Source organism: Podarcis raffonei, chromosome 4 (assembly GCF_027172205.1).
Source record: "Podarcis raffonei isolate rPodRaf1 chromosome 4, rPodRaf1.pri, whole genome shotgun sequence".
Classification (NCBI taxonomy): domain Eukaryota; kingdom Metazoa; phylum Chordata; class Lepidosauria; order Squamata; family Lacertidae; genus Podarcis; species Podarcis raffonei.
In genome coordinates this window covers 39654960-39799138 of record NC_070605.1, presented here as the reverse complement: position 1 = coordinate 39799138, position 144179 = coordinate 39654960, and the positions used below count along the sequence as shown (strand labels likewise).

The 144179-nt window shown below is 41.5% G+C and overlaps 5 protein-coding genes across 9 annotated transcripts; all 5 read right to left on the bottom strand.

The window, feature by feature from the left end:
* Positions 1 to 29315: 29315 nt before the first annotated feature.
* Positions 29316 to 45231, bottom strand: LOC128412857 (OX-2 membrane glycoprotein-like). The gene is made up of 6 exons (XM_053386329.1): positions 45118 to 45231; positions 38149 to 38230; positions 36842 to 37168; positions 34720 to 34983; positions 33774 to 33875; positions 29316 to 29439 (listed from the first exon to the last, which is right to left on the bottom strand). Exons 1-5 carry the CDS (start codon positions 45127 to 45129, stop codon positions 33781 to 33783), a joined length of 780 nt encoding a protein of 259 aa, XP_053242304.1. The 5' UTR covers positions 45130 to 45231; the 3' UTR covers positions 29316 to 29439; positions 33774 to 33780.
* Positions 45232 to 51532: 6301 nt separating this feature from the next.
* LOC128412856 (OX-2 membrane glycoprotein-like) lies at positions 51533 to 60703 on the bottom strand. The gene is made up of 5 exons (XM_053386328.1): positions 59868 to 60703; positions 57042 to 57377; positions 55598 to 55915; positions 53972 to 54123; positions 51533 to 53100 (listed from the first exon to the last, which is right to left on the bottom strand). Exons 1-5 carry the CDS (start codon positions 59917 to 59919, stop codon positions 52996 to 52998), a joined length of 963 nt encoding a protein of 320 aa, XP_053242303.1. The 5' UTR covers positions 59920 to 60703; the 3' UTR covers positions 51533 to 52995.
* Positions 60704 to 70425: 9722 nt separating this feature from the next.
* Positions 70426 to 84043, bottom strand: C4H3orf52 (chromosome 4 C3orf52 homolog). Of its 3 annotated transcripts, XM_053386326.1 has the most exons (7): positions 83872 to 84043; positions 79765 to 80030; positions 78063 to 78186; positions 75860 to 76017; positions 73900 to 73970; positions 72281 to 72480; positions 70426 to 71297 (listed from the first exon to the last, which is right to left on the bottom strand). In XM_053386326.1, exons 2-7 carry the CDS (start codon positions 79849 to 79851, stop codon positions 71278 to 71280), a joined length of 660 nt encoding a protein of 219 aa, XP_053242301.1. In that variant the 5' UTR covers positions 79852 to 80030; positions 83872 to 84043; the 3' UTR covers positions 70426 to 71277. The 3 variants fall into 3 exon arrangements, with proteins under 3 accessions (XP_053242301.1, XP_053242302.1, XP_053242300.1); XM_053386327.1 differs by lacking the exon at positions 83872 to 84043 and having other exon boundaries at positions 75860 to 76014; positions 79765 to 80444; XM_053386325.1 differs by lacking the exon at positions 83872 to 84043 and having other exon boundaries at positions 79765 to 80441.
* A 1061-nt stretch (positions 84044 to 85104) lies between these two features.
* On the bottom strand, positions 85105 to 108394 carry LOC128412854 (suppressor of tumorigenicity 14 protein homolog). Of its 3 annotated transcripts, XM_053386322.1 has the most exons (19): positions 107940 to 108394; positions 107626 to 107794; positions 106616 to 106740; positions 105603 to 105670; positions 104337 to 104533; positions 104209 to 104247; positions 101641 to 101857; positions 100378 to 100520; positions 99367 to 99464; positions 98612 to 98724; positions 96832 to 96965; positions 95304 to 95408; positions 94609 to 94722; positions 93105 to 93224; positions 91135 to 91318; positions 89782 to 90056; positions 89147 to 89283; positions 88049 to 88233; positions 85105 to 86552 (listed from the first exon to the last, which is right to left on the bottom strand). In XM_053386322.1, exons 1-18 carry the CDS (start codon positions 108018 to 108020, stop codon positions 88075 to 88077), a joined length of 2478 nt encoding a protein of 825 aa, XP_053242297.1. In that variant the 5' UTR covers positions 108021 to 108394; the 3' UTR covers positions 85105 to 86552; positions 88049 to 88074. The 3 variants fall into 3 exon arrangements, with proteins under 3 accessions (XP_053242297.1, XP_053242296.1, XP_053242298.1); XM_053386321.1 differs by lacking the exon at positions 85105 to 86552 and having other exon boundaries at positions 86603 to 88233; XM_053386323.1 differs by lacking the exons at positions 85105 to 86552; positions 88049 to 88233 and having other exon boundaries at positions 89160 to 89283; positions 89873 to 90056.
* Positions 108395 to 112323: 3929 nt separating this feature from the next.
* Positions 112324 to 141538, bottom strand: TMPRSS7 (transmembrane serine protease 7). The gene is made up of 17 exons (XM_053385261.1): positions 141343 to 141538; positions 140197 to 140327; positions 131246 to 131313; positions 130769 to 130962; positions 129020 to 129058; positions 126530 to 126758; positions 125856 to 125986; positions 123866 to 123978; positions 122479 to 122585; positions 120756 to 120892; positions 119278 to 119385; positions 119074 to 119184; positions 118044 to 118160; positions 116090 to 116267; positions 115012 to 115280; positions 113396 to 113532; positions 112324 to 112533 (listed from the first exon to the last, which is right to left on the bottom strand). The coding sequence occupies exons 1-17, from the start codon at positions 141521 to 141523 to the stop codon at positions 112363 to 112365; spliced, it is 2421 nt and encodes an 806-aa protein (XP_053241236.1). The 5' UTR covers positions 141524 to 141538; the 3' UTR covers positions 112324 to 112362.
* Positions 141539 to 144179: the final 2641 nt, after the last annotated feature.

The following is a 144179-nucleotide window of genomic DNA, read 5'->3' as shown; positions in this document are numbered from 1 at the left end:
ATTAACTACCCCTGTCCTAACTTGGTTCCCTCAAGATGTTGTTGGGTTCCAACTCCCACCAACCCTTAATGGTTTAAGGTTCAGAGATTATGGGAGTTGTAGTCCACCAACATTTGGTTGGCTACCGTTCAGTTAAACAGTTCTTGTTTGGCCCATTATGTTTTAAGTGAAAAGGCCGTGCGTAAGTGTGCTATGTAGAAGAATGGAAGCTGCACCATGATGCCATTAACCCAAACGATTGGTACAAATCATGGAAAAAAAAGTAACCATTAGATTCCTTTTCTTTAGGATATTAAATCACTATTTTGACCGTACCAATGAAAAGAATTGTTGATAGCCAGACTTCTGTAAGCATAAAATGGATAGTTTACCTTTGCACACGTTATTTACGTGTCATTTGTGCATGTAAAAATTAGAACTGAAATAAGTAACTAGTAGCCACCTAGCCAAAGGAATATAACTTAATGTTTTACAGATTGGTCTGAGTAGTTGCCTAAACATGATTTGGCTTTTGAATAGCTATTGAAAGCCACAGTCCTGTACATGCGTACTTCAACATAAGTCATGTTGAATTCATGGGACTTGCTTCCAAGTATAGGATTTGGCTGCTCATATGTTCTCAATTGACATAGAGCAGAAACTTCAAATACATCAATATTTGTTGTTGTAGACTCCATTGAACACAAGACATCTCCTTTTGGGAGACAGAAATGTTTCTAAGCTTTCTTAATGCTAAGATGAGTATCTGGTTGAGAAAGAGCATACATTTACTGAAGCATCCTTCACAATCAGATGTTAACGTTGTACAAACCATCAGATTGGGTTGGGGATGAAGGACGCCGCTAATAATGGGTTGGATCCAAGCCGAAAGCTCAATCCTATGCATGTCTACTCAGAAGTGAGTTCCATTGGGCTTACTCTCAAGTAAGTGTGCATTAGAGAACAACCTAAATTAGTTGCATTTAGTTCCTGTTGAGGTTAATGGAACTTAAGTCATGATTAACTTTTCACACTTAACTCAGTGGAGCAATATATTGAGTAGAAATGCATTGGACTGCCCTGTAAGTTTGCATACAAACCAAGGTGTTACTGTTCTTCATATAGTTGTCAAGACATACCTAATTGTCTTTTGAAAACTGGCTCCCACCAAATTTCCAAACCTGCATTTTTATGAAGTTAAAAGTTCAGGTTTTTATATTGATTGTTATAATGGATTGAGAAAACTTTTGAACTAACCTGTCCAGTTTACAAGAGATGGTAAAAATAGTTTCTGCCAACTAGGATATGTTCTTATGCTACTCAAAAATCCCTAACTCCCTAAGGGTTTTTTTAAATAAATAAAAAAATAGTCTATTACAACAATGCAAGGATAGATAGTGACGTAGTTAAACTGATTTTGTGTCTCCATTATAACTTTTTTTTCTTGAGTGAAATAAGGAACAAAATAACAGTGTGCTAACCATTACCATTTATTTATAGATATATATTGTATGGATAATCTTGCTATCCCTTTTTACTGTTCCATCTTTGAATTTGCTGCTAGGATATTTTTTGTTTGCTTATGCATGTTGAATATTCATTGTCTTTATGTTTTTAAAGTTCTGTGTTAACTTTACAAAATAAAGAGTTTTAAAACAATGGCAGCAAGGTCATATTTGAACAGCAAAAGATACATAGCAGAACTGCCAGATAGAGAGGTGGCACTGACTACTTTTAGTTTCCCCCTTTCTGTTATTTCTTTTGGCAAAATAGAGCAATCCAGGCCGCCATGCTACATGGGGTTTGGGTGCAGCTGAGATGTCCCTCTTCCCAGCCCTGCCTAGCTCTGCTAGCCTCTGCTGACAGGGGGCCCCCAACCTGCCCACCCAAGCAACAGGCAGATGTTACCACTAACAGCCCACTCGCAGAAAGCCTTGACGTGTTTTGGGGAAGCAGGCCTGGCCTGGCCCAGCATCCACTAGATTCTCCTGAGATCTTGCCCCCCTTGTGTCATGACATTGGAGAGAATCTAATCCTCTTTGCTGCACCAGTCTGGCTGCTAGCAGAGCAAAGCGGTGTTTTTGCTTGCCACTCCACATTCCACCCAGGTTGGTGTGAGCACTGGGAGTGTCAAGTTGGCACTCTGTGATGCCCTGCTTAGAGTTTAGGATTGCACCTAAAAATGTGTCAGTGTGTTATATTGTAGCATAATCATTATCTAAAATAAAGGCTTTGCTTCCTTATTGAAAAGAGTCATTTCAGTCAGTGATAAGGAGCCTGTGGGACTTCAAATGTGGGACTCCAGTTTGCACCCTCCTTGATCGTTGGCTGTATTGGCTAGGACTGATGCGAGTTAAGAAACCAACAATGTCTGAAGGGCTCCACGTTGGGGAAAGCCTGTTTTATCCAAATATCCAGAAGAAGAAAACACCTGGATAAAAAGCGGGGCACAGGTTTCTCATTCCTGGCGGTTCCAGAATAATTTCTTTCTTGTACAGCACAATGGAATAATGTAAAGATGTAGCTGTTTTGTCAACGTTATGACAGCACCGCTAGCCTGTGAAATAATTTTATCCTTTTGACAACACAAAAATTCTGGAATGTCACCTTTATCTGAAAGCAAGTGGATCTGTCTGGAGACAAACACAATTAGAAATAAGAGCAGCAGATAAAATCACAACAGTCTCAATAGCAGCAAGAAGGACCAAAACCAGTCCAAGTAAATTAAGCTCTCATAAAAGCCTGCTGAAATAGGAGAGTTTTCAAATGGCACCAAAGATTCATCAGAGCTGGTGCCAATTGTATGCCAAGGGGGAGGGCATTTCATAGTTGGGATACCTTTGCAGAATAAGCCCACGGGTTATCAGATGTCTCTTGCATGTGAGACAATGATAAGCTAACTGAGCAAACTTCTAAAATAACAAATAGAAAAGATTTTTCAACCTGATTAAAGGGCCCCTCTTGCCCACAAAACTTCCTATATATTTAAGAAATCGGGAGCAGGCTGTGGACATAGAAATTTCCTCCCACAGCTGTCCCAGATTTCTGCAGCCTTTTCCTTATAGTCTCAAGCATTGCTGAAGGACATCATCTGCATTAGCCCTAAATATTAATTTGGCTTGGCAAAATTAGAGGAAACCTCACTGGCATTAGCAGTAGTGAGAGAAATGATCTCTTAACTCCCTCTGTGTTAACAAAAATGCAAAAGTATATATCTATCATTAATATCCATAAGCGATCTGTGTTAAGAAATTTTGTTCAGTCATCTTGTTATGTGTACAAGTGGCATGGGCAACAAAATGTTGCAACATATTCTTATTTCCTAACACAGGTATTCCTGCTCAGGGTGCCAGCCAGGCCCTCCTTCATCAAGCCATTCTGCAACTGCTTGCCACCATTCCATGGCTACTGAGCATGTGCAGTCCTCATAGGATTGACGTGAAGGTTCTTGGAGGGAGCGTTGCCCCAGTGGTGTGAGTTTTTTTATTTGTTGCCCCTCTGCAAAATTCAGGGTTCTTACTGATCATGCTGATACTTCTCTTCAGGGCTTTTTCTTCAGCCGGAACTCAGTTCTGGCACCTCTCAGGTGGGCGCCATGGCCATTATAAGAGAACAAGGGAGGCATTTGTGGGGAATTCCAGCACCTCTTTTTCTAGAAAAATAGCACTGGTCTCCCATTTTGGTTACAACTTTGTTGGCACTCAGCACATGAGTTCGCTCTTAGAAGGAGTGACATGAATTTCCAAAAGAAAGAAGACATCCAAATGAGGTGCTGCAACAATTCTTTATTTTTTTTCAAAAAACCTTTACTTTTTTTAAAAAAGTGAAGCTACTCTTTCAAAAAATGTTCTGTGTATTTCATTTTGTTTCCATCCACCAGTTCCTCTTTCAAGGTGAAACAAAAAAACAAAAAAACTTCATTCTGTCTGGTTTTGGAGGCAAGAGGCTTTGGAAACCAGCAGCGGCTGCAGGAAGTTCTACGGTGAGCAAATTTGATTTGTTGTGAGCGTGGCAGAGCTCTTTCACATCCCCTCACACCTCCACTCTGGCTCACTTTCTTGAGGTAACTGAAGTGTTTCTACATGAGCCTCCGCAAACCGAATTAAGAAGCTGCTGAAACTGCACCAGAAAAACAGTTTCATCCCGACGGATCAGCTTTCTTTTCCATGATGACTATGAAGTGAAGCTGCATTCCAGGCCATGTACGCAGGTAGCTTTGCAATGCGCTCCCTCTTTCTGATGCTGACACTGGAGAATACATGGGCATATGGTAAGATATGACCGTATCTATCTGAATGCCAGTGAAACGTGTGTGAAACCTTTATTTCTAAATGTTTTCAGGTGGCTAGACACAACTGTTAAGTTCAGGATACAGCTCAAATTGGGTTAAATAGTACAATAACGGGCCTTATTCTCAGCCTTAGAATATTTCACACCAGGCTTCAGCCCCAACAGAGAAGCCACTATTAATCTATATTTGAATACTATATATCTATATTGGGGCTGAAGTTTCTCTTCTTCACTGAATAATATAGTGCAAAGGGCAAATTAATATGGCTGATTGTTGATGAGATTGGAGGCCTAACAATGCTGGAAGGTTGCAGGTACCCACACTATAAAACTACTCAAGAATAAGTTTAGGTTAGAGAGAAAGCTTCTAACTATTAATCAGAGCGTAATATTCTGAAATTTTCTCTCTGCAGTTGTCTGATAAAGTGGCTGATAAATGCATCAATATTTTATTGCTTTTAATCGGTCTGGAACTCAAGGTAAAGAAGCAAAACGACTAATGTTTTACAGGAAATGCTTTGACTGTGGCAGCCATTGTACCATGCAGAGGAGAGACAAATGTTTGGAAACATCTCGTAGATACCTTCACCTTACCGCCATATGTTTTTATGGCCACTGTGAGCAGACAAATGGGAGCTTGTCTTTCCTGGAACATTACTTATTTATTTTAAACATTTTATAGAGCACTTTATCTTCAATGAATAATAAAACGTTAGAACATGTGAAATGGCTCTCTATCACCAAAGGCTGTTCTGTGGTGTAGGTGGGTATAGTGTTGGACTAGGATCAGGGAGACCCAGGTTCAAATCCCCCCACTGGTGTTGCCCGCTGGGTGTCAGTGATCATGGGTGAGCCAGTCACTATCTCACAGCCTAACCCTACATGAAAGCGTTGTTGCGAAGGGAAAATGGAGACAGGGAAAATTATGCATGCTGCCTTGAGCAACTTGGAGGAAATGTAGGACACAAATACAGCAAATAAATAAAGTAATGCCAGGTTGATTAACACTTTCATTTGTATTCAGCAGTGCATATTCAAGTATGAAACTACACGTTAAACCAGCAAGTGTGTGTTTCTCAAAGTACCAAAGAGAAGTGTGCCCTAGTTCTTCAGTTCCCAAGATTTAAAAGAAATGTTTTTGCATCATTCTCTCTCTCTCTCTCTCTCTCTCTCTCTCTCTCTCTCTCTCTGTGTGTGTGTGTGTGCACATGCTTGCGTGCCTTTCAAATTTGCAAGTGGTCTCATACCATTTCATCCACAACTGAAGGATTTGGACTGCTGGATGTTGAAGAGTCTTTGTGAATTTTAGGAAACCAGTGGCACTCACCTTCGGGCAGCAATCGACCTCGTCACAAATTTTGTGTTTTGGAGGTTAAGTCTGTTGATGGCTACCAGCCATGATGGCTGTGCTCTGCCTTCAAGGTCAGAGACAGAAATTCCACCATTTGCTGGAAACCATAGGAGGGGAGAGTGCTTGGGTCTTGATTGTAGATTCTTCTATTCAGATATGGGGAGGGGAACAAGACTTACTTGAGGATATTGTTGTGGCTTTTAAAACGCCTCAACTTCGTAAATCAGATCAAGTTATTGTACCGCACTGTGTCATTCCATTTATGCGTACTTGACCCAGGCAACCAAATAGCACTCTCTTCTACCACTTTTGTGGCAAACTGGCTGCAGCCTGCTACTTCGTCTTTCCTCCTAAAACCACAGATTTACATAAGCCCCACACAAGTCCTTGTTCTCAAATTTCAGTCACACACCTAGTTCCATTTCCACCTTCTGTAGCTGAAGTTGCCTTGTGGTCACTGGTCAGAAGGGGGTAGGTGAATCAGTTTCCTCATTTTTCCAATCTGAAATTTAGCTCACTGCATTAGTTCATGATATGGTGTGTTTTTTTTAAGTCCCCATATAAATCCATCAGCATTTTAGTGCAAATTTCTCATAATATGCCCACTTTTGCCTAATGTACACATTTTTGCAAAGTAAATTTCTCCAAATAGAACACGTTTCCTTGTGTTATTTTCACTGATGTATACATTCTTATGCACACTTTGCCCTGGTACAGTGGTACCTCGGGTTAAGTACTTAATTCGTTCCGGAGGTCCATACTTAACCTGAAACTGTTCTTAACCTGAAGCACCACTTCAGCTAATGGGGCCTCCTGCTGCCGCTGTGCCACTGGAGCACGATTTCTGTTCTCATCCTGAAGCAAAGTTCTTAACCTGAAGCACTATTTCTGGGTTAGCGGAGTCTGTAACCTGAAGCGTATGTAACCCGAGGTACCACTGTATATGCAATTTTGCTCACATTATTTGACTGGAGAACTGTGCTGCAAAATTTGGAGAAATTTGAATTTAGGATGTTGGCTGTGTTTCAGTTTGCACGCTGTGCAAATTAGGTAGGTTCACCTTTAAATGCAAATGAAATCAAATCCCCTCCCCCATGCCTACTGCCCCATTGACCACAGTAGGCATTGAAGAAGGGCTACCATTGTTAAGGGAGCTGAAGCTGCTGGGTTTGAAGGGTGCAGCAAGTGTCCTGGTAAGCTGTGAATTCCTGGGGTTGATGGAAGTTAGCTGCACCAGCCCAAAAGCTTTCAACATGATTTTGAAATGTATACAATAGATGATAGATAGATGATAGATAGATAGATAGATAGATAGATGATAGATAGATAGATAGATAGATAGATAGATAGATAGATGATAGATAGATATAGATAGATAGAACCCCACCCATCTGGCAGGGTTTCCCCAGCCACTCTGGGTGGCTCCCAACAGAATATTAAAAACACTATAAAACATCAAACATGAAAAACTTCCCTAAAGAGGGCTGCCTTCAGATGTCTTCTAATAGTCAGATAGTTGTTTATTTCCTTGACATCTGATGGGAGGGCTTTCCACAGGGCGCGCGTCACTACCGAGAAGGCCCTCTACTGGTTCCCTGTAACGTCACTTCTCGCAATCAGGGAACTGCCAGAAGGCCCTCAGAGCTGGACCTCAGTGTCCAGGCAGAATGATGGGGCTTAGCAAGAAGTAACTGTTTGGTCATCCAGACTTCTGATAACAGACTTCTGATGCCAAGGTCCAGGTTATCTGAAATACCACATTCCCTCATACAAACCTGTCCAGGCTCTGAACTCTTTGTGGGAGGTCTTTCTCTTGGTCCCACCACCCACTTGGACAGGGCCTTCATTGTGTCTGCTCCCAGACTTTGGAACTCCCTCCTTAAAGAAGTTAGATTGGCTGTGTCATTGCTGTCCTTCTGCTGGCAGGTGAAGACTTGTTCCAACAGGCCTTTGGGAACTGACTGTTTTTTTAGGAAAGGGGTGTTGTTGGGGTGTGTAGTTACTGTTTATGTTTTTAACGGATCTTTTTATAGCATTTTGATTCTGTTAGTGTTTAATTACATTTTAAATAATTATCTTTTCTTTGTTTTTAAGCTTGTTCTGTTTTATCTTTGTAAGCCGCCATGAGTTCCAGTCTGGGGAAAAGGGATAGAAATAAATATACTAATAACAATAATAATAATTTATAAATATCTTGGCTGTGATTAAACCAATAACAGATGACTGATGTCAATATTTTATATCAAATTAGCTTGCCAATCAGCTCTTCTCATCTAAAGGTATTGCATGGATGGGAAAACCAACAAGACGCCAATGAAATGATGTCGCTAAAAATGCAAAAATATCTGAGGTGTGTCAGGCATAATTTCCACCCCACTTTTTTCTTCCAGGGAATGAAAACTGCACTATTTCTGTCCGAAGGGGAACCAACTACACGATAAATGCTGGCGTTTCATTCAGTATAAAGTGCCCAGTAATGGATTGCCAAGAGAATCTTACAATAAATTGGTACAAGAACAGTGAAATTCTGCCTCAAGGACAAAGACACAATATTCTTTGGAAAGGCCATGATTTTGTTTTGCAATTTTTGCCTGTTTCTAAGAATGACAGTGGACGCTATCAGTGTAGAGCTACTATGGGGGAAAGCATACTCTCAGGTCATGAAATACAAGTCATTGTACAAGGTAAGCATCATAAGCAATTCCGAGAATGAGAGCCTTTTTCCAATTCATTGTTTGTAGCAACAGGCCTATGGGCAATTCAGTCAGCCTCCTGGTCAGTTGCCTGGTGCTTATAGCCCTGCGGTCATTTGTTTATGTTCTTGCTCTGCTCAAGAAACGCACATCAACACAGTCAAGGTTTCAACTGTACATTGGTTTTATTTCCTCTTCTCTAAGCACCTCTGGCATGCTGCAGGCTAACCCTTTCCTCTTATCTGTGTGCAGCGCTCTTTAGTACAGTATAGAAAGCCAACTGTCAAAAGGCCCATCAAAGTCCCAGCCATATTGCACGCGCTGCCTCTCTTACAATGCTGGATCTACAAAATTTGCAATAGGCGCCAGTGGTCTGCACTGCTGCCCCGCTTCTCCATCTCAGCATGTTTAGCCCAGTGGCAACAGCTGAGAAGGCTGAAGAGAGTGATTTGAAATTGGAGATTGAAAGGATCAGCAGCGGGTGAGCTCTCCAAGGCATAAGGGAGGCTTGGAAATCCAGCTGAGCTTCAAAAGGAGATGGGGGCGGGTACTTGAAAATTGAGCCTTTCAACATGGAGCAGGTTTCCTGAGCCTCCGTGAATCCATCTGGTTCAGGTGGAGCCTGAATGGAGGGTATGGGAGGCTTAGAAAGGACACCCCACACTGATACTTTGAATTTCTCTTCCCCTTTGGAGCAAGGCAAAGTTGGATAGGGGCACACACACAGAGACATGCTCATGAGAAAGCCTGCAATTTGCCACCACTCCAAAACTGCCACAAGAGCATGTGCCCCCTTCTGCACAAACACCCCCAATCCAGCACTGCTCTCTTGGTCATAGAATCATAGAACAGTAGAGCTGGAACGGACAACAAGCTGAACTCTTTTGATGACACTGTGAGCCTGGGGAGGCAGCATAATCTGTACTGAAGTGTGTGACTGCTATTAGAAAAGGGGCTTGTTTCCTACTGAGTTATGCTCGGAGTAAACCCACTGAAATGAATAGACCTAAGTTTGTCATGTGCATTAAACTGTTTCTAATGATGTGTATTAAATTGTTGCAACCTGCCCTGGGACTTAGTTTTGAAGGGTGCATCATCATCACCTGAAGGACTGCCTCTCCCCATATGAAGCGATTCAGACCCTGTGATCATCATCTGAGGCCCTTCTTCATGTACCTCCTACATGAGAGGTCCAGAGGGTGGCAACACAAGAACGTGCCTTTTCTGTGGTGGCTCCTCGTTTGTGGAATGCTCTCCCCAAGAAGGCTCACCTGGCGCCTTCATTACATATCTTTAGGCGCCAGGCAAAAACGTTTCTCTATAAAACAGGCCTTTGGCTGGTTAACATTCTATATCCTTTTAAACCTGTTTAGGAAAGGGGGGTTATTGCTTTGCTTTTGTTTTATTATGTATTTTGTGTTTTTCTTTTTATGTTGTGAACCACCCTGTGGTCTTCAGATGAAGGGAAGTATACAAATTTAATAAATAATAGTAGCATACATAAATGCTTTGCTTGTAAGCTGTCTTGAAGGCTGTGCATGGAGAAAGGTATATCCAGTGCTTTTTTTCTTAAAAAACGTTTAGGGGTATGCACCCCCCTGCGTCCCCCCAGAAAAAAGCACTAGGTATATCTCCCAGAATTCTTTTTTGGGGGAAGTCCTGTTTGTTTAAAGTGGTATCATAGTGATTTAAATATATGGTGTGAACGTTGGCTAAGATTTGCTCATTTGTTCCTTGCTTTGCGGTATTTCAGTTTTCCAAATCTTGATGGGGTTCATTGCAGAAAACAGTTAAACCCAAGTGCTGCAGTTACAAAATGTTCATCACACATCAAAGACATCACGGCTCCCTTATTTGCAAACAATGTGTAGAGCGGTAGCCTTATCAGTCATCTGCCAAAAAAATAGGCTGTCTAGTAGTGCAAAAAAAATGAAACCTGTACAGAGTGCCAAACAGCCCATGTTGTAACATCTAAATGACTCAAATTGGTATTTGGACTTTCTGTGTATGTAAATTCATCAAGAGGGTCACATTGCCCAGAACTTACATTTGAGCTTAATAAATGGCCTGTATAAAATTGAAATGCTGAAACCTTTACAAAATAAAAATCCCACAAGAGGCTGAAATACGAAATAAGCACACCTAAGGCTGTGCAACTCTTACTATAGTGCATGGGTAGGCAAACTAAGGCCCGGGGGCCAGATCCGGACCAATCACCTTCTAAATCGGCCTGTGGACAGTCCAGGAATCAGCATGTTTTCACATGAGTAGAATGTGTCCTTTTATTTAAAATGCATCTCTGGGTTATTTGTGGGGCATAGGAATTCATTTTTTTTCTTCCTTCAAAATATAGTCCGGCCCCTGCACAAGGTCTGAGGGACAGTGGACAGGCCTCCTGCTGAAAAAGTTTGCTGACCCCTGCTATAGCTGATCTCAAATTGACTTACCTTAGTTTCAGTTCTCTAAGCGTTGAGCTAAATGTGACTTTTGACACACATAGTTGGGATACAGTACTTCTCTCTTTAAAAAACACACAAAAACCTAAAACTAGTCATAAGCCCCATCCCAACAACATCTGCATCAAAACTGAAGAAAGAGTTAGGGTTAGGGTTTATCCAACTTCTCCCCCATGATGTTTTCCTACTGAAAATTATCTCTCTCCCAAACTGTTAATTCACCCCAATGTTGCTATCTGATGCAAAGAGCAATTTCAGGGAGGCAATGGAAGGATGGCACAGGTAATGCCATTGTGTGGCACATGAGGAGAGGTCAATACTCTCCTACCCTGCCACTTTTCCAGCCAGAATTAACACCTGCTCCCTCACCCCACCCTTATGACTGCTATTAGTTTGTTTTATGCAAGAAAGAAAAAAGAGAATCTCAAGCAAAGAATTCACAGATAAGTTTAATATCAGGTTTACTTTGAGGCTGAGTTTCAAGTCTCTACTTGTACTCTATAAAACTGCTTCCCTCCATGCACCCAAACACTTGGACGGGTGTGTGTGTGTGTGTGTGGAGGTGTTTCACATGATCCTCCTCCCAAGTATTGAAAGTGAATGGGGGCTGAGTGAGCTAGCCCACCCCCTGCTGCTGTTGTGCCCAGTGGAAATGAGCCAGTGTGGTATAGTGGTTAAGAGCAGTGGACTTGTAATCTGGTGAACCGGGTTCGCGTCTCCGCTCCTCCACATGCAGCTGCTGGGTGACCTTGGGCTAGTCACACTTCTCTGAAGTCTTTCAGCCCCACTCACCTCACAGAGTGTATGTTGTGGGGGAGGAAGGGAACGGAGATTGTTAGCCGATAGAGCAGAATATCTAATCTAAACTCTTCTTCTTCTTCCTGTCATCCATCCTTTTGAAGTGTGTCTCTGAGTAAGAGAGAACCCTGACTAGGTCATGGCTTCCCTCCTCATGGAGTTCTACGCATTTACTGTATATTGGTCTGCTTGTAGAGGCTCTTCTGACATGCTCCAAACGCAGAGATGGTGTGTCGGCGGCTACCCAGCATGCAGTTCCATGACACACCCATCCTTTCAACTGGGGCTCAGGGCAACTAGGGCTCTAATAACAGGTTGAAGGAGCTATTTTGGTAATGAAAACAGTATGGGGGAAAAGCGTGAAATGTTTCCCCCTCCAGGGATCCTCCTCCTTGCTGCGTTCAACAATAGCTACATTGAGACTGAGGAGGAAGATGATGGGCTGTGCCACCCCGGAGTGAATGTTAGTAAGAAGGCAGGCAGGCATGAACTGGAGGAGAGCAAACTAATATTATTGGGGCAGTGCCTCATTTGCCCTTATTTGCCTCATTTCAGCATCTTCTGCCCTCCTCTACAAAAACACTGATGAATTCTGGATCCTCCTGCCTACGCTGTAGTTTGACCCTCATTATAGCTTCTCTGGCTTTCTAGATTGCATTAAGAACATTTAGAGATCATAATGTATTGTCAATGACCCTTGTGAAACCATTTTGGATCAAGCAGATTACTTCTGTTAGGAAGCATGCTATTTTTATTTTTATTGACTTTTGAATGCTCTTTCTCTTTCTGAGAATGCTTACTTTTAAACAGTGTTTAACTTTTACCATATTGGTTATTTCACCCCTGTTAAGTTAACTGATGGTGAATTCTGCTTTGGTAGGGGGCTGAGGGGAGATTTTAACTGCTCAGCTCATTGTATTTGCTTAATGATTAATAATTGCATTGCTATATTGAAATATAACATTATGTTGCTTTGGCATTAGGACAATAGCAAATGTAAATAGTGATTATAGCAACAACAACAATAATAATAACAGATCACAATAAAATAACAGAATCTGAAAATGCTACTGCAGAAGATAATGAAGCAGCTGGAAAGGACATGAAGCTGATTATTTATTTCCTGTCATTCCTGGGACCGCTGTGCCTCTTCATTTTGAGCTGCTTGGGCCTGCTGTGCTGCATAAGGAAGCATCAAGGTGAATTCTCTCAAGATCTCTCTAGTTTCCCCCTCTTTTCCCTGGGCTGTCTCACTTCTGCTACTCAAATATCTTTTCATTTCTCATATTACCAGGGCTGAAGCTACCCACAGGCAGAGTGAGGCAGTTGAGTTTGAGTGTTACAGAACTGCAGCAAATGGCTACTTCTAAATTTATTATGATTATATTTTATTCTTGGGGCGAGGTGTTTGTGGGGGTTTTTTGCCTTATGGGTCAAAATAAGTTGACCAATCTCGGGAACCACTATGTGCCTTGACCAGGGTGGGGGGAAGTGGTGCCACCCCCATTTCTGTTCTACCTCAGGGTAAAAAAAAAGTGTCTTGGGACAGCTTCCATGACTATCTTCCAAAACTCATAGTCTTGGATAAAAGCTACTTATTTTAAATATTTATTGCCTGACTTTGATTATAACAGCATAGCAGTTTTGGCCTATCCATAAAATTTGGTAAGGATTTCCTTGATCCTCTTTTTATGAGACAGGCCATTTTCACAAGCTGCGTTCTTGTTTTTGTACAATGAATGTGAAGAACTATCCAAATGTTGTTCCATCAATAGCTGGTGTTTTTCTTTTCCTTTCCAGTGAACAGCAATAAGGGCCCATCAATCTCGCAAAGTGAAATGAATGTGGTAGGTTTCTTCACTGATGAGCCTGGTATTGAATTTCCAAGTACGGTACTTAAATTCCCATAAGCCCCTTTCAGGCATTCCGTCCCTGTGTACAGTAATCACATGAGCTGAGGCCATGGAGAAGTGTGTGCTAGCTTCCCCCTACCTCCCTAATCATCACCCAGCTCTCTCCATGAGTTGCAGGGTGACTGTGTCAAGCCTCCTAGACCCATGGAAAATCTTGGTTCTAAAATGCACGGAGAGCCCCACAAGTACAGGAGGCTCCCTGATTCACATGGACAACACCACGAGGTGAGAATAATGACAAGGGGTAAAGTTAGGGTGCTCATCCCTACAATCCCCGTGAGTCAAACCATTGGTCCATTGAGCTCAGTATTGTCTGCACTGAGTGGCAACAGTTCTCCAGGATTTGGGGCAGGATTCTTCCCAAGTCCTACCTGGAGATGTCAAGAATTGAAGCTGGAATCTTCTATGGGCAAAGCAGATGTTCTACCATGGAGCTACAGCTCGAATGCCTGGAGAGGGCTAACGTGTTACGTTCCAACCCCTTCAAGATACATATAAAAACCTTCACCTCATGGACTTTGCCACTTAAAGGAAGCAATTTTCATTCATGAACACAGGAAGAAAGCTCAGCCTTCAACTGAAGTGGTGTTTAGTTGTGTTTTAAATGCTAGCCATCAGTGACATTGCACCTTATTGAACTACATGGACAAATTCTGCCTCCCAAGTTGCTAACAACCTTAACCAGATAGCGTGAAACAACAGAGGGAAGACGGGAGGGAGAAATATGGGCAAATGTTCTTAGTTTTGTGCAAAGCTGGTTTTTTGCTCCAAAGTTCAGCTTTTTCTAGACTCAGAAGAGGTCCAAATGAGGCATCATGTCATTATTCATGACTTTAGCCTTTGCATGGCTGATCTTTCTTTTGGCAGCACAGACTCCCAATTGGAGTTTTCTTGCTATTACATTGGGAACGGGACTATGTTTGGGACAAAGGACTAACACTCCTCTTCCACATGCAATCCCAATCTAGTTCACCCTGATCACTACCACACTATTTTATAAAAAATCAACCATTTGATTTTTTAGCAAGTACTGAAGACATGAATAGTGCCATGTCTCATTTGTGTCTAACTTCACATCAAAACAATACATAATCTGATGAGTATCAACTGCACTTCTTTTAATCCAGGTGCCTTGGATGTTATCCTGGGTATTAAAATTTAAAATGGCTTCTCCAACCTGCTACCCTGCTAATGTTGTTGGACTCCAACTCCCATCAGCCCCAGCAGACATGGCCAATGCTCAGGGATTATGGGAGTTGCAGTCCAACAAGGTCTGGAAGGTCAGGGATGGGGAAAACCTGTGATTTTTATGAAGGCTTGAAAAGTGACATCTTCCCTGATGTTTGAGCTGTCCACGTCTGACATGGTTGTCGTCTTTGCTAGCTAGATATGTGATTAAGATACTGCACTCTTTCGTGAATCTATTGTACTCTTGTTTTCCCCACAGCTTAATAGCAATGCAGATGCCCAGTGCAGCAATGTCTCCCATGCGATACCTGCACTTCATCAAGCTGCTGAGCCTTATGTGCTGCAATTTCCAGATGATGATCCCATCTACGGCAATCAATGCAATTGCTGGAATGCCACCAGGGCAACACCCAAGCCTACATGTGATGAATGTGTCTCCAATACCCAGCAACTCTTACCTCAAAAGAAGGAAGCCCTTATTTATGCAACACTGAGCTATGGGGAACCTGTTCAGAGACATGAGCATTCTGCTGAGACGGAATTTACAGAATATGCTGCCATTGGACTGAATCACTAAATGTGGACAACCGCTCATTGTTTAGCATCATATAGCTTCTTCCACTGTGACTCTGCAAGCTTTCTCACCAGCTTCACTCTGATAATTGCTTAGTGCATGGGTATCGCACCATCTATTTCCACTAGGAGCATGTGCTCATTCATTGATGCTATTTATTATTTTGGGGTTGTTAAAATGACTCTCATGCTGATGTTATCTATTCTGTTTTCATAAGCTGCTCTGCAAGTCCTAGTTTCCAGAAACCTTGATCTAATCAAACCACATTACAGTTGGTTGCATAAGCAGCCTAGCTGTTTATTACTAAATCCCTTCAGCAAAGAGACACAAATCCTGTAAGCAAATCCCCATCACTACCTAGCTTTCCATAGAATTGGATGGTGAAATCTTAGGAATACTACAACAAAAAGAAAAGAAAAAATATTCTGAGAAACTGTCAACTTTTGTTTGCACTTCCAGTTTACTAAAAGATTGCAGGAGATAAGGGGCCCATCCAGACTTGCATTTCCCCCGCTGCTTTCCGCCACTAAAACCCAATCTTTACCACTGAATCGAAGCAATAAGGTTTTCTCTGGATTGATGTTTGTTCTGAACTAGGGCTAAAGAGCAGTTTTTCCAGGGGAAAGTGGCAGAACAAAGACAAAACTGCTTGGACTCATGCCAGGAGAAGCTTTCTAGGCATGGGGCAGGCAGAAGTGTGGACATGCCCTCTCAAAGCACTTCAAAATAGTTGCTATTTTCAGGTGGGATTCAACCACATGCCAACAAATTCAGGTCACGCAGTTAAAATGATTTGGAGCTTCTGCATAACAAACTCCCTTCCCCCAAAGACTGGACTTTTTGCAATAAGGGAAGTGACAGGGAAATTCATTGAAAAGTGTCCTTTGACACGTCATCAAACTTCCTTGCAAATGAGAATAAATGCTCATTCAATAGCCAGTGTCGTCTAATCTCCCTCCCAACAAGTTGGGATGAATGCCCAATAATCTGGTCATCTGGAAGTGTGCTCAGTGAGTAGAATGAATGTATACGTTTTCTATTGACTGAAAGCCAAATTAGCAGAACTTTAATCATGTATTTCATTGATCTCATCCTCAACTAGGGATATCCCAAGTCAGAATATTAAGCAAAAGAATTTTGAGGCTAAATGAACCCATTACTGTATAGATTATAGTAATTATCTCCACTAGGAATGAACTGGAAAAGAACTAGATGTGTACAATAAATTATGGTTGATAGATAAATGATTGCTGCTCACTGTCGCTGCAGATGCTGAAATGGCTGCCAGCATAGTCCACAATGCAGAATGCAGGTGGCGCTGTGGGTTAAACCACAGAGCCTAGGACTTGCCGATCAGAAGGTTGGCGGTTCGAATCCCTGCGATGGGGTGAGCTCCCGTTGTTCAGTCCCAGCTCCTGCCCACCTAGCAGTTTGAAAGCACGTCAAAGTGCAAGTAGATAAATAGGTACCGCTCCAGCGGGAAGGTAAACGGCGTTTCCGTGCGCTGCTCTGGTTCGCCAGAAGCGGCTTAGTCATGCTGGCCACGTGACCTGGAAGCTGTCTGCGGACAAACGCCGGCTCCCTCGGCCAATAAAGTGAGATGAGCGCCGCAACCCCAGAGTCGGTCACGACTGGACCTAATGGTCAGGGGTCCCTTTACCTTTACCTTTATAGTCCACAAACTGGCTTAAAAGGTGGTGGGGTGAGGAAATTCATGGAGGTTAGGGCTATCACATGTTCACAGTGGCTATATGTGTTCCTTTCATGCTCAGTTCATAAGTATTTGAATACAAGCTGCTGAGGAACAAAAGCAGGATAGCACTCATATATCAAGCTTGTAGACACCTCCAGAGACATCTTATTGGCTACTGTGGCAAACTAGGATTCTAGACTTGGCCTTTGATCTGAACCAGCAGGAACCTTCTTATCTTCTCTTTGTTTATTTAATAATGGCATTTCATGCCTGTTTGATCCAATGTCCATGTAAGGTGGCCATATGGAGATGGCAGGGCTCCTGCACCTTTAACAGTTTGTGTAGAAAAGGGAATTGCAGTAGGCTTCACTTTCCAAGAGGAGCCCTCTGTGCTTCTTCATTCAGCCAGCCAATGTCCAACGCAACCTATCTCTATAAAGCCCAAGGAAGGAAGCAACCATCAATAATAAGAAAGCTGAATGAGATAAAATCAAGAAGTGGGATCATAAAACCAGCAGCAAAAGTCAAGCAGGAGAAAATAAAAGGGTGCTTAGCTGGAGCACAAAGGGGGACTCTGGGAAGGACATTCCCCTTGAAAAGATCCAGTATCCAGTTCCCACCTGCCTAATCTCTGGCAGATTACTGAAGCAGAAGGATGCCAGTACCTGAATCTCTGCTTTGACATACTGTCAATAGAGGGATGAAAAAGGAAAACTCAAGAAATCATTTCAGAACTGTATCAGCTAAAAGTGCCCACAGTGTCTCTCAGAAAGTAGAAGAACCCAAGGATTGAAAGTATTGGCTTAATGAACACGTTGCTCCCCTTTTGATATGAAAGACACAATATGTGAGAAAAACAGGAAGCGCTTTAGCATCTCGCAACCAAGCACACTGACTGCAGAGGAAAGAGTGCTGTGTATAGATAAGAGTGGGTTCATGACGTTGATGAAAGGATGTGAAAGTGCATGCAGCTCAGATCAGATATAATTTTGGGTGGAAAAAAATGAAAAATGATAAGGCAATGTATGATTGTGATGGTGGCTTCCTCCTGGGGGAAGAATATATATATATATATATGCCATTCATATTCAGTGACGTCTAAAAGGTCAGCCATGCCCCACCAGTTAGTCACTGGCTGCTGGCATTGGAACTTTGAGTCACCTCAAAGGCATAGGGCAATGGATGAGTTGACAGGTAAACATCAGATAGAATGACAAAATATCAGTGAGTCCCCTTTTTAAAAAAACACAGTGATGGTTCTCATGCTTTACCAATCCAAAATTGAAGGTCTGGGGTAGATTAAGAATAATGACTGACTGAAGTTTTGCATTTGATTCAAAAGAAACAATTATCCGAAGCACTTAACAAACTATCATATCTATGCTGAAGAGGACAACAGTTGGTTAGATTTGGTGATTCCGGTCCAACTTTTAAAATGACACTTCCTGGCTGCCAGTAGGTCATAAACTGTTGCTGTCCACCAGAGGGTCGTTGATGACGTTCCTTTCTTTGCAAGGCACCAATTCCTCCCGCACAGGCCAGTCCTTCTTCGTGTAATGCTGAGCACGGTCCCTACTATCCCACATGCACAGAGAACATGGGTACTTGGTGAAGCCAGACTGTTGTCCCAAAAAAAAGTTCACCATCTTCAGGTCAACACAAATAAACCACTTATGCTGATCATAACCAATTTTCTCCAGCACATACTTCACCGCTTCATAGTTCTCCTTCAGTGTAGTCGAGTGAGCCAGGGGTATAGAGGCAAACTGGTTGCCGTTCTGTAGCAGAACACATTTCAGTGATCGCTTTCTGCTGTCAATGAACAGTCTCCAATCTTTGGGTTCATACTGTTGCACTCCAAGCTTGAGCAGAAGCTGCGCAATATCTGCACAGTACACCAAGTCCTTCTCTTCCGAGAAAAAACGGAGGTACTCTTGATGCCTGTTGCAGAAGAAGCTGATGCGAGCACTGTCAGAGAGGAGGTTTTTTTCCTTCAATCTGGATGCCAACAGTTCAGCAGAGTCCTTTGACAAGCTGAGGTCGCGAACTAGATCATTCAACTCTTTTTGGGAAAATGGATGTGGAGCATCATCTTCAAGAACCACTTCTTCTTCATGTCCTTCAACACTGGAGGCATCTTCGTCACTAATGTCAGGAAGTTCTCCGAAGATAGACACTGGAATTTCATCACAATGAGCTACAGGACAACGTGCTGATTGAAGATCAGGATACTTGAGGCTGCTCCAGTTCTTTCTGTTGATCCCAGTCACATCAACAGCGCAGAAGTAGCAGTTAGTGACATGGTTTGTCGGCTCCCTCCAAACCATGGGAATTCCAAAGTTCAGACTCCTCTTGCCATTGGTCCACCCACGTAGAGTCTCGGTGCATGCCTTGCACACCATGTGTGGCACCCAAGCTTTATCCTGGTCACCACGTTTAATACCAAAATAAGCATGGTAAGCAAGTTTATGCTTTGCCGCACCAATTTATGGAAGATTTCGAGGTTTTATGACTTCAAACTGATCCCTTTTCGACATAATCACCCAGAACTATCGGACCTGAATACTTCTTTTCATTAAAATAATCATTTCCAATCAAAACAATTATTTGACATGGCATTTTACCCCCACCAACTTCTTCTAAAATGCTCCACACAAGCGTACATGTGAACAAAAACGTCAAAAAATAACATGTGGCCATAGCTCAAAAACTTGACCTGATTGAGCAAAACCAATGTGATTTTTGGATTCAGCACATCAGATTCGTCCTAAATCAACTGAAAAAATGCAGACAACAAATTTGTTGTTGACCAGTGTAATCTGCCACAGGGGCCGGATTAAACCAACCGGCATGCCGGATTAGGCCCCCGAAACAGACTTTGGACATGCCTGCTATAACATTTATAGATAGATGATAGATAGATGCACACACTTTGCTAAGTTGACCTAATCAATCTTTTCTACAGAGATTAACTTTCAGAATCTTCCTGAGTTTAAAAAAAAAAAAAAAGGACACACAAACTGTGGTATCATCTGAAACCAAAAGGTGGCTTAAATGAATCTTTGCAAACCACCTGTGAGTAAGCAGGCTTATTTTTATAGACGATTTCACCCCCAAGGAACATATTATTGGTGTTTTGGTGGTGCTTTTGAGGCAGAGAATCCCCAGATAAATACAGTTTTCCACTGCAACATAAGGTGATTAAATTAGGTTCTTTAATGAAAAATCTGGGGTTTTTTTGGGCGGGGGAGACTGCCCCAAAAGTTATTTTTTGGGTTGGGACAGTGGCAGGCTACCAGAAGCAGCTCCCCCCATTTCATTTAAAACATTGGTTTTGCTGCGGCAAAAATATAGTGTTCGTGACAGCAGAGTCCACACCACCAGCTTCTCCCCACCCCACAATGCACCCTGGAATTACATCATGTTGTGAAATAGTACTTTCTAATAGAGCATGTTGGGGGTGGGGGTGGGTAGCCAACACCAGGAGTGGCTGCCAATTAGGGATGCAAGGAGGCATCGTTTTCCATTCTGTGCATTTGCTGCAGGCAGTGCTCCTTTCGTACTACTGCAGTTTGTATGCTGCAAAAAACAAACAAACGCAACCCTACTTTATTGGTCTTGCTATCTGTGGTGGTGAAACTGCATAATTTATGTAACATACATACAGGTGGCAAACATTTTGTGCAGGGGTTCCATTCCTGGGCAGTGTGTGCATAAGACTTACTTTTCTCCCCACTGAAATTCAATTTATTTTATATAAATAATTTTTATTAGTTTTTACACATATTTTCCAGCATAACATCCTTTTAAACATCATTTCAAAACTTTTGGCTACCACAGCCTGAGTCTTCCTTCAACCTCGACTGATGGTTTTCTAAAGTCTTTCTAATTATGCATTTTGTTACTATAGTTATTGCTATAAACTCAGATTTCCAGTACATCTATTCTTAATTCTCTTCACAATAATTTATAAATTACTCCTTACAAAACTTCTTTTAACCCTGCAAGCAATGTCAATTGAATTGTCCCTACTGAAGTTCATTTTGTTAGCTTTGGCCCAGTTCTCCAATCCATTTAGGTCCTCTTGAATCCCAATTCTGTCTTCTGCAGCATGAGCTACCCCTCCCAGTTTGGGGTCATCTACAAATTTCAAGTTTTTCACCGTGCCGAATCGTTTGCTTCTTGGAGGTGTTGTTAATACTGGGGACCACTAGATGGCTGTAGATTAGGCAGGAGCACTGATCTGGTTAGAAGAAATCTATGACAAACTTCTTTAAAAAACACACACACACCAAAAAAAGACACTGTTCCATTCACCAACCACCCTGTTCCTCTATGTGTGTTGCTGTGTTTAGCATGTCAGTCGTTGCTCCATTTCAGCTGATTGCCTACCCTGCTCTCAGCTTTTGAGATGCCACCAATTGCCCATAATTACTAGATCTGCTTTCTGAAGCACATATTAAGAGTACCAGAAGGCAGAATCCTGCACACATTGCCACTTTATTTTTATTGAATTAATTTTTTTTGTATTATGCTTAATAACTTCCAAGGACTTTAGTGTGACCTACATGATCCTTCCCTCCTCTTAACCACATACCATATTAGCCTGAATATAAGCCTCACCCCCCCCCCCAATTCCTACTATGAAAGTTAAAGTGCAGCCTATATTTTCAACCTTACGGTATGCAGCCAGCCAGAAGCGCTGGGCAAACAGCGCCAGGAGCATGGTAAAGCGGCACCTGCCCCTTGCGTAGTCCCCCATCCTCTCCCCCAAGGCCATGAAGGGAGAGAGCAAGGAAGGGGAAAGGCCACCGGCAATGCAGTGTGGCTCCCCCCCCCGCCGTCACAGCCCAGTATGCAGCCAAGAGCAGCGAGGAATGGAGTGGCTTATATTCGGGTACTTTTTCTTTTTTTCTCCCCCCCTTCAATTTTAAAGGTGTGGCTTATATTTGGGGCAATACAGTAATAACCTTGCAAGGTATGTTAGATGGAGGTTCAGATGCCCCCCTCCATACTCTGAAGCAATGCCTGAGGTGGGACCACATGGGTCTTTCACTGCCTTCAGTACCATTCCTCGCAGGGGCCATGCCACCACACTCGTGTGCAGCCTTACAGAATCATAAAATTGGAAGGGACCCTGGGAGTCATTTAGTTCAACCCTCTGCAATGCAGGAATCTTGCCCACAGCCATCCCTGGATGGTCTCGAACCACTAACCTTCTGGTTAACAGCCAGATGCACTGACCCATTACACTACAGCATTTGAAGGGAGACTCTATGGTTCCAGGTGAGAGGGCATTCCCTGCCGGAGAACTGAAGCACTAGTCACTGTCTTCACTGCTATTCCTCCATTTTAATCCCACTCCAGACCAATGCAGTGGTCCTTGGTTGGACAGGAGAAGTGAGAGGTGGCAGTAGATGTGGTTGTTGGCTTGATAATGTGGCATTTTGTGGAAGTTTGCGTGAAGTGCATCAGGGTGGGAACCTTTTCAGCCAATGTTCCTCATCTCCTCTAGCCAATGTTCCAGGGGCCACATCCAATGGCAGGTGAGGCCAGAGGCAAAAGTGCGCTGATCAACAAATATGAATTTTACCCTCATGCAGTGGACAAGTTTCTACTCTCTCACAAATACCTTTTTGTCCTCCATCCAGACAAGGAGGGAACATTACACGAATTCACAAACATATTCCAGCCAGCCGAAAACACTGAAGGAGGGTGCAAAGGAGGGTGAGGGATGTGACTTGAGAAGAATCTAGGTCATTTAGAGAGGCCTGAGGTTCTCCATCTGTGGTCTACATCCAGGCCTGCCTGGTAATCAAATGTGGTTGCTAACAGAGGAACCAAAGAAGGTGGTTGGGTTTTGTTACTACCCTTCCAGTCAGGGAATCCATAATAGCAGAGGTAAGAGCACCCAGTGTCATGGAAGTGGAAAAGTTTTGCCTCAGCTTCAAGTGTCCTCAAATAAAGGTACATACTAAGGAGCACTATTGGGTAAAGGGCCAAACCCACCCAAGAAGGATGGGCATGATGCTGCTAGAGCATAGCTGGAGAACCTGTGGTCCTCCAGATGTTGGTAGTCTCCAAGTCCCATCGACCCCAACCAGGATGGGCCACTGGTCAGGAAAGGTGGGAGCTGTAGTCTAGCAACATCTGGAGGGCCAAAGCTTCCCCAGTCCCATGCTGGAGCTGGACAAAAAAATGTTTCCCTCTTCTAAACTAGCTATTATGTGTTCACAATTAGATTTGAGGCAATAAGGGTCTGTTTGTTTGTTCAATGGACTTGCTGAATCTACATTTCCCACATTCAGTGCCAACATAATCCAAAAAGCTCTCAATATTTCCATGACAGATGACCAAAAAAAGTTCAACCAAGCAGATAAAAAATAAAAATACAAAGCTAAAATCCCCAGAGATTTTAACTTTATAAGGACCTGCACTTTCAATGCCCAGCCCCACACAATTACTCATCAGCGTTTCCTTTGACACTTATCAAATATTTTCCACATTTCAAAGCAATAATGAACCTAGAAATCCAAGAATGTCCCCCCCCCCAGAAAAGCCAATGAGACCTTGCTTTATATTGAACTTGAATGTGTTGTTAATAAATTTAACAATACCTAATAGATTCTCAGTTTTATTCTTCATACTTCCACACAGGCAAAGCACACACAAATGCATACTTCTTCTTTGGTGATCACTTGTAGCCGAGTAAGATTGTTTTCCAAAACATGGTTTTAGCAGTGACAGTGTAAGTGACTGTGGAGGCCAATTCTGGATCCACACATCCTTCCACAGTGGGGACATAGGTTTCTGGGCAGAAGTTGATCACGGTGAGGGTTTGCCAAGCATGCCTTCCTATTAGCACATTTCTCCCTTTTGTCCTGAGTTCAAGACTCTTCAAAGCCCATGACACCTTTGGTATTTCTGTGAGTTAGGCTACAATCCTCATCTGAGAGTAATCCCCATTGAACTTAATGGGCATGCCTTCTGAATAGACATGTACAGGATTGTATTGTGGAGTGTGCAAAACAACTGTTTAAAAAGTCAGCCATGAAAAGACAGCTGTAACTTTAAACTGCTGTGCACAAACTGGAGGGCATCCTTCTGAAATCTGATATATTGATTCATTCCATTGCTGGAAGGGGGAGGATTTTTCCCATGACTTCCTAGCCTTCTAAAAATGGAAATGGCAATGCTTGCGAAGATAAATCCAAAAGATTGGAAACACCCGTTTTAGGGTTTTGAAAATAACTCTTCTATTACCGATTTATAGTTTGATCTCCTAATTCCAAATAATAAGCCCATTGTTATTTTTCTCAAATCCATGCCCTATGCAGACTTATTTAGTTGGAGCAAGTCTTATCAACTTTAGTGGTAATTGCTTTTGAATAAACATGTGAAGGAGTGAGCTACATAGCAACTTCTGAAAAGGAGCCAAAACGAGAGCAAATCTCCCATGAACTTTCACAGCTGGAGTCACTGTGAAAAACTTTGGGGAAAACTCTGCATTCTTAGTTGGAAGAAAGCAATCTGGAGGGTGTAAACTTGAAGTACATGTGGGAACAAAAGGTTTATTAAGAATGTTGGTGTTTCATTGTTAAAGTTTGTGCAACCAGTGGATGACCTCACAAAAGAGGCACAACAATTATGTCAAAAGGGTAGCATTTAAGAACAATTTTTAATAGGTGTAAACAGTGATTTTTTCTGGGGAGATGCAGGGGGATGCATACCCCTAAACATTTTGTGAATCTGATGGGAGAAGAAACTGAAAAATTATTTTTAAAAATTGTTTCTTCTCTAGCACGGTGAATCGTCAGTTCCACTGCTACCCCCGATGTCCATTTACTGTATTTATTTTTCCTGATTTGAGCTATAAAATGGTGATTTTCTTGAGTCAAAATGAGAGTACACTTATGCATTTTTAAAGAAAAAAAGCACTGGGTGTAAATAAATAGGGAAGAAGCAATTCTGTGATGCAGTTGTTCTATGTGCTATGACAGAACTGTCTGTGTGCCAGGAGAATGAATGAATGAATGAATGAATGAATGATATAAATCCAAGGCTTACATGAGCCCAAAGGACCATCTACATGGCTTTCTAGTTATCTAGAATCTTTGGATAGCATTCAGGGTAGAGCCAAGTTCGTCTCTTAGCGGTACACTTGTTCTCCTGGCAAAAGGTTTTGTTATTGGAAACTTCTGTTTGGGAATGTGGCTCAGGAAGGACAAGTGGGAAACTGCAATAGTGGGAAACTGCAAGAGTGTAGAATTTTACTGCTCAGGATTCCAAACAACCAACCATGCTCACTTCCTGAACAGTCCATTTTCCTCCACCTCCAACAAGTGTCAGTCAGCTACCATTGTGTGTTTGCTGAGCACACTCAGTGTTCACTGAGCTTCATTTGCATTCTCTCCTGCCACTCCACCCCTTAGTGATTTACCCCTGAATATTTATTTTTAGTGCCCCTAAGCCTGATGATGGGGTGCTGTGGGAGTGCAGGGGGCACTGTGGGTTACACCACAGAGCCTAGGACTTGCCGTTCAGAAGGTTGGCGGTTTGAATCCCCACAACAGGGTGAGCTCCCGTTGCTCGGTCCCTGCTCCTGCCAACCTAGCAATTCGAAAGCACGTCAAAGTGCAAGTAGATAAATAGGTACTGCTCTGGCGGGAAGGTAAACAGAGTTTCCGTGCACTGCTCTGGTTCACCAGAAGCGGCTTAGTCATGCTGGCCACATGACCTGGAAGCTGTACGCCGGCTCCCTCAGCCAATAAAGCAAGATGAGCACCGCAACCCCAGAGTCAGTCACAACTGGACCTAGTGGTCAGGGGTCCCTTTACCTTTAAGCCTGCTGATACCCACTTGTTGTGAGTAGTTCGTAGTGTTTCAGGTAATGAATTCACCATGGTTGTGATCATCCACCTGTGGAAGGCCAAAACTACTACCCTATAACTAAACCAGCCATAGTTAGCAAAACGGAAAGTTGCTGAAAGATTTAGAAGGGGCCGGGGGCTTCTTTCTGCAAGAAATTACACAAAGCAAGTGGCAGGGAAACGAGAAAAAATAAAGAAGGGGTGGGAGTACAGAAATTGCCTGGATGTTGTAGCCATAAGGACAAGGTTCTCTTACAAACTGGGTATTGCAAACTGAGTAAGTCTCTACTAGGTGTTCCCAGTATATGGTTACACAGCTAGTATTCTGGGATAGTGGTCACTCCCTATTTTTGAAAACACAAAGGCTGGATGTTAACCAGACCTAGCTTGCTACTATTTTGTGACATTTTGGTTGGTCCTCCTAGTAAAGGTATTGTGCAACTGCGGGTGTCGATATTATCCAGTGAGTTACAGCCACATCAGAACATTGGTAATGTTTTAGTGCATGTGGACAGTTCTTGCAGAACCTCAATGGTGCCAACAGCCTGATGAGCCAACACCTCCCAGAATCCTCTGCGACATGCTGGGCTCCTAGGCCTAGAGCAGGTGGGTGAGTGGCAGGTTGCCCTGTGTTTGAAAAGTTCATCACCAGACCTCTGAAACTGCAAGCGTGCAAATCTAGGTGCAAAATATTTATCCGTCTGCGATGAATCATTTGCGCTCCTTGTCAAAGTCACCCATCTAATTTGCAAACAATTATCTTCAGATCTAGGCAAGGAAATGGAAAGTTGATTTCAGCAAAGTTCTCATCTTTCTGCCTTCATCATATTGATTCATTTAGCAGCATAGCTGAAGTACCGTAAGTGGTTGGAAAAAGACTACCAGCTGACTGCTTTAGTAGTTGTGCTGAGTTTTGTCATTCTTAATCTGACTAGCTGAACATCCTAACACTGCAATGGGGCACATACAGTCTCAAAAAAGTTTTGAAAACAAATGGTGGTAGGGAGGTTGCAGTGCTTTAGCACAGATTTCTCTATTTATCCATATAATATCCCACCTCTCTGCAAAACTTGGAGGTGGCTTACATAATTAGAAATTATGTAAGCAGGAAAAATGTACTTATTTGCTTGTTTACCATTCTCCATCAATGCACTAGAAAAGAAATTGCATTAAAAAGACTCAAATTATTAAAAATTACCAAAGCGGAGATAATTTTTCAGTGAAATTCTTATGGGTGAAGGGCACTTCCCTTACTTTAGAGGTGTCCAAGTTTTTTCGTGAATGTCTTTGGTTTGATTCTACAAATCCTCTCTCTGGTGGTCCACATTCTTCAACCTTCCCAAGTGCCCCTATAATAACCTCAGGGGGGCTTTCTGGTAACCACAAGAAACTGCAGGAAGCCAGAGAAACTGTCTCCTAGTTCTGATAGAGCTTCATTGCTATTTTTTAAATGTCATTTTTTGCTTTTAAAGAAATCAGTGCAGAAAGATTTTTAAAGGTAAAAAGAAGGACTATTAGACTATCATCACATCAAATCTACATCCAATTGTAGCACTATTTTAATCTGAGGTCCCATTTTGACAAAAAAAAAGCCAAAGACGTCGACAATAAGGAGCATATTATCACTTTTCTTTGAAATTACTTTATTTGGTTTCTACATAAAATGCAGTAGGTCTTTTCATACATTCAGTGCAATGATTTATTTTAAGAGAGGTAGCCACAGAAGAGGCAGTGGCGTAGCGTGGGGGGTGCCAGGGGTGCCGGCCGCACCGGGCGCAACATCTGGGGGGGCGCGAGTCCAGAGGGAAGGGACAAGTTCCTTCCCCCGCCGGGCTCCCCGCCGCCACCACCAGCCTTGCGCCCTAGCGCGCGCGCACCCCCCGCCGCCGCTGCGCTCCACTCACTGCTCGCAGGAGGAGCAGCCGCTGCAGCAGCGCCGACGCCGCCAGGCCGGGCACGGGCAGCCTCCGCACCCCGACGCCGCCATCCCCTCGGCCCAGCCACAGGCGGCGGCTGCTTCTGCCGACTGGGAGGGAGGAGAGCTCCGAGGGGCCTCGACGCGCCCTGCCCTCCCCAAAACCCTCCGAGAGGAAGCCGGCGGGCGGGCGAGGGTCTCCCGGCGGAAGGGGGCGCCGCTAGCTCCGGCTCTCAGCGCAAGTCTCAGCCGGGGGGGGGCGAGGACGGAGCGCGGCTGGAAGCCCCCGGACCCGGCCCGGATCTGGAGCGCCTCGGAGCGCGGGCTCCACCTACAGCCCAAGGAGAGGAGGGGGCGGGGAGGCGCCCGAGGGGAGGGGGCTTCGGCTGCCTCGGCCCGCGGGGGCTCCCCAGATAATAAATTTAATAAATTCCTGCTGAGCCTTTGGGGGGGGTCCTTGGCTCCTTCGCTCGCCCCCAGCCCCAGTGGCGTAGCATGGGGGGTGCAGGGGGGGGGCAGCCGCACCGGTCCCAACATCTGGGGGGGGGCGCTTGCACTCGAGTGCTAAGATCCACGGGTTAGGGGGCGCAAATTACTTGCCTTGCCCCGGGTGCTGACAACCCACGCTACGCCACTGAGAAGAGGTAACATTGAATGTACAAGAAATTGCCATAAAGCACAGTTAGGATAACTAACACCAGGAACTAATTAATGCCCATAAATATTTACTTGGGCTGCTTTTATATGAGCCATTTAATTTGAAATTGACATCCCTTTATTCTCTCAGGTTTTACAAAATCCAGTGACATGATTACCTGCTGCATTCCGTTTTTTCCTTGTTTCTAATTTTTTTTTTACCTGATTGGTAGGTTCTAATTATTACTTTCTTAAAATGAAATTGATTTCAGCACTAGCCTGTTCAGTGTGGCTTGGTAAGCACTGTTAAGGTCTTTTGGGCTACTGTCCCTTTAAACAATAACTTCCTCTTCTCCTTAATTCTTTTTTAAGCCTAATTAATTGTTTCCTGTTCAATCCCCATAGTTGCAGAATTATTGAATAGCTCTTATTCATCAAACCTGTGCCCTTCCTCTTCAGTAGATTGCTGGAAAACACTGTCCCTTTGCATTTTCCTTTTAAGCTTCCCTTTAAAATCAGCTAACAATAGTGTGTTTAAAGAAGGAAAGCCAAAGTTATATTAACAGAAGCAGATCTGTATTTATTTTGCATTGTGCTTTTTTCTTTTTGAAGCAAATGAATACTTCATGGTGGAAACTGGCCGAAAACCCTGCACATGTGTTTCTTGGTTTTAACAATTCTAAGCCTTTTACTAGACTAGAATCCTGGTGTTTACCACCTTCTTTTCACATTCTATTTTCATTTAAGAATTAATAATTCATTTTCTTTGGGTTGGATCCAGTGACAAAGAAGCAGGACACTGCTCAGACAATGGTGCTTTCCCACCATTGGGAAAAACATAGGATGTAGCAAGAGAGGCTGCAAATAGAGGGGAGAATTTACAGAATCTAGGGGGGTTGTACCCACAGAGATGCCTTCTGCTTGTACAAGAGAACCTCTGGATCCCAGGTGATAATTTGGTCCAGGTTCTCCTTTAAATTGATGCTGCATTCATGACTTCCTAGTTATATAGACACAGTTGCTAGAATGTTTTTTCAGTTCCCTGGAACAAAATTCAGAATGTTGGTTTATTCCCTTAGATTCCTAAAAGAGAACAGATAGATAGATAGAGTAGTTTTAATTATTTTATTTTATTTTATCAATATTATATATATTTGTTGCCATAATACAAGGTAACTTAACAACTTAATATACAGTGAAGTAAAATCTAAAATTATGAGCCAAATTAGAAAAAGATGTACAATACAAAATTCTTAAAATGCTCATCCAACAAGTCCCGCTCCACTAAAAGATGAGTATCACTGTACCCACCTAAAACCTGGGTAAATAAAAGGTTATTTGCATTTTAAAAAATGACAATGTCAGGCGTGTTTCAACTGTCAGGGAGCCATTTCACAGTTTTTTCCCATTGTGTATGATGATTATAGTCCATTCTCACTTTTCTTCCCAAATCTTCATATATATAGTGTATGAGGAAAGAATGAGCTGACTGCTCCAAGTGTTTCAAAAATTTCACACCAACTGGGTATGGCAATGGGCTTTACATTGTCATGGCAGAAACAGTACTAAACTTGCATTTTCTATAACAAGCCCTATTTAAATAGGACCCAGGTTGCTGAAGAAAGGGGGAGGGGGAATACAGGAATAGATTGCACATGAGTGTTTGAGGAATACTTATTTCTTGAGAGAAACGTTGCTTTTTTTCTCAGAACTACTCCTGCTCCACAACCACAAACCCACATTGCAGGAGGAAGTGTATGGTGTGCAGCCCTCACTTGTGTGACAATCAAAAATGTTTCAGAATAAAAAGCCACTCCATAGCTGCAAGAGAAAATATGGAACTATGAAGGTGAAGGGAAAGGTCAGGGTTCTTGTGCAATATATCCTGTTCAGGGCTTGGCTGCTACTGTTTGGAAGGGATCCAGTCTATATAGGAAACAGGACTTTTAAGAGCTGAAAGGGCAGGTTTGGGTGTTGCTGTTGCTTCGCACTTGTCTGAATGTTAAGATGTTTCAAGAAATCCTTTGACAAGTCAATTTCCTTACAAGAAGAAAGTACTAGATACACAAGAGCAGTTTTCTTTATGAAGATATAGCTAGCTACCCCTGCTCTGAGTTTCAGACGTTGAACTTATTATTATCATTACTATTGTTTATTAATGTATGAATCACCTCTGACACACATCATCTTATATGCCTTCAGCAGGAAGCGCTGCTGAATTCAATAGAGCTTATGTCCAGATAATTAGGCAGATGTTTCAGCCAGGCTGATCCCTAATAAATTGGATATTATGCTTTTGTGTGTGTGCATGTGTGTGTGATTGCATGTTTACACACATACACAATGGAGCAACACAACTGCCTTCACTTTTGGACACTCCAGGGGCTGTGGCTGCCATGATGATCTCCTGAAAAAATTGCCACAGCCTAAAGCCCAACAAGAGAAGAATATGTTCTCACATCAAGAACAACATGCCCTTAATTTGTAGTTTCGTTCCTATTTCCTCAGTGCTGTAAAAACCTTGATAGGCTACCCTATGAAAACATCTCTGAATATTAGATAAGAATTTATAAGTGTCCATTTCTTTTGTTTAACACAGGAAACAAAATCCCTCCTTATGCTACTTGGCTTCAAGTTATGGTAGACACTCCCTATGACTGTCCTTATCTGACGTTTCCAGGAATTTCTGACGTTTCCAGGAATAATCTGACGTTTCCAGGAATTTCAAGCAGGATATGGTTCCAGACAAGAGACTGGGCAGTGGAGGTATGGCACAACATTGTTGGCTCATAAGAAAGCTGAGGGGAAATTTTGAAAGTAGAGAGCTTGTCGAGATATAGGATTTGGGATAGGTCAGCTGAAAATTTTTACTCCTGCCCTACATTTTTAAAGTTGATGTTTGTATGTTGATGAACATTTAATTTTCCAGTTAGAAATTCATTTTTTAAAAATAAATTCATTTCCAATACATATACATTTTTCATAGAATTTTCATTTAAACCCGGGGGGGGGGGGGATTTAAAATCCTAATAGAATAATATGCCTTTTTACAAAAGTCTAATTTTAAATCACCACAGTTAATTTGCCTTAATTTGTAAGGGAAGCGATTCCACCCCTGAAAAGTCTCTTTCAGCTGGTGGCCCAGTTTCTGCTTGTATGCGCATGCTTGTTTGCACGCAGGAAAGAAAGTTCCAAAGAGAGGAAGTGAAAGTTCTAGAAGCCTCTATCTGCAGCTTCATATGGGGTTGTGGCTGACATCAATCCAAAACTCTCACTAAGCTTAACTGCCTCAACGCTAAAATGTTATGGTAGCTCACTTTGTTTAAAAGTTGTGAATGACTTAAACAGGAATAAAGCTGTTTCAAATGAAGCTGCATGGAGAAAGTTAAACACTGAATGTAATTTCTTTGTTCACAAGCCTTGCCAATTCATGGAGCATATTTTAAACATGAAGGAATTTAGGCTGTAGACCAATGAAAACTCCATCTCCCATGACTGGGAAGTCATATTATCATCAATGTTGCCTATGATGCATAGTTCAAGTCTATAAACATCTCTGGGCCAAGCTAGATGGGGCATGGGAAGCCCCTGAACCAGATTGGGAATACAGAACTGTGAATGGTATTTAAGCCTTTCCTTCCATGACATTTTCCCAGTCAAAATATTTCTCCCATCCACACAAAATGCTTTTTGCCCTGTGGGGGAAAGCACACGCATACTGATATGGTAGTTTTGGTAATGCTTCAGAACTTTTGCAAAGCCTCTTTATGAGATAACACTTGAGATGTTCACATAATACGTTCATCGTGTGTTCCATCTTGGTCCCCGTGTACACAACAGATGAGCTGCACAACCCTGCTGCTATTCCTGTGTAATGTTCAACGAGTGTACAGTCTGTGTACACAGTGACTGGACGTAGAACAAGTGTATACTTCCATGCAAACACTTGCACATGTGTAGAGATCGTGCGTACAGTGGTACCTCGGGTTACATACGCTTCAGGTTACATACACTTCAGGTTACAGACTCCGCCAACCCAGAAATAGTACTTCGGGTTAAGAACTTTCTTCAGGATGAGAACAGAAATCGTGCTCCGGCGGTGCAGTGGCAGCAGGAGACCCCATTAGCTAAAGTGGTGCTTCAGGTTAAGAACAGTTTCAGGTTAAGAACGGACCTCTGGAACGAATTAAGTACTTAACCTGAGGAACCACTGTACAGGTGTTCGGAGTAGTGTGCAAGCAACTCTAGTACAGGGCAAAAGACATAGGATGTAGCAGGAGGGATGGCTGTGACCCTCCCACTGTGGTCCCAGTTCAGTTCCCTCCTTGCCTGCTGTTTGCACCCATGTGGAACGGGCTCCCATGCACTTCGGTGGGAGCTTCCCCACCCCTGCCAGTACAAGGGGCAAGGGATTCACTCTAAATCCTGTGTGTGGCATTTATTGGGCTCTGTTTCAGACACATATAACATGTTTTAAGTTGGGAAGCAGATTTTGACTTGCTGTCATGGACTTAGATGCTAAGAAAAGTTAACTTAAAAGAAGTTCACAGAGAGAACGTTTCTTATTCCTTCCTTATCCCATCACCTATTTACAACTAGGGATATCACTTTTGGGTTTTGCCACTTTCTCATTTTTCCAATCTTAAATTCAGTTCCCCATGTTCCTGCAGCAATTTGCATGTCATTTTTGAAAAAACAAACACCACAACCTTATTTTCAAGTCAAAATAACAGAAAAACTATTTTGAACAAGAATCAGCCATATCTCATAGCCCACATAAACATACATGTTTGTTTGCACAGTACTCAGAAATCACCTGTTTCAACTGAGTGTAAGTAGTGATTAATAAGAAATTCAATTTTGCTCACATTTAAAGGTAAACATCACTAATTCACACTTTATGAAACAATATGAAAACTGGAACACAGCCAACCTTTGAAATTAGTAATTTCTAAATTGTGATGGTGTTCTCCAGTCAATAAATTTGTGCAAAAATAACCGCTCTCCCCCTGAAATGAAGGGCACCCTTTGCGTGCCCGTGCGCAGCACCCCTGATCCTCCGTGACTCCCGGCAGAGCGCTCCTGGTCCACCTCCTCAGGTCACAGACCTTGAGGTTCCCGCCAAACCTCAGTTCAAATGAACCAATTGTGACTGGGGAGGTGGAGCCAGGGGAGCGTACCAAGTAGGAGTAGTCTTCACTCCAGTCTGCTCTTCAAGCACAAAAAGGGGCGGAGCCTGCCTGGGAGCTCTCAGAAAACAGAATTCAGGACAAACCAAAATTGACATATCTCTCCATTCTTAAGCACAAGCCCTATCATTCAGCTGATATCCAGCATTTTTATGTGCATCAGCTACCATTCATGTAGTCTGCATAGCAACAACGTATATTTATCTTCTTTTGGTTTAAATAACTTACTTCTGCATTATTTTTGGTGTCGTTTCCAGCAGCACACCGCAATAATAACCACAGTCAGAGAAATTAGGACAAGTACAGTTACGACCACAGCATATGGATAGCCTATATGGAGGAAAGAAAATAATTGCTGACAGTATGGAGAGGAGTCTATAATATAATATAATATAATATAATATAATATAATATAATATAATATAATATAATATAATATAATTAATATAATATAATATAATATAATATAAAAATTTATATTATAATATAATATGATATAATAATGTAATATAACATAGAATAAAATCACAATTCTACATTGAAATTGAGGTCCTTAATTTGCTGTAGTGGGTGAGATGACTAGAGGTTGAAATAACTCTTAAGAATATGTTCAAAATGCATTCGCTGAAAACCAGTGAGTGTTTTTCTGTTTATGAAAGAGGTAAGAGTAAAGAATTTCAGAGGGAGACTAAAAGCACATGCCCAAATCCATCTTGAAGGAGGGAAAAAATAAGGAAGAATGCATGCATGTAACAATAGAATAAAATGATAATTATTACTTGATAAGGGGGAAGTGTGAAATATACAGTATTAAAGGATCCAGGGGTGTACAGGTGGGTAGCCCCACTCAACTGCCAAAATTGGCCACCTGGAACCTGTTCCACATCCCTGCCTCTCTAAAGCCTCTCTTTAGTCTGAATTTTGGTTTTTTTCTTTTACATCAGGCATGGCAAACTTGTGACCCTCCAGAGTTTGTTATACTCCAGTTCTCATCACCCCCAGGTATCATGGACAATGGTCAGGGATGGTGGAAGACTGTAGGTCAGTAACATATGGAGGGCTGCAGGTTCGCCATCCCTTGTAGAATGGAAGAAAAGAAAATACAAGATTTTTAAGATGAAAGTTTTGCTACCTTTTAGGAAGATGACAGGCACCGAGTGCTTTGCTCACTTACCTTTTCTTGGTACCTTGAGATCCATCTCTTTCCCCCTGTGTGTAACCTTGCAGATCATCTCTTGTCCAGAATGGCTATCTGAGGCATTTACAAGGATATTGCTTATGACCGATACTGTTCGATTGGGATTTGTGATCTCGTGTTCCTCCTTCAGGCCTCTTGGCGCAACCCATGTGATGTTGGGACGTGGGAAGCCCGTTGCTGAGCAGGTGGCATTCAAGCGCCCATCAGAGATGCTGTAGTGTAAAAATGTGTTGAGGCGGCCTGTGATATAAATGACAGCACAAAATGCAGGTGGGCAATAAAAGGAAGATGAAAAGATGCTACTGTATCAGTGAGGGACTCAGCAGGGCAAACTGCAAACTGTTGAATTAGAGGCAGACTATATGGTAGGAACGTGGGTGGCACTGTGGGTTAAACCACAGAGCCTAGGACTTGCCGATTAGAAGGTCAGTGGTTCGAATCCCTGCGACGGAGTGAGCTCCCGTTGCTCAGTCCCTGCTCCTGCCAACCTAGCAGTTCGAAAGCACGAAGTGCAAGTAGATAAATAGGTACTGCTCCAGCGGGAAGGTAAACGGTGTTTCCGTGCACTGCTCTGGTTCGCCAGAAGCGGCTTAGTCATGCTGGCCACATGACCTGGAAGCTGTACGCCGGCTCCCTCGGCCAATAAAGCGAGATGAGCGCCGCAACCCCAGAGTCGGTTACGACTGGACCTAATGGTCAGGGGTCCCTTTACCTTTACCTTATATAGTAGGAAAAGGGACACGGGTGGTGCTGTGGGTTAAACCACAGAGCCTAGGACTTGCCGATCAGAAGGTTGGTGGTTCGAATCCCCGCAATGGGGTGAACGCCCGTTGCTCGGTCCCTGCTCCTGCCAACCTAGCAGTTTGAAAGCACGTCAAAGTACAAGTAGATAAATAGGTACCACTCCGGCGGGAAGGTAAACGGCGTTTCCGTGCACTGCTCTGGTTTCCCAGAAGTGGCTTAGTCATGCTGGCCACATGACCCGGAAGTTGTACGCCGGCTCCCTTAGCCAATAAAGAGAGATGAGCGCCGCAACCCCAGAGTCGGCCATAACTGGACCTAATGGTCAGGGGTCCCTTTACTACTACTTTCCTACTATATGGTAGGAAACTTATGTTAACTTTGAGCAATCATCCTTCAACTGTAGTGTGCTATAGTGTGTTATTCAACACACCATACATGTGGAAAAGCCCAATGTCCCACACTGCAATATTCTGGCTGAAAACCAAAACATATGTTGTAACATTATTACACAGTGGGCTGATTTCTAATCAGTTTTACAAAGGGGTTTTCGTTAGTGTGAGTTTCTCTGTGGCATAACAGGCCAGAACCTTGGACTTGTTAATTGTTCAGGAATATGTTGCCATAGCAACAAATTGCTTAGCCCATTGCTAACAAAAGATTTGGGAATGTCCTGAATCGGAAGTATTATGAGAGAAGGGGACAAATCCTCCTGCACAGTTAACAAATGTTGTGATCCAGGTCTCTGTATATACAGGGAAACGAAAGGAGAAGCCTGCAGTTTTGAGGCAGATGGAGATCAGACACCAAGCTGAGCTTTTGGTCCCCGGAGCTTCTTAGTATTCTGTTCCACTCCCCATATCAGCATAGAAGAATATAAGAACCTAATGGATCAATGACCTATCAAGTTCAGCATTCTGCTCTCACAGTAGCCAATCAGATGCCCACAGGAAGTCCACAGGCAGGACCTGGGCAACTGGAAATATACTGCCTCCGATCTGCTGTGGATATTGTAATCTTAGACTATCAGGTTTTGCTCTCATAATCTGCAGCTAGCGTGCTCATGGATCGTAGGTGTTGTAGTCCAACATCAACTGAAGGACCACAGGTTCACCACCTGTGGTTTAAGCTGTAGTTCCAATTATACTCAATTGGTAGTTATATTGTTGGATGAAACCAAGTATTAGGAAATGCTGTAGGGCTCTTGTAACACCCTTCCTAAGGAGACCAAACTTGGGCAAGTCCTGCGCCCCTGGAACGGGGGTGAGATAATGGTGTGTGTTGTATTGCTTCATTATCAAAGGAGCATATTTGAAGAAATGCCCTGCTCTAGCTATTTTAATATGAAATGACTCACCGTAAACAGAAAGACAAGTTTTTTTGCTATTGGATCCTGGAGGAAAGGTGTTAAATATGCATCGGTAACAACCATTTTCTTGGGTGCTAACATTCCAGAAGCTGATGGCAGTGTCATTGAGTTCTAAAATTGTTAAATTGACTCGACCTTTGTATTGGTCATTAATATTTGGAATTTGTTTGTTGTCATATGCTGCCACATTTACAACGTTTTTATTAACCTCTTGCTGCCATGTAACTTGAACAGTGAAAAGAGATTTTGTTAGGGTACATCTCAAAGTAGCGTTGCCGCCCAGCTCCACGTCTCTGTCACTTGTCAATATGGCACCTGCGGCAAGACAAAATAATTAATAATCACCTCTCGTATCTTATGCTTACAAATCCCTTGGTCTAGATCCAAGGAAAATATTTATTTATGCAAAAATTCCTGTTCTGCACTTCTAGCAACCATGAACAGATTAGAACTGGGCTGCTAATTCCAAAATATTTTTCTTTCATTTTTTAAAAACCTTTCACTGGATAGGTGGAGGGAAAAGGAAGCCTTTCTGAAATTCATGGTAGGAACAATTTGGGGAAGAGGGTTGCTGCATACCTTACTTAACCTCACAAGGCAGCTCTGTGTGTGTCTGTGCAGTGACCAGAAGATGAAAGGCCACTGGGAGGAGCACAGAGAAAAGAAACACTATGGTTCATTTGTAGCAGCACAACCAGATGCCTTCATCTGCCTGACCTGCAACAAAACATATCTCTCCTGCATTGGTCTCTACAGCCACAGCAGGTGCTGCAACCTTCCAACAGTTTGACTTCATCCCTCAAAGCGTGCTCCTCCATTGTCTCCTGAGACAGACAGATGCCAAAAAAATACATTTCTTTGACTCAAAATAGAAGCCCATCCTGCTCACAGCAGCACAAGACTCTCCATAGCCCTCTGCCAGCCACACTTGCTGGTCTACTGGCTCATAGTCACAGGTCTGGCTCTACCATTAGGTAGAATGAGGTGACTGGTGCAGGTGCCATAAGATGGGAGGTGGTGGCAGCCCTTAGCTCTTCCTCCTGATATCCCTGTCCATACTGTTGGAGATGAGAGCTGTGGGGCTCCAGCCTTACAACTATGGTGCTGACCTCTCTCCAGGACAGTGCAGTGCCCCATTGCTAGTACTGAATTAGGATTCAGCAGTCAGTCCAGCTGGCTACTCGATATCAAGAGTGTGTGTGTGTACCATGTTGTCCATTGCCTCAGGTGGCAAAATGTCTTGAGCCACCCTTGCCTAGTCAATTTCCCCAATGCACTAATCATGTTAGACTTACCCTTTATCCTACAGAGAACAATACATATGATGCACAGAGTCAGGCCCTGGAAAGTCCATGGGGAACAGAGACCTTCATTTAACTAGGAATAGAAAAAAGAGATGTGTTACAGATACACAATAGCCTTTTTTGCCACTACAATGCTCTACTATTTGGATTTTGGGTATAGCCCAGGTGCATAATGAAGATAGAGGCTGTTGTTCCACTGCAACCATATCAGGGGATTTTCAAAATGTTGCCATAGCAGACAAAACTCCCCAAAACAAGCAGTGAAGCTTTTCCATGTCTAGCTAAGAACTAACAAATGGCAGGTCATTGGCCTGAAGGCTACTTCACATTGTACATACCGTACTTTAACCATTTCTTTAAATAGTGGGGAAGTTGAAATCCACCTATGGACTGTCACTAATGAGACTTGACCTCATTGGTGTTTTGCAGCATGTACAACCTGGGAAGCTATGACAGGCTTTAGTTTCCCAGTGCATGTATATTTCTGTGCCGTGATGTACAAACATTCAAAATTATTACATGTGATCCTCATTGGTTTCATGGGATTTCCTAGCAGAAGTGTTTTCTGTTTATGAAATGAAGACTGTAAAATCCAAGAATGCCCCATCAACAGATAAAGAGGAAACAGGGCCATGTTGTTGTTGTTTTTTATTAAACTTCTTCTTCTTCATAGAGTAGAAATTTGGTAGAGGAGCTTATCATGCAATGCAGGAGCTGGCAATGTGGTGCTACCCAAATGTTGTTGGACTTCCAACTCCCATCAGCCTCAGTAAGCACGGCCAGTGGTCAGGGATGAAGGGAGTTGCAGTCCTACAACATCTGTAGGGCACAACATTGGTTATCCCTAATGTAGTTGGTTTTGATTCTTAAATTTCAGGAGGGCCAGTGGCAGTCCAGCCTGCTAACCTTGTGTGGAAGCTTTCTAAACAACTGTTTTTAGAACACACCACAGAGAGCCATGATTTAGCTAAGTGACTGGGACTATGCTGCATACATACCATGCATTTAATATGCATCGGAAGCATATCAATTTCCACAAAGAATCCCGGGAATTGTAGCATGTTCAGGGTGCTGGGAGTTATAGCTCTCTGGTGTAAACTACAGTTCCCATGGTTCTTTGGGGAAAGTCATGTGCTTTGAAGTCATGTGCCTCAAGGACAGCCTCTCTCCATATGAATCAACTTGGACTCTGCAATAATCATCTGAGGACCTCCTTCCTGATTGGTCCGGAGGGTGGCAACACAAGTAAAAGCCTTTCTGCAGGGCTCCCTGTTTGTGGAATGCTCTCCCTAGGGAATCTTGTCTGGTGCCTTCATTACATATCTTTAGGCACCAGACGGAAACGTTTCTCCAGGACCAGGCCTTTGGCTGATTAGCATTCTAAGGGTTATTGGTTTGCTTTTGTTCTCCTTGTTATTATGTATTTTGAATTTTGTGTTCTCATTTTGTATTTTTTATGTTGTGAACTGCCCTCTTATCTTTGGATGAAGGTGGCATACAAATTTAATAAATAATAATAATAATAATAATAATGTGCTTTAAATGTATGATGTTTATTCAGCCTAAGTCAGAAGATGGAGTTGGTAGATATATGAACTGAGTCAGCAGATTGAGATTGTAAATTTTGGGATTGAGTCGGCAGTTGGAGATTGTCAATTTTATCAGGGAGTCCCTTACCTCTCACCACTGCCAATAATCTATTGGAACTAGTCACATTGCTTAGATGCCTATCACAAACCCCTGGTGCATGGGCTCTGGTTGTTGTTTCTCAGAAGCTCATGGAAAGTATTTTTTCACATTGTTACTTCTCATGTTCAACTCCAGGCCCTAGCATTGGAAGAAGTTGTTCTGGGATGAGACTCAGAAAACCCCTGGGCTCCAATTAAGCCCTGTATTCTAAATCACAAAACACTGCACAAAATGTGTAGCGCTTTCATACATTACGAGCTCTTCGTGTTCATGTTCTAGTTGTAGTCCTTACAGCAGCTTACAGCAGCTAAACCAGTATTAAAACTCCCCCACAATACTACAGGCTGGTTTAAGATCACCAAGTGAGCACATGGCAGTGGTGAAAATTGGTGTATCTCAATCTGTAATTCAGTCTCTTAATCATTATGTTATGCCAGCTACCGACAAGGATTAAATATGATTAAGGAACAGACTTATTATCAAAAGGAAATGAGATAATTGTTAAGAAAAGGATGTGTTGTGGGTGGAAACTTAAAGGAAGATAGGCATTTCAGCTACAGCATCAAGGAAGGAAGCATCTGGGAGAAAAATAACAAGGAACAATGGGGCAAGCAAACTACTTCTCAAAAGAAAAACAAAATGAGCAGTGGGTAATTAATGCCTTTAAGGTCAATGGAAACTAAATCTAGTCAGTATCTCAGTGGCAAGACGTTCCCTCAAGAGAGCTGGCACAGTAAAGGGAGAGGGATTAACAGGATGTCAAAAGTGAGAAAGAAAAGCAAGCAATGTGATTTGTGTTATTGCAAAATGTATTTCTAGAATCTCAAAACCCTAACACATTTTGTTCTCCTTCATATGACAAGCACGCGTGTGTGTGCGCGTGCACACACACACACACACACACACACACAGTGCTTGACACATTGACTATCTTTTGCACCAAGCGGTGATGCGCATGTGTGAATGAGCACTAATAGATTAATCCCCACCTATAGAACTTTTGGATTGGCTCAGTGTCAAAACATGATCAATCCCTTTCTCCAAGCAGTGCAAAACTCCTGGCTGCAACACCCAGGTTAGATTCCCCTCAGAAGAAAATTATTAGATCTTTACATCTGTGCTTATTTACACATATTAAGGTTGAACAAAGGACACCGGAAGCTGCCTGCTAATGCAGTGGTGATCCAGTGTTGTCAGCTCTCCAGGCTTTGATGCTGGGATCTCTTGTCCGGTCAGCCCATCTTGGAGATCCCAGAGATTGAATCTGGGACATGTATGTGAGGAGCAATTAACGCTTGTTGGCTTTCAAGAAGCTATGTGAAAATGATTGATAGAAATGTTGCTTAAAAGATATGATAAGATTAAGATTGTTAAAGCGCAATATAAATTTAAGAAATGTGAGTAATTGTGATAATATGGAAAATTGTCAGACAGGCTATTGTTGTTGTTGTTTAGTCGTTTAGTCGTGTCCGACTCTTCGTGACCCCATGGACCAGAGCACGCCAGGCACTTCTGTCCTCCACTGCCTCCCGCAGTTTGATCAAACTCATGCTGGTAGCTTCAAGAACACCATCCAACCATCTCATCCTCTGTCGTCCCCTTCTCCTTGTGCCCTCCATCTTTCCCAACATCAGGGTCTTTTCCAGGGAGTCTTCTCTTCTCATGAGGTGGCCAAAGTATTGGAGCCTCAGCTTCAGGATCTGTCCTTCCAGTGAGCACTCAGGGTTGATTTCCTTAAGAATGGAGAGGTTTGATCTTCTTGCAGTCCATGGGACTCTCAAGAGTCTCCTCCAGCACCATAATTCAAAAGCATCAATTCTTCGGCGATCAGCCTTCTTTATGGTCCAGCTCTCACTTCCATACATCACTACTGGGAAAACCATAGCTTTTAGTATACGGACCTTTGTTGGCAAGGTGATGTCTCTGCTTTTTAAGATGTTGTCTAGGTTTGCCATCGCCTTTCTCCCAAGGAGCAGGCGTCTTTTAATTTCGTGACTGCTGTCACCATCTGCAGTGATCATGGAGCCCAAGAAAGTAAAATCTCTTACTGCCTCCATTTCTTCCCCTTCTATTTGCCAGGAGGTGATGGGACCAGTGGCCATGATCTTCGTTTTTTTGATGTCAGACAGGCTGAGGGAAGTCTAAAAGATGTATATGTTAGAAGTGGATGTTAAACATGGATGGAATGCATATTGGAAATTGAATAAAAATTAATTATAAAAAAATAAATAAATAAAAAAGAGATTGAATCTGGGACTGCACTGCAACCTTTCCCCTTCAGCATAGATGAAGGCACAGATTAAGCACCACAACTGACCCTCTAACAGATTTATTTGGAGAGGGGGTTGTAAACTGCATCATGCTAAGCAGTTTCTTTCCATTCATTGGCTTGTCCCACTAAAATGTGCTTACAATCACCACTGATTCCAGAGGGATTTATTGCCCTGTGATTGCAGACAATGACTTGTTAATGACAGTGGAACTTAAAGCACATCTGCAGCATGGTTCTAATGATGTTTATTGGTAGGACCAGTCGAAAAATATATATTAAAGTATAACACATCGAAAGTGTTGTAAACTCGAACCCTCTACACCGCCTTCTAGGAACGAAGCCCACCTTCTCATACTGAACAAGCTGCAAGTAAATAACCTACACTGATTTAAATAAAATTAACTTACATACAGTATTTAAAATGCCTTGGCAAGGAAAAAATGAAAACCAATTAATACCATTATTTCCTTTTGCCCATGTTTTCCAAATCTTTTTAAACATTGTAAGAAAGTGAACCATACACATTACGGTCAAATGTACAATGCAAATAATTTAGGAGAGCATTGTTGCACGCCAACCCAATCTCTAAGTAGGTATGCTGCAGCAAAGAAACAAAACAAAACGAAAAGCAAAAAGCAAAACAAAATACCCTTGTAACACCTTAAAGACTGCCAAATTTATTATGGCATGAACTTTTGCGGATCAGAGTCCACAAATAGATGCAAATGCATCCGATGAAGTGGTTTGTGGTGTTTGGAAGTGTACCGGAGATAAATGGATTTATCTTTTAGGTGCTACAAGACACTTCGGTGTTTATATTGTAAATGTCCAGCCATTTCCCCACTTAAAGATAGTTTCATTTGACTTCCCAACATCAGCTTTTGAACCTAGATTTGGAGAAAGTGTCTGTTTCTGTGAGTCCTCTAAGCTTTTAAAACTTTCCTCTGTAGGTGCACATTTGAAACCATACCTGCATGCAGATTACTTACCAGATAACACACTTTAATCACATTTTTTTTTTGTCATAATTGGGTCAGTTAAATAGTAGATAAAAACAGCAATTTATTTACACAGCTTGCAGTTCATGTATTTTTAAAATAAAATGTATGTGCTGCTTAATTTTCAAAGAAACCCAATGTGACTAACAAATTGAAATGTCACAACAATAAAAAATATAGAACCATCTCACTCCAAACCCAATCATAAAGTCAAGAATTTACATAAAAAGCAATTGAAACCACAATAATAGATCAGAATTAAAACCATGCAGTGCATATTAATGAATGGGATAAGAATTTCAGACCACAGCAGTGATTTTGAGTGCAGACCCAGGAGATTTATATGTGAAATCTCCTGCCAGTAACTAGGTTAGTGACGTTATGGAAATAGCACCCAGAATAATACAGTAATGATATAACCCTTGGAAATGATGAGAAGTTGGGTTTGATGGATTTTAGTACCATAAACAGTCATGCTTGAAATCTAAACTGCACAGAGCCTGTTCAACATAGGAAACCACTACATGAGTCACGCAGACTTACTAATATTACAACATCATCCCCAAGGGTATAACCTGTTTAAAATTTGTGGTCTTCATTAGTTTCTACCCCACATTAACAGTATTCACACATACACACAGATAGCACCAAAAGGATTCAAAAACAAAAAGGTTGCAACTCCGTTGCACATTTATCTGTGACCTAACCCCATTGAACACAGTAGGATTTGCTTCTGCATAAGAAAGAAAAGGACCAGACTCCATGGAACTCAAATCCTTTTCTGCATTTCTCATGTTCATGCTTCAAATATTCCTATTACATTCACTAGAAGACAAGGGTGATGGCTTTTCTTTTCTTTTTTTTCTTGCCAAAGTGTGAAAATAATCCTATACATAAACATGATCTTACTTATAAGCAAGAGTGTGGGATTGGCGATTCTCATGTGTGCCATTGTTTTTGCTGCAAGCACACAACATCTTTGTCATATTCCCCTCTCCCCATATCTGCCCCTCAGTTTTAATCCATATTCAGTCTTTTTGGGGGGTGGGGGTGGGAAACCCAGTAGTCAAATACCTGTTTGCATTACTAGGTCCCCACCTAGAAGCACCCTGAATCTCACGCAGTTCAGTAAGATTTCCCTTTCAGTTAAGCATGTGGAACATTGCTGTCATAAAAGCACCTTTGTGCTTCTCCTGAGCAGTGCCAAATTTATGTATAAGCTAAACAAATTATAGTTTAGGCCCCCACTCTCTTGGCCCCCCCCAAAAAAAATTAAAGGAAAAAAAATGTGTAAATTGTGTTTCTAAAGGAACTTTTGTTATTGCCAAATGACAATGTGTTTGCATTGTTAAGTTTGTTATGAATAAAAAATCATTTTAAGTTAGAGCTTAGTAATTATTTCACTATTAATATACTTCTTAATTGTATTTTAGTTCAACAATTACTTTGATAAAATACCTATTTCGTTATGTGCAAATGGCTTTAGATATATTAGGTCCATCAATTACCATATATTCAACACAAAAAAACAGCGACAATTTATTGTTGACAAAGGACAGCTGGACATATAAAGGGCCCCATTACCTTCAGTAGCTTAGGGCCTCATCAAACCTTAATCTGGCCCTGCTCCTGAGCGATGGCATCACCAGGGCAGGGCTGGGCCCCACTCCAGGCAGCTGAGCAGAAGGGCTTCCAAATGCAGCAATCTTGGATTACCACATTTTGAAGTGAGCACACCACGCATGACTATCTAAAGTGAGATGTGCCCCTCGTAAGCCTATTTGAATCCAGAGGCTAAAACTAATTGCGCCACTACTCTTGAGCTAATTGAATGCCGGAGGCAAATTGAATTCAGGCAGTACGGCTTTGGAGCGATTTAAGCAAACACCAATTTCAGCCTCATTTGAGAACATGCAGGCACTTTCTCTTTACTTTCTCCCTATGTTCGGAGACAAATCCCCAAGCTTGTGCCTTGGTCTTGCATCACAGCAAGCATCTTACCTTGGGACGCATGCTCTGGAATGAAGAAGAGTGCACACAAGGGCAGTTGCTGCCTCCAGTGAAGGCTGGAAAAGCCACAGTGTGGAAAAGGAAAGCAGGAAAATGCGTTGGGAATGTCTAATCTCCCGTCTCCTCCCTCCCTAATGGTTGGGGGGTGGGCAGGGAACTCTGAGAGACAGAAGTCTAAAGCATGCTCTTAGAGCTAAACAGAGATTATAGAGCAGTAACTGAGAGCACAAATTGGCCATTATCTTATTAGCGTCTGTTTTGAAAAATGATGCTTCTGCTAGATGTGTGACTATGGTGGGGAGCATATAGTTAAAGAAAGGAAAGGATATTTGTATAAAATGTTTGTGGGATTATCAGGGGCCCTAACTAATGATGCCCTTTGCTAGGGAAATGCTTTAAATAAAAATCTGAGGTCTTTACTACTGTTCCTGTTCTATTTTATGACTGTGCTTTAAACAAATCCCAAAGTCCTGAGACCATAGAATATTCTAAAGTAAGAAATGACCTATGGGTTGTAGTCAAGTAAGTTTTACTCAGGAGTAGCCCTATTGAAATTACTGTAATGGCTCTAACTTAGGCACGTTCATTCATTTCAGTGGATCTGCTAAGAGTAAAACATGTTTGAATACCACCCTATATATTCTACAGAGCCGGAGTATTAAATATTGTTTCTTAATATTGTAAATGCAAGGAGGTGGTGCACAGAGGCATAGCTGGCACACATAGAAGGAGTAAGAGAAACTACAAGCAATGAGGATATGTCCCTACTACGCAAAGAAGAAATGTATACTCAATGCTGTGCCCATGTTTGCCTCTGCCTCCATCACCGCAGGCATTTGGACCTTAGAGGTTTGCCCAGAAGTGGGGGTGGCCTTTATGCACCCCATTCCCGGTGTTGATACTATTGAGCTAGGCGGACCAATTGTCCAACTTGGGATAAGGAAGCTTCCTGTGCTCCTCAGTTCCCTGCATCTTGATTGGCTGATGCTTGGAGCTCTAGTCTAGTATTATGAAGGAGAAAATCCCCATAGCAGCTTTCATCGGGGGAAGGCATTAACTCAGTGGTACATACAGACATATATACATCCACACATCCATACCATTTAAACCATGATGGCCTACACCATGGGGGGAAAATATAACAGTTAAATACATTAACTACAACATAGCAAAAGTAGTCATAAACAATAAACAAAACATTAAAAAATACACAATCAAACAACAATTTCCACATAAATCACAACAAGATCTAAAATAAAACACCAACAACAGCCTCAGCTGTTCAGGAGCCTCAGCTACTGGTAGAGCTTCTGTGTTGCATGCGGAACACCTCAGCTTTCAAATCCTGTCATCTCCAGGTAGATAGGCCAATGATCTGACTCAATTTAAAGCAGCTTTCTGTGTTTCTGCATTCTTGTCTTAACAGATGCCCTTTAGGACCTGACTGGAGTTGGTTACTCGTTCCCAATTTATACAATGCTGAATGAGCATCCCCAATAAGGAACTACATTTTAGATTCTGTTTTGAATATTCATGGGAAAAAAGGAACTGAAAATTTGTCACTAGGATTGCCATAAGTCATGGTAATTCCTGACATGTCCTGGTTTTGGGGTGTAAAAATGGGGAAATCACAATTTTGCGGGCGTCAGGAATTTTACTTTTTAAAATATGGCAACCCAACTTCTAACCAACCTCAGCCTCCTCCTCTCATGTGTGCAGCCAGTGAGTGAGCAAGGCGGTCTGGAAGAATGGTCTGGGTTGCATTCTTGCATAATAGCTCTTTGAGTCATAATAGCTCTTTGAGTCATCCAGCTGCCACTTCCTAAGGAACACAAATTTGATTGCTGCTCTTAGAGCTCCTAGATGACTGGTTTATCGAGCATGCTTCCTGATTTCCTTGCACAAAGTTTACATACAGGATATATATATATAGCTGCCATATCTTGAAGAACAAAAAGAGGACAGCCCAAGATGCTACCAGACCGAGTGGGAGAAAGAGGCATGCCGGCCTCTTTTGCTGGCTCAGGCTGGCAGTGGCCGTAGTGTACAGAGCAGCCCGCACCCAAGCTGCCCACACCTGAGCCAACCCCCCCAATAAATACCCCCCAAACCCCCAGACATTTCCTATGGCAAGGACAAAATTTGGTGTCCTCCACTTAAATATTTATTATTTACACTATAATTCCTTTTTTATTTATTATAATTTTGTGTGCCCTCGGCTTGGTGCCCCTTGCAGTGAAATCATCCTACGGTGCCCTAAATCGGGTGCTGATCCCATCTTCATTTCTGAAGTGTTCACAAGATATTTCTCTCATCCATTTATTCCACAATTTTCACAGTTTGGAAATAGGTTTTGCAAGAGAAATTGACCCCCAGCTCAAACCAAACTCAACCATTTTGTGGTTCACCTCAGGTGCAAAAATGTATTGAGCTCTTCCCTTGTTTATTTATTTGTTATTGTTATGTTAATGTAGAAAATTAAGAAAAACGTAAAAAATATATATATTCCAGCTATTATCAAAGTATTCTTTTTGCTTCTGAATCTCACAACTGCTCGTTTTTTGGGCTCTTGTGTAAAGCAAATCTCAAGAAATGTCAAATGAGGAACAGGACGCTATCATGTTTAACAACAAACAAACAAAAAGACATTTCTGGGATCTCACTTTCCCAATAAATCTGTTCAGTTTTGAAAGGCTTGTGTTGAGAATCTGACAAATTAAAAAAATTCTGTAAAAGACTGTAGCTCAGTTGGTAGAGCATGAGACTCTACCATGGTCACAGGTTTGAGCCCCACTTTGGGCAAAACAGTCTTGCATTGAAGGTGGTTGGACTAGATGATTCTTATGGTCCCTCCCAACTCTATAATTCTATGACTAAACTCTCTCCTCTACCACCAGGTGCCCTTTGGGAAGGGTCCTGATTACTTTTTATATGTTAATTACTACTTCTTTTGTTTTTTTAAAATGTATATTACTGTAACATGTAAGTTGCCTTGAATTCCCCCCCCCAATAAATTATTATAATAATATGGCCTGTTCTTTAACAGTTCCAGATTACTGTTATTGTTGTCAAAAGAATGGTGTCTTCTCTTTAACAGCTCCAGAGGAATATATATATTCTTTCTTTCTTTCTTTCTTTCTTTCTTTCTTTCTTTCTTTCTTTCTGGACGAATTTGCACTACCCCGTTTTGAAAATAACAAAAATTAAGCACATCTGTTTCCTTAAGCAATGAAATGAATCTATAATTTTTGTTCCAGTGTTAAGGAAAAAAGCTTAGCAGTCAAACCGGTCAGCTTTTTAAGCGTTCCTGCTGAATTTGGACAAGAGCCATCTTCTTTATTGTCACAGATTCATGAAACTGATATAAAGGGGAAAGCAGGTTTTTGAAAAGGATACTCTTGTATAGAGCATAGTTTTCTGCCTGCCTGTTTAACAATGCAAAAGTCAAGAGGTAACAGACTATTTTAAGAGGTATTCAATTCATAGATCTTAAAGGGGCACCCAGTTCTGAGATCAGATAAGGCCTCGGACGAAATTGGCAGAAACAGCAGTAAACAAAACACAATTGCACTGAATTAGTTCTCATTAAACAGATAGTGCCACTCTAGTGACTTTGGAAGAGTAACGGCATTGTCTGAAGGCCTTAATAGGCGATATAATATACTGGTCTTCTAGCACCAACTTTGTTCAATTTCTTTTAAAACATTTTAGGCTCTTACATAGATTATTGAAACTGCTATGTCCTGAAGAAACAGACAATATCCTTAACCCAAATATGTTGTAGTATGCAGGCTGTTTCTTTGGCCTTCTTGAGGTCCTGTCATCCAAGCCATTGTAACCTTGTGAAGGTCAAGAGTTGGTCTACACTTATTTCCCTTTCCATCCCATCATGGTATACCGGCTCAACCCCACCCTGGTGTTCACACATAGGTAGCCGCGTACCATGAGCTCCCAGCACCAGGGGTGTGCGTGCGTGCTGGGGGGGCATGCGTGTGTGCCACGGAATGGGTCACAAAGGGTGGAGGGTGGAGGATCTCACCCCAGCCTCCCAGCTCTCACCGCTGACACTGCCAGAGCGACCCCACACCGGAGCCAAGAAGAACCACACTGTGTTGCCTGCCCACCCACACAGGAGGAGCCTGGCCACTCAACACAGTACTTGGCAGGCATGAATGAGGCACACCCACAGCAGTGCCCGCAGCATGGCCTGACACGGTGCTCCTCTCTGTTGGTTCCGCTGACGCTGAGAGAGGTATGTAACAAAGGAAATCCCCTGTGTTGCAAAAACAGACAATATTAAGCAATACAGTCATACCTCGGGTTGAAGTTGCTTCAGGTTGAGCGCTTTCGGGTTGCGCTCCGCGGCGACCCGGAAGTAACGGAACATGTTACTTCCAGGTTTCGCCGCTCGCGCATGCGCAGGCAGTCAAAATGATGCCATGCACGGAAGCGGCGAATCGCGCACGGATGCGGGTTGCGGTCGCTTCAGGATGCAAACAGGGTTCTGGAATGGATCCTGTTCGTATCCAGAGGTACCACTCTATTGTTATTTTTTTAATAAAAAATCACTTGTATTAATTTTCCAATAAAAAAAATCCAATTAATATATCCAATCATAATCCAATTAAAATAAAAAACTAAAATAAAGAAGACCAAATTATAATCCAAATTATAATTATTAATTTTTTGGAGCTCCCCATAGTCTGGACCTCTGAAGCATATCTCCACAATAACAGGCAACACGAACATAATGTTCTTGTGTATATAATTTTTATTAATTTTCAACTTTTAACAATTATATAATACCATAACATAACAACCATTATATCATTTGCTCTGCCGAGCTTTCGACTTCCCTCCATCCTTTTTCTGGTTTCCTTTCGTTACATTTTATTTTGGACATTTATAACATCTCCATCCTATATTTAACTTTGCTTGTCTGAAATAGAATGTTGATTCTTCTCATGAAGTGAGCCCTATCTCAGTCCTGCTAGTGTCTTTATATGTGTAGAGTGAGTCTCTAAGTATAATATAAATTTAGTCCATTCGATCTGGAACGCTTGCTCACTCTGGTTCCAGATGTGTTCGGTCAGCTTTGCCGTTTCCGCATACTCCATTACTTTCGCCTGCCATTCTTCTATTGTTGGTAGCTCCTGCTGTTTCCATTTTTGGGCTCGTAAAATTCTTGCTGCCGTTGTAGCATACATAAACAGTTTTTGATCTATTTTTGGTATTTCCACTCCAATCATTCCTAATAGAAATGCTTCAGGTCTTTTTGGAAAGGTGTATCTGGACATTTTTAAAAAACTCATTATATATATTGAGGCTAATAATGATCTAACAATATATATATAACCTGTAATATTTCACAATTCTTAAACAGAGAATATATGATGGAGATACAAATAATAAAATAAATCAATATTGTATGAACAAAATACGGAAGGTAATCAATCAATATCACAGAGGCAAACAAGCCTTTCAATAATCCCAATCCTGTAATCATGTGATAATAGAAACTCCAAGCGTAGCAATTCTTGAACAGAGAATATGTAATAGATTTGCAGAAAATAAAAGTCTATCACTATTGCATGAACAAATTTAGACAATATAGTCCATCGGTAACCTCTCTATTGGTTCCACTGACACTGGGAGAGGAACACTGCACCAGGGGCGCCTGCAATGCACCCCCTCAAAAATATGCACCCTGGACCACTGCTCCACTGCCCCCCCTACACTGTGCCCCTGCACACTGGCAGATATGCCTGTAGAAAGGACTCTGCATTGTATATGCTTCAGCAAGCACACAAAGTATAGCACCTTAAAGGCAGATGACTTATGCCTCTGGAGAAGGTGGTGGTTCATGAATATTGCTGCATGAATTTTCACTGACAAAACCACACCACCGCCACCTTCTCCAGAGGCATAAGGCATGCTCAGTTCACACACATTTATAAGTATGGGGGGGGGGAATGTAAATAGTGGAGGAGGGAGGAAGACCAAAAATGCAAGAGGTGAAGTCTGTGGTGTTTCTCTAAGAAGCTCAGAAGTGACTTCAGCTTGCATTGCTGTTGATCGCAGAAGCACCACCAGATGGCATCAGACACTCTTCCCATCCAACGATGAGTCATTTAGCTGAAAATGACAACTACACTCAAGCCCAAGAAAATACAACCCTCTTCTTGGTATTATTTGTGTAAAATGGAATATGATGTGACTGCATAATAAAATATTATATAGCCAATGACTTCAGTTAAATAGGAGCCACAGTTTTATGCATTGGGTCTGACAAAAAGAACATTGCAAGAATTGGGAGTTTGAGGTCCCCTCACAAGACTATCCTGTGAAAAGGTATGTTAATATCTCCACCTGGAGATATTAAGGTAAAGGTAAAGGGACCCCTGACCATTAGGGAGCCGGCGTTTGTCCGCAGACAGCTTCCGGGTCATGTGGCCGGCATGACTAAGCCGCTTCTGGCGAACCAGAGCAGCGCACGGAAACGCCATTTACCTTCCTGCCGGAGCGGTACCTATTTATCTACTTGGACTTTGACGTGCTTTTGAACTGCTAGGTTGGCAGGAGCAGGGACTGAGCAACGGGAGCTCACCCCGTCACGGGGAAGCTTAGGCTAATAATGATTTTGTCTCCTTTTCCTTTTATGATTAACTCTCACTCCTTTGGCTTACTGGGACATTGCTAACGCCGTTAAAACTATGGATTCTAAAAGTTTTTTAGAAAGTCGCTTTGAGACTTTTTCTCATATAAACCACCAACAAATTAATTATATAAAACAGCAACAAGTATAACAATCTCATTCAGAGGCCACCTTCTGAGACACTTTTATGAGAACTGTGATTCCTCATGTTGTTTAATTATAACAGCCAGTTGAAATTCCTACATCAGAGGGGGTTGGACTAGATGACCCTCAGCATCTCTTCCAACTCTACAATACTACGATATTCCACAACCGGCTGCTACCACCAAGAGCATCTTCTTCCCGGTAGTCACCTGTCTCACTTCACTTGCCAGAAGCATCTGAAGAAGCACCTCTGAAGAGGATCTCAAGACTCAGGTAGGTATATATGGGAGAAGGTGGCTGGTCTCAAATGGTTTAGAGCTTTTAAGGTCAACTCCAGCTTAGAACCACCCTTTGGTGTATTTTTAAAAGCATCCTAGCATCTTTCCAAAAGGCAAAGCAGAAGGGTTCTACCAGGTTTAGATACCAGAAAATAGGGAGCAGCCCTGGTCACTAGCAAAGGTGGGAGTGAATGAGAATCATCTATTTTTTCTTTTCTTATTATGATTCACCAATATAACATATACACCCAAGCTTTCTCAATATTTAGTGAGCTGTTTTATTGTGACTGCCTCACATATATACACATGATGTAAAAAGGTTCAATGAGTTTCCTTTTTCCCTTAATGGTCTTGAAGTATTTTGATATGTGTTTTCCATACATGTCACCTCCCTTAACCCAGCAACAGAATCAGAACTTTATCTTCAAGCCAGTCATGTCTGTCTCACTTTTATCAGATGGACTGAGTCATTTTTCATTTGAATTTCCACTGCATTTTTAAGTGTCACAACAGCAAACTGGCCCTCGGAGTTCACAGTTTCAGAATTCCAGTAGCCACAATGCATAAAATATGTAGGAAATAAATATGTTCTGTTTTTATTATTCTAGTCTATATAAACAGATTTTTCAAATAAATAATCATAATATTGGGCAATGTAGCTTAATTCCTGAAGATCCTACTGAAGATTTTATATGAACGTAATATAGAATCCAGCAGGCAATTCTCTGTTCACACAGAAACATTCTGAGTTCACATTCTAAAAAGTCTGGTGTTGTTTGTCCAAAATATATTTCATCTGTTCAGAGGGCTTTCTTCAGGAAATGGTTCCACTACAACGTGTTCCTGAGTATAGGAATATCTTGCACCCGTCGTGCATCCAGGACATACAGGAAGAACCTATCAACAGAGACATATTTTACTTTAAAGATGGTGACTTTTGCACGTAAATGTGTTCTCTTCAGAATATCTTCTCACATTGACCATATATTGGCTTCAAGCCATGGGCAAGTATGATGACTTCTAAAGATGCAAAGGAGTTTAGTTTTTGCAGCAGGGCCATCCCTACTGTTACGCAGAGGACCTCAGAGAGCAGGTGCTGGTAAGAACTGGTGGCCTGCTTCAATGTTCCCCTTTATTGGAGTTGCATGTACTACATAGTCTACCCTTCAGCCCCTAAGCTAGTCTGCTGTTCCATCACCAGTTCTGAAATCAGATTCAACTGCGAGTCCAGTAGACTTCTATACACGGAATGGAGAAAGGGCACCATCTAGTATTGCAGCTTAAGCTGGAAAGTTTATGAACCATTCCTGCTGTAAAGCTTGTACCAATTTTTCTCTTCCTTCTCTGTCACTTCTACAGAATGTTGAAGCATTACAAACATTCTGAGGTGCCAAGTTACTAGTGAACTTTATGATGGTTGCCACCTAAGGATGCTCTGTAGGACAGCAAAATCAATTGCCTCAATATCTAGACCATAAAAGAGGCTGGATGGTAAACTTTTGCTACTAAAGTAGGCATTACTGTGCCCAGATAGGCAGTATAAGCTAGTTTAGAGGTTTTTAAAACAAAACAAACAAAAAACAAAATGCAGCAATATTTCAGAATTCATATTCAACTTTTGAATCTTATTTTTTGAAATTGAGTTTTCTGGCTGTCTAGAAGCCTGAAATCTTAAGTCTTGTGGATATATATATATATTTTTAAAAAAACTTTTTTGTACAACTTTGTCAAATTCTTTCTTACTTTCTCAATCAATCAATATATTTACCATGCATAGAAGGTCTTGCTTCTCATTGGCTGGGTGTAGCCTCCTCCAACGGTACCAGATAAAAAAGAGCAATAGACCAAGGGAAAACATGGCCACCAAAATGCAAATTGCAATAGTGGCAGAAGTTCCTGGCAGCAGATCTTCATTTTGAACTGCAGAAATAAATAAATAAATAAATAAATAAATAAATAAATAAATAAATAATAATAAGAATTGCTACTGAAACAGCAACAGAAAAAGTAGTGGAAAATAGCTTGATGTCTATACATAATAAGCTCAGCAGATGTATACCAATAGGGAGGAATTTCAATTCACTTAGTAGTTTCAAAACAATACATGAACCAAAACACAGCCACCCTTCAAAAATTACACTTATCTGAATTTTGCACTGTAGTTCTCCAGCCAAATAGCATGTGCAAAGGTACATATGTTGGGGGAATGTGTGCATAAAAATGCATATATAAGTGAAAATAGCATACTAAAACACAATATTTTGGGGGAACTTGCCTTGTAAAATGTGTATATCATGCAAATGTGCATACAGACATTTGTACATTATGAGACATTAGCACTAAAATGCTGTTGAAAGGACGAGGACTTAAAAACTGATGTGGAAAAATGTATCTCAGACTGGGAAAATGAGAAACTGAGAGAGACTGAAACTGATAGATTTGTCCCTCCATTTCTTTAACTGATCCCCAAGATCTACACTGTGTGTTACGAAAGGTGTGCATTTTGGCAGCACTATAACATCTGTGCTGTAGGCAGGTGTGGATGCTGGTCATACAAGTTGTTGTTGTTGTTGTTGTTGTTGTTGTTACCACTGGCATATGCACAGTATCTGAGGAAGTGCCATGGCATAAGTACCATCTTGTTTCCTAACATGTCATTTCTTTATAAACGTACAGTGGTACCTCGGGTTAAGTACTTAATTCATTCTGGAGGTCTGTTCTTAACCTGAAACTGTTCTTAACCTGAAGCACTATTTCTGGGTTAGCAGAGTCTGTAACCTGAAGCGTATGTAACCTGAAGCGTATGTAACCCGAGGTATCACTGTATGTATTTTATCATGGAAAGATTCAAGATTATATAAACAACACAGCCAGAAGCACAGTCAACAGCCAAGGACATCATTTTATTTTCACTCCCTATCTTCTGTCCTGGATTTTAACACATGTAAGATAATGATTTGTGAAGCTGCCTTTCTTTCAACCAACCAGGAAACAATGTCTCATTTTTAGCTATTCCAAAAGTGTAGTACAGTCTTCAAAATCTCTTTCGTCCACCCCACCTCCCAAAAAATCCATGGTTTGTGGGATTGGTGGTGCATTTAGAAGATGCATATTCTACAGGGTGCTAAAAAATATTGGGAGTGCCAAGTAAAAGAAATGTTATAGAACTACTGATTTGGCCAAAAGCAGGACTCTCCACTCATGGGGAAACCTGTGCCCAACAATGCGGATCACAACAGGCCACAAAATTGCAAGCACCCTGAAGAAAGGTGGCTAAAAGACTAGAGGTGATGGGCACACCCTGCAATCAAGTTGTCTTCTTCTTTTTTAATGTTCTATGCAATCAGCTTTTTTAAAAAAGTAAGTAAGTTAAACCCAGAATCATCAAACTCACCATGTATAATCCCAGGTATAATCCCAGGTAAAGTCACCTCTTGTTCCGTGTTTAAAGATGGATGATGAATAACACAGCTTATTGTGTTGTCCCAGACATCTTTGAGGAAGACATAAGAAAAATTGCTGACAACAGTCACTGTCTGGTTTAGGTGCTGGGTGACATACTGCTTTGGCTCCACCAGAAGAGGTTTGGTGACCTTCCAGGTGATCTCTGGAGCTGGTCTCCCTGTTGCTGTGCAGCTTATCTCCAGCACTTCTTCTTCAGGGTTGCCTGGATCCAATACACTCCTCACCATCACTTGGGGTTGTGTTAGAGCTTTAAAATAAAAGAAGCTAGTTAAAATGTCTTTGTAACTGCTAATTAAAAACTAAGTATAAAGTTTACGGCATGTAATGCCTTAAGAGAGAATATTATGAAAATGATTTATAGGTGGTACATGACCCCAGTCAAGCTTGCAAAAATTTACCATTTGCCCAATAACAAATGCTGGAAATGTAATGAAACTGAAGGTACTTTTTATCACCTTTGGTGGACATGCCCAAAGATTAAGGCTTTCTGGGAAAGGATCTATAATGAAATGAAAAAAGTGCTTAAATGCACTTTTGCGAAGAAACCAGAGGCCTTTCTCTTGGGCATGGTAGGCCAATTGGTGTCAAAGAAAGATAGGATGTTTTTTATGTATGCGACAACAGCAGCAAGAGTACTTTTAGCAAAGTACTGGAAGACACAAGAACTACCCACACTGGAAGAATGGCAGACGAAGGTGATTGACTATATGGGATTGGCTGAGATGACTGGCAGAATCCGAGACCAAGGGAAAGAGACGGTGGAAGAAGACTGGAAGAAATTTAAAGTTTACCTTAAGAACTGTTGTAAAATTAATGAGTGCTAAAATGTTTTGAGTAATGTAAAATAGAATTGCAGCGATAAACAATTGGACATGGGAAAAAGGATTTAAAGGAAGTGCCATAGGTAAATAAAATTAGAGGTTGCTGGAAAAATTTAAAACAAGGATGCAGAAAAAGGAGGTATGGGGAAGTCGCTGAAAGAAGGTTTAAGGAAAAGAAGGTTAAGAAATTATACATGTTTATATGTGTGTTTGTTTTTGTATTGTTTTGTATTGTTATTTAATATGTGTTGGAAAATTAATAAAAATTTATTAAAAAAAAAAAAAACTAAGAAGCCTGAGAAAGCAGGTACATCTTTCACTTGGTGCTGAAATGGCAAGAGGTCTTGGTATACTCATAAGTATAAGGCACCACCAAGGGAAGGCTGTATCTGTCATTGCCATTGGATGTAAGAAAGAGAGAGCCCCCTCTGCTGATCTGAGAGCATAGGAAGGGTTGATGTAGGAAACGTTGCCCTTTCAAGTACAAATGTGCTTGCTGAAAAGAAATAATATGGCATTGTTGGCCTTCCTCTAAGATCATACGACTCTTACCATAGACCTTGAGACATGTCCTGCCTGTGATGGGTCCTATGGGAAATACATTGAAGATGCACTTGTAACAGCCTTCATCCTTGAGTGTAACAGCATGGAAGGTGATAGCAGAAACCATCAGTCCACTTTGGGACATGTGGACATTTCTTTTGAATTTGCTCAGTATTGTAGTGCCACCAGCCTCACTGTAAGTAGCCATGTTGGTCTCTTGTTCCCCCTGCTCCTGCTGCCAGGTGATCTGAACAACGTCGTGCTTTTTGGCCAGACGGCATTGCAAAGTGACATTTTCTCCTGCTGTGATGTTCCGAAACCGCTCGTGAATCACCTGTGTTGCACCTGCAAAAGAAGCCAAGACTGCTTAAATCCTTGGGAGCTCAACAAATGCTTAGAACATAAGAAAAATTCTTCAAGGTCCATCTGTTCTCACAACATCCTGTTCTCACAATGGCCAACCAGATGCCTATGGAATTTTCATAAATAAGGATGATCAAATTTGGCAATCTCGGATTCTCATTTCTCCTATCTTAAGCTCAGTTCTCCAAATTTCCACATCTGTTTTTTATAGCCCTCAAGAATAGCACCTACATTTCCGTGCTCACATAATGTACCTGTTTCTATGCAGATTTTGCCTAATATACCAATTTTTGCAAAATAATTTCCCCAAATGCATTTTTATATCTTCCTTTCACTAATATATGCATATGTACACACACTATACCCTAGTATGTGCATTTTTGTACACACTACTTGGCTGCAAAACTGCACTGCAAAATTAAACTGATTTCCGTTGCTGTTCATGTCCTGTTTTGGTAAGGGCAAATATAGTAGGTCCAACTTTAAATGTGAACTGGATCTTAAATGTGAACTCTTCCATCCCTAAATAATAAACAAAGCATCCCTAATAAACAAAGCATCTATCATCAGCTTTAGCAACACACTGCAAACTTCCCACCTTCTCGATAGTCATGTGGAAACTCAAGGCTGTGTTGAAGTAACATTCTCTGATCTGGAAATATTTCTCCATAATCACTGATGTAAGAAATGCACACTTCACCTGCTCAGAGGTACTTTTTTCATTAAATCAGAGAATCAAAGAACTGGAAGTGACTTCGAAATATGTTAAGCTTCATTTTAAAGCTACACTCTCAGCAAGCAACATGTATAAGAGTGACAGAACAGGTACAATAACAAAAGAATAGATGCATCATATGATAAGTGATAAGCTGCTCTGGAGACACAACCTATGGTCAGAAACAGCTGAAGGCAGCTGTATAGAGAACAGCATTCAGGGCCCACCTGAATGACACAGAGATGATGCATTAGTCCCTAGAGTTCACCTCTAGCCCAGACATATAGTTCTGTTATGTAGACTTGTTTTAAAAGTGTTTCTGATTTCATCTGAGTCTTTATTGATCATTATTTTATAATCGTTTTCTGTACACCACTTACGATATTTACTTTTTCTGTTTAGCAATTCATACATTTTCCTGAATGAATGAATGAATAAAGCAGTTCAACCACCTTCTTGGTGCAGGATCTGAAATGTGAGACGCCTTGTCCCATATGTTCTATTATGTTCCAGATTTGAACCTTGAATAAAAAGTAGGTGGCAGGGCTCAGCCCTGTTGCTCCGTGGCACAGATAATTTTCATTCACTACAGGGTCTAGTTCACTACATTTATGTTACATTTTTGTTACATGTCAATTGGTAGTCTTTGGAGCACCAGTGGTCCATGGGCTTCAATCAGGTTGTCTGTGGTGTGTCTATGGATTTGCGGTTGAAGATGAGAGATGGCACATCCATCACATTAAATATCCATATGGATTTTCAGTTGTAATTTGTAATGCTTCTTCTATTTCTTCTGTTGTGTTTTATTAGATTACAAGTGGAACTCAATGGAATTCAAATTGTTATATAATAAAAGTACAATACATGAGAAATAATAGAATGAATAAAAATACAACAAAATTGATGTGGTGTTGCAATGGCTACAAAAGGCAGAAAGATAATTAAATGGTCTTCCAAGACTCACAGCCATTTTCAAGTGGGGGAAGGTTTAGGAACAGCTGTGCTAGAGAATCAGTGGCATTTTCACAGGGATTTTGCAAATACAGTAATTAAACTACAGTACAGTGGTAACTCGGGTAAAGAACTTAATTCGTACTGGAGGTCCGTTCTTAACCTGAAACTGTTCTTAACCTGAGGTACCACTTTAGCTAATGGGGCTTCCCGCTGCTGCTGCACCGCTACTGCGCAATTTCTGTTCTCACCCTGAAGCAGAGTTCTTAACCCGAGGTACTATTTCTGGGTTAGTGGAGTCTGTAACCTGAAGCATCTGTAACCTGAAGCATCTGTAACTAGAGGTACCACTGTATGTGCATTTATCTGTAAATAAAAACAGCATACAGTAAGGGTAAAACCAGGTCTGAGCTACCTTCCGCCGCACTACACTGCACTGCTCTCGACAAACAAAGACAGCAGTGGCTGCTGCAGGCACTTCAGCTGATGTTTCTGGGCTGAGCACCAACACCCATTCCTGCAACCACTCCCTGCATAAGCTAATGAGCAGCAGTGGAGATGGGCTAGCTGCACTTTGAAAACAGCTGCTGTTGCAGCAACCGCTATATTACCTTAAAATACCTCCAGGAGCAATGGACAGCTGCCGTATAGCAGCAAACCCACAAGTTTTCACTTGGAGTCCTGACCAAAAAATGTAAAAGGGGATGGTAGCATCAGACCTAGTGGGACCAACAGTTGCCCTACCACTCCAGGCACTGACATCCCAGGGCCTGAATTAAACTAGCTTGCCATGGTGCAGTACTCACCAGATAGCACCATCATGCAGAATACGAAGGTGAGCCAAAATGCAGAGTACATCTTGCCTCTGTAGTCTGCTGTCCACTGATCAGTTCTGCATTGTGTATTCAGAAATATAGCTACTTCTGCTTTGGATACTCCCAGGGGGAACTGGCTTTCATAACAGCTACACTTTGATGGTAATTGAACACACACACCCACACACACCCACACACACACCCTGGCCCAGTTTAACTATAAACAAATTAAATTAATTGGTCTTAACTTTTTCCATTTCAAAAGAATCTGATATTTTCATATCTCAGGACTTTGGATAGTGAGAAGAGAAACATTTCCATATTAAAGCTAAAGGAATCTTTGCATTCCTGAATGTTATTGTCCCTGTTTTGAATGTGGGACACATTCTAGCCAGGCAAAAGCACTCAAAAAGGGCCTGGCCTAGAGAGAGAGTCTTAAGCACCAAATAGAGAGGCCTGGAGTGCCATAACTGGCCTTTGGGTCTGAGATTCCTCACACTTGAGACAGTAAATAAAACCACTGAGCACACTACAACTTTGACCCATGGCAACACTTATTTCTCTAAATCTTCTTTCCCCCCCAAACTCTGTGCTCTCAGGCAAGGCCGCCACATGTGCCTATATGCACCTATTTCTTTCACTTCTTCTCCAATAGTAGGCAGCAGGGCAGTGCTGCTTACCTGACTTCCCCACTGTCTATAACCAAGAAGGAGAGACGGAGGGGTGAAATGGCAAAGAAATCAAATTTCTAGTCTGCTTATCTTCCCAAAAGAGCACAAGGCAGCAAACAACAAAGTAGTAGAAACAGGATAATTAAAAATAAAAAAACCTATTTAAAACCTTCAGAAATAATAAAGGACATCTAAAAATCATTTTTTAAAATACCAACTAAAATCTTTTATCAGGGGACGCGGGTGGCGCTGTGGGTAAAACTTCAGCACCTAGGACTTGCCGATCGCATGGTCGGCGGTTCGAATCCCCGCGGCGGGGTGCGCTCCCGTTGCTCAGTCCCAGTGCCTGCCAACCTAGCAGTTCGAAAGCCCCCCCAGGTGCAAGTAGATAAATAGGGACCGCTTACTAGCGGGAAGGTAAACGGCGTTTCCGTGTGCGGCTCTGGCTCGTCAGAGTAGCTTCGTCACGCTGGCCACGTGACCCGGAAGTGTCTTCGGACAGCGCTGGCTCCCGGTCTATAGAGTGAGATGAGCGCACAACCCTAGAGTCTGTCAAGACTGGCCCGTACGGGCAGGGGTACCTTTACCTTTACCTTTACTAAAATCTTTTAAAGCTATCCTCAGGCAATGCATTGGCTCAAGATTTTAGCCCAAGGATAGCCAGGTGATGCTCTCTCGATGTTCTTGGACTCCAGCACCCATTAACCGCAGCTTGCATGGCCTATGGCCAGGAGAGATGGGAATTGTCGTTCAGCAGCATCTGGAGGGCACCGTGTTGGCTACCCCTGCTTGGCCCCTTTTACCATGAGTGCTCACATATTTAATTGTGGAGACAGATGCCCAGCCAATTAGCCCTGCACTTTCTTAGCCTTTATATGCCCAAGTCAGTGTGAGATTCTACCAGGGAAGGGCCAAAACTCAGAGGCAGAGCACCTGCTTTGTATTCAGAAGGTCTCAGGTTCAACTCCAACATTTCCAGGTAGGGCTGGGAGAAAACCTTGCCTGAAGAGCAGCTTCCAGTGTAGACAGTACTGAGCTATATAGAATAATGTTCTGACTCTGTATAAGGGAGCTTCCTATGTTCCTACAACAGCATAAGCTCCTCGTAGGCCAGACACCAAAAGACTAGTAAGACCAAATACTGTTTATTGCACTGAATTTAATCATGTTTTACCCTGAGCTTCTATGGACTCCAATGCTCAGCTGGTTCTACAGACCCAAGATGTCTCATACATAGCAGACAAGGTCAATGGTAGGGTTGCCATATTTCAAGGGGTAAAAATCCGGACACAAAAAGTTGTTGAGCTTTTTTAGAGCCAAGCCAGGGCCAGAACCTGAACCAGAACTGCCCTTGCACACACCCCAAAAAATTAAAAACAAAAAATCCTGAACATTTGCTTTAAAATGTAAAATTCTCTCCAGGTGGGCATGTAGGACCCCAAAAAGAAGACATGTCCTGGAATTCCTAAACGTATGGCAACCCTGTCAATAGTGTTACATCCATGACACAGCATTCTAAAGAAGAAACATTTTACTAATCACTTTGGCTGCAGAATTCATCATACTTCAAAACCACATGTTGTCAGTTTACGATATGTGCTATAAAAGGAAAACACCCAGAAACCACTAGATAGCAAAAAGTTTACCGTACACACAGTTCTGTATCCCCAAGAAACCAACTTCTTCTTATTTATTTCCTTAAAACACAGTTTTTGTAACATGATTGTTTAAACCTTCTTCCAGGATTTATTTCTATTTTTGTGCTTGGGGACACTGGATGAAAAATGAGGAGGTGGACATCAGGCTGCTTTGCAAACGAAAGAGGAACAACATTGTGTGGTACGTTTTATGAGCAAACTTCTCTTATGCTATTTTATCACGTGGGCAAAATGTTTAGCCGGAGATAAGGTGATGCACATTGAAAGTCAGATGATGAATCATGATGAACCCCCAAAAAGAATCCCAGCCATATCACCTGGGTCTTTCCTCTCTCATTACTAGAAAGCCACAATTAGCCTGTTCTGACATATCACTTTGAAGAAGTGACATCATTTATCTCTTTGGCAGCTACACACCTACCTGTGATGTAAAAGGGGAATTTCTTTGCTGTGTCATTTTACTCTATTGATTTTGGTTATGGAAACCATGTGAAAGAATACCTTCTGACGGGATTTCACTCTTCTAACGTTATTGGCAGAGCAATTACTATAACACACTCAAAAAAGGAAGGAAGGAAGGAGAAGTTGAAAACTCTCACAGAAGAGATGGGGAATAAAGGAACCAAAGAAAGGTACATTTAGTGTTACTTCAAGTGGGAGGGGATTCAGGTTATTCCAGCTCCAGATTTAACCTCAGACTTTCCCAGTTCAAGCAGATAATGGACCAAACTTCTTCAATGGTTTAATAAAAGCTGTACTTATAAAATGATGTCGGGAGACAAGGCTTCTTGTATACTTGGCATCCTACGTCTGCATGCTTTTAATCTATAATATATAGCTATAGATATGTAGATATAATTTTAATTCTATTAATGTTTAATTGTTTTTTTAATTATTCTTTTTCTAACTGTTCTTATTTTATCTGTAAGCCACCTTGAGTCCCTGCCAGGGACAAAGGCTAGGTTTAATAATGCCTGAGGATCTCAAACTTAGATGTACAGAAGAGGGATCCTAAACCTGAAGGATTGTGATGTTCTACCATCTTAAGGCTGGACTTCCTTGGGATGAGGCTGAAGTGTTAGGGATAAGCCCTCCATCCACTAGACGATGCCGTCCAATTTGGCTTTCATGAACTCTATGCATTTTTCTATTAATTCGTTATTTCTATTAATTCATTATCATAAGGTCGCTTCCTATGTTAAGTTGTGGGCTCTCCTCACTATACTGAAACTTTCCCTTTTCCCTATTAGCAGGACCATTTCATATCCAGATGGGGTGTGGGCATTATTTCATATAAAAATGGACACCAATGCAAAGAAAGACAATTCCAATGTCTTGTGTTTGCTACTGTGCCGCGAATCACTTCACACACCCATTCATGTAAGAGTTTCTGTATGTAAGATCAGTTTATCTCTCTTTGACATGCCTCTGCCTTAGTAAGACACCCAGATGAAACAAGGAGTTGGAGAAATGGGTGCTAAGGAACATAGGAAGCTGCCTTGTACTGAGCCGGACCATCTAGCTCAGAATTACCTACAATGAATAGCAGCGGCCTTCCAAGAGTTTTAGGCAGAGTACTCTCCCAGCCCTTATTGGAGATGTTTGGGATTGAACCTGAAACCTTCTGCATGCAAAGCAGATGCTCTACCACTCAGCTATTACCCTGATCTGGGAGAGGTCTTCCCATCTCAGGTAGGGAACAGATATTCAGAAGGGGGAAGCATTTACAGTACTTGTACACTGTGGCTGAACTCCATTCTCAAACAGCTTCTCTGGTTTTTATGTTGCAGCAGAAAGCCTTTGCCCTGCCTGAGGAGAAAGAAATGCTTTCACATCAGAAGTGAGTGAGTAGTTACGTCTTTAAGCCTATTGCAGAGCTATTATCTCCAGAAAATGACAGCACTGCAGCAGAACTTCGGGCTTTTCAGATCTACCAGAACCCCAAGATCTACAAACTAGAGCCTACCATAACTGATCAAATTAAAGGACAGGGTGCCTCTGAGCAAAGGGCTTTGGGGGTTTTTCAGTATTAGAAATGAGGTGATCTTTCACAAAAAAGCCCACTCCTAGTTACCATAAGCTTTTCTTATATCTGCTGCCTAATTTAGGTGGGGAAAGGTAATTTTGTTGTTGCTATTGAAAGTCAGGAAGCCTTGCCCACTGGATCCTGATCTACCTTCTGCACACTCCTGCAGTAGGGATTTGATCAAGTGAATAGTTTGAAGATGCTTGATGTTTCCATGCAGCTGAGCAGAGCAGGATCTATGATATTTGTAGTTTCTCATGGTTCCTCAATGTCGTCATCGTTATTTTTACACTCAAATCTTATTTCTGCTTCTTCTTCCAGTACAAGCTGAGGACGTTTCATCAGTTCATGATGAGGTACTGAAAGATTTTTCCTGTCCTCTTCAAGATTGTGTTTATTATTTATATTTATATTCTGTTTTTCCTCTGAGCAGCTCAAAGTGGCAATAGTTATTTCACTTCCCATTTTACGTTCCTAGTAAGCAAACCCCTCTTCGCAGGAAACCTGAGTATTGTAGCTTTGTAAAGGGAACGGGGTCTCCTAGCAACTCTCATTACCCTTAATGAACTACAGGATGCCTTGGGGGAAGCCATGATTGTTTAAAGTGGAGCAATGCTGCTTTAAACATAGCACAGGTCAAGGCCGTATTGTATTTATTAATTGGTAAAAGCTGCCTCTTTTGCTGTTTACTCTAGAAGGCAAGATATAAATGCATGAGTTAAATAATTAAAAATCATATTTTTAAAAAGACAACAAATTCTTTAGGTTTACAAAATGTTGCTTCAATATCTTTTCAGTCATATATGAAAACTGGCAGATTGTAATACCTAAGGTCAAGCTGATAAATGAAAAAGAGGCCCTGCTAGAGCATAATTGTGTTACACTAACAAGGGATTATTTATTTACTTGCGTTCTGAACTCTCTTGTCCTATTTGGTTCCTATTCTGGTATCATGCTCTGAGGCAAAGGAGTGTAAAGAGAAGTTTGGGTTTTGCATAAGGATGAGTCATAAATTCTGTGTGAACTTGATGGCCTCATACGAACTGGGAAAATTTACAATGTTCGGCAGAGGTAACCACTGAGAGAATTTTTTGTTATAGGAATGGCTGAGTTATTCTGGGAGACTCATATCTCATTATGCTCAGGTGAATGCCAAGCACAAACCAACAAAATATATTTGTGACTGAGCCCTGCTGAAATCCATGATACTGAAGTGTGGAGTTAAATACTTACAGGGACTCCAGATGTTACAGGACTCCAACTCCAGCCAGTCACCCCTGGCTACTGGTCATGTATACAGTTGCTGGGAGTCCAATAATACCTCAAAAAGAGTGGCTAAATGAAGTTGGGAGTAAATAATTAAAGGCACCCCTCCCATCAAACAATTTTGTGACTGGGGTAGGGGAGTAAACTCTTCAAGGGAGGGTGAAGCCAAATTATTTTGCATTAAAAACAAACAAACATGACTAAGTGTGGAAACCTGGAAAACTGAAGTTAAGATAGATAAAATGATAAACTGGGGGGGACGGGACCAAAATTGACAGATTATCCAGTTCCTAGCTGCACTACCAATGATTGGTAACAGTATTAGGCAGAATAATTTCATTTACAGACTCCACACACAATTGAAAGCTGCATTTTTTTTTTGTTAAAGTTGATTTCTTTCTTCCCAGGAGAACACTGATGACAAAGTCTCTGCAGAGCCCTCTGAAATATGCTACGCTACCCTTGACCATATTATTAGAGGAAATGACATTAAAGGACACAAAACAAGCACTACCACCATCTATGAAGATGTCATCATTATTCCGAAAAGAGTGAGCTCTTCCAGCTTCCAGTACAACAGTGACTATGATGATGTTGTGAAAGATTAGTTCTCCTCTTTGGGATAAGAAAACATTACATTTCGTAGCATAATGACGAAAATTTCATTGCCATAAATATTTCCCACTACATCAGCTATAGTGCCTCAAGTTATTTGGGGTGGTGGTGACACATGCATTGCATAAGCACCTGCACTCAGAGATCTGCACTGGTTGCCAATTTGCTACTGGGCCAAGTTCAAGGTGTTGCTATTAGTATATAAAGCCTTTAACAACTTCAGTTTACCTATGAGATTTCCTCCCCTCATATATGACCACTCAACTGCAGTGGAACTGACATGGCTGCAGGTGTCAAATGATACTTGTTCTGCATTTGTATGAACTCGATCTTTTCATGTGGCAGCACCTCCACTTTGGAACTCCCTGTCTATTGATATCAGGAAGGACCCCTTCACTGTACTCCTTTTTCCACCTGCTAAGAGCATTTTTGTCCAGACCACCCTACCCAGATGTTTAGAAAGCTGGGGTGGGTTTTAATCAAATTTTGGTCTATTGTTATTTTAACTTTTCCAGTATCTTAAATGATTGTTGTTAGTTTTATTGTGATAAATTTACTGTTTATTGTGTTAGTGATAATTTTATTTTAGCAATTTATTTCTCACTAATTATTATTATTGTAGTTAGTGATAATTGAGGTTTTTTAAAAATAATAAAAATAAAGTGGTGTATAAATTTTACAAAATAGAAAACAATAAACAAGCCTCTCACCCAAGCACTGCTGTTGTAGTCATTAGGACCTTAAGACCTTCATAGTGCAGTACAGTGGTACCTCGGTTTAAGAACAGCCCTGTTTATGAACTATTTGGTTTACAAACTCCGCAAAACCGGAAGTAGTGTTCTGGTTAGCAAACTTTACCTTGGTCTACGAATGGAAGCCGAACGGTGGAAGGGCACCGGCGGCGGAAGGCCCCATTAGGGAAAGTCCATCTCGGTTTAAGAATGGCTTTCGTTTAAGAACAGACGTTCAGAATGGATTAAGTTCATAAACTGAGGTACCACTGTATAATGACATCCACACAGATCCAGAGGCATTCATAGGGAATAGGGAGAGAATCTAAATCAATGCCTTCATAAGACACACATATATATATTGGGTTAGGACTTTTTCTGCTCTTTTGATTGTAAATTGTTTTATCTGGTTTTCATGTTGCATTTTTATATTGTTACCTGGCAGTTGTGGTGAATGTAGGTCATTAACAATAACAACAACAACAGCAGCAGCAGCAGCAGCAGCAGCAATAAAGCTCAAGGTGATGAGTGGAAAGGGAAGAAAGCTTTGGTCAGTGTGGCTGGTGTCCACTGCCATGGTCGTTCATTCAAAGCCTGGATCTGATCTCATCCCAGATCCCAAATGGAATTGGGCTGATTTAGGTCAGTCTGGGATTTGGTTGGCTTCAGTGGAGGCAGCAGAGTTTTAATGCACGGGAGAGAAGGAGCCAAATTTTATTTTATTTGACATATTTATCTGCTGCTTAATTACCTAAGTATCTAGTAGTGTACACAAAAATTACCATATGAAAATTTATACAATGGATAAAAGCAATCAAAAGTAATCATAAAAACAGAAAACTCCCTGAAAAATGCCTGCTGAAAAAGAAAGGTATTTGACAGGCTCCTGAAGTTGAATGGTGAGGGCCCCTGCTTAATCTTAACTGAGAGGAAGTTCCACAGAATCATGGAAACCTATCTAAGAGTTTGCTTGCCCATGTGGGTCTGTCTCTTGGGCTTATCCTAATTGGGGTACTTCCTCATCTGAAATAAACTTTGAAGAAATAAAAAAGGTGTTTTCTCTCTTTAAATGTCACAGTGTAATGACTGATGATTGTGATGGGCCTTTAGCTGTCACTGTAAACCACCCTGGAAATTATTCACATTGAACGATAAGCTACAAATCTATTGGATAAAGAAACTAACACCTACTGATTCCTCTCCTGGGGTCCCTTCATAAGAATTCCTTGTTGGTTTTCTTTAATACTGTGATTCGTTAATTATGAACGTATCCCTGTTAAGGTGGCTCTAGTCATTCTCAGAAGGGTAGTTTCAGAAAGGGATACTGGGGAAACTCCTGTTGCCCATGTTCCATTTTGTCCCTCATGATATTTAACACATACATGAAATTTCTGGGTGAGGTCATTGGAGGTTTGAAGTTCATTGGGTTGGCTCCAACACAGCCATCCCACTTGCGCAATGAAGGTTCATTCTGCTCTCTATCCCTACAGTTCCTTGTACACCCTCATAATCTGCCACAGAGGGAGCAGATTGGGGGGGGGCAGGAAAGGAGAGGAAGGGTAAGCCCTGTTCCATGAGTAGAACACCAAACACACTATGTTGGATACAACCCAGGACCATCTCCTTCTCTTTCCATCTAAATCCAAGGGAGCTGTTCAAGTTCTGAATTAAGCTCCAGCTATGGAGTTATGTGGCGCTGTGGGTTAAACCACAGAGCCTAGGGCTTGCCGATCAGAAGGTCGGCGGTTCGAATCCCCACGACAGGGTGAGCTCCCGTTGCTCGGTCCCTGCTCCTGCCAACCTAGCAGTTTGAAAGCACATCAAAGTGCAAGGAGATAAATAGGTACCGCTCCGGCGGGAAGGTAAACGGCGTTTCCGTGCGCTGCTCTGGTTCGCCAGAAGCGGCTTAGTCATGCTGGCCACATGACCGGGAAGCTGTATGCTGGCTCCCTTGGCCAATAAAGCGAGATGAGTGCTGCAACCCCAGAGTCGGCCACGACTGGACCTAATGGTCAGGGGTCCCTTTACCTTTACTATGCATGACATTAAATATGGCTTTGCTCTGAAAATGTAGGGGTTTCTTTTTTAAAAATGCAAATAGCATAATTATTGCCATACAGCAGGTAGAAAAGAATTATTTAACTCCTTAGTCACCCGTTGCAGTTCTGAGGAAAAACCCTCCATTGAAGCAAGGATTTGTATTGGTAGGAAATCCCCCATTGGAGCTAATGGGGCTTTTCCTACCAAAGCATTACTGACACCAGAAGAGGGGTTTTCCTCAGGACTGCAGCAGGGGAGGAAAGAGTTAAATCCTTCCCCACATGAACGCTCTGATACCATTAATTATCAACACCACACCCGCTACTGATATAATTTGCATTTTGAAAAAGCCGGCACAGTAAATACAAACACACATTTAGTGTCATGTGAAGACCTCAGTGTCTGATCTTATGGATGTGAATGAACAAACTGAAGCTTTATACAGGAGAAGAGGTGCTTCTGGTCAGTAATAAGGCAGTTCAGAGAAGAGGGGCTCAGCCTATGTTGAATAGGGTTGCACTTCCTCTGAAGACTCAGGTTTGTAGTTTGGGCGCACTCCTGGATTCAGCCCTGAAACTGGCTACCTAGGTATCAGAAGTGGCCTGGAGTCAGTGGCAAAGCTGTATGCTCCAGCACTGGGGGCGGGGAGCAGGCGAGGGAATGGCTGGTGCATGCCACCCTGTGGGGAGGGGCGCATGGCACGGTGGTGTAGCACGTCGCCCGTGGGGGCATGGCGTGTGTCCTAGGGGCATGGTACGCCACCTGTGGGGGCGTGGCGCCCAGTGCAGTGGGGGGGTGCACTGCGTGTGTCCGGGGGTGTGGCAGCTATGGTACACCCCTCCCCAATCGTGCCAGGGACGATGCACTCCCCCCACCCCGCCCCTGTTCCTCCTCCAGTGCCTGGAGTGATTCTATACAGGTATCTGCCACCGCTTCTGTTCCTCAAAATGTCAGATCTGGATTCAGTGAGACCTGCCTTAGTTACATCTCTGGGCTTGCCATTCAAGAGTGTTCAGGAACTCCAGCTGTATCAGAATATTACACTCAGACTATTGACCAAGGCCAGTGATAGGAAGCATATACCTCTCATGTCATGTTGTAGCAGCTTCAGTGACTACCAACCTGTTTACAGGCACAATTCAAAGTGCTGATAATGATCTATCAAAATTAAGATATCTGACTAACTATTCCCTGATATGAGTTTCCTTGCATCTTAATATCTTAAAGATATTATACATTTCAACTTCTCAAGCATGTTTGGTGGGAATTTGAGTGGACCTTCTCAGCGTCAGCTCCCAGGGTTTGCAACCTCTTGCCATTAGATGCAACGGAGGAGAATTCAGATTTCAGAAAACAAAACTATCCTTGTAGGGCCAATATGGTTTGCTTTGTCCATTCACTAAACACACAGATTCTCACTCCAGGGTTTTGAAACAAGCATACTGTACTGATGGCACATTTCATCCACCATAAGAGGAAAATGAAGCAACCAACATAAAAAAAAATTGGTTAATTAAAAAAATAGAACTTTGTTACTTAACATTTAAGGCATTTTAGCACAATCATTTTATTATACAACAACTGAGCTTTTGTTTCTATTTGTGTCCCTCTAGATGTCCCTTTCATTGCACATTCATGATGATTTATGCCTCTGATGCTATTGGATCACACATGATCCTGCTTACCATACTATTTATGCCTGCACATGTTTTGGGGTGGTCATACTACTTCATTGCCAACCAGAGTTTATCCTGTAACTTTTCATAACACACAAATGTCTGGGGGTTTTTGTCCAGATTTTGTCGCATTATAGACCCCTCCAGGCAGCAGTAATGTGGATGCAAGAATAACAGAACAACTAACAAATCAGAATATATGCACCACTAAAACACTCTTATAGTGTCATAACACACCCACAATAAAACATGAGTCTGGACATCTTAATACGCACAGTCCAGCAGTCTGCTGAGAAACTTGGAAAGACTTTCATAACTGAGAAACCAAAATGGCTTTCAGAATGATCCCTTACTAACTTTGGGTTCATGATACTAAGGAGCAGCTCAAGCTTGAATGAAGCCTTATGAGTCTATGTTCTGGAACTCTCCTTTCATCAAGCTTCAAACAACCAGATTTGGTTGTGGTCAGATAGCAGTCCAACAAACTCATATGTTCTTCTAAACGGGCATCTATAACATTGCCAGGGGCCACCATCTTATCCACTTGACTGATGCAGTCATATTCTCCTGAAGTTCTTGATTTCAGTAAGAGGACTGAAGACATGCTGGAAATGATCCATAGTTCTTTGAACAAGATGTCATTGTTTCCATATATGACCCTTCCTCTGATGACATTTTGGAGCTCCACCAGTCTGCTTACTATTCACGCTTCCTCGTACTATTCGCCAGTCTGTATTTCTTTAGAAACAAAAATATTATTACTTTTAAAAAGAAGAAAGAAAGCCATTGCTAAAACTAATAACTGATTGGCACATCTCCCCTAATTTATCTTCTCTAATTTTCACTCATCCACAAATATACAAACATATAACCAACTGTTATATATGTGTCATACATACAAACACACACACACACACAACACACATAACCCAACACATACACACACAGCCTATTTCTGGATCATAAAGTTATTATCTATGCAATATTTCATCAGACATAAAGGCCACATTTAAAGCACTATTATACCACTTAAACAGCCATGCCTTCCCTCAAAAGAATCTTAGGGGCTGCACTTGTTTGAGCAGGTTAAGCAAGTGGTTATTAACTCCATTATGTAAAACCAATGACAATACAGTCGTACCTTGGAAGTCAAATGGAATCCGTTCCAGAAATCCGTTCGACTTCCAAAATGTTCGGAAACCAAAGTGCAGCTTCCTGCAGCCAATCGTAAGCCGTTGAAGCCCCATTGGGCATTCGGCTTCCAAAAATAGTTTTCAAACCAGAACAGTCACTTCCGGGTTTGCGGTGTTCAGGAGCCAAAACGTTCGAGAACTAAGCTATTCGAAAACCAAGGTGTGACTGTACTGTTGTTTTATACTCTGGGAATTATACAACAGTAAGGGAATCAGAATATTCACAGAATCTGCATATAAGGTTGCATAGAGCAAAGTTGTTCCATTGGCACAAGAATGCATCCCCACCTTCAAATTTTCTCCAGAAGCTTGGAAGACACCCCAGAACAGATTAGGGTTGGAGGAGGCACATGAGGAAAGGGAGTCCCATTGTGCAGGTGTAAGTTATTGTGCTAATCAGATAACTTCCCTGGGTATATGCTACGGGAGTGAAATATTACAGAGAGGTTCATTCACTAAATACCCTTTCTATAAAATTCACACTTTTAAAAATACAGAGTACAGTTCTTCATTGCATGAGGTACTTACGCGTTACTGAAAGGGAAGTTGGATCAAGCATCATGTTTGTGCAATCAGGTATATTCAGCCCATCCATTTCTTCCTTGTCATAAATATTTTGCCTTAAAATATTCATCACAAACCCTTCACTCATTCTAGACTTCATAAACTCTTCAGTCTCAGGCGGCACTGTGAACCATAAAAGGTAGGATGCTGAGTTGTTTTCTTTACTGTAAGAAGGAAAGAAACATTGTGGGGATGAGAAGTCATTGGGTTATACTGCTATTCTTCCCCCTACTTTTGATACACTTCATGAGGTAATGTGATAAATGCACATTTGGGAGCAAAAAACAAAGAAAGATTGGGGTGTTCTCCTCTGCATCAAAGGAATGTAAGCTGGCAGTATAATAAGAAGAATAAGAATAAGAATAAGAATAAGAATAAGAATAAGAAAGAAGAAGAAGAAGAAGAAGAAGAAGAAGAAGAAGAAGAAGAAGAAGAAGAAGAATTTAAACCCTGCCCATCTGGCTGGGTGGCCCCAGCCACTCTGGGCAACTCCCAACAGAATATTAAAAATGTGATAAAACATCAAACATTAAAAGCTTCACTGAACAGGGTTCCTTCAGGTGTCTTTTAAAAGTCAGATAGTTGTTTATTTCCTTGACATCTGATGGGAAGGTGTTCCACAGGGCGGGTGCCACCACCGAAAAGGCCCTCTGCCTGGCTCCCTGTAACCTCACTTCTCACAGTGAAGGAACCACCAGAAGGTCCTCAGCACTGGACCTCAGTGTCTGGGCTGAATGATGGGGGTGTAGACACTCCTTCAGGTATACTGGGCCAAGGCTGTTTCATGTTGGAGTGGCTTTTTTTAAAAAAAATCTCACTGGGAATGTGTACCAACAACTTCTTAAAGCCCCAAAGCTATATTGTAGGGCTCCTGCACCCTTAATCATGTATGAATGTAGCTTGCTGGGCAGACTGATATTGCATCGGCCATCCTTAATACAGTGGTACCTCGGGTTAAGTACCGTACTTAATTCGTTCTGGAGGTCTGTTCTTAACCTGAAACTGTTCTTAACCTGAAGCACCACTTTAGCTAATGGGGCCTCCCACTGCCACGCGATTTCTGTTCTCATCCTGAAGCAAAGTTCTTAACCTGAGGTACTATTTCTGGGTTAGCGGAGTCTGTAACCTGAAGTGTAAATAACGTGAAGCGTATGTAACCCGAGGTACCACCGTACTTTAATAGCAACAGGTTAGGGCTGTCATACATCCGGGTTTTCTCAGACACGTACAGGAATCACTGAGAAAAATGGCGTCCTGGCAGATTTTTGCTGAACTGGCAAGTTGGGCTAACAAAAAAATGAGGGGTGTTCCCCCAAAAAGCTCAACAATCTCAACAAAAAAAAGCCTCCGTCCGGATTTTCACTTTGGGGGAAATGGTAACCCTACAACGTTGGTGAGTGCTGAACGAAGTAGAGCCAAAACAGGGCCACCAAGAAACAATTAAAAAAAGGGGGGGGGACTGAACATTTTAAGAAATCAAATATGGACTGTGTTAAAATTTTCTCAACACACTTTCCCCCCATTCAGTTTCAGGTGTTCTAAATCACATAATTGAATCCTTGGAGCTGACTGCCCTTTCCTACCTGAAGGAAACAACTTCAGCCATGACGAAATACCGTCCAAGTGCAGGTGAATGACTGTATACATCTGTAAGCTTGAGAGAGAAGGCATTAATTACGGACACATGTTATTCACTTATCTATTTATTTATTGCATCCATCTCTCTCTAAGGAGCTCTGTGTGGTGTACATGGTTCTCATCCTCTTAGTTTATTCCCCACATCAACCTTGTAAAGTAAGTTAGGTTGGGAGACAGGGACTGGCCCAAGGTCAAGCATTGGGCTTCATGTGTTTTCATTTTGTATTTTTATGATGTGAACTGTCCTGTGATCTTTGGATGAAGGGTGGTATGCAAATTTAACAAACAAACAAACAAAGGCTATGAACTCAGGTCTCTTCCAGGTCTTAGACCAACACACTAACCACTGCACCACACTGGTTCCTGATATTGCACATTGCATTGATATTATTTAGCTATTCTCCATGACACTCCGTGACATTATGGGTTATAACATTTCAGAAATGTCCGCTACAGAGTTACAAATTACTTTAGATAAATAGTAAGTCTCCTTCTGACATTTTGCTGGCATCCTGCCTTCCTTCCTTGAAGGCAAAAGTACACCTTCCTATCACTTTTGTTTCCCAACTAGTTCCCAAGTAGCGATCCTTCCTGCTTTTCTAAGGGGGGAAATGTTGTCTTAACAGGGATGCACAATAAAAATACCACCATCAGTTGGACCAGGCTTTGTGTAGCTTAGAAGGCCCTGGTGCAATTGTCACTGCATCATATTATTCCCAGGGACATTCCTGGAAGGGGGGGGGTGCAGCTGACCTGTTTGGGCAATGAGAGGAGTCATCTTCTTCCCCCAAGAATGATCCTGGGAACGACAACACCAGAGATGCTGACTTGCACCCAGGATTGAGGGGCCCCAGTGCACGGCGCCCTTGTGCGCAACAAGCGTCATTGGGAGGAGGCTGAGTGTGGACCCCAGCATGACACAGCTTCAATGGCTGGTGGCTCCTCCTCTCTCGCACTCAGGAGCCAGCCACTGAAACTGTGCCATGCTCAATTCAGCACCGGGTCTCCTCCATCCCCTCAACACTGAGGGGCTCCTAGCAGATATGGGGGGGGGCAAAAACACCTTGGCCCCATAGAGCTGGTGCTTCTGGACAACACATCATGACATAAGAATGATCTCATTGGAATATTCTATTCAAAATGGAGACCTTGTTTGGCTCATTGTTGCCACCTCAAGCAACACTAAGGATGGATGGCTCACCACAGAGCCATTCTGAACAGATTTCATTGCCCCCAGAACTGGCTCCATGTTCGCTTGTTGATGGGTGGACAAATCCACCCACTTTTACAAAGAGGGAGGGAGGTGCTTAGGGATTGGTCCTAAGGCTGCCTCCTTATTTCTTCAACCTTTTAAATATTTTGGTTTGTTTAGAGCAGCTTTGTGGCTGCACAGTGTGTGTGTGTTTGTTTGTTTGTGTGTGTGTGTAAACAAACTTCCAAGAAATGACTGCACATGATAATTTCCTACCTGGAGATTGTATGGGGTGGAGGAGATGACTGTCCCATCTTTCCCTCCTTATATTGACTGGCAGTAACTCACCAGGCTTTCAGACAGAGGGCCATTCTCTTCCCTATCTGGAGATGCCTGGGATTGAACCTGGGACTTTCCACATGCATGACAGATGCTCTGTTATTGACCTATGGCCCATCTCCTAAGGATGAGGCTCTTGTGCCTTATAAGAATGGGACAGAAAATATGTTCATGTGTGAGATCATGTGATCATTTGAGTTAGAAGGACCTTGAAGGTCACCCAGTCCAATATACTACTCAATGCAGGATGAAGTGGCAGAATGAATACATACAGGAGGAGATGTAAAGGAAATTCTATTGCACTGCCAGAAACTGTTCAGTTTGTGCAATGATGTCATTGGATACCACCATGGGACTTTAGCTGGAAAACTTACCCTTTTACTAAGATTTTCAAAAATCAACTTAAATGCTGATTCTGAGAGCTCCAGGTCAGGATTAGTACAGTGAATTTTTAATATCCCTGTGAAATTATGAAGACTGCCATTTGCTATTGATTCAGGGTCCCAGTAGTCATCTTCATCTATGTAAACTGCTAGAATAATAATAAAAAGTATTTGTAGTAACTCTCACAAGCTAGCCAATATATTTTTCATCATATAGTGATTCTAAATAATAACAACAACAATAACAATGACAACAATAGCAATAACAATAACACCTTCCTCTCAATGAGATGAAACATATGTCTATATTTCAATTTCATTAAGCCAAGATCAGTGGTTTGGGCTGTGGGCTGTTGCAAAATCATAGGAGATTAGAGTTGGAGGACATCTAGACAAACTTCTTGCTCAGTGCAGGAACCTTGCAAATACAGCCCATTCTATCCCATGTACCTGTGGACAGCAGTGGGTGGGCAGAGAGTAGAATGATGGCTTTATGCCCAGTCATATACCTGCATTCAAGCACAGATGACTCTATCTGCATACAAACTGCACATGGAAAATTCAATTCACATGATCAAGATTCTTGAAAAAGAGGCATGGAAAAAATGTGAAGCAAATAAATAAAACCAGTGACCTTGTCTTTGAAAAGTTTTCTAAGTATATGTACAGTCTGTACACATTTAGGCTCTTTCATTCTCTCCCCCTTTTACATTTTTAGTTGAATATTCAGTGAATGTTCAATATACATGCAGATGACATGTTTACATTTACTCCCAGGGCCAATTTCAAAGCAGAAGTAATGCTAGCATACCCAGACACTGGTGGTGCCTCTTTTTCACAGCATACAGACACAGCTATCTCTTGGGACCTAACTAGACACAGTGCATAGGATGAATAGCATAATGTGCTCTGTATAAATAAAGCGGCTGTGGTGAAAGTTCAGACTGGGATCACAGTGCTCAGGAGGGGAATTTAAATTAACACTTATCCGTTTTATGCAAACACACACACTTTATGTGTAATAAACATGTTTCACTCTTAGTGTTGATCTATAACCCCCCCAAAAATAAAAATGTGTTGAAAACTGAATAAGTCTGAAAGCCATTTTTAAACCAACTATAACATGTTAAATTTTGAATGTTTTGTCAGTTTTGCCTCATAGTCAAAACACAGGCATAGGCAAACTCAGCCCTCCAGATGTTTTGGGACAGCAACTCCCATCATCCCTAGCTAACAGGACCAGTGGTCAGGGATGATGGGAGTTGTAGTCCCAAAACATCTGGAGGGTCGAGTTTGCCTATGCCTGTCAAAACAGCTTTGTGAGGAGGAATCCTAATTTTTCTTTCATAGATGGAGAAAGGTGAAAGACATTGCCCAAGATCAAATAAGAAATTCAAGGCAGAGGTGCGCCTTGATCCAAGTCTTCAGATAAATGTCTAACTGCAGGAGCAATGCTGGTTTTAAATTCTTTGCCATTTCTAATCCACAGGAGTACCCCCTCCTCACATAGAACTACAGTGGTACCTTGCAAGACGAATGCCTCGGAAGACGAAAAACTCGCAAGACGAAAGAGTTTTTCATTTTTTGAGTTGCTTCACAAGACGATTTTCCCTATGGGCTTGCTTCGCAAGATGAAAACGTCTTGCGAGTTTGTTTCCTTTTTTCTTAAAGCCGCTTGAGGAGGTGCAGTTGCGACGGACCGTGCTTCGCAAGACGAAAAACCGCGCAAGACGAAAAGGCTCGCGGAACGAATTAATTTCATCTTGTGAGGCACCACTGTATCATAGAAACACTGTCGGTATACACACTCTACATTTAAAGCACCCCCCCAATAATCCTGAGAACTGTAGTTTGCGAAGGGTTCTGGAAATTGTAGCTCTGTGGGGATAAACTATAAGTACCAGGATTCTTGGGTATGTGTGTCCTTAAAACGTATGGTGTGTACTCTGCCATAGAAGTCCCAATCTAGATGACTACATTAAGTCCCATTGCTTTCCAGTGGGAATTCAGATTCAATCCTATACCCACTAACCTGGAAGTAAGGCCCATTGAACTCAGTAGGACTTCAGTGTAGACATCATATAAGGACTGCCCTATTAGTCACAAGTAACTTGAGATGGATTGAGACCATGGTGGGGAGTAGTTCTCCCCACATATCTTTGATGTCATTTCATATCGGAAGAAGGGTACATACCTGAATAGAAAACTAAACTTAGAATAGTCACAAGAATCAACACCAGAAAAGCAGAAGTTAAAATCATCCACAGCTTGCATTTCCAAAAAACAGTTTCAAAACATGACTTGAAGTAGGCTGGCGTCTGTCACAAAAAAAGAGTAAAAGGGGGGAAATATGTTAATAAGTTGTGTGAAAGATTGAAAGCAATCTCTAATTGAATTATTCCAACACACATGTATTAGATTTGACCTTGTAGATCAAGGTAACCAATGCCTCTAGATGTTGTTGAACTACAGCTTCCATGATCCCTGGCCATTGCTCATGCTGGATGGGACTGACAAGAGTTGGAGTCCAACAACATCTCAGGAGCACCATTCTTCCTACTCCCAAGTCTATAACAATATTGGAAACTCCAAAAGGAGATGTTGGAGCTCGGAACTCAACAAGTAGAAGCTGTCATACTAAGTTCCTAGCTTGAAGAGCTAACTGTTACACCTTTAGTAAACATCTGTGTTTGCTAAGCAGGATGTTTGCTATCACATGCATACTTGCTTAAACCAGCACCTTCTTTGTTGAGAATAAAGAGCGATAGGGTTACAACAGTTTCAGGTGTGAATAGCTGTAGCCTTTGAAATCCATGTTCTTGCGCCATAAATATGATAGTGAGCACATCACATTACAAAAAAATTATAGTTGCAACATGTGTGTGACTACCTAGGAATAAATCACCTGCAGATTTAAACATTTTATTTTAACAACTGAGACCTGCAATGAAATGTTGCAGTGTTGAGTGCCTGAGTGCACTCTTCACACATTGTACTGTTGATCGTATTGTTTGCTTCCCCCACAATACTCCATTCCATCCCTCTTCTTACCAGATTCCCGCCTTCCCAACATGTTAGGTTCCCCCCCCCAAGATTTGTTTGTACTTCAGCAAGCCTTGGGGATCACCTCAACCTGCTGATAGCAACATCTTGTTTGTGTATTATTGTTTGCTTTATAAGAAGCAACACTTTGAGAACAGAGATTGTTGTTAGCATGTTGAATTTTAATATCTGAACTTGTAAAAGTATAGGGTATATCTTTTATTTATGTGCAGATTCCCCCCCCCACTCTAAGAACTGTTAATGAATGGGAGAGAGTGATAACTCTTTTAAGGCAGCCACCTCAGAGACATTTACCTGTCCCATTGAACTTGATGGCTCTTGCTTCTGAGCAGACATACATAGGGCTTAATTGTAAACTAATCACAACCCACCTTGGTTTTACTAGTCAAAAACCATGTATACATAAGATACATAAATGTAAGACTTTTCACACACAAAATTCACACATGAAAATGCTGGTGAATTTTCACAACAACTTTTTAAAAAGTTGCAAACTGATGCGGAAATGTGGCAAGATTAAGATTAGAAAAATGAGGAAGTGAGAGAAACTGAAACTGGCTGATTCATGCATCGCTGCGCCCCTGAAACTGATATGTTGGTAATCTTAGTGAGAAACAGGTGTTGTATCTGTTAAATGGGGGTGTTTCACACTGAATTTTCCAATTTCTCTGTGTGAAACACACACACACACACACACACACACACACACACACCTTTAAAACTGTTAAAGTTAAAGCTTGTCCCAAGAGAATTCTTTATTATTCTGAAACAATGCAAATTAATTGTAGTAACACACTTTTACCAAACAGAAAGTGAATAATTCAGTGGCTTACCTCATTATGGGCTTCAGGATTAAGAGGCTCATGCTCCAGTTCTTCATTGCTTAATGCTGGTAAATCAATGGTCTCATGGCCATTCATTGCTTCTTATTCCCCGTGAAGAACTTTTCAACACAGGACATGTGAGCAGGAAAAACTAACTTCCTCTGCATTTTCAGCCCTGGGTATGTTTCTGATGATAACACGCCAGAGCCGAAAAGTTTCTATTGTTCCCGTGTCCCATATCCTGTGCCCCTGAAACAGGACGATAGACTGGAATGCTTCAAAACAAAAACAAAAAATAGATTTCAAGTGAGCGCTTGGAAAAATCAATACGTAAAAGTTGAGAAGTCCCAGTTTTATCAGCGTTCGGGAAATGCAAAGTCTCGTTCGAGGGTTGTGCAAAGAAAGGCTGGATTTTCCAGTTTGGTAAGCCTGCCTTCTGCAGACACAAGCAGGTAATATAACCTCAGGCAGCCCAGCCCTTGCTGGAGTGACAAATAAAAGCTCATGCTTGTACAAGAATGAAACTAGATCCTTGACAGGGATGGCCTTATTAGATATCAAAGAATGCTAGCACAAAAAACCGTGATTGTAGGTGAGAGCTGGAAAAATTCAAATTATATACAAAGCTTCTTTTGTCTGACAGTGGCTAATTGCTAGACTAATAACTACATATATCTAGATAATAATCTTGCCTAAAGGACCCCAGGAGAACCCTGGCACTTTCAAAGAACATTTGATCATTAATTCCTTGAAGGAATTTTGTAAATATAGACTTGGACCTACTAAGCCAACTGGGAAAGAATGAAATATAATATTAAGACTGAACTCCTATGCAGACTTATTTGAGTCGCATCAAACATCAAACAGTACCTCTGAATAAACAAATGCAGAATTGTAACATTAGAGTACTGTTGCAAGGGTTAATAACACAATATTCTGCACGTCTACTTAGAAGTAAGCTCCATTGACTTCAGTGGGATTTATTCCTGGGTAAGTGAGTTTATTATTGCAACTTTAGTGTCTGTTTCTTACTATTGAGATATCATACTTGGTTTCCATGGCTGTAAAGGTATGTCATCTGAGACTATAGTTATACATCTTCAACTTCACAGTGACTAGTTCAAGCTAAACTTAAAGCATGTCCACCCAGCAGTAAATTAATAATAATAATAATAATAATAATAATAATAATAATAATGTATTATTTGTACCCCACCCATCTGGCTGGGCTTCCTCAGCCACTCTGGGTGGCTTCCAACAAAGATTAAAAATATATTAAAATTTCACATATTAAAAACTTCCCTGAACAGAGCTGCCTTCAGATGTCTTCTAAATGTCAGGTAATTGTTTATCTCTTTGACATCTGATGGGAGGACGTTCCACAGGTGGGCGCCACTACCGAAAATGTCCTCTGCCTGGTTCCCTGTAGCTTTGCTTCTCACAGTGAGGGAACCGCCAGAAGGCCCTTGGCGCTGGACCTCAGTGTCTGGGCAGAACGATAGGGGTGGAGACGCTCCTTCAGGTATACTGGGCTGAGAGTGTTTAGGGCTTTAAAGGTCAACACCAACACTTTGAATTGTGCTCGGAAATGCCATTGAGCTCAATATTAAATGTATGTTTGAACTTAAAGTGCCCTGACCTGCCAGTGAGGCTATCAGGGGAGAAGCCTATGTTTCAAGCAGTCCTCTAGCCAAAGTTCTGTCCAGTCCAATCCAGTTTTAAAGATATAAAGAAACAGAGGATGACTTGAAATTATGCAACGGTCAGTTTTGGACACCACCAAATCCACGTGGGTCACCTATTCTTTGTCTTCCATACTATAGTGAGACACGTTTCTGTTTAAATTGTAGGAATTATTTCTGAATTTGCATCATTTCAGACATATAAATTAACACACACTAATACAAACCTTTTCTCCTCTCTTCTAATAATGCATTTATTCCTCCTTTTTCTTTTCTTTTTGATAAATCTTACATGGCCAGTCTACCAGCCAGGGAACAAGGATATATGAAGAATTCTAAATACAAATGGGTGCTGTTGCACACATGACTCCACCCCACAGTTCCTACAACCAAAATACAGACATCTAGCCCTGTTACCAATACATGATTTCAGATCAGCAGATGAGGAAGAAGCATGGACAACTACCTTTGGTCTTCTTAGAGGTGGCACAATGGGTCAGTATGTCTGGCTGTTAACCGGAAAGTTTAGTGGTTCGAGCCCACTCAGGTACAGCTGAGGGAAGTATTCCTGCATTGCAAAGGGTTGGACTAGATGTCCCTGAGGATCCCTTCCAACTCCACAGTTCTATGATTCCCTCACCCTCATTATTGCAATGGTTTGAAAGTCCTGCCCCATGCATGGTTGCATCAGGGTAAAGGTGGTTTGCAATAGGAAGTTATCCTTCTGGCCAAGAGAAATGCAATTTTTGTGGTCAGTCTACCTTTTTCTTTTTTGTCAAGAGTTGGGGTGCACTGTTGCACTGATTATATAACAATTATGTTATGTGTAATTACAATAGTGAAATCACAAATATTTATGTGATTGCACTATACCCTTCCTGTTATCTTGATCGTTTCAGGTGGTCTTTTCCAGGGGTCCTGTGAGAATGAATATGATCACCGCTCACTTGGATCACTGGTGAATTTGCAACCATCTTTCTGAGAAACATTAGACATCCTATGGCAGCTGTAGCATTGACCTAAGTGCATTTGTGTTTGTGTTCACCATGCACATGGTGGACCATCCCAAAATGAACAGTGATGTTAACCAGTCCTTTCAAGTAATGGATATGAGTCACTTTTTGCTCAATTCATTTTATGTTGCAATCCAGATGAGCACATTTTATTTACACCACTTATGGTAAATAGTTTCCTGTTCCCACAGAAGCCCTAGATTGAAAATGACAACACTATTCTTTAAAACTTCCATAAGCTCAATAGGAAACATGGAGTTTAAATTCTGTCAGAGCCATTTAAAATAAACCCAGTAAGAAATGTCATATACAACAGGTTTCTGTTTTGTTTTTGATTTTTACCAAAATTAGTTTTAATTTCTATTCCTCCAAAGGGCTTAAAGTTTTACAGCTTTAAAAGCCCTGTGGGGATCTTTGGGAACACATCTGTAGTTTCAAAACAACAACAACCACTACCACCAAGTACCTGTGGAGCAAATGCACACTTTGGAATTTGAAAGAGCTGGATAACATTTTATTCATTACATAATTTATTTCTTTTCGATTCCTGACTGATGCTATTCTCTGAGGTTCAGACTCAGAAGGAATGAAACATGGTATTTATGGAAAACAAATAAAACTATGACATAGTTGCTATTGATGTGGATGTTCATGCTGTTTCTTCCAGAAACCATTACCAACTCTGGACATTTTCAGAATGGATTGAACTAACACACACACACACACACACACACACACACACACACAAAAAGGCATTGTATCGGGGAAATATGCTATGTAGAAATGTGTATATTAGCTAAAAATGCACACAGTTTAAGCTGTAGCCCTATAGATACTTATCCAAGACGATGGTCTATTGAACTCAATGGGATTTACTTCTGAGTAAATGTGAGTAGGATTACATTGTTGGTCATTTTTTGCATAATACACTTAAGTCACTTTTCTGCATCCTTGGCTTTCATCTAAACAAGAAAAGTCTTGCATCTCTTCCCAGAAGATTCTTAGGCTTTGTCAGACAAATCTAGATTCTGATACAGTGGTATTTTCACATGGAAAGCACCTTCCATGACTCAGGTTAATTACCCAAGTACACAACACACAATATTATGTGGGTGGGTTGTATCCAACTAAGTTCTATTCAGAGTAGGTTCATTGAAATTCCCGTTTCTTTCAGTGGGCCCACTCTGAGTATTGCTGACTTTGGCTACAACACTGTGTGAGTGTACATGTGAGTTTATAGTACTGAGCTGTGCAGATGTAATACTACCTAGGGCATCAAAGCTGTACTATATTGAATTAGACAAAATAGGTCAAGTTAAGGAAAAATGACAAAACACAAGGATATTTTAAAAAATAAAAAAGCATTTGTCATCACATTTATTTGAGCATACATGTAAAGGAAGAATCTAAATCTTAAATACCTTAAGTTTATGCAGTCCAGCAGCCTGAAATTCTGAATTCACTTTGAAGCTGCAATCTTTTAATGTGTGCCTGGAACCTATTATCTTTCCAACGGAATTTTCTTTTGTCTTCTTTTAGTGTTTAGTCCCTTTCACTCTCCATTGGCTCTTTCTTAACCAGACAGGAGAAAATGTGGGAATATTCTCTGTTATAGCTCAGGAGGTGAAACTGCAGATGAATCATTAACTGTGCTAATGTGTTGCTTCACTTTTCCACATAACCCGGATGTCCAGAGTTCATTCACGGTTCTTTAGCTTCAGTATAACTTAGTATATCGCTCATCTGTTATTTATCTGTTTATTGCTATGTTACGGCTCTACATTTTTCCTACTCACCACTTCCTGAGCAGGAGGAAGTCACAGTGGCAGGTGTTTACAAGGTTAATGTTGACAAGTCATGTAGTGCTCCCGTAATGCTTGATGTTGGTTATTTTATTTTATTTTAACAAGTTGAATGTAGAGGAACAAGCAGATACTTAGGCAGCCTGTATAGCAAGGTCAGGTCACCTTTGACCCTCCGAGAGCTAGAACTGATGTGAGTCCAACACCACAGATTAGCCATACTTATTGTATAAATACTTATTATATAAGCTCTTTGAATTCCCTAAAGTTACTTCCATCTCAAAAAAAAAAAAAATCTGACTGTTTCACTTTCATTAGCCCCATCACCAACTGAAAAACTGTTTTTTCCAACACCAACCTTGGAAGATACTATATTTTTTGCTCTATAAGACACACATTTTCCCTCCTAAAAAGTAAGGGGAAATGTGTGTGTGTTTTATGGAGCGAATGCAGGCTGCACAGCTTTCCTGCACAGCGTTGTTCCCGCTGCGCTGAAGAGGCTTTGCGTTGCTTTCGCTGAAGCCAGAACAGCAAGAGGGATAGCTGTGCTGAAGAGGCTTCGTGCGGCTATCCTTCTTGCTGTTCTGGCTTCAGGGATAGCTGCGCAAAGCCTCTTCAACAACAGTTGATTCAGAATATTTTTTTTCCTTGTTTTCCTCATCTAAAAACTAGGTGCATCTTATGGTCGGGCGCGTTTTATAGAGCGAAAAATACGGTAGGTAGGGCATGCATTCATTTGGAAACATTGACTGTTCAACTGTTTAGAGGTGCTTTTGAAATCACCGCTGTCTATGGGGGTTCCCGGTGGCCTCCATGGTGAAGAGCACCTACCCCCAGCTTCGGCTGGTGTGTCAAACTGTGTCATTTTCCAGTCAGGAATAACGTAGTCACTGTGGCACATGTGTTGGTGTCCTTCTGTTTAGTCTTTTCCAATGTGTTCTATGTGGGGCTTTGCTTTTGCCTGGGGCAGACTGTGGCTGGTGCAGAATAATGCAGCCCAGGTGGTGCATGTCACACACCATTGCTGAAGGATCTCCACTGGCTACCTATTAAAACCAAACCACTTTAAAAATCCTGTTACTTGCATTTAAAGCAACTTTGCAACAGGGTTACCCGAAAGACCAGCAAAGACGTTTAGATCAACAAATGAAACCTGATTATATTTGCCATGACCTAATGATTTTTGGCTTATGGTAACATGTTAGTGGGCTTTTTCACTGGTGACACCAGTGTTGTGAATTTCTCTTCCTGCTGAAATATTACCATTCCCCTGTCTCTCAAAGTCACACCTGCTTAAGCAAATATTCCCCTGATCTCCTAAATAGAACCTCTTCTTTTGATTGTTCTTTTAACTAGTGTAACTGTTACACTGTCTTAATGGGCTTGTTTGCTGCACATTTTAATTAATGGATGTTTTCATGTTTAGATGAAGCTGTTTTATTGTGTATTTTAATCTTGACTAGCTGTATTTATACTCATTATTTTGCTGTTGGCTTTTATTTGTTTGTAAACACAATGGGAATCTTCTTGAAATGAAAGGTGGCATATAATTTCTTCTGAATCATCACTATCAACTGAACATTACATCTTAGTTTCTCTCGATGCAAATTTGTCCATGGTATCCTTTATGTTTATTTGGGAGGATACCATAATCTTAGTCATAATCTTAGATATGTTTGGTCACTGATCTGATATTCTTTCACTATTCCCTTCACACCAATATGCTCCCTTTTTGTTTAAGGAATGTCTGCCCATGTCAACATCCCTCGATATCTGAAATCCAAAAGAAGAGGCACTCTTCTCTTTCTGTAGTCTTCCAGCAGTGGCAGACCTTGGGGTCTCAAATTTCAGCAGCTCCCTGTGCAATGCCAAAATTCGCCCCGCCCCACCTCTCACCTTCCACTCTCCAACATAGTTACGGTGCCCCCTAGGCTCCATGTCTTAAATCCACCTCTGCTTGCAAAGTTACTGAGGTGTAAGAGTGGGCAGTTGCCTCTTGGCATACTCAGTATCATTCAAAGCACACACAACCTGAAGAACTACCCACCATTAAAGGAAAGGATGGGACTACTAGCCATGATGGCTATTCTCTGCCTCCACCATCAGAGACAGTATACTTCTAAATATAAGTTGCTGGAAACCACCAGGCAGGAGAGTGCTCTTGTACTCAGATCCTGCTTCAAGGTTTCCCACAGTCCTTCAGTTGGTCACTGTGAGAACCATATGCTGAACTAGATGGGCCTTTGTCCTGCTCCAACAAGGCTCTTATGTTCTGAAGTGTGTGTACATTGCTTTGCATTCTGTGGTGAAAGAAAGGCAGGTTATAAATAAACATTTACAGCCACAATCCTCTGGTGAAGTCCTTTTGCTTTTATTTTCTCTTGCTTTGCTTCTCAATCTCCCTTGCTTTTGTGTATAAGGCTCACAGGTCGTTTCCTCTCCAGGAACTGACCACATTCAGACCTACTTATCTTCAACAAGCTTGCTGTCTCCTATGCCTTCAAATCATGGAACATATCACACTGGCATTCTAAGAGCTACTGGTGATTTAGATAACATTTGCCAGGCCAGAAGCTGTGCTTTACATACAAAATTAAAAAGAGGGAACTTAAATACAAGGTGTCATGTGAATAGTCTCAGTGAAATGAAAGTGATTCTAAATGCTAGCAGGAAGGACATAGTTTGATTGTACAAAAGGAACTTGACAAAACAAGGATGCTGAACAGACTTTTCACTCAAACTGATGGAACAATCTCTTTGGCTTAGCTTGTTACACAGTTAGCTAAAGGTCCTATACAATTCATTGTCTAACCTAACACTCATATTACCAGGAGTTGATAATGGGTGGGTGAATAGATGGTTAAAAAGTCCACTGAGAAGAGCAAAATAATACCAGGAATTCTGAAAGAGTGAAGAATCTTGTGGCACCTTGAAGACCAACCATTTTACTATGGTATAAACATTTGTAGGCTAACAGCCCACTTCTTCACTGTATCAAAATGTTAGCCTAGGTAACAGGTGTAAATCCACAGTGGCTTCAGAAGAAAATGAAATGTAGGAAGAACAGACAGTGGTAACTTATTAAAATAACTCATCACTGCATTTCTGCATTTCATTTACCTTTGGCCTCACTGTTTATAATCCCCTTCTTCTTCCAACAATTAGTATCTATAGACTTGTAACTCAGGATAACACTTCATGTATCTGATGAAGTGGGATATTATCTGTGAAACTTTATACTTGTTAGCCTTTAAAACGCTGCAAGGGTTTTTGACGTTTTTGCTGCAGCCAACCAACACAGCCACCTTCTGGAAACTGACAGAGAAGGGAAATTGAAGCTTCATCAGTCTCTAACACCCATCCCAAAAATTAAAGCATCCTTTATTTTCAGCATATTTGGTATCTTCCAAAGGTCTTCATACATCTCAGAAATGGACAGTTTTTGTTGTCAGGGAAGAAGAAAGCCTGCATGCCTCTTAACAGCAAATCATCAAAAGCAAGATCAAAGCTAATGCAAAGCAGAAGCTGCATCAAAATACTTGCAGGCAGATAGTGATCAAATGTGCTACTCCATTTACCCATCCCTGTTGATGGAACACCAAGAAAATCAACAAAGACAGTGAAATAAACCTTGTGGTTGCGTTCATATTGCCCTTTGCAGTGGGAAACATTCACTGATTTTTGCCTGCTAAAATTTTATATCCATTCCATATGCCCACACAAAATATATCTGTAATGTCTCTCCTTTATCATAGTATAAATCCTGTTTGGTTCATCAATAAGAATGTGCGCATACTTTTGGCTTTCTCCAGAACTCATCTGTCATTTTGTGTATTGACGAATCCAGTCATAAAGTGTTGTGATCTTGGTGTAAACGCCAGGGCGATTCCGTCGAGCACACCCTTCACCCCAGCTGACAATGCCTGTAAGGTACCATCTGTTCCCTCTTCCTAAACAGGCTAACGGACCCCCAGAGTCACCCTAAAAGGAAGGACAGAAGCCTCACTTTTTGCTTCATTGCATAACTAATGCATATTTGCAGTTAGGATTGTGATATGATACACACTTTCACATTTGTGCTGTTTTATCAATTCTTATACAGTCATTCCCAAAACCCGTAAGTCACCATGTGTAATTGTGGTCTGACGATATATTGTCTATCAGGTTCACATGGTGTTAGATGATACTTGTTCCCTGATGGGTGTGACTGGTTAAATGAATGCTTGAACTCCTGTGATTAGTGTTGTTGTTAACACTGTTTGGCACAATGTGTCTGATTCCCAACTAACATACTACTGCAGTCTAGACAATATGCTTTTACAGGTACACGACTTGAGCCAGGATTGGGAAGAGGAAGCCTGCTTCAACATAGCCTCAGAGATCCAGGAGATTAGGTTAATATGTAGGTGTATGTTGCATGTGCCTCAGATATTATTTTATTTTACTCCAACATCAAAGGCAGAAAGGAATGAGGTTGAGGTTGATATGGCTCAAGAAGGCATATGTCAGTACAAATTGGTACTCATTTAGGATTCAAATGCAAGTATTCTTGAAATTAAAAGTTAAGAACATAATATTTAAAGAATCTTTAATGGACACCTCAGATAATTTTCTAATGCTTGGAGTAGGCCCATTGAAATCAATGGGACTTAAGTTAGTTGCTACTAACTTACTCCCATTGATATCATTGTGGTTACGTTTATTTAAAAAACTTCTATCCTACCTAATTTTCAAAATAAACTCAGTGGGTCTACTCTGACTAAGTCTGGATCCAACCCAGAGATGTCTAATGTCTTTTTTTCTATGGGAATAAGAAAACATTCCTGGAAAAAATAATTTTGAAAGGACTGATGTACAAATCAGTGTCACTTTTCACAATCATTTTCCACTTTACCTGACATGCGTCAATGCCACCATTAAGGTTCCCAGCACACAGCATCCGAGAAGTAATCAGATCGTCATAAAGCTTGTTGCAAACACTCTGATCAATTATTTTCACCTTCGCTTCTTGCAGTGTTTTTGCAAGTTCACCTACAACAACAGAAACATTGTATGGGTTGAGTATGGTGGCTCTGATTGCAAAGTGAGAGGTGAAAAAAATAATAATCAAGATCTGCCTTAGATCTTTTAACTTTTCCTTGCCTATATGTTCCCAGAATAAAAAACGATTGGCACAGCACATGGTGAATTAAACTGAATAAAGGTTAATCTAATTGAACATTTCCAAATCTAAGCATATTACCTTCCTAGTGGCTTCCTAAGTTTACTATCCTCTAAGAATAAACTAAAATTAAAGAGTTCCATCATTTGTCACTGAGGATATGTATTTAGAATTGCCACAAGTGATATCCAATTGAGCTAGGCCATATAACTTAAGTTCTATTAATATTATTTATTTATTACATTCATTATACTCCACTTTTTAGCCAAGGATGGATCCCAAAGTGGCTCACATTTACAATCCACAAAAAGGTACAATATATTAGGATGCTTGGCATTTGCAATAAACATATCCAGAAATGAACATACTATTTTCTTTTACGGCTCCCCAGCCAGTTACATAGCAGACAGTTCCATAAATTAATAGTCTACGACTGCTTGGTAAACATATGGGCTGTACCAGCTCATTGAAGAATACTGGTGACTCCATTTCCAACAGGGCAATGTCATAGTCTGAGATATATTGGTCATAATGTGGGTGAACAATAATCCTTTTGATCGATCTCATCGCTACGTGATTATCATTGTTTCTGTTAATGACCTTTATACCCATATATGCTGTCCAGCCAGATGCTATAGAGTATCTGAAAAACAACAAAACATGCAGTTTTCCATGTGCTCTTCTTATACAGGTCTCATTCATTTGAATGGGAATTGCATAAATTATTCATTTTATTATTTATATTTCTAGCTCAGCCTTCACCAAATTGTTCAAAAGGCAGGTTACTAAAAAAAAAAAAAAACACCCCCCAAAACCCCACATAAAACACATACAAGTTCTAATAAAATCATAAAATAAAACAACAAAACTAAGAAAATAACCAAAGCGGGCAACAGCACAGTTCAGCAATCCAGCAGGAAGGAAGACTCCATTCAGCCCAAAGCCTAGATCTTGATCAATCATTTTTTTGAAAAACCCTCAAGCTATCACAAAATACACCTTTGGGGAGGGGTCATTCCACAACCTAGGTCACCACAGAGAAGGCCCTCTTACGTATCTTCGTCTTTTGGTCCAGGGAAGGCAGCGATACTGTCAACATGGCCTCTCCTGTTGATTTTAACACCCAGGCAGCTTGATGCAAGAAAAGGAACTCATTCAAATATTTGGGACCCAAGTTGTGTATATGTCGGTGTTACCACCTTTAATTAGGCTCCATACTGCATTGGCACTTTCAAGACTGATGAAATGGGTTTTGCATAGCCTCCAACATCCAGGTGATCCAAATTGTAATGCTTGGGGGGGGGGGTTGGTCCCGAGCTCTTGCAAGAGCCAGCTGACAAGTGCCAGAGCACCGGACCAAAAAAGGGGACATTCCAGGATCCAATAAGAAGCTGGTTTCTGTGATTTCTGCAATTCCTCCTTAAATCAGGATGGTTAAGTTGTATGGTGTCGAGCCATGAACAACCACCAGCAACTGTTTCTCTGCTGCATTCTGGACCAGGTCACAGTTTTCAAACCCTCTTCAAGGGTAGCCCCACTTAGAGCACATTGCAAAAATTAAGTCTGGAAATAAGGATTCTAATCAGAACAACACAGAGAGGATCTGAAACAGACTGGGCTGTCTCCAAGTCCTACAGACATAGAAGGCAAATCTTGTGGTTACTGTACACCCCTAGTGATTATTTATCAGTAATGAATGCTTCACATTATATAATGCATACCTTATCGAATCGGAGTCCTGAAAGCAATGGGCAGCAGATACCAGCCAACTATTTGAAATAATAGATGCACCACATATATGGCCATATGTTTTTAGCTGCAAGCTGGCTTGCCAAGGCCACTTTCCATACTTTGCATCTTCACCACCAACAATTCTGGGTCTTTTTACCTGACTCCTTCCACATGCTAATAAAAAAATGAAATACATATGGAGGTTATGTATGTAAAAACAAAATACTCTACCAGTCATGCACTGCAATCCTGAACAGACTTTCTAGGGCACAAGTCCCATTTAGTTTAACTAGATTTTCTTTGGTAAATCTGCTTAGATTTGCACTGTAGAAGTGCAATTGCACATACGTGGACAAAAGACCTACTAAATATATTGGGACATCTATCGTTCATGTAAAGGGTTTGTGACAGGGTTAGGTTCCTGAAGCCTTCCAGATGTTGACTTCTTACTCCTGTCACTTCCAGCCAGCATGGTCAATGGTCAAGGATGATGGGCAGAGGGCATTGAGGGCAGCATGACTGATTTTGACACACTATGCCCAGAGCCTAGGGGGTATCACAGGGCAGCACAAGTAGGATGTAGTGAATTGAGCAAAATGGAAGATGAGAGGCAGGGAGAACTAAATATTCACCTCACACAGGTGAGGTGAAGGGGCTTGAAGTCTGCCCCTGTAATGGGAGTGGTTGTTCAGCAACATCTGGAAACCCAGAAGTTATCCACTCCTTATTGAGGAACTAGCTTTATAAATTTTTATTTTTTATTTATACCCTGCCCATCTGGCTGGGTTTCCCCAGCCACCCTGGGTGGCTCCCAACAGAGGACTAAAAACAGAATAAAACTTCAAACATTAAAAACTTCCATAAACAGGGCTGCCTTCAGATGTCTTCAAAAAGTCTGATAGTTGTTTATTTCCTTGACATCTGATGGGAGGGCATTCTGCAGGGCGGGCGCCACTACTGAGAAGGCCCTGTGCCTGGCTCCCTCACTTCTCGCAGGGAGGGAACCGCCAGAAGGCCCTCGGCACTGGACCTCAGTGTCCGGGCTGAACGAAGGGGGTGGAGATGCTCCCTCAGGTATACTGGGCCAAGGCCGTTTAGGGCTTTAATGGTCAGCACCAACACTTTGAATTGTGCTCGGAAACATACTGGGGGCCAATGTAGGTCTTTAAGGATAAACCCTAATTCAGAGCTATGTGTGACTTGCAGTGGATGCAACGCTCTCACACTTTGCTGATTCTTACTTCAGCAGAGAAATCACACATGTCAACATATCCCTTTGAACACATAGAGCTACTCCTTCCAATTAAATGATGAGAAATGTTATGACAACTCCTAGAGCTCCTTTCCCCCATCAATGCAGGGGATTTCTCCTGTGCCTTCAATGTAGCATTGGAGCAAGGCACTGGTTTTTTATTTCAGATAAAGTTTTCCTGTTCAATTGATTTGAAATAAGGTTATTTGGTCATGGTAGCTGGGGCTGATGGGAAATGTAGTCCAAGAACATTTCAAAGGCACTATGTTGGCTATCTCTGATGTAAGGCCTCTGTGAATGATGAGAACCTCAGTATAATGGTCAGGGAGGAGAGGTAGGGAAGTACACACGTTGTGGTAGAGCTTGTGGCCTGTAGAAGAGATTGATAGCAACTGGAGTGAGACATGGTAATGGCACCCTTTCTTCTTCTCAATCTCCCTAAACTACAACCCTTAGGAATTACTATATGAGAACCTCTTCTCCTTACTGTACTGGACAGATTTTGAGCTCCAGTGTAGGCCTGGGCCATCAGGACAGAGCATAGAGCAAAGAGATAATATAGCAGCTATGTCACTGATGAAAAAGTACCATATTCCTAGATAATGGGTACCTAGGAGCTCCATGTGCACATTAGTGTGTACATAGTCCTGATCTGAAATACACAAACACATTTCAGCTCACTTCGTTGTTCACTCATTATTGACTTACCACAGTTCATTTCATCAGATCCATCTGCACAGTCTCTTATTCCATCACACTCTGGGTTTTGCTTTATTGGACACTTTCCATTTAGACATTTATATGCATGCTGTGAGCAGCTTCTATAGGCTGAAAGAATAGAGTGACAGATGAGAAACAGCAATGATGCATTTCATGGTGCTGCCTCATAGGCCATGCAGCATAATTGAAGCAATGCATTTTCTAAAAATACATAGAATCACAGATCTGTAGAGTTGGAAGGGACAATGACAGTCATCTAGTCCAACTCCCTGCAATGCTGGAATCTTTTGCCCAACGTGGGACTGAAATGCATGTTCCTGAGATTAAGAGTCTCAGGCTCTACCGACTGAGCTAAATGTATCATTTCATAGGTGTCTTGGCAATATGTTAGATAACCTAGACCAGGGCTATCCAACATAGTGCTCTCCAGATGTTGGAACTTCAGCTTCCATTATCTATTAGCATTGGCCATGCTGGCTGAGGCTGTCAGAAGTTGCAGTCTAAGAACATCTGTTTTCTATCCTTGACTTGCACATGCCAAAAGTTCCATTTTGCCACTGGAAAAGCTGTTTAATGTAAAGATATTCAGATCTGATTCTGAAACCTTGTGCCCAGTAAACAAAACACACTTCTTCTGTGTGCATGCGGTCTGTTGTGTGGTTAAAGTGCACAGGGGAGCTAGTCTTCTTTAAATAAAGGTTTTGGCAAGAATTTTCTGCTTGGCAATTGTTTGCCCTCACGTAAGCTTCTTGATTAAGTAAAACAACTGTTCATAATGTTGAAACTTTTCCCCATTTGCAGAACACGTTCTTCAGTATTCTTGAGATACTACTCTCAGGCAGTCACTATTTCATTGCTTTCACTACCATGTCTAAAAGATGTTGTGTGCTTATCCTGGACAATATGCCTTACTGTGGAGATTTAAAAAACAGACTGTTAAAAAACATTCTTGCAACATTTTTGGGTACTCATGCATTTAATAATTTTTAAAGTATGAATATTAGTCTTCAGAAAAAGCACATAAATGGGGTTTTTTCTGTGTGGTGGGAACAAATATAATGTATGTTTTAGACATATTGCATTAAGGAAGCGTAAGATAAATCAGAAAGAGCTGTCAGGAAGGGGCAGTGCACTACACCTGGCATCCCATCAGTGGCATCCTTAGTGCTTACTGAGAGAGGGAGGGATGCAGCAGCAGAGAGGTCAACATTGTGCAGATGCACCAGTGAGAGCACTGGATTAGCTCTGCTAGTGTGCCTGAGCTAACAACCTCACCCATGTCTTGCTCCTCACCCTCTTCCTCCCATAAACACTAGTGAGACCACTGATGGTAGACCAGATGGGTGGCAGCATCACTCCCTGCCAACTGTTCCTGCAATAAATAAGAGCATGGTGCATATCAACATAACCCATGAGAAAATGATGCAAGAACGCCCTACGTTGCTGGCATTTTCGTAATTCCCAGTCTAAAATTTGTTTATGTTGTTCTTACCGCAATTGTCTTCCTCCTCATCACTCTCACTTTCACAGCTGCCATCTCCTTTACAAGGCCTGGAATGGTGTTTACACTTCCCATTACCACAATTAGACTTCACGGGATTGCAACCTAGGGAAGAATTTTATCATCAAGACTGTGGTGTTTCATTCAACAGCAGATGTCCCCAGAAAGCACATATCCACTGCCGTTGCTTCCTTTAAAATGAACCCTGGGGATTGTTGACAACCTTAGAATTCAGTTAGAGAGACCTAGTCCCACCTGAAACAAGTCCAAACCCTGGACTGAAAACTAGGAAGTACTATTAAACCAATATGAAATGTGAATATGTGTCAATAAAATATGGTCCTCTGATGCAGTAGACGAGGAAAATTTACTTTCTTTGGCATTATTTTGCTATTCAAAGTTCTTTATATGAAACGAATCTCAATTCTTGACTGAGCTGTTAAAACACTTCACAAAATGAAAGGTATTTTTAATAAACGAACGGGTTACTGAAGGGTCTGATGACTTGTAATGATATTCAAGCTCTATATGCTTAATGGCTCTGATTTTATTTATTTATGTCATAAAATTTATAAACTGTTTGATTGTTTAAAACCAACCAACCAACCCTGCAAGCTGTTTTCTTTCCAGCCAATGCCTTACCAAGCTATATTTATAATATTCTAATTAGCTTATGATGAACTCACCACAGTTTACCTCATCACTTCCATCGGCGCAGTCTTTCCACCCATCACATCTACTGTTTAAAGAGACACATGTTTTGTCGGAACATTTAAATTGCCTAGGACAAGCTGAAAGAATTGAAAAATATCAGACTACCATAGATAACCATGATGACACTGAGTCACAGAGTAAAATTCTGTACTGGCTTATGACAGCTGAGTAGGATAGGATTTCTCCCAAACCCGCCTTGGTGACAGGGGAAAACATATTAGAATAGCTATAACCTTGTACCAGAGGACCAAAGTCAAATGGCAATGGACATACCCCTTAGACTTTCTGCATCTCTTCCCACCATGCTCCTATAGACTCAGCAGAGGCTAGAGGTTCTGGCTAATTTTGCAGCCAATAGCAGCACTCTACCAGAAGCATATAAGCACTAACAAGGTAACTGCAATCTTACAGTATCTCAGAATCTGAGACAAGGGATTGTGTGGTACCTATTGTTGGACTACAGTTCCCATAAGCCCAGCTAACATCACCAATGGTCAGGGATGGTGACAGATTTCATGAATCCCATTTCCACTGCTGCAACTAGATACAGGGCATAGATCCAGGTAGGAATCCCATATCTCCAAGTGAGACTTCTCTGACACCATCCATCTCTTAACCCAAGCAGAAGACAGCAAGGATTTTAGCTACAGAGTGTCCCACCTTTGTCTCTGCACCTAAAATATGTACCAGCTAGACAATGTTTGGTGGCATGACCACTGACATGGAGTCACAGAAAGGTTATGAATGCTGGTGAGGTCCCTAGTTCAGACACCTTTGTTGGTGAATGCAGAGCACTCCACTGAACTTATTGGTATGGCTGGCCAAGCATTTATTATTCATCCTTCCCTGAAGGATATGAATCAGCACAAGGAACATAACAGTCACTGGAGACAGAGTTTCAGTGCAATTCCTTACATGGGATGGATGAGTGTTGGCCTAATGACTACACTATATTTTCTCACAGGTTAGTAACCCAATACAGACTTTCAGTCTGCCACTAGGAGAGAGGGAGCTTGGTTGGGAATGGAATAGTGTCTTGTTGATAACAGCCCTTTTTAAGTCACTCGTCACACTGCCCATGTCTTTCTATAGGCAGCCAAACAGTCCTCCATCACCCACAGAGATACCAACCCATTAAGATCCAGTGTGATATAGTGGTTAGGGCGTTGGACCTGTAGGACCTGGGCGACCAGGATTCAAATCCTCATGCAGCCATGAAGCTCATTGGATGACCTTGACTATTTGTTTATTTACAAGCCCTCAACCCACATGTATACCAATCATTAGGGGTAAGCATTTTTCTAGCAAACCAAAAAATCAAACATTTGTTGAACTTTCAATTGTAGCCTCAGATCTGCTGACTCCTCCTGCTTCATAATAGGGATAGACATAGGTGTGAAGAAGGAACATTTGGGACAAGCTAGAAGAAATGTGCTCATGCTCAATCAGTAAATTACCATAATAATGCTATTAATACTAAGTGCATCTGTGTCCACTTACGGTCTGTGTGGCTGAAAGCTCTGAATTCAATATAAAAACCCCTGTGTGTGACCAGTTCATCTGAATGGAAATGGATGGCCACTGAATAACCATATTCCTTGACCCTGCTGCCTTCCCCAATAGGTTTACAATATCTGATAAGAATAAAACACAACAAAATTACAGATATATAATACATCACTATAATAGAACTATTCAAAGAGTGTATTTACAGTGAGATTCTACAGTGTATGCTTACTCAGATGTAAGCCTCATGGAATTTGACGGGACTCCCAGGTCAGTAAGTATAGGATTGCAAGCAAGCGGAGCAACCATAAGATGGTGGTGGAGAGATTCTATAGTGGGCGGTGTAGAAGTAGGGTCAATGGAAGGGAAAATAAGTACCCCATCACCAAGGCTGGCACAGTTCTTTCCTTGGTTTGGTGAGGCAGTGAGAAGGTGATGGAGAAACCAGGAGGTCTTTGGACCCAAGGCGTCCCTTTTTCTTCCCACTGCCTTCAGCTCACTGACAGTGGAAGAGTAATAGCAGTGGAGCTTTCTGTGGAAAGGGATGTCCATAGCATCCTATGGTCTCTCAGCCTCCATCACAGGCAGCACAGGACTGCTCCTCTTTAATTGCATTCATCATAACTTGTCGTTTTGACAACTTCTCATGACTCAGATTGTGTTACAGTTGTCATTTTCAGAATTCCAGTCCAGATTAAGGACTCATCTGTGCTATACATTTAAAGCAGTAACATTTAAAGACCTACATTGGCTCCCAGTACATTTCCGAGCACAATTCAAAGTGTTGGTCCTGACCTTTAAAGCACTAAACGGCCTCGGCCCAGTATACTTGAAGGAGCGTCTCCACCCCCATCGTTCTACCCAGACACTGAGGTCCAGCACCATGGGCCTTCTGGCGGTTCCCTCACTGCGAGAAGCCAAGTTACAGGGAACCAGGCAGAGGGCCTTCTCGGTAGTGGCACCCACCCTGTGGAACTCCTTCCCACCAGATGTCAAAGAGAAAAACAACGACCAGATTTTTAGAAGACATCTGAAGGCAGCCCTGTTTAGGGAAGCTTTTAATGTTTGATGTATTACAGTATTTTCGTATTTTGTTGGAGGCCGCCCAGGGTGGCTGGGGAAGCCCAGCCAGATGGGCGGGGTACAAATTATTATTATTATTATTATTATTATTATTATTATTATTATTATTATGCCACTTTTAACAGTCATGGCTTCCCCTGAAGTATTTTAGGAACTGTACTTTGTTAAGGGTGCTGAGAGTTGTTAGGAGACCCCTGTTCCCATCACAGAGCTCCATTATTCAGAAGGAAGAGCGGGTGGCTGTTAAACCACTCAGAGTCAGTTGAAATTTGGTTCCATTGTGGTAGGGTTGCCATGTGTCCTCATTTTCCAATACACGTCCTCTTTTTCAGGGGCATAATTTCTGTCCAGGTAGATTTTTTTAACTTGCCAAAATGTCTCCAGCTATACTTGCTGGATGTGACATAGACATAATGAATGGTCTTCTCTTCTCCTGCCCCCCTCAGCAATATATCAGAGCTTCTATAGCCTACATATAGTAGGGGTATTTAAAAATGAGTCGTCATAGCGTCCTCTTTTTTGCTCTTAAAAATATGGCAACCCTACATTGTGGCAAAATGTGGTCAGTTTTTCAAATTTTATTATTCTAATTTTACTTACAACCCTTTCCTCTATAACCATAAACGACTCTTCACCTATGGATGTCAACAGAGTTGTTTCAAGAAAAGTAGCAGAAAAGGTTGTAGCTCACCTAATTCCATCAATTTCCAACCAATCTTTATCACATCTATTGGATCCAAGGGATGGTTCCTGAACTTGTATTACAAGAATTTTTAGCAGCAATCTATAGCCAGGCAGTGGTGCCTAAGATATAAAAAAGCATTTAAAAAATAAAAAGCATGGGGAAGAACATTTATTGTGCTTTTTATACTTAAAAACAACCTGTTTATTGGTCCTAAACACATGAACAGTGCGATCCTGTCCGGTCTACTGAGATGTCAGTCCTACCAAGTTCAGTGGTACACCCAGGGAAGTGAGCATAGAAGGTACGGGAAACTTGTGCGGCCATCCAGATATTGTTGGACTACAGCTCGCATAATTCCTAAGTACTGCTCAAGTTGGTTGGGACCGATGGAAATTGGAGTCTACCAACATCCAGGGGACCACAGGTTCCCTACCGTAGATTATAGAATGGGATCCATTACACATACCCCTGGAACATACCCTCTCCCCTGTTGGTTTCTGATTGTGCCACTGTGCAGTGCTTGGAGTCACAAGACTCTGTTTTGCATTCCAGAGGTTCCAGGCTATAATGCCTATTTCTTCTCACCACACAAATAATAATCACATGTATGTAAGATCTGTCATATCATTTAAAATTCTTATTTCCTTCTCTTTTTCTGGTCTCCTTGTTTTAGAAGAGCTTATTTCTTTTTTTGGGGGGGGGAATCAAGTTTTTAAAAGAATTTCATTAAAAAGTTCCCTGTTACTTCTAAGAGTACATACTCTAATAATCCAGTGGCAGTCAATATTCGGTGGATAGTAACTTGGGTAGTATGGAGAAATTACAGTCCCATTCCAAGAGATGTATCGACCACCACATACTAAGGAGAAAACAAAACAAAACATTATTATTCTGAAGACCTGCTCATCTCTTGCTATGGAAAGCATGGGGAAAGCTCTTGTTGAAGTGAATGGGAGGTTTTCTTTCATGTGCAAGTAGCTGGTACGAGGTGGTGGAGCAAAAAAGAATTACTATAGGTGGGTAGTATTAAATTCACCACCACCACCAAATATAGATCAGGTGTTCTGCATGGGCAACCTGATTTTAAAAACCTGCATCTAAGTGCACAGTTGTGGAGCTAATAGATCATCTGGCTTTTCCCTCAGGAAAGAAAGAATGGCATAGAAATAACTCTCTCTACTCTGCTAGGCCAAAGGGGTTGTTCCTTTCTCATTGTGCAAGGAAAAACACATACAAAGTACGATGATTCACTTATTTCCCCCTATGCATCATTCAACAAATGACATTTGGAACCCCCTTCACTGACTTTCAGAAGCTGGTTGTTTTGCTGCTCAGAGAATATGCTTTCACAGTGATGATATGCGGAGGCAGCTCAGTTCGCCACTATCCGCTTTGAGGAAAATTTGCAACAGATTTGTATACATTTGTAATAAGAAGGGTGACAGAATTAGTATTCCCACCAAAGCATCTTTCATCACTTGGCTCACTCTTCTCAATGCCATTGTGAACTTGAGAGAGCTACTGTCCCAAGTCACTTGAATCACGAGTCATTCAATATAGCCAAAAAGTGGATCATTTCACTCCAGCACTTGTGCTACCCGTGTCAGTCTTAAAGAACCCTAATATTATTATAGAGTCAGGTCAAAATAATCCTTGAATCCATGTCTTATTCCCCATTTTAAATCCACATAAATATTTCAAATATAGCACAACTACATGTGAGCCATCAAAAGTTGTTCACAAACAATGCTTGGCATCTGGCAACTACATACCAATTTTAGGAACTGCTTGAAAATATGCATTCAATATATTGCTCTCTTTTCTTCGGTCCAAGGAGAATGTGACCAACATGACATTACTCGATGAAGTTAAACGTATAACTGGGGACGTCCAGGCCCCAGACGACCCACACCATCTGAAATACATTCAGGCAGATTACAAAGCTGATTTGGAGAGCAGAAAGTCTCTTCCACTACTATACGTACCACCCAAGGGGCCTTGGGACACAGGGTACTCTATCCCATGTAATGAGAAAGAGAGCGCGCGCGCACTGCTTTGTGTCTATGGAGCAAACTTTTTATTTTTATATATATAATTTTTATTACATTTTCTAATTTACATTTCAAAATATTCATTTAAACAACCTTAAACCAATGACTTTCCTTCTTCTCTTTCCACGGTTCATTTCGCATACCTTAAAGGTAAAGGGACCCCTCACTATGGTCCAGTCGTGGCCAACTCTGGGGTTGCGGCGCTCATCTCACTTTACTGGCTGAGGGAGCCGGCGTACAGCTTCCGGGTCATGTGGCCAGCATGACTAAGCCGCTTCTGGCGAACCAGAGCAGCGCACAGAAACGCCGTTTACCTTCCCGCCGGAGTGGTACCTATTTATCTTCTTGCACTTTGACGTGCTTTCGAACTGCTAGGTTGGCAGGAGCAGGGACTGAGCAACAGGAGTTCACCCCATCGAAGGGATTCGAACCACGACCTTCTGATCAGCAACTCCTAGGCTCTGTGGTTTAACCCACAGCGCCGCCCGCATCCCTTCGCATACCTTACATCCCTGCATATTTTACATAAACTAAAACATTCTGTAATCCATTGCTACATCCATCAAAATTTATTTACACTGGTGGATTTATTTTAATGCCACCAGCATTTTTAAATGAACACAGTTTTCACCCATGTATACCGTAAACATTTTCCGGTCTTCTTTAAACATACATTCTTATTGTTCTCTTATACTAAATGTTAAAACTGCAAGCTGTGCGTATTCCATCAGTTTAAATTGGCATTCTTTTTTGGTTGGGACATCACTCATTTTCCATTTTGAGGCTAGCAAAACCTGGGAATTTATCCTCAACAAAAAGGACTCTGTTTTTGTTTTTGTTTTTTGAAAGGTACGTACTTTTAAACATTTTTCCCCAGTTCATTATATATCATTTCCCAATTTTACAAGTCCACCACATATGATAAAACGTTCCCTCAACCTCATTAGATCTCCAGCATGGAGCAAACTTTGTAAATGCTCTTACCTTGTAATGATCTTGTTTTGCAGAGGGAGAAGGAAGTCATATGCGGATAGTCTGTGAGATGCACAGCTCCCAGGAGTCACGCTATGCAAGGGAACAACCACTAGTCTCACAACGTGGTCCGATGGAACTCGCAGCCTCCACTGATAAAAAGATCTCTTAGGATTCATCAGTGTTAAGGTCCTGTTATTACCAGGCTTTGCATAGAGGTCAAAGGCCACTGGTAGACAAAACCAAAATAGATCAGTGGCTGAAAAGCAGAAAAGCAGAGAAATGAATCCAGACCCTGTCGGCCCGGATCCCAGGAACCAGTTGTCTACGCCACAAAAGGCAGGCTTGTCCATCACATCAGACAAGGACTGAATACATTATGAGACAGCTCTGTGCTATGCTCTCACCCCATGAAGTTGTCCTCTTTTGGGACAAGGCGGAGGCACAAAGGAGATGAAAAAGGATCTACACTGGGCACCTGATTAGTGGCTAGAAGACTTGAATTTCTCTGTACCAAGCCAGCACCTTTCACCAGATAATTGAATGCAAAGCAGCTATTGGAAAAAGCAGGTGAAACACATCAGCTTAAGTAGAGCACACAGTTGGAGACAATTCCTCTTTCTTACAGCACTATCTTAAGCACAATTGTTCGGAAATCTTACTGAGGTCCATGGGGCTTACTCCCGACTACAGCTGTAGCCTTAAGGTAAATGCAGCAAACATCATTTGTATAATATCTAACTCTTCCAGCATTGAAAAGATCATTATGAGCTTCACCATAATCATTGTGCAGATGAGGAATCATGACTGACTTGTCCACATCTGTTGAGGTGAACAGTTTAATTGTTAGTCCACTAAGCCAAGCCAGCTCAAAATTTCTCAGATTCATAAACCATGTCAGCATATTGGTCGTCTTCTTTTTACTTTATCCAGAGGTTAAGACCATATTGTGGCCCAGCCAGCAGGACTAAATAATTACGGTTCTTCTCACATATCATCCCATTAATTACAGTCATATTGTAGGGACAAAACAGCTCAGAACTGAGCTGCTGTTATCATGCCATAATCTTTGAACAGCATGCTTCAAGGCACAGCAGCAATTCCCAAAAGAGAGGGAGATTTTTGTTCTTATCTTTGGTGAAGGGCTGGAGCAGAGATCAAGGCTTCTGGCCCCTTCCAGAGATCCTACTCAGATGACATCTGTGGGGGTAGCAATACATGGATGGAGGGAACAGTACTGGTCTTGCTGCCCTCATTTTCCCCATCTGCTTGTTCACCTAAAGCTGTGAACAAAGCCTATGTGTGCTCTGTTTACTACTTCAAGATACAGGAGCTGGCCAGCAGGTGCACTCCTGATAATCTACTACTGCCGCCACCACCACTGTCTTCCACATGTCTCCAGCAAGTTATTATACAGCCTTTATAAAATAAGCAAATAACTCCACATATCTCACATTTTGAGAGTGCAACATTGATTTAAATTGGCCAATTATGCAACTGACAAGTGGGGCCTGTAAGAAAAATGCTGCAGTGTGGTGCTCTCCAGCCAGCCATGTCCTCTTCTAAGATAGTCCATTCCATTCCCCCTCTCTTCAGTTTTCAGTCACAAGTACACATAACTGTCAATAAGCTCAGTACTCATTGGGCTCTTTGGGGTTTTGTTCTCCTTATGTCCCTCCTCCACCTGTTGTATTATTATTATACCTCCCTCTTATGCATGGATGGTGCTAGTTTGGCAACATAGGGATCCATACACAGACTTCAGTTTGCCAGTGTTATAACACCATCTACTGAGAAACCTTGAATGGGTTACTGTCCCAGATTTAAAAGATTAGAAGAAGGCCCTTTGGAAATGCTTAAATAGTCTGGATTCATATTTATAAGCTGAAAATAGGGATGCAGAAGAAATTTGATTTTGTTTGCATTTTAACAAGGAACTACATAATTTGCATTTCTGAAACCGCAGGGTGAACCAAAACACAACTATCTTTCAACATTCTCACTTTTCAAAATTTTGCAATCCAGTTCTCCATTGGAACTCTCTCTCTCTCTCTCTCTGGCATCTGTTAGGGGAGCATCTGTGCAAAACATCTTTATTAGTGAATATAACATACAAAAAAGGATTTTGTAAGGGAAAATTGCTTGCATAAATATTTATATCTGTCAACACTGTATGCAAAAATGTGTTTATTAGGATAAATTCATGTCATGCTAAAGGGCTCAAGAATTTTCATGAAGATTTTGTGAAGATTTTTTTAAAGTGGCAGATTACTGCAGAAATGTGGAGAGCTGAAACGAATAGGTCCATCCATCTTTGCAGACAATGGTTGCAATTGACTCAGAGTGCAATACTTTTTTTCTGCAGAAGCAGCCTTGGAATGAAAATGAGTTGCATAGGAGTGCAAAGGTGGTCTTGAGCAACCCTGTTCATTTCCATGACTCTTGGGCTGGAGATGTTCCTCTTACTCACTGAATCCTTTAGGTTCAACTTAAGAGCAAGCACTGATGAAACAAAAGAAAGTTGTGCTAGAGCAACATTTGAAATGGTGTGCCATTGGACAATGGGGACATAGCTCTTACCTGCTTTCCATGTCACATCATAGTCCATAGAATCTGAAACTAAAAATGATGAAGAATCCTCAAAATTAGTGGCATATGCATTCCTATGAATTATTGGAACTTCTAAAGAATATAAAAAATAATGTTACCAAAGAGCTCCATGGTAATAACATCAAAATTCTCCTCCAAAGAATATACTTCAGCCGTGCTGTTTTCAGTTGCAGGTGCCCGTTTACTGAGTATTTGCTTTTGCTTCGTCGAAGACAGATTTTGAATAGAAAGAACCATATCTTGTGGGGCCCAAAATGTACTCCAGTAATAAGCTCGAAGGCCACTCTTTCCTTCACTGGAGGAAGATGACAAAATAAGATTGAAGAAGAGCATCAGCTTGGAAAAGGATGTCTTCTTCCTCTCTGCCTGTGCTCAAGGGTATCAGGGCAGATTTGCAGCACATGGGGAGAAGTTTGTGAGTTAAATGGGGTCACACATTCAAACTATGAGCACCAATCAATCCGTGCTCACAGAGACTTCTTTTTTTTTCTTTTTTCCTCCCTAGGGAGATTCTGCTCACGTGAAGATGGTTGTTAACTATTCAGATCCTGCATTTCACCATAAACTAAGGGTGAAATGCAACCACTAACAATGTGGCTATGTACATCTGCAAAGAGCTGGTGAACTGGGAAGTCCTTGGTCCACATTTAACCTCAGTTGCACAATATTTATGTGGCATTATACATGGCTGTAGACCCGTTCCTGTCTATTCTGCATCTAGCGTGCTCCCACCATTGGTTTGGGAAGATGTATAAACACCATTTTAGCCACAATCCTTAGGTATCCTGCAATTTCTTATGAAATACTGTTCTCTGATATCCATCTTCCCCCTCAAACAAACAAACAAACAAAATCAGCTTTGATCCAAACAGAGAAAAAGAGCAACCTAGCTTCACTTTAAGCTGGTAATGTGTACCCAGCCCAAGTCACTGTCTCTCAGCCTCATTCATCTCATGAGGCATAATGCTCATATTGAGGTGGGAAATGTCTTTTGAATGTGTTTAAAAGGTATATTGTGTATGCAGCAATGGCAGAAATGAGCTGCAATGAACTAAGTTTCATTGCTTTTGTATATGTTCTTTGACTTGGGCAGCAAATAGTCTTAGACCAGTGCTAACCATCCACTGACCTTCACATTCACTTCCCCTGCTTAGACTATTTCAAAAAGGCTCATGATTCATCTGAGATGGAATGGGAAGTTTATTTAGAATTCCAGCCAAAGTCTAATCTGAACTGGAATAAGACTAAATGCCTAATGAGATCCTCTACTTAATATTATTATCTTCTGATTCTTGAAAACATGAATAGAAAAGACAACAAATGCCTACAGTCTGAAAAAGGGTTTTTGAAATTCTGGTACTTACCTAAAAGCAGTAATAACAGATGTCAAGTAATAATTCCCTAAGGCAGAAGATCCATACAATTCTGGAAACTGAGAGTTAAACGATTAGAAAACTAAATATAAAGAACAAGAAAAAGTCTGTAAAATATACAGTTTTTTAAAGTGTTCCAAGTAACAAAAACATTTTCTTACCATTGTTTTATGTCTAGCACAAATAAGTAGGTAGCCAGCGCTGGTCGATTCATTTTTACAGGTCATGGGCCACTCATGCAACCCATGCACAAAGCAGCTTTGAGGTACCCAGTGAATTCAGTTGGGAAATGCAAGCTAACAGAGAGATGCTTTGTATTTTCAAGCCTTCTGTTAGCAAGGAGCTAGAAAAGTGTTTTGATCTCACCAATAGAGTAAACTTGGAAGAGAAGTGCAAGAAAGCAAGTATTGTTGTGCTGGAAGAGGAAATTTGAAAAGGGGTTTGCTTTAAATATAAACTAATTGTCCAAAAATCTCCATAAAGAAATGCACTAAGGCGGCAATCATATACAAGCTTACTAGGGGCTAAGTTGTATTTAACTCAGTGGGGACTATTTCTGAGTAGGCAGAGGATATATATGAAATATCTACTGTGCAAAGCCAAAGAAGACACAACTATGCTTACAGGAAATGGACGAGAGAGTGTGTTTTTCTAATTCTAGAAAGCTTAAGATAGTTCAGTTCCTGAACCATAACGTCAAAGTGGCACCCTTGTTCAACAGCAAAAATACAAATTGACCACTTTTTGGGTGGGTGTGAAAAGTGCTGCCCATACCAGGTTGTCTCGGCATGCTTAGTGGGAAGACTGACATTGGTAATGGTCTTCAATTTTGATCAAGCCACCACAACCCTCCCTTTAAGGCAACTCAAAAAAAGATAGGCGCATGTCCCTTAACCATGCCTCAGCAGGTCTAGTTTCATCAGCAGCATATCCCAAGTACAAAACCTATCAAATGAAATTTGAACCAAAATGTAGTCCTTTATATTTTCCATAGGCAAACTCACACAATTCTGGACAGCTTCAGCTTGCAATATAAACGTATGCGATTTGGGGTGCATTAGGTCACTTGTGTAGGTCAAGTTAGGAATTTCTAGACTTCCACCAATGTAGATGAAAGAGAATGCAGGAGCTGAAAAGAAGGGAGGGGAAATATTAGCAAAACAAAAACAGGTTAGTTCGTGCTGGGGAGGGGGAGGTTGCTTAAAAAGGCATAACTTCTGTATTAATAGGAAGACCCTTCCTTTTAATACACAACATCAAATCAAAGTCAACTACAAAATTTTATTCAAAAAATACTATCAGATGATCTTCCGTATTCAAATGGAAATCCACTTTCACTGGATTCAATTGAAGACACAACTATCGGATGAATCTGACTTTTGTCAGTGCCTGCTCATAATATTCTCAAGTGATCAAGAAGGTGTATGTAGGACTTTCTTACACACACTATGCAAATGCTTAACTTTGAAATGTTATTGATTTTTATCTGTATGTTTTCTAACCATTTTTTAAAAGGTTCAAGCTAAATTCATACCCAAGGGGCAACACTTTTAAATTATTTGGCTTTGCAGATAGTGTAGAATTAGCAATATTTGCAAACCATAGATCCTGAGTACAGAGTGTTCCCCCAATGCATCAACTTTTTGCATTAGTGGAAAGCAGATTTGTTAAAGAAAAGCCACCCAGAGTGGCTGGGGCAATCTAGTCAGATGGATGGGGATACAATTAATAATAAGAATAAGAATAAGAATAATTTCAGCTCATAGGTTCCTTTTTGTTGTATTGGGACCACTATCTAATGAGTTTAGGCCAAAAACACAAAAAACACAAGATTCTCATAGTGTGCCAAAACTAGTTGGTTATGAATATTTGTCATAAACACGATACATCATTGGCATCCTGGAACTAAATAAAAACCCATTGAAAATAGTTTTAACATTAACCTGCTTAAAAAGCAATGAAGGCAACCTTTACATGCTTATAGATATGAAAAGCTTGCAGTAGTGACACTTACATAACGTATAGTACAGCACCAGCAGAATCACAGTGACAGTCAAGGAAATCACAGGTAACATTTGTAAAAGACATCTTTTCCAGAAACGAAAATGCACTTTTTGGCCAAAAGAATGCTTTCGACTCGCAATATCTTCTTGTGAAGCTTGGCTGTGGTGAAAAGGCAGACCCTGTTCAAGAAGGAAGGAAGGAAGGAATCGGCAAGCAAATCGAGGAAAATGATTCTGCCTTTGCTCAGCTGACAAGCGAATTAATCGTTGCATTATTCATGAGCAATTTACAAGCGTGTTAGGGAACCGAATTGCAATTTCTTACCAGTCCAGAGAGAAAGTGTGAGTCGCAAGGAGTAGGTATGCTGTATATAACAGAGAGGCGCCTGGATGGGAAAGACCTCATGGTGATGCTTCCCTGGTTTGTTCTGCCGTTCTACATATCAAAATCCTAGAAGCAACTAGGGCTTTTGTATTTGGAACCTCAGGGGAAAACAATGCCTTTCCCTCTTATTGTTGCCCTTGGTTCTCCTTTGCTATATGACTAAACAGCCTCCCGGCTGAGCACCTGCAGTTCAGGTAGTAGGTGGGAAGGAAAATAAGCCACCCTGACTGTAACTCTTTCCTTTCCAAACCAGGCAGATGGGATCAGGTTTACACAAAAGGACTCTCAGTTAAGATAGCATCTCCTTTGAAAATGGACAAATGAGACAAACCCCAATGCTATTCATGCAAAAACTCAGTTTTTGATAGCAGCACTTTACAGCATGTGCACCAACATTTCTTAAAACAAAAGGGGGGGAGAATATCAGCTGTAATGAGCAACTCGGACAATGACTGAAATAGCCTGAGTGAAATCAAAGGAACTTACTGACCCTTTTAAAATGCTTACATCCTTGCAACAAAACCAAGTGAACCGAGAACAGTAATTAAGAACACAGAGGGATTTTGTTACAGCATGGTTACGGTTGAGGGACGTATTTAAAAGTCTGAAAACCTTGCACACACTTTACCCTTTTGAGTAGAACTTCTTAGCTTTTTTGTTTACAGGACATGGCACTGGGGGGAGGGGTGTTTAAATGATATAGGGTTTTTAATTAATAAAAAAAATAAATAAATCTGCTTCTGAAATGATGTTATTCTTAACCTCGCCCCACCCCAATAGAAAAAGAAAATCTATCAAGAATTTAGTTAAATTAAAAGCCTATTATGAACATACTAAAACCCAAGGTCATCTACTATATAGCATAGTTGCCCTGTGCATCTTTGGCATGCTGGCATGCTTTGATGATATGATGAAATCAGAGTCTGTGCTGTGCTGTGGACTTTCAAGTAGGAGAGGTCGTAAAACAGTTCCTCTCTTGACGGTTTAATAGTAGGGCATTCCCCCTGAAGGTAGTGAAGGATAGTAATACACACCATAAATTTGAAATACATGTAAAGCATATTGCTTCTCCTAGGATTTGTAGTTTACCCCTCACGCAGCTACAGTTCCCAGCAACCATCGCAAACTACAGCTCCCAAGATTCTTTGGGGGAAGTTATGTGCTGTAAATATATGATGTGTGTGTGTAGCCCAAGTTAACTCATTTTACTTTACACCAGAGTAATAGGTGTACTTTGTCTTGTGTCCTGTTGTAGCGGGATGCGGTTCATAAACTTGTAAAACAACCACATATTCGGATCCATGTGGTCATACTTCTTCTCTGCCCTATTTTAGAGACTCAGGATGGCTCAGATTCTATTAACACCAATCACTGTAACTAGACCAAAAAACGGCATAAATGAAACGCCAGCAAGTGGGACCTGCAACAAAATGTTGGTGCCTTCTCCAGCCAGTAATTCCTTTCAAGCAGAGTCCTCTACTTCCCATCTCCCCATTTTGTTTTCCAACTAACAATTTACATTATGTGGCTTTTGAGTATGCTTTGTTATTGCTGGGCCATTTGTTTGATTTTTGCTGGCTGATGTTTTATGTTTTTTCCTTTTTTATGTATTTCTGTAGAACTTGGTATTCCCCCAAGCATGCTTCTATTTTCTTCTTTCCCAGCAGCTCTTTGTTGTCTGCAAATCCTGGCAGCCCTCTGAGCTGAGGTCACTTTCTGCAGAAGTGATACTTCATTTATCCCGAACCGCAGCTCATCCACACTTCTGCTTGTCCCATGCCTAGAAAGCACCTGTCCAAACTGTTTCCCACTTGCCCCATGCTTTCTAGGCACGGATCTGGGCTGTTTTGCCTTTGCCTCAACACTTTCCCCCAGAAAATCCACTCTTCAGTGCTAAATCATACTGAACATCAGTCCAGAGAAAACCTGATTGATGTTTGCTCCAACTCAGCGATAAACAGCAGGTTTTCCATCAGGAATGTGGTAGGGCAAGCAGAAGTGTGGATAAACCCTCAGAATGGTTACTAAAAAGCATGAGGGGTTCTAGAGAAGAAGTTCTAGAGAACATTTCTGGCCTCCAATCGTATCATGAGATGAGCGTGTTCTAAATTGCCACTGACATCTATCCCTTGCAGAGAAGTCATTACAGTGTTTTAGACTTGCACTTATGTATGAACTATTATTTGGTTTCTCAGCACTATGACATTGGCACCTGAATCTGGCAGACCTTTCCACTGAAGAGTATTGCACTTGAGGTGAGATCAGATGATGTGTTTCAACTTGTGAGTAATCTTTCACATCTGCAAGTCATCCATTGAAGTTGCATTCATGCGGGTGTATAAACCAGGGAGGGGTGCAAGAATTGTAAATTCTAACTTTGTAAGAAGATCAAACCTATCCATTCTTAAAGAAATCAGCCCTGAGTGCTCACTGGAAGGACAGATCCTGAAGCTGAGGCTCCAGTACTTCAGCCACCTCATGAGATGAGAAGACTCCCTGGAAAAGACCCTGGTGTTGGGAAAGATTGAGGGCACAAGGAGAAGGGGACGGCAGAGGACGAGATGGTTGGACAGTGTTCTTGAAGCTACCAGCATGAGTTTGACCAAACTGCAGGAGGCAGTGGAAGACAGGAGTGTCTGGCATGCTCTGGTCCACGGGGTCATGAAGAGTTGGACACGACTAAACGACTAAACAACAACAAACTTTGTATAGTAAGCTAGTTTCTACACATAACCATCTCTATCCTCTGTCCAGTCAAACAAGAAGCATGATCAAAGTTCAAGGACAAATTTCAGCCCGGTAAAACACCTGGGGAGGTTGTGAAGCAGGTCAGGTGAGGTGTGTCGCTGGGGAGAAGTGTGGCCTGGAGCAAGTCCTGAGAGCCGGACAGAGAAGCTTGGAGAGCTGGATTGTTTCCATGGGCTTGAAGTTTCCCACCCCTAGTAAAAACTGGAAATAGGCAGTCAGGTCTTGTATCTGCAGCAGTGGCCAGAGGAGAAATGACTGATGGGAGGAGTGCTTAGAGATGAAACACTATGGTACACCTGTAGCAGCAAAACTGGACACCTTCATCTGCTCCAGCTGCAATAAAACATGTCTCTCCTGTATGTTTCTTCGGCCACAGCAGGCACTGTAACTCTCCAGCAGTTTGACTTCATCTCTGAAGGCACTCTTTCATTGTCTCCTGAGACAGATGGATGCCAACAAGAAGTATAAACTATAAGAAACACAACTGGTTTGTCCTAAGCGTTTTGAAATGAGTTATGTCCTTTTCCATGTTGAATCCCTGAATAAGGTTCCACTTTCAAGTTTTGTCTGGGGGAATGACCCAACTACATGCAATGTGAGAGCCCAGTGATTAATCTCCTAGCTGAAATGAAGCCAGATGGCAGTGTGAGGAGGAGGTGGTTTAGGAGAAAGAGATACTTAACCTTTCCCCCCCTAGAGTCCCCCCCCAATCAGCATTGCCTTCCTCAAGTAATATTCAAAGATGGCGTCTCCCTCCCCATATTTACAGCCCTGTGGTTGCATGCTGGAAATATAATAGTCACAGGCAACCTGTGTCATGCTACCAGGGACTGGGCAGAGGAGGAGTGGTGGAGACCGCCTCTCTATCCTGACCCTTCCAGAGAGGAGGAAGAGGAAGACAGTATAGATTTACAAGAGTGGTTTGCGGGAGGTCACAGCTCAGAGGCAGACGAGGCGAAAAGTTGAGAAATAATAGGAGAGGAGAAGCAGGCAGAGCCGGAGCAGCAGCTGGCTGACACGGTGTCATTAGAAAGCATCCCAGACCCTCCATCTCCCAGAACCTGCTGAGACTTAAAAGCAGGAGAGCAAAGAGCTCAGAGACAGAGGGCATGTAGCAGCACCCGTACAAGTGACAAATGAGGAAGTGGAAGAGACGGGGGTGGAGATTCACTCAGGACAATGCCATTATCCAAGAAGCTGGGTTCTATAGCCTCTCTGTGTAAATATTGAAGTAAAAAGGATGGTAAGGAATTTTTCCTTGTCTTTATACTTTTATGGGCAACCAGCCGGGAGCCGCTGACAGCATCCTGGCACATGCCTAGTGTTGTAGTCTTATAAAATATCTTTCCCCCTACATTTGATGCAAATGATCATTAAAAATATACCAAAAATTAAGTTTTTGTGGCATAACTTGAGAGTGAGAAAGGAGGAACCTAGACTTTTCAAGACCTCTGTACAATTCTACTTACTGAGCATGTGGTCATGCCATTCATTCTGAGGCCATGGGTGTAGCAGACACAATGACAAACTGAAAACACCGCTAATCATTTAGTAAATGTGGTTTTAATGAGGACATTTCAGAGCTGACTCTATTTCAAGTGTAATTGCCACTAAATTAAAAAACTGAAGGCACATATTTGTGTATCCATGTAGCAAAATTTGACACCCTTGTGTATACTCCAGGGAAATTGGGTCTTCCACAGCCATAGCCCCAGCTAACGATTCCCATCAAGAACCACTTTCCATCACTTTTGCTTCGACATGATAGGGGTCCTCCAGAATCTCCCTTAAAAAAAGACATTGTTTTCAAAAGTCAACACATTTTGCTGTTTTAGATCATTTCTGTTGATAGCATCAATTATCTACCAATGTGGATAAAAGCTGTCCCCAGGTGTCAGGGACAGGCAGGGCTCTGAAGAGTATGTGGCGAAGGCATGGGGAATGACCCAGGAGAGGAGATGTGTGATTTATGAGGTTTGGCACCACCCACAAGGTGGGATCCGGGGGGGGGGAGGAAGAGTCAAGGCAGTCTGAGATAGAGAAAGGTGCACCAGATGTGGCAGGAGAAGAAAAGGCTGTTCAGCCAATAGATGGGTCAGTAGACACAACACCTTCTACCAACCCCCCCTACCCCGCCTCCCAGAACCAGTAGGTGTATGAATTGGGAAGAGCAGTGGCACCTTCCATGCAGAAGAAGTCTCAGGTTGCAGGAGCACAACCTGTCAGGGGAGGGTATATAACATGGGTAGGCAAACTAAGGCCCAGGGGCCAGATCCGGCCCCATCGCCTTCTCTATCTGGCCTGCGGACGGTCCAGGAATCAGTATGTTTTTACATGAGTATAATGTGCCCTTTTATTTAAAAGGCATCTTTGGGTTATTTGTGGGGAATAGGAATTCATTCATCCCCCCCCAAAAAAAAAATAGTCCAGCCCCCCATAAGGTCTGAGGGACAGTGGACCGGCCCCCTGCTGAAAAAGTTTGCTGACCCTTGGTATATAAGATCCAGTTGAGACCAGTGTCATTAGGTTTCCTAGCACAGACCTGAACTGGAATGCAGTCAAAAGTCAGTGGTAATATTTTGGGGGGTGGGTATGAGGAATAGTAAGCAGTGGTGGTGAGCAAGTATGTGAGCGAGTAAGGTACTTACTTTGCAGCTATCCCTTTTCCCAGACAGCATCCCAGCACACAGCATGCGGGCTGTAATAAGCCCATACGTTGAATGACACAGTGTTTGATCAACAATTTCTACCTCTGCTTTTTGCAAAACTGCCGAGGTTTCATCATCTGGAAAAGTTTAATAATTTAGGCAAGATGATAATTCTTGAGTACCTGATCTCTCACTCCACATCCAGACAGCAATCCTTATAGCAACTATACTAAACCTGGCTCTTATCAAATCTAAGAAAACCAGCAATGTCGTTATTTATATATCTTATGTATAGAAAGTACCGTATTTTTCGCCCTATAGGATGCACTTTTTCCCCTCCAAAAATGAAGGGGAAATGTGTGCGCACCGACCCCCCTCGCTCTCCAGGCTTCAGGAAGCTCTCCGCTAGCCGTGGGAGACGCAGCTCTCCCACGGCTAGCGGAGAGCTTGCCGGCACCCAGAAGCTTCGGGTGTGCTGAGCTCAGCACGCCCCAAGCTCAGCACGCCCCAAGCTTCAGGCTTCGCGCAGCGCTCTGCTAGCTGTGGGAGAGCTGCGCGACTTCGCGCAGCTCTCCCACGGCTTGCGGATAACAGCTGTTCTGGGGGCTGGGGTTGGGAGAAGCTTGGGCTTCCCCCGCCCCAGCCCCGCACCTGGAGGGGAAATAATTTTTTTTTTCTTTATTTCCCCCCCCCCCAAAAAAAAACCTAGGTGCGTCCTATGGGCCGGTGTGTCCTATGGGGCGAAAAATAAGGTAAGTTATAATGAAATGGGGTTCTCTTCCAAGGAAAGGTGATGTTGGCTTCTGTCCTAGCTCTTATTGTTGTTACTGTTATTATTTATGAGTTTAGAGGGATCAAGTCAGCGCTTGATCTTTACAATAGTCCTGTAAGGTAAGTGAATATTACTGTCCTCATATTGCAGGTGGCCAACTGAGGCTGACAAAAAGGGCTTCCTTTTACATTGGTGCCCTCATGATCCATCATCACCAGCAGAACCATTACAGAAGGCATGTCAGTGACAGGGAACGTGTGGCTCTCCGGGTATTGTTGGACTACAACTCCCATCATCCCTGACCCTTGCCCATGCTGGCTGGGACTGATAGGATTTGGAGCCCGAGAGTTATAGACTCCTTCTCATCCCTGGCATGGATGGCACAATGCTGATGCTTCCTTCAAAAAGTTCTACCTTGCTTGTCAGAGTTCAGGTGCTGCTTAAAATGAGCAAAACAAGTCACTTTTTATTTATTTTTTGCATTTATGTCCCATTTTTCTCTCCAAGATGCTCAAAGTGGCATATATGGTTCTCGCCCCTCCCCATTTAATCCCCACAACAACCCCATGGCTTTGGCTGTAGGCACTGGCTGGCCCTGTGAGCTTCATGACTGAGTGTGGATTTGAACCCTGGTCTCCCAGGTCCGAGTCTGGCACTCGTAACCACGACACCACATGGACTCTCTTTGCTTCTGCTTTGTCACCTAATCCATTATCTGTTTCGAGAAAATATGATTATGCATTGATGTTACAGATACAAATTCTGTGCTAAACATAAAAAAGTGAAACAAAAAATCTCTCATTGCAATTCCCGACATGTTGGCAAAATGGAGCAGGAAGCTCACCTGTTTCTTGCTTTTGCCCCCATCCTGTTACCCAGCACTTCTCTCCAGTGTGAACTCTGTGTGTGATGGGAGGCAGGCAGATTGGCTGAATTAGCCACCTCATTGTGTCCAGCCACGGTGTGCTTAATTGGAGCAGGGCAATGTCGTAGTCATAATTCCTGCTGTTGTAGTACTCGTGCACAATAATCCTTCTCACAGTAGAGACAAATTTGGCTTTTCCTTGAGTGCGCATTCCCAAATGAGCTGTCCAGATTCTAGGATCAGATAACCTTAAGGAAAGCAGATCATCATGCAGGGATCAGTAACCAGACTTCTAGAAGAAGGTATGAAAACTCTGGAGTACACACACACACACACACACACACACACACACACACACAATTGTGAATCATTAGAGCATCATGTCTCCTTCCCTAAGCCAGACAGAAGCTCTGGGCTTTGGTAAGGAGGTGCCAGGGGAAAATTTAGGGACTAGACTAGTCCCCCTAGTCTACTGACCGCTCACCGCTGCCCAGAATGTCCCAGCGATGAACTGGCAGTGGTGCCACACTATTGTGTGAGTCAACTGACTTGGGCGAGGGCACAGCACCAAAAGATGTGTGTCTTTTGGTACCATGCCCTTGTGCCCCTGTTTTCTTCAGGGGAATGTTGGAGGGTTTGCAACCGAGGAATCCAAAACAAGGGTTGTGGGACTAAGATGGAAGCGGGGAATTTTGTTCAGCCAAGGACCACACCTGCCTGAGCAAACTTCCAAGAGACACGTGCCAGGGGTAGTTGGGCCTGGAGCACAAAGTGGGCTCTGAGCAGGGATCTGCCATGGACAGATGGAAATGGGTGAATATTGGAAAAACCAAGCACTAGGCAGCCTTGTGCACTGACCCTTCGCCTATGCAAAGGGAGGCCAGGCTACTTTTCAAGCTGCATATTGGAAATCTCATAATTGCGCTGCATGGTTGACCATTACAAATTAACAGGAGAAGAAGGAGCGCATTGTACTCCATGTCTATCCCATACATGCCACTACTTTGGAGTTATGAGAAAGGAGAAGCTATGGATGAAGGGATTTCTAATTACTCACCTGTTCCCTTGAAAACAATGGGCAGCGGAGAGAAGCCACTCCTTTGATATCACAGAGGCTCCACAGTAAGCAACTCCAGCAAAATGGAGGCTGACTTGCCACGGCCATTCACCTTCATGGGCATCCAGCCCTCCCACAATCCGGTGGGGCATGTTGCGGTATTTAGTGCTGCCACAGCCTTTGGAAGAGGGTTAACAGTTCAACATTTCCCTTGCTGTAGCAGCCATGGCGGAATACTGATTTTCCAATAATACAGTTAACTGGATGATCTGTTAACTAATCTTTTTGAACTTGAGCACTCTAAATATAACTAGTTCATGTGCAAGCTGATGTCTGCCTATTTGGAGTGCCAGGAAATACATGACAGTGGTCTTGATTCAGGTGCAAATTAAGGGTTTATTTATGCACAGGAAGGTTTCTGACTTAAGTTTTTGCTTTACACAAGACCCTTGCATGGGGGCACACGATTTTTAAAAAACTCTCCCCAAGTTTCTGTGTACAATTGCCATTAGGAAAAAAGTCAGAAGTCCCCACTGTCTGTATAGCGACCAACACAATACCCTCTGGATTTGTTATGCAAACCTGTGGCTGGTGCAATGAGAGCCTAATTAGGGATGGAAATCCATGTAGCACACCATTCATTGGCCTTTATCACATTGTGGGGGATGGGGAAGGACTGAGATAAGCAAAGTCCTGTTTCCTGCAGGAGAAGCTGCATGGCTTAGATGAGCGGAGACCCAGTGACACTTTGATTGCCTTACAGAGACCACTGGTAATTAATGCAAATGGTAGATGTCATTATCTCCGATTCTATACTGAGTTAAGATCTTCATCTATTATTAGGGATTGAGGATTTACAGATTAATTCATGCAGCTATTAGTTAGGCCTAGGAATTTTCTGTGGTGACTCAAGCACCATAAACGATTTACAATCAGATGGAAGAAGAGTGCCCATAGCTTCAGATTGCTTCCTAGGTTCAGTCCCTGACATCTCTAAATAAAAGCATCAGGAAGCAAAGGATGTGAAAGACCTCTGCCTCAGACCCTCGAAAACCACTGGCAGTCAGAGTTGACTGTCATGAGCTAAAGGAGCAGTTTGACCTGGCATAAAGTATCTTTCAGTATCTATGGACTAAATATGCTAATGAATACCTATTGTGTTGTACAGAGCAGTGTGCATGGGCTGGGAGAAGCATGTGCAGCTTTGATAAATGAAGCCAGTAATTCACGTGAACCGGAAAGCTGTTTTTCTTTCTGTTTTTAAATGGAGATGTGACTTCCCCATTCAGATGTGAACATCCCAGCTGAGTGTTTCTTATGAGTCATGTTCCCATCAGCTTTGACTAGAATTTCTGCCCACATTGATATTGAAGCCACCTGTGATCCTTTTAAAATATTCTCAGAATATAACCCAACAACTGATAGCTAGTTAATCTGAATCAATGAAACAATGGCCTTGAGATTCTCTGCCTTATCTCTGCTCCCAGGTTGGGGCTAGTTTGCAAGGAGAGACTCCCTTGATTAGGCTCTGGCTGGTGAAGGGACTGAATGCTGCCCAGTCCAACAGGATGGCACAACACTTGCCCCACCCCGGGCACCGGCAACCCACACTACACCCCTGTGCAAGGGACTTCCATGCATGCAATGGAACATCCTCTCCCTCTCCTGTCCCATCCACCCCCACCCTCAAAATCTGAAACAGATTGGAGGTGGAGTGCAGCAGAAGACCATTGAACGCAATGCAGTGTATTTGATACACCATAATACTGTAGCACAGCTTTCTACAAACTGGTTGTCTACAGTTATTTTGGACTGTAACTCCCATCATCACTGACCATTAGCCATGCCATAGACTGATGGGATCTGTAGTTCTATAGCATCTGGAGGATGCTAGGGTAGGACAGGCTGTCCTAGTAAGCATTTTTTTTAGGATTGCAGCCTTGAACAGACTTACTGCAATTGTTTTCGTCACTTCGATCGAGGCAGTCTACAATCCCGTCACATCTTGCATTCTGCTTTCTGAAGCAAATATTATTGCTGCACTTAAATGTATTGTTGGTACATGGAATGCCTGAAAAAGAACCAGTGACAAAATACATGCTTCAGCAGTTTCTGTTTTATTCATTTTTTCATCCAAGAAATGAAAACGATTCAGCACTGGCTCAGACATTGAAACTTTGGTTTCAGTGTGTTGAGTTATGTGTGTTGAGAGTTGTTATGAGACCCCAATTCCCCTCACTGAGCTACAATTCTCAAAATTGTTTAATGGTCAATCCCTATTCTGCCTGAGCACACCTGCCTGAGCAAACTTCCAAGAGACATGTGCCAGGGATGGTTGGGCCTGGAGCACAAAGTGGGAACTCTGAGAATTGTAGCTCTCTGAGGGGAATTGTCACAGATGCCAAACAGATGCCTATCAGAATCTCACTAGTAGGGCATTATTGATGCTCAATTGATGCTCAATCACTTGTGTTCCCCAGAAACTGGTATGCAGAGGCCTATTGCCTTCAGCTGTGGAGGTAGAACATAGCCCTCAAGGCTAGTAGACTTTCATTCATAAATTTGTCCAATCCTTTTTTTAATGCTATCCATGCCGGTGGCCATTACTTCATTTTGTGGTAGTGAATTCTCGACTTTAATTGTGCTCTGTGAAGAAGGACTTCTTTTCGTCTGCCCCGAATCTTCCGACGTTCAGTTTCACAAAAGGCTCACATCCAGGCGAGGTGCTACCAGCTCACTTTTGACACCAGTACTTGGGGGTTTTTTAAGCCAGAGGCAAAAGGTTGTATCCAATGGTTGCATGAACAGAAAGCAGTCCGTTCAACAGATCTTTCTCCTTTCCTGATTAGAAAAAATCAGAGCTAAAAATAATGGTCTTGAATTGGTATCAAGCCCAAAGTATTGTGGATCACTCCAATAACTAGAATGAGCAATTTGTGAGGTGAAACTGTTGCACTTAACAACTTTTATGGGGTGGGACTCACTTTCAGTGCAGTGCCGTTCGTCTTGACCATCTTCACAGTCATTTATTCCATCACAGAAAAGGGAATGGTGCTGTGTTAGGAAACTGGTGTTACAGTTTTGTTTGGGAACACCTAAAATGAGAAGAAAGGCAGCAAGTCACTAAGAAAAGTAACTTTAAAGAGTGGTCATAATATTTCAAGGCTCATCTGCTACAGATACTTAACCGCAAAAGAGCTCATCGCTTTCATCAAAGCAGTCATTGATCCCATCACAGCGCCGAGTTTGTTGAACACATAAACCTGTGTGGCATTCAAAAGTTCCAAGTGGACAAGCTGAAGGCAAGAGGGAAAACAGTTAGGACCTCTAGCTTTCAAAGTAATTTTGGCTCTTACACTTATACTGTGCTGAAGCCTGCTCTCAACTATCTCAAAAGTTTTCCTTTCCTGCCATATTCTCAGGGCACTTGAGAATTTCTGTGGAATGTTTGTAGGTGTGGTGGCTTTGAGCCAACCTTAGCATTGTGAAGTGTCCAATTGTGGTACGTGTGCATGTCTCTTTCCAGTAAACATTTGCCCAGTAACTCTGTTGCATTCCTGGCTGCCTGAACTTCACGATCTTTAAAATCTCTTGGAAGGAATTACTTCATGATGTCTTCCCCTGGGCTTTAACTAAAGCATGGGGACCTGGGAAGGCCGCAGAGTGCAGAGCTCTGGTGAGATGATGTGTTGAGTGATTGGGCACCTCCAAAGTAAGGTAAGAGCAACACAAATTCTGCACTGCAGTCATTAATATTTCATTAAATATTTCACTATCGGATATTTTTCAATTGCAATGCCTTTTCTTATAATGATGGGAAATTGTAAAAAGAAGAAGAAGAAAAGTTGGAGAAATTAATGGCAAAACACCAGTTAATGACACAGTTGGTTCTCCTAAAATGAAATGTGCTTCATAGGTGCTTTTGCATCACTCCTATTTGTTACAAAGGAGCAGGAATGCTACTTGGCAGGTACTGCCTTTTAGTAAAACTCAATTGAATATTATTTCATGAGTTACTCATAAACCTGAGATAAAATTTAAAATAACCAATTTATCAAGAAAAGAAGATACTGGTCAAAGCTGAGACATAGAGTCTAAGAAAGATAGCGTACAAGGACACATCTCAATCTCATGCCATGCTCTACTAGGAAGGGTTAACTCAATAACTGAGTTGCCAAATCATTTATAGGTGTAATCTATTTCAGCTTTCCCTAATCTGGTGATCTGCATATATTTTGGGCTACGACTTCCATCAACCCCAGTCAGGTCAATTCTGTAGATTGGAGGTGATTGGAGTTGTGGTCCAAAACATCTGGAAGGCACCAGGTTTGGGAAGTCTGATCTATCTGTTACAATTTCATATTTCAGCATATTTAGCAAGTCATGTTGGTTAGCATGCATTAGCAAGTCATGCTTTTTTAAAAAAATAATAGGAGTGGCTGCCATCTTATACACATGTTCTGAAATCCATGTCACATCAAGCTTATGTAGCTGAAATGTGGATTATAACTGTTGGATAGAAAGTAGAAAACAGGGGGGGGGGGACCTTCACGTGCAAAAACTCAGCATTATCCTGCATGCCAAAGATGGCTTCCAGTATTTTTTAGTAAAGATGCATTCAGGTGGTGTTCCAAAAGCTTTAAAGGAAAGTTAAAATCAGTCTTACGTTGGCTGATATTGTAGCTTCCATATTCTACAAGCAGTGGCTGCTCTGAAATTTTGGAACTACATTGAAACTCAACGTTAACTGCAAAGCTTGCAACTCGGAATATTGTTTGGTGATCAATGTAATAACCGCAATACCTGTGGGATGAATGTATGTTAACTTATGGGGCATGGAACATCTTTCATCACCAAAAGACAAGAACAGTCCTAGTTGTAGTATATTTGAATTCCTCAACGTTTTTAACAACTGCATGCTAAAATCATCACCTGTTACAAAAGAGTAAGAGTAGGGTTCAACTCCTGCTAGCACAACTGGGCTTTCCCCATCCTCTCCTCCCTCTATGTGCACCCCAATAACTTCCCCCAAATCCACTCTGGTCAAGAGACCTGCCAGAACAGCACATAGAGGAAGGAGAGGAGAGGCTGTTCTGTCAATGTAGCAAAAATGCTTGTGCTGATTGAGTACTACATTGAATTTCACCCAAAGGAAATTTGTACATGTGGAAATAATTGTTCTGCCCATTGCCTTTCCACTGGTGTATCCGATAGCCCCTTTCAGTGAACATTGTGGCAATGACACAACTAAAATTGGCACCTGGAGAATATTGTTTGGGCCATTGTTTGTGAAACATAACCCTTCCATCCTAATCAATCTATTTGTTCAGACGACACCATTTTTTACATGGCGAAACAAAGTGGTTCATAGGTTGCTGCCTTCTCTGTAAAGCTTTCTTATGTGATCTCAGTATTATAATATGAGGTTGTATGTTTGTTGTATGCTTAGGGTAGGGAATTTGCTCAGTGACAGTGACGGATGTGCTTTGCATTCAAAAGGTTGCAGGTTAAATTTCTAATTGTCTCCACAGTTAAGCCAGGCAGTAGATAATGAAAAACATCTCTCTCCACACACCCAGCTATCACTCAGAGTAGACAGTACTGGGCCAATGGACAAATAACATCATTAGGTATGTTTCCTATGTTCACAAGTTTCTGAGGTCAAATAATTTAGGGTGCTGCTATACATTTCTATGTAGACACACACCCCAGCATGTTCTGTATTTGCCCCTACAAATATCTGGACTTAATGTCAACTGGAATGGAGAATGATATCCTTCCAGCTTTTGCCTCTGCCCAATGCATCAGTGGCATGTGGCCTTCAGAACGTTACCCAGAAAGGAATGTGGCTCTTGGGCCAGTAGCAGGCAGTGTGGCAGGGCGTCATCATTTATCTTACCTTATGGCAGTAGAGTAGCTACAACTTACTGGAAACCAAGAGAGAGTAGGAGGGGCAAGGTGTTGGGGAGGCCCAAGCTGAGCAAACACATCAGCTAAGTCAATACAGAGTTCCTGCTGGTGTATTCGCTCAGCACCAGCCTCTCCACCATTTAATTCTCCCACTCTCCCTCCCAGTAAGCAGCAGTGACTCCACTGCTGGGAGGTCAGGTAAGCACTCTTGTCTCACTACACCATCAGCTACTGCCTTGGGCTCGAAAACCTTCCCCATTCTACAACTGACACAAGCCAGACAGGATACCTCGTATCCAGACAATGAAGAATGCTGAAGAATGAACATGAAGCAAATGAGAACAGTTTGTATCTTGCCATGTGCATTAAAATAAAGGCCATCAGGATGATGTAATTATCACATGACTACTTGCTATGACAACTTCCTCAATCTGCAGCCTACCTCCTTGAGAATATATAGCCTATATTCATATACTTACATGTGTTCGTTAATTTTCCACCATCCGTGCTCACAGCCTTTAATGCTTTTTTCACTGATAGTATAATTATGAAATTTCAGCGCTATGCCAAGATTTTTCAGGGGAGTCTGTTTTAAGGAAATAAGGGATACATTTTAAAAATATTTTTAACAGCTGTGGACAATTCAGCTTGATATGACTACTACTACTACTACTACTACTACTACTACTCCCACTCCTATAAGATACATGCAAGGGTTTCACTTGTCCCAGAGCTCATCAAGATTCATTCAGATACCTTCTTTCCTTCATTTCCTGGGTCTTCTACTTTTTTCGTTGAACTTTATGAGCTACTTTTGTTGAAATCTACAATTCAATACAATGGATAGTATATCTTATCTTTTCAAACGTACAGCCGGTTACGTCTTGTGTGTTTATTGAATATGTTTCACGTAACCAGAGGTTTGTTGTTGTTTTATCACACGTACAATGTCAGAATGTCATGCATGCGGCATCACACACTGTGCCACCATTCTCACTCAGATGCTGGCATGTGTGGCCTCCGCTGTTGGCTTGTAGGTTTCCTGTATACACTTGGTTGGCCACTGTGAGAACAGGATGCTGGACTGGATGGGTCATTATCCTGATCCAGCAGGAGCCTGCTTATGATCTTATATAATAATAATAATAATAATAATATTTATACCTTGCCCATCTGACTGGGTTTCCCTAGACACTCTGGGAGGCTTCCAACAAAAGATTAAAAATACATTAAATAAACATCAGTCATTAAAAACTTCCCTAAACAGGGCTGCCTTCAGATGCCTTCTAAACGTCAGATAGTTGTTTATTTCTTTGACATCTGATGTGAGGGCGTTCCACAGGGTGGGCACCACTACCGAGAAGGCCCTCTGCCTGGTTCCCTGTAACTTTGTTCTCCCCACTGAGTAGCCACATCAAGGTCTGATACAGCTGTGAATAAGGGCTTCCAGATCTGAGCACTGACACCCAAGTTTAAGCACTAACATGCTGCTGGTTCAAAACTGACCACAGGGTCCTCATCACAGCAGTAGCACTTTTTGTTTTCCCTGTGCCAGGCTACAGGGAGCAACAGCACTTGCCGCAGCTCAGATGCCAGCTCCTCAGAGCCTTGGTAAAGAGGTCAGACTGGCAGTGGCCAAGAGGAAGTGCAGCTTTCCATCCCCTCACAAGGGAACCTTTCATCTCCCACTACAGCTACTTGACCCACAAAGAGAGAGAGAGAGAGAGATCCAAGCTTTGTGCTGAGATCAAAGGGCTCAAAATCTTGCAAAGAGAGACTGACAGACAGAGAGCCCTGTTTCCAACTGACACGAAACACACCAAAGGGCAGTTGCGAAACACCTGCACAATGGGGTTTCAAAATTACCTGGAAACTCCATGTACAAATGCATTTTGGAGGGTAGTAACTTGGGTAATAAGGACTCATGATTCTCCCTTCAAACCGAGGACTTCCCAATGCCAGTATAGCTTTGCCGCATTCTGAGAAAAGAAAGATGCATTTCCATATTATTGCACAATCTGGAAACCAAGAATCAGCCAAAAGAGGAAGTCATTACTTCCAGTATGGCTTTCTTCTTTTTAAGTAATACTTTGTTTGTTTTAGGATTTCTGTCCTGCCTTTTTATATATGTTTCAGGGCGGTGAAGAATGAAAACAAGGCAAAACATAGTAAACAGCAGACACAAAGCAAGGTGCATAAAGGCTACACCAGGGTGCACCAGGGTAAGCAATATCAACTTTTTCATCACATGGAGGACTACTTGAGGACATGATGGAGAAGTAGGTCTTTTTTTACTACCATCGTCGCTTTGCTTCATGGTGCATGTGGTTGTGCTTCTGAACCACTGTGTGGTTGGCTTCACACCAGAAGTTGCACCACTTCTGCTCTGGCCATCATCCGCCTGCTTCATTGCTTGTAGTTCTGGGGAAAACCAAGGAACACAGCAAGCTTTGCAGTGGATTTAGTGTTAATTGTCCTCCCCGTCTCAGTATTCCACAGCGAAGTTAGGTCCTCAAAAGAATAACCAGATATGGTTACTGGAAAATCCCCCAGATCAGATTCTGTAAGTCTCCGAGACCATCTGAATTGGTCCTCCACCCCTATGGGGGTATACTGATGCTGCAAGCCCAAACTTTACTAGAGATCTAACCATGACAAAAAGATCAATTCCATCCCTCCAACATCTACCCCAGCACTTGCCCTGAAGTGAAGACTAAGTTTAGTGCAGTCTAAGTCTAAGTCTAAGTCTTGTTCTGCCCCCGATTGTCACGGAGGCTATGAAGTCCCAAGCTGAACTAAAGATAGCAGCCTTGGCATGAATATTGAAGTCATGCAGAAGTATAATCATGGAGACCATCTCCAACAGCTTGGTTAAGGTGGTCATTGGGCAACTGGGTGGGTGGTTAACTAACAGCACTCCCACAGTGTCTTTCCCACTGACCCAACAACTGTCCCTATTGGAAAAGATGTGACAGATAAAGAAAAAAGGGTGAAATGGCCCACAAGGACCCATAATGGGGAAGCATGTCAACAAGAAAAATATATACCTGGTTCCAGTGACATAATGACCTTTGTTATTTTGAAATGCCCCTAATTGTTTGGGAAGGGCCATCACTCAGAGCCCCTGCTTCACATGCAAAAGATCCCAGATTCAGTTTGTGGTAGGGCTAGGAAGGTCCCCTGTCTGAAACCCTGGAGAGCCACTTTCAGTCACTGAAGACAATACTGAACTAGATGAATCAGAGGTTTGACTTCATTCAAAGCAGCCTCCTATATTCTTTTGTTACGGCGAAACTAACAACAATCTCATGTCATATGTGTATTTGACAACTACTCCATCTGCTGGCATAATGGAGTAAAAGGGATACTGGTTATTTCTATAATGAAAATGCAACTGATGTTTCACGTTGTGGTATCTGCAAATGGTTGGGGCAGCAAGGCATTTTTCATGCTGCAGAGCTGCACTGCATGATCTGAGACCCCAGAATCCCTTGCAGGGTCACAGAAGATGCTGAGGTGCAGTTCTTAGATTACATGCTGTTTCAATGGCACCTGGATAAACTGCCCTTCCATGCAATTACTTGGATTACTTATACAGCTGGGTCAGCCCTGGAGACTGAAGACATTGAGAAGCAAGCAAACAAACAACTGGTTGTAAAAACAGCTGAAGTTAGGCAGGTCATGGAAAAGATGAAAGAGAGAAATGTTATAAAGGTGACAGAAAACATAAATTCAGACAGGTATGTCTCACATATCTGATGTACGATGTGTACTGTTTTTGATGGTAGGGGGGAAAACTTAACTAATGATGAGTCTACAGCTGGAGTTTCCACATTTCACAAATGAGAACACTTACTTTCTTGTGGGATGACCTCAAAGTACCCATGAAATTCCTTCACTTTCTTCACTTGTGTGGACTTCAGAGTAACCAGCATCAAATTATTTGTAGAAACGAAAGACAGGAATGAATTGGTTGGTTCACAAATTCTGAAAATAAATTGATTTTTCTTCATGTGTAGAAAGTATGGGAATTACAATGCATCATTAGCCTCGTTACTAGATTTGGCCCTTTGGCTAGCCAATAGTTTAAGAAAGCCACAGTAACTGTGATGGTAAACTCATATTAGACTTCGATACTGTTGTCACAGCAGATCCTATAGGGGTGTTCAAAGCCCCATCTGCTTCAATCAGTTAATGCAGTTCAATAACATGGACAAGATGCTTGCCAATCACATGCCTTTGGGACCCCTGCCCCAATCTATCCTGCCCTTCCTTCCAAATGACTCCCAGGTGGACTGATAACATTGAGGTAGGATTATTGCAACACACTCTTTTGTGGGTCTTCCCATAAAGTTTGGTCTGCAATCTGCTGTTAGGAGCAACATACTGCTAGCAAGCAATACCTTGCTAAGGAATCTACAATGGCTGCCAATGGACAAGTTTAATATACACGTTTTTGTTTTGTTTTAAAAATGAACTTCTTTTCTGCTTGCAGAAACCAAAGAAATTGTACTGAAAAGGCATACCTACCGATACAGTATCTTACTTTTGATTGGCATCAGGGAGTCATAAATGGTCAACGAATCAGTGATGCAATTGTCTGCTTCAATCTGAATGGATGCTACAGAGAGGCGGATTAAGTAGCCGACCAATGCAATCAGTTTGAAATAGCAGATCATCCTTCCAGATGCTGTTGAAATGTCCAATGGAAAGTGCTGGTGCAGCCGGTCTGCATGCAGATCATATATGCAACTTGAACCTACAGTAAATGTTGATTAGTATCATGGAGATAATTACATTTTTCACATGTCACTGATAAAATATCAATTGATCCAACTGACATTACAACCAGATTTGCCCATTTAATTTTCTATTCAACCCCCCAAAAATGTATTTATGTACAGTGGTACTTGGTTCTTGAACTCAATCCATTCTCTAAGTCCGTTCGACTTCCAAAATGTTCAAAAACCATGGCGCGGCTTCTGATTGGCTGATTGGCCCATGAAACAATGCTGACAGCTGAAACAGACATTTGCTTCCAAAAAATGTTCGCAAAACCGGATTTGCAGCATTCAGGAGCCGATTTGTTCGTTAACTAGGCCGTTCGGGAACCAAGGTACCACTGTATTTTTAAAAAATAAACATTAACTGGATTTAAATGCCGCTCAATCTAAGCAGTTTGCAAAAAACAATGCATCATATAGATTAAAAATGCCAATAAAAGCAGATGTTAAAACCAAGTTAATGTGATTTCAGAGAGATATCGCCAGACATTGGTGGCAGAGGTTGCAGGGCAGGTGAGGTGTCCACACGGACACCCCCTATGGGAATTCAGTCACCTGAGGCAATGGCTTCAGCACACCTAATACTGCTGCAGCCACTTTTCCAAAAAATTGACTTTTGAAAAGTGACAGGAAAAAATGTGCTGAAAAGTGTGAGATAATAATTGCTGGATGTGACATCATATAACCTTCCCACAGAAACCGCCCAAGACATTTTGCTGCCTGAGGCAAAGGATAATATATTCCCTATCTCCCCATTCCAAAAAGCAAACCAGGTTGGCAGCTGCCTCTTACTTCAATAGTCAGGAGATGCATTGGAGGGGAAGACACCAAAGGAGCTGTGTGTGTGTGTGTGTGAGAGAGAGAGAGAGAGAGAGAGAGAGAGAGAGAGAGAGAGAGAGTGAGTTTGGATTTGATATCCCGCTTTATCACTACCCGGAGGAGTCTCAAAGTGGCTAACATTCTCCTTTCCCTTCTTCCCCCACAACAAACACTCTGTGAAGTGAGTGGGGCTGAGAGACTTCAAAGAAGTGTGACTAGCCCAAGGTCACCCAGCAGCTGCATGTGAAGGAGCGGAGATGCAAACCCAGTTCACCAGATTACGAGTCTAAAATTACGAGAAATTTTGTCACCTCAGGATCCTGCCACCCAAAGCAGTTGCTTCACCTTGCCTCACATGTGGGCCTGCTGTGCTCCCCACAAACTGAACGAGCACTCAGTAAAGAGCTGGCGTTCCCACAAAGTTGTGCAAACAATCAGAATGAATATTCAGTAAACAGGTCATCTGGAAACAATGAGACAGGAGGAGAGGGAAAGACAGAAAGAGAGATGTGTGGTATGAATGTATGTGTGGGAGAGTCGGTGCAGTACAGATGAATAAAAGCTATGCTCAGATTGAAAGAAGCAGACCTAGAAGAAGCAGTTGCTAGCAGGAATGGCCAAATCTATCGATTTCAGTTTCTCATTTTTCCAGTCTTAAGTTTAATTCTCCATATTTCTGCATCAATTTACTTTTAAAAAAAAACACCTCTCATTAAAATGTGGCAACATTTTAGTGCAGATGTCTCCCTTTTTGCAAACAATTGTCCTGATATAATGCATATTATATATATTCTCATGAATATATGCATTTTTATCTATACTTCCTGTTAATAAACACATTTCTATACACATTATTTGCTTGAAGAACCACATCAAAGATGTGCAATGTGAATTTTGAATAATAACTGTGCTTAGGCTTGCATAATGGTTTGAAGGTGAATTTTCCCCTCATCTCTAGCTGTGAAATCAGGAGCATCTTGGGGTCTTGGGAGATCTGATATGAGGGCTGCACTTCTGCTGTCTGATATCAGTGTACACACTGATTGTCCCTACTGATTCTCTACTTCTACAGTTGCAAACAAAATATTTTTGAAATATCACAAACCCCTCCTCTAAAGAAGCCCAAACCCTGGTAGTGTCTCCTTCTGAAACTCATTATCTCCCAGAGAAACAGGGAGCATTTCCCAATACTAATTTCCCTCTCAGGTTGTTGTAAGAATGACATCTTTGAACACTCAAAAGCATGATCTAAATGCTAAATTACCCAACAGATCCAATGTTTAGCCTTGTACAAAGCCTACATTGTAGAAGGTGATACAGATACGGGCAGGATTCAATTTTCACCACATAATATACGTTTGCCATTTTGAAATGTGTTAAATGGGAAAATGTGTTTTAAAAAACCTCAGTCATGTACCTGTTCCTGTTGTTGAAGAGTAATCTGATCGAAGCCCAACTGCATGGGAGGAGAAAATACAAATGACTCTGCACATATTTAAACAAACAGACCAGCAGGCAACATATGAATGTAATACAGTATGATCACAACATATATGCATTTAACATGTGTGATTTCAACATGAAGTGGCTGAAGTCTGGCCAGTAGTAATCACACAAATGACATGCAGAGAAGGCAGAGAGCTTAAATGTTCTTTCTGTGCAGGGTTTTCTCAGTGCAGAAAGAATCACAGTAGCATAGTTGGAAGGGATCAGAAGGATCATCTAGTCCAAATCCCTGCAATGCAGGAATCTTTCACCCAAAGTGGGGCTTCAATCCATAACCCTGAGGTTCAGAGTCCCATGCTCTATTGACTGAACTATTCCTCAGAGCATTTAAGCTTTCAGACTTACTGGACTCTGGGATGCACTTGAGATATCTTGCTGGAGCTTGAACAGTCCCACAAGATATTGTGCGAGCATCCCAGAGCCTGGTGAAAGCTCTCTGCCTTGCTTGGGGGACAGGCAAGGCCCACATGGTGTACAACTCTGGAAAGGTAAGGATGCTCACACTGGGTAGCTCCAAAGGGCTAGTTGAAGTATATACATTTTTGCATATAAGCGCCATCTCCGGAATGTAACCACCACACAATATGAGACTGCACTGCATTGCAGTGTTAATTTGGAACTTGAGAATAGGGACCTATTGATATGACAATAATTCATGTGAATTTGTGAAGCCACCACGAAAGGATGTTTTCCAGGATTTTATTCAGACTTAAAGACTTAAAATGCATTGCAATGAACTTGCAGGGAGAGGGATACAGGATCCTGCCAGCTGGTTTCACTGTGGAACTCCACATAGGGTTGGCCAAAAACATTTCTTATTGCTTCAAGCACCCCCCCCACCCCACCCCCCACCGCAAGGTAAGGTAACAGCCCCAAGGCCAACCACCTGAGCTTGAAAATCCCAGGAGCGCCTCTCACTTCTCCCTGGTGGTAAAAATAATACATTAATTCTCCACTCTGTTGAGTTGAGGATTCCAGCCTGTGGGGTTCAGGGTGCTTCTTCACAAGCTCCTTCCCCTTAGCAGAGCCACTTGCAAAGCAGCACCCTGCAGGTGGGAACCCCCATGCTCTTGGTTTAAGTGGGTGGAGATACAGCATCTCCTTCCCCAGTGCTTCTCCTGGCCGTATGTTTAATGAAGGTATTTTAATTTATTTGGGGCTGAATCCAGGGCAGGTTTCCCTGGTTTGGATTGATCCTGGAGGCCCAAATTAGGCCAGGCAGGGGCGCTGTGCACAACCCTATCAAAAACTAGCTGTCTGAAGTAGACACCTCACATTACTTAATGTAGGGCTAGCTCTGACACCATATATAAGGTATCAAAGCAGACACATGAGCACATTCCTATATGAATGGATTGAATTCTATAAGAAAGTCATTAAGAGGGAGGACGTTCCAATGACACATGGCATCAACTGATGATAAACACAAAGGGACATAAATCCAATTATCACCATCCCCCTGTTGAGCGAAAATTGGATTAGCACCATTAGGCCCAGTTCAGATCTTCACATAGCAATTCTCCTTTTCCAGTTCCATGAGGTGATTATTTCAGAGGCAAAAGTTATGGATTCTAGTTTTTTTCAGTACAGCAAGCTATTAATTTTGTCAGAAGGTTCACTTTCTTCAGAGGAAAAATAGCAACTGCCAAGGGATACCAACCGCTAAGCACAATGGAGTCCATATCGACAGCAAGGCCTTGAAGACTCCCTACTGAGGTTCGATTGATGATGCTTGTCTGAATTGAGTCCTTTAAAATAGCAGCTACACAATCTTCACAAAACACTTGGCCTTTAGCCTGTGGCACCACAAACACAATCCAGAAATGGACAAGAAGACCCCCATTGTTGTTGTTACTGAAATCAAATGAAAAAGCAAATTACATCACAGTGTTTCTGAGACTCGGGTGCTTGAAAATCTCATCATTGTTGTTGCTGTTGTTGTTTTTAATGTACCAACATTTTTAAAACGTAAGATACTTTATGGGACATGGGAGGGCTTTCTGTGTTTGGATTTGGTCACATATGATGAGGCTTTTGGTTTGCAACAAGAGTCAGTACACGGATAGTAAATGCTGCAACATGACATTATTTCTCGCTAAGACCCCCAGCCACAAATGAAATGGAAAATATGTCCCACCTGACATCTGAGACAATGGATTGCTTATAGAATTTGGAGAAAGCAGATTTGGTATATACCAAGTTCATCTGAAAGAGAAGATGCACAGAATGGTTGGGCAATCCCACACAGACTAAATTAAAATTAATCTTGCTGAGGGCACTTCCAGATCACTGGTTTATTGAGTATTCATCCTGATTTCTTTGCAGGGCAATTAGACAATGTTGGCTGTTTAATGAGCATTTATTCTGATTTCTTTGTGGGGAGGTTAGACAATGCTGTGTCAAGGAGGTGTTACCCCCACAGTTTCTGGTACATTCCCCCATTCCTTTTCTTATCACAAAAGAGTTGATCTTTAGGCGAAGGAAATAGGTCATGCAAGACCTTCAAATCAACTTTAATTGTGCAACTTGAATTTGTCTGTATGTGATTGAATCCTGCCCCAAAATAGCGAAAGTCTGGAAGCACCCTGAGAGTTGCCTGATATGCAGTACAGCAGATTCAGCAGCCCTGTTTGTTTATAACAAGGATATCATTCTCAGCTTTGAAGGAGGGAGTACTGGAGATTTATGGAACCTTTATGATAAGTTATTTAACTTGTTGACTGCATTTTTCATATTAATGCCAATATAGACTTCTAAGCAAGATTACACACAAAAAAATCCCACCCAGTTATGCAAACATTTAAATATAAGCATCCATATTTAAACTATGCAATAAATCAATATAATTAAAAATTAAAATATGCACATCTATAAAATATGCAGTAAAACAATTCTATCAAGAAAGCACCATGATTACGGTAAATCAGAAGACTCAGTCTGAGAGATTGAGGGAATGGAGAGACTTCCGGTTCAGCGCGACTCTGAGCTAGGCGGGGTTTTTTCCTTAGGGAAGAATCCCGAGCTTTTCGGAGAAAATAGGGGTTCCACAGGGCGCCGTGGTCCCCTGAAAAGTATCTGGTGGGCGTTCAGATACACTGGTTCCCGCGGAGCTAAAAAGCGGACCTCCCGGCCGTCAGGTAACTCCGTTTCGGAGCGAAGAGTACGGCGGGGGGAGAAGCGGGCTGAGGGAAGCCATAGCTGTCTCCGAAAAAGCGAAGCCCCGAGCCTACAGGAGAAGCGCTGGATTCTCAAAGAAAGAAATCCGAGTCTAAAAAAGGATAAAATTAAAGTGGCTATCATCTAAGGAAAGACTCGAAGAAGAGGAAGTCAAAAAGAGCTCGACTTTTATCTGAAATCAGTGTGGACGCAGAGACCTAAACAAAGCGGAGGAAAGTGTAAGTGACGCTAGCGGTTAAAGTTCTTCTCCCCGCTCTACGTTCTCTAAGACTACTTTAGGGGATACAAAATAACTGGCAAGAGAGGAAAGTAGAGGGGGAGCAAAGAGGCAACATTTGGATACTATTTGATACGACCCAGCCCTCTTTGAGACAGTGGAAAAGAGGAGGAACTTAGCTTCTCTTCTGAAAGTTCTGAGGAACGGAAGACTCCATTGCGTTACGGCGTGGACGCCATTACTTATTGTTTTTGTATGCCTCAGAAGAGGGAGGGAAAAGAAGGTACGGCGTCGGTGCTTTCTCCCCCCTCCCCCTGAAATTCTGAAACTCCGAGACTTATAAATAAAATTAAGTAACTTAAATAGACGGACTACAGTGGACATTACATTTCCTTCTTTGAGGAAAGGAATTGGAAAACTCCCCCCTCTCCCTCTTTCTTTTTGTGTGCTGTCCTTTTTCACTTTGCGGTTGGTGGACCCCTGGTGGACGGGAGAGAAACTACAACTCATTTTGATAGTATTTGCTAATCTACCTGGACTGGCTTAACGTCTCTGAAAGCTGGACTTAAATATATGAGGGAAGAAAGTTGGAACAGAATATCTAGAGGCAGGAAGAATCGACTCAACTACCGACTGACTTGATCCAGCTTCAAATCTTGGATATTATGATTGGAATATAATTGGAACTCTGACCTGAGTCCTGAACTTTGATCTTTGATTTCTCTTTTGGTGGGATGTTGGACTATTTTATAGTGGGTTAACCTAACTGGTGACACCAAGAAGAAATTATTGGAGCACTACCTTAAATTATTTAGTGGAATTGGTCGTGAGTTTTGCAAATATTTATAGAACTGAATTATCATTATCATCATTACCTTTTTACATTTAACTGAAAATGTCCTACCCTCCAAAGAAAGGTGGGAATGGGGGGACTCCAGTAGAAAGAAAGGGGTCCAAGCAAGAATCAGATTTCAGATCGGAAATCTTAAAAATGTTTGCAGAAATTAGACAAAGTGAGAAGAATTTAGAAACAAAAATAGAACAAGTAGACTTAAAGATAGGGAAAATGGATAAGAAAATAGATGAAACGGTAAATGAATTGAAAGGTCAAATCAAAGAGGTATCCAAAAGAACTCATGTGTTAGAGGAGGGAATGAAAAAGACAAAATTGGAAATGAAAGAACTAAAACGTGAAGATGATAAAATTAGAGTAGGCCTCTTAGAAACTAATAAATCACAAGAAGAAATGTGGGATGCGATCTCTATGAACGAACTTAGACAACGGGAAATTAATTTAAGGATGAGAGGGGTCCCAGAAAATCAAGGTGAAAATATTAGACAAAAATTAGTAATAGAATTGGCACAATGGCTGGAGTACCAAACAGAAGAGATAGCAGGCATGGTACAGAATGCTTTTAGAATGAAAGTGAGAACGACTAAGGCAAGAAGATTGCCAGGGGATTGTTTGATAACCTTTAAGGATAGAGATATGAGGAATTTGGTACTCCAAAAAAATAGAGAAAAAAGACTAATGATAGATGGGAGTTATATAATTATTTTTAAAGACATTCCAATTAGACTGCTAAAACGAAGAGACCCTTATAAGCCACAGGTGCAAATTCTTAAAAAGAATAATATAGAATTCAAATGGGAGTTCCCGGAGGGGATCTCCTTCACATACAAAAATAAGAGACACAGATTGACCAGCCCGGAAGAGATAGGCAAATTTCAGAGGAAATATAAGGAATTGTTAATAGAGGAAGAAGAAGAACTTAAAGGAGCAGTAGGAGGAGTGGAGGCTAAAGGTGTGAAGGATTTGGGGGAGAGGAAGAAATCGGGAGAAAGGCTAGAGGGAGAAGACGAAGAGGAGGGAGAGGACGAGGAAGAGGAGGAGGAAGAAGAAAGATTATAAAGAACTACTTTATAGGGGGAAAAAAATTTATTTTTTTTTGATTATTCGGAAATAAAATGGCGTTAAAATTATGGAACTGGAATATTAATGGACTGAATGATAAAAAAAACGGAATAAGGTGGAACAATTTCTAAAGAAAAAAAATTTAGATATAATCTGTTTGCAGGAGACACACGTGGCGAAAAGGCATAGAAAAATTTTGGTTAATAAAAGACTTGGAAATGAATTTATATCATCAGATAAAAAAAAGAAAAGAGGAGTGATATTGTATATAAAAAGCAAAATTGAGGCTAAGCAAGTATTTAAGGACGAGGAGGGAAGAATTATAGCTGTTCAAATCAATTGGCAAGGTGAAAAACTAATAATTGTTGGGATCTATGCACCTAATGGAAACAAAACGGACTTTTATAAAAATTTGGAAGAAAAACTGTTGGAATATGTAGACCAAAAGATAATCTTGATGGGTGATATGAACGGGGTAGTGTCAATAGAAATGGATAGACTGAGAGATAGTGGGACAAAAGAAGGTAAATTACCTAAAACATTTTTCGAAATGGTTAAAGATTGCAACCTAATTGATATTTGGAGATTAAAACACCCGCTAGAAAAACAATTCACCTTCTATTCAGAACCAAATCAGTCGATGTCCAGAATTGATCAAGTCTGGATTTCGAGTGAACTAACTCCAAGAATTACTCAAGTGGAAATTGAACCAAGAGTAATCTCAGATCATAGCCCAATTAAATTAGAACTTAAAGGCTTTGAAGAAAGATTATTTAGGTGGAGAATAAATGAAGGCCTATTTGATGATCAAAACTTTATCCAAGAGGCACAGAAGAAAGTGAGTGATTACTTTGTAGATAACTGTAATAAAGGAACGAAGATGAGTACAGTATGGGATGCAAGCAAGGCAGTGATGAGAGGGTTTTTTATACAGAAAAATTCATTCAAAAAGAAGAACAGAGAGAAAGTAAAGACAGAGATCTTAAAACAAATTATGGAAAATGAGAAAAAGCTAATTAAAAAACCAAATAACATAAGAATTAAACAAAGTATTAAAGCCTTGCAAACTCAGTTTGCAATGATAATAAACAAAGAAGTGGAATGGAACATCAAAAGAATTAGACAAAAAAATTTTGAATTTGCAAATAAATCAGGAAAATGGCTTGCTTGGCAGATTAAGAAAAGGAAAGAACAAAGTACAATAAATAAAATTAATGTGGAAGGAGAAGAGATAACTAGCCCTAAGGGTATTAGAAAAGGATTTTTGGACTTTTATAGACAGTTGTATAGGAACAAAGAAAAGAACAGTACGAGGAAAATAGAAAGATATTTAAAAGGAAAAGAGGTGCAAAAGATTCCAACAGAGGTAACAGAAAGGCTGAATACCCCGATTAATAATGAGGAAATTAAGGATGTAATAACAGAATTGAAAAATGGGAAATCCCCAGGACCAGACGGGTTCACAGCAAGGTATTATAAAGAGTTGAGAACAGCTCTAACAACACCACTAAAAGAAGTAATGAACAATATTCTAAAAGAGAGAGAGATTCCGGGGACCTGGAAAGATGCATTTATAACCTTTATTCCAAAAGAGGATGCGGACCAAACACAAGTAAAGAATTATAGACCGATTTCCCTATTAAATACGGACTACAAAATCTTTGCAGGAATAATGGCGAAGAGATTAAAAAAGGTGTTACAAGAAATCATCCATGAGGACCAAACGGGTTTCCTTCCTGGCAGACAGATGAGAGATAATGTGAGGAATATAATAAATACTTTAGAATATCTGACAGCTAGGAACGAAAGACAGGCAATGTTAATGTTTGTTGATGCCGAAAAGGCATTTGACAACGTATCATGGGATTTTATGTTGAAAAACATGGAATATATGGAATTGGGGAATGATTTCTTGAATGGAATTAAGGCAATATACACTGATCAAAAGGCGAAATTGATAGTGAATAATGTGATAACAGAAGAAATTAAAATATCAAAAGGTACTAGACAGGGCTGTCCGCTTTCCCCCCTGTTGTTCATAATGGTCTTGGAGGTCTTGCTGAATTCAATCAGGAAAAATGAAAGGATAAAGGGGGTGACAGTAGGCCAAAATGAATATAAAGTCAAGGCCTTTGCCGACGACTTGGTAATAATGGTGGAAGATCCGATGAATAGTGCCCTTGAAGTGTTGGAGGAGATCGAAAAGTTTGGTGAGGTGGCAGGCTTTAAGTTAAATAGGAAAAAAACCAAAATTATAATCAAAAATATGGATCAAACAATGACTGAAGTGCTGCAGCAACAAGTGGGTATTGAAGCTGTAAAAAAGGTTAAATATCTGGGAATATGGATAACACCAAAAAATATCGATTTGTATCAAAATAATTATATTCCTGTGTGGAATCGAATTAAGAAAGATTTGGAGGGATGGGGAAGGTTAAAATTATCTTTTTGGGGTAGAATCTCAATGGTGAAGATGAACGTGCTCCCAAGGATGCTATTTCTATTTCAAATGATCCCAATATTAAAAGGAGTAAAGATATTTGAGGAATGGCAAAGAATGATTTCAAGATATGTCTGGCAGGGCAAAAAGCCGAGAATTAAATATAAACTATTAACAGACGCAAAAGAAAGAGGAGGCTTTGCCCTGCCAGATTTAAAATTATATTATGAGGCGTCATGTCTTTGCTGGGTAAAAGAATGGATAAAACTTAAAAATACCAAACTATTGGATTTGGAGGGTTTTGATGCTAGATTTGGGTGGCACGCGCATCTATGGCAAGGGAAGAAATTGGGCTACAAATCGTTCGAAAACCATATCTTCCGGAAATCGTTAATGGAAGTGTGGGACAGATATAAGAACATATTAGAAACGGGAGTCCCACACTGGTTATCCCCATTAGAGATTATGGGAGTTAAGAAAATTAATATGAGAAATAATTGGATTACTTATGGAGATTTGGTGGTAAAAGAAGATGGGAAATGGAGACTGAAACCATATGAGCAAGTAAAAGAACACGTATCCGATTGGCTGCACTACTATCAGATAAGTAATATGTTTAAAAAGGATATGAAAGAAAGAGGGTATAAAGAAAAAGATTCGAAATTCCAAACAGAAATTGTTAATAACGATTGTAAGATAATTTCAAAAATGTATAAAATTTTATTGGAATGGCACACGATGGATGAAGAAGTCAAAGCGGTAATGATTCATTGGGCCAGAGATTTAGGGTATAACATAGATTTGGAGGATTGGCAAAAAATATGGAATGAAAACTTGAAGTTTACAGCATGCACTACGCTGAAAGAAAACACCATGAAGATGGTATATAGATGGTATATGACCCCAGCTAAATTAGCAAAAATGTATAAAATTTGTAATAAATGTTGGAAATGCGGGGAGAAGGAGGGTACATTTATACATATGTGGTGGGAGTGCAAAAAAGTGAAGGGATTCTGGGAATTGATTTATAATGAGTTAAAGAAAATGCTGAAATACAGCTTTGTAAAGAAACCAGAGACCTTCCTATTGGGGATAACTAAAATTGATATAAATAGGAGGGATCGTAAACTCTTCCAATACGCAATAACAGCTGCGAGAATATTGCTGGCCCAAAGGTGGAAGCAGGAGGAACTTCCAAATATGGAAGAATGGAGAGAAAAATTAACAAATTTTGCAGAACTTGACAAATTAACTGGGAAAATCAGACTTCAGAGAGATCATAAGTTTTTAGAGGACTGGGGAAAATTTAGAGATTATTTGAAAACTGTATGTGAGGAAAATACAACGCTAGTGTGTTTCAAAGAAGCTTTGTGAAAAAAATAGGGAATATTGCAAAAATGGGAAAGAGGATGGAAAAATGTATTAAAATGGTGATACTATAATTAAGGAATGTGTAGATAGGAATTTAAGTATGGATGATTGTCAGAGGAGTTGAGGGAGGTCCAATAAGTTAAAATATGTGATGTCAAAAATTGTATGATTGGAGATATTATGGAAAAATTTCTTTTTTTTCTTTTAATAAATATTATGAAACCTGAAAAAAAAAGAGAGAGAGATTGAGGGAATGCCTATATAAACAGGTGCATCTTCAATGTAAAGCATAAGGAATCCTTAGGAAGTGGTGCTTCCCTGGGAATCATGTTTTTCTTCCAGCTCTTGGCTGGTTTTCCAGTGCACAGTGAATAATCAGTAAATAACAGAGACAGTGAGTTAAGAGAAAGGGGAAATACAATGAAGACCAGCAAACAGTGCTGAAAGTTTGGTCAGTTAGTTTTGAGCCATCCAGTCCACCAAGACCCATTTATTTTGGGGATGTGGCTGTACAAGTTGCATGGGACCTATTGGATAGTGACTGTGCAGCATAACTCATGCACACAGATACATCTTGTATTTTAAGCATATTAATTAAAGACTGAGACTCATGCTTTTGCTCTCCTTTGCACCATTTCAAGCACTCATTATTGGAGAGAATGCAGCAAATTCCAACAACTATTGAACCCCCACCCATAAGCAGTGCCCTTCAACTTCCCTCTTTCTATTGAAATTAGTTCTTTGAAAGCTGCGTACTCCTTCAAGAAGCCACATTAGGGCTGCAGCTCAGTGGTTGGGCATCTGCTTTGCATGCAGAAGGTCCGAAGTTCAATCCTTGGCATCTCCAGGGAGGGTTAGCTGAGACTCTTGCCTGAAATCCTGGACAGCTGCCACTAATCTGTGTAGACAATACTGAGCTGGATGGACCAATGGACTGACTCAGTATAAGGGGGATTCATTCTCTGCATGTGTGTGTTGGTCAACCACACCTGGAGTAGTGTCCAGTTCAGAGGACCACAGTTTAAGAAGGCTATTGACAATCCTTGACATGCACAGAGGAGGGTGACTAAGACAATCAAAGCTTTGGAAACCAAGCCTTATGAGGAACGGTTGAGGGAGCTAGGTACGTTTAGCCTGGCTAAGAGACTGAGAGGAGAGAGGATAGCCATCTTCAAATATCTAAAGGACTGTCACATGGAGGATGAAAGAAGCTTGTTATCTCCTGCTCTGGAGATGAAGACCCAAACCAATGGATTCACAAGAAAGGAGATTCTGACTCAACATGAGGAAGATCTTTCTGGTGGTAAGATCTGTTTGACAGTGGAATGGATTCACTTGAAACTTTTTAGAGTCTCCTTCCTCGGAGGTTTTAAAGCAGAGGTTGGAGGGCCATCTGTCCTGGATTCTTTAGTTGAGATTCCTGCATAGCAAGGGGTTGGATTGGTGACCCTCAGGGTCCACTCTTCACTTCTATGATTCTATTATTCCCTCCCTCTCTCTCTCTCTCTCTCTCTCTCTCTCTCTCTCTCTCTCTCTGTTTTCCCTGGGAAGACTACATGACATTGTGGCATTGTAGTGATGGCCATCAACTTGGCTATAAAAGAGGATTAGACAAATCCATGGAAGCTAAGGCAAACAGTGTCTACAAGCCATGATGACTATGTTCTACCTCCACAGCCAGAGACAGTATTACTCTGAATACCAGTTGCTAGGAAACGCCAGCCGGGAGAGTTCTGTTGCAGGCCACTGTGAGAACAGGATGCTGGACTAGGTGAGCCTTCATCCTGATCCAGCAGTAATCTTTCTATGGTACTACAAATACGACACAGAGAGAAAATTCCAGAATGTGTTATCTCCCTTTATTGACACACTACAAAAGGCAAGGCCTGCTGCGTCCACACAACCAGCTGATTATTGCATATGCTTTGGTGATAATGTGGAACACAAGGGTTGGCGTTTTTTCCTTACCACTTGCTGCACATTCTGTGCAACAGAGAGAAACTCCCTGGATTCCTTCTGCCGATACTCTGGGAGAAACTCAATGTTGGCAACACGAAATAATCCAACAAAATACAGTGCATCTTTGTTTTCTGCCTGAACTGTAAAACAATAAAAAGAACACAATAAAATATCAAAACAATGCATTTTTAAAAGTTTAAAATAGTAATGTATCCTAATAGCTAATAATAATAAAGTCAAGGTTGCCAGGAATAGTATCTTTCAGCCATCAAATATTTGGATGAATGTTTTTCAAACTTTCCTTAATGTTGATAATGAGGGAGACAGATACACCTCACCAGGGAAGGCATATCACAAATGGAGAACTGCTACCAAGAAGGTTCTGATATGGGTCAACACCAACCAGATAGCACACAGTGGACAAAGTACTACTTTAAAAATATTAAAGCAGCATATATCTATTCATGTGTCTGTCCATCCTTACATATAATGAAGACTTATTTTAAAAACGAGTAAACTGCTTTGGGAAAAGTATCTTGTCAAGGGCACAGACACTAGCCAATAGACCCCCACATGATAACCAGGTTTTCCTTTGTATGTTGGAATTTCACTACATAATAATATATTAGCATTTTGCCCTTTAAAAAGTTTTTCACTATAGAGCCAGAAAAATAATGCAATAGCCCAGTCTCAATCATGAAGCAAAACAAGGAAGAAATGCATTTATAGAAAATCACATAAAGCACACACACAAACTTGGGTTTTGGTTGGTTATGGTGAAGGACAATTCATTAAGAAGAAAATAGCTAATGGAGACCTTCCTCTCACTTTTTTGCTGTGGGTGCACACCTTATAGAACCAAATTCTCATCCAGACTACTCTCCTATATCTAGTTAAATGTTGGGCTCTGAGGAACAGGTTTTCCAAGATGCTGCTAGGATTCTCTTTTAACTGACATTCCAGCAAACACATCTTCTGAAGGATAAAAACAGCCTCCATTGTAAATAGAAAACCTTTTTCTAGAGCCAATAAAAAGCAACATAATAGAAAACGATTTTCTAGAGTATTGTTTATACCTCTGTGAGTGTTCTTTAAATGTAAATATGGGGAAAGGCCTCGTAAAGCATTGCCTACAATGGAGATACAGAAACTTACCAATAAAGAGCCACAATAGCGTCCAAGTTATAACACCTACAATGAAGAGGACCACTGTAAACAGGATGATTTTATTTTGAAAATTCCAGAGAGACTTGTTTCTTTTGGCTTTCCTCTTTGATTTTGCTGACCTATTGAGTTTCCTTGCAATTCTTTCCCACTTTTCTTCTGAATCTGCCATTTGTACTGATACATTTGATACCTTAATCAAAGAGGGGGAAAGAATCACATAGATAAATGTCCAGTATCTCTCAATTCAGCATTTCCCAGAGGCAAACATATTCATTCCACACTTGAATGGCATACCTTGCCTGCCATTTCTGCTGTCGGTGTGGTCATGAGTGACTCTTCAGTGCTCTATTGCTTCATCAAAATGCCATAGCAGTTGTGATATCCCACACAAATTGCTTACACAAATGTAAATCTCAATGAGTCTTACTTTTCAATTAGGACCACCATACACTCCTAAAACTGTTTCGCATGGTCTGTTTATTATTTTACTACTGTGTCCTTGGTGCACTATATAAAATAACATACCAGCAGCAAAGAATTTCAACACAATCAGCAGAGGTGACAATCTGGAATCTGGTGAAGTGATAGGCTTGAAGCACCCTACACATGCAGCACTAAGGTTGCTACTTACAATTTATAAATACTACTACCACTACTACTAATAATAATTTTATAAATTATAAATTAATGCCACACCTGCTTCCCCCTCCCTTTACTTTTCTGGTTACAGCACAAAACGTTTCTCTCCAGCCCAAGCAGGTGAGGTGGAGTCAGTACATAGTAGCCACCAGACATCAACTGTCATTACTGCTCAATTTTCCAGCTATCAGTAGCCATCAAAGAAGCACCTTTTGCTATTGAAACACTCAGTTCAAAAAGGGCCATCTCCCATATCCAAAGTCTCCTGTGCTTCTTTGTGAAGAAGGGCAGGATATAAATCAAATCATATTATAACAGGGTTTCACATTTTTCCTGGTCAACCCTTTCTCCCTTTAAATATTTCACAGGGACTATAAACTCTTTTGAACTTCTTGCTTTTCCTTCCATCATACTATTTGGTCAGACACCAACAGCAGAACACTGCATTTTCAGCAAGGTTACTTCATCCAGAGTAGCAAATTTCATAGTTGACTGCTACAATTTAAGTATTTCAAATTATTCCTTTAATCGGTTAAAGAACAATGTGTCTCCCCGCCTCCTCGCTTATGCCAGCTCTGATTATGCATTGTAGAATTCATTCCCATTAATAAAGCAATTTAAGTATCACAGAACACTGAATTATTTAAGTCCTCCTCTTCCTTTTAACCACCTGTCAGCAGTCCAGGATAACAGTTACTATGCCAACTAGCTGAATGTGAACTATATTTAGATATGTTGTATAATTAATTGATTTGTTTTTCAAAAATTGCACCCAGGAATGAAATAAGTTTTAACAGAACTTCACTCCGCCTCCTGATGCAGATCTCCTGCCATCAGCTCTCAAGGGCTGATCTCGTGCCCTATCAATTGCATGTAAATAAATGCACATCATATTTCACCAAAAAAACTAGTTAAAATCAGCTACAGCATTGACAGCGCCAGTTAATTCCCAGATATTGCTTTCATAATTCATGGGCTCAGCAAGTATATGATAAACAGAACACATTGTTATTTCAACCAGGCACAACATTGCAGTGCATTTAAAGTTTACTTACTTACACTTAATTCATCTTCAGGATTAGCAGGTCTTTCACTGCCTTGCTCGTCCATTGTAGGAGGCTGATTCTTTGCAAGCAAGCAAACAAACAAATAAACAGAACTCGCACACTGAGAGCTGCAGGTATCTACTGCCAAGGACTGTTAGAAACTATGTTTGAAGAAGAACTGGCAACACCCTCAAAGCAGACTTTCCTGGGGTGGCATCAATTTACATCGAAGAATTTCCATTGGTAATTTCATCTGCCCTTTTCTGCCGCTGCTGTGAACATTTCAAAAGAAACAAAACATTATCAAGCAGCACTGGACTCCAAATTTGGCTGCTCAAATTATCTTCCTACTACTATAGTACATTAAAAAATATTGTATTTGTATATTATGTATACTTTAACATTGTTAGCAGCAAGGCTTAGACACCTTTCAATGGCAGCGCCTCTCAGGGTGCCTGCTGGTTTAGGTAAGGATAAGTAATTAAAAGTAATTAAAACAGAACAGCAGGGAAAGAAGAGGGAATGGGGTGTAACAAAGTCTCACAAAGTTCTGTTTTTGATGACTACTTCAATGTTGTTGTTTTTGAAATATCAGATGTTAAATTCTATTTTTTAAAATCTCATTTTTTGGTGCCCCCACTTCGTAGGTGCCCTAAGGAAGTGCTTAGTCTGCTTATTGGGAAACCCAGTACTGTGCCAAGGATGCCAACTTGAATAAAGTATTGTGGGGGCCCGGGAAAGCCCTGCCCCACATAACTGATCACATGACACAGTGCACACACATCCTTTGAATGGGAATGCCCATCATCTTTGCGGGGTCCAGGGAGTTGGTTCCCATGCACTGCACATGGCGATGCTGGCATTGCAGCTGGGCATCACTAGAACAGCAGAGTTCTGCATGTCGGTTGCATAAGATCTTTTTGCACTAACCTAATTCTGAACCTAGATGGATGTGGCCTTTTGATACCTTTTGCCTCCTCTTAGTGATTTATCCCTTGCTTCTTTAAATTAAACAGAACATTCAGGTTCACACATCAGTCTAAGAGTATAACTATGCTGTAGACTTTAAGTAGTTTAGCAGTCCTGTTTCAATATAACAGTAAACTGTGGCAGAACATTGCAAGATAATCAGGTGTGAGC

Bases quoted from the DNA above. Each gene is read 5' to 3' on its own strand.
- LOC128412857 (XM_053386329.1), bottom strand. The intron at 37,169-38,148 runs GTAAGTCTAACA...GTCTTGCCGCAG, and splicing joins TGTTCTCTGTAGGATAAAGG to GTGCCATATTGACAAGTGAC. The intron at 33,876-34,719 runs GTAAGTGAGCAA...TCCTCCATATAG, and splicing joins TCTCAAGGTACCAAGAAAAG to GCTATCCATATGCTGTGGTC.
- LOC128412856 (XM_053386328.1), bottom strand. From the start codon at position 59,919: ATGTACTCTGCATTTTGGCTCACCTTCGTATTCTGCATGATGGTGCTA. The intron at 55,916-57,041 runs GTAAGAGTCGTA...TTTATTTTAAAG, and splicing joins GACATGTCTCAAGGTCTATG to CTCTAACACAACCCCAAGTG. The intron at 54,124-55,597 runs GTGAGTTTGATG...TTATTTCTGCAG, and splicing joins TATACCTGGGATTATACATG to TTCAAAATGAAGATCTGCTG.
- C4H3orf52 (XM_053386326.1), bottom strand. From the start codon at position 79,851: ATGAATGGCCATGAGACCATTGATTTACCAGCATTAAGCAATGAAGAA. The intron at 76,018-78,062 runs GTATGTACCCTT...TTATTATTCTAG, and splicing joins AAGTTTAGTTTTCTATTCAG to CAGTTTACATAGATGAAGAT. The intron at 72,481-73,899 runs GTAGGAAAGGGC...TCCTTCTTACAG, and splicing joins GCTGAAGTTGTTTCCTTCAG to TAAAGAAAACAACTCAGCAT.
- LOC128412854 (XM_053386322.1), bottom strand. From the start codon at position 108,020: ATGAGGTCTTTCCCATCCAGGCGCCTCTCTGTTATATACAGCATACCT. The intron at 101,858-104,208 runs GTAAGAGCTATG...TTTGTCTACCAG, and splicing joins TGATGTGACATGGAAAGCAG to TGGCCTTTGACCTCTATGCA. The intron at 100,521-101,640 runs GTAAGAGCATTT...AATGTATTTCAG, and splicing joins CAAAACAAGATCATTACAAG to ATGGTGTGGGTCGTCTGGGG.
- TMPRSS7 (XM_053385261.1), bottom strand. From the start codon at position 141,523: ATGGCAGATTCAGAAGAAAAGTGGGAAAGAATTGCAAGGAAACTCAAT. The intron at 131,314-140,196 runs GTAAGGAAAAAA...CTTCTCTTTCAG, and splicing joins CACAGAATGTGCAGCAAGTG to ATGAACTTGGTATATACCAA. The intron at 125,987-126,529 runs GTAGGTATGCCT...ATTTATTTTCAG, and splicing joins AAAAGTAAGATACTGTATCG to AATTTGTGAACCAACCAATT.